Source organism: Rhineura floridana, chromosome 9, assembly GCF_030035675.1.
Source record: "Rhineura floridana isolate rRhiFlo1 chromosome 9, rRhiFlo1.hap2, whole genome shotgun sequence".
Taxonomy (NCBI): domain Eukaryota; kingdom Metazoa; phylum Chordata; class Lepidosauria; order Squamata; family Rhineuridae; genus Rhineura; species Rhineura floridana.
Window position 1 is genome coordinate 13,343,587 of NC_084488.1, and position 144,179 is coordinate 13,487,765.

Below are 144,179 nucleotides of genomic sequence, written 5' to 3' on the forward strand. Positions count from 1 at the left end.
CGATTCTAATGTCTGCTCAGAAGTAAGCCCTGCTGAATTCAAGAGGGCTTCCTCCCAGGTAAATGTAGTTAAAATTGCAGTGTAAGAGTGGAATGTGGAGCTTGGAAGTAAGATGGCTGGTTTTCTTAGGCTGCAATCAAATAATGTCTGCTCAGAAGTAAGCTCCATTGGGTTCAATGGGACTTATTCCCAGGTAGGTTCATTGGATTGTAGCCTTACTTACATAATAATTATTGCCTCCCCACTCCCTCATTCCCTTTGCCCCACTGATCTGATAGTGGCTCCATGTGTGCACATCTGTGCGCATTCATTAAGACCCTCCCTCGCCTTTTACAGGCAAGCTTCCATTGTTCAGGTCTGTACTGGGGCTTTTGTGTATGAATTCCTTCTCTTTCCCCCTCACCTTCCCACCACCCCAGTTGTTGCTGGGAATCTCCTATTAATGTTTTCATTTCTATCCTTTTTTTCTATAAGGAACTCAAAGATGGTTCTTCCCCTCCCCATTTTATCCCCTCAACACGCCTGAGACATAGGTTAGATTGAGAGACAGTTACTGGCCCAAGGTAACCAAGCAAACTTCATGGCTGAGCAGGGATTTGAAACCAGGTCTGGCAGGAGGTCCTAGTCATCATATGTCTCCTTGACTTGGAAACTTGTACATTTATAATGCCTGCTGGTAAAATGGCATGTTCAGAGACTAATAGTTTATCCCTAGAAAGGCCCCTTTTTCAGTCCTTCATATAAAGTGCCATATTAGTAGTAGTAATAGCGATGACTCTCCACCAGTGCTGTGTGTTTATTCTGCACAAGTCATCAAAGGTGATTCCTCTTATTAGACATTTTCTGTGAGGGTTTCTGATGGACTGAGGTACGCTGGAGTATCTGCATTGATATGGGTCTATAGTATCTGAATGTTTCTCTGCATGTAAGCCCTATGGTGTGGAAGTATCCTTTAGTGTCATTTTTGTACACTGTACACACTTCTTAACGTACAGATGAATTGTAGCTGAATTATTGTGAATGACTTCTTTTTTTTGAGAAATGAAATTTTAACTTTTAAAAAATAGTATTTGGTTAAAAGGGAAGCCTTTCATCTACTGTTCTTTCCTCAGCTTGCCCCGGTGCTCTGTTATAACAGTGCCATGTGGCAATAAGGGGTTCTAAGATTAATTTTAGAATGCCTCCTACTATCCCAGCACAGTTGAGTAAGCTGTGAGTTCAGGGCAGAGCTTGGAAGTAACTCGTTACAAATAACAAGTTACTTGTAGTTTATTACTTTTTTGAGTAATGAGTGAGTAATTTCATTACATTTTGCTGGTAATAGAATTAGTAACTTTTTTTCATTACTTTTGAGCTTACCAGCAGAGAGAGACGCAGCCAAAAGCCACGGCTTCAGGGTGAGCGAGGGGAAGGCAGAAGTTGCAGCAGCAAGCAGCCAGGGTCCTAAAGAGCTGCTGCTTTCAGTTCTTCCTAACAAGTAGGATGCATCTTTGTCTTGTGAGGGAGATATTCCCTGGAAGCTCTTTTGTGCAAATCCTCCTCCCCATGGCAAATAGAAAGAGTTTCAAACAGGCACTTGTCCAGGCACTTGTTAAAAATGATTGTATAGCTGACTTACAGTACAATATCTATAAGTCTACTCAGAAGTAGAAGTGTGTTCTATGAGATGCCATCCATGCCGATCAGCTTATATGATGCTGGAGACAGAGGGACCCTGCTCCCAAAAAAGTTAGTGGTCTAGGACTCCCTGAGCCCCTGGATAACTACACCCCTGCTGCCAGGACAAATCAGGAAGGGGGAGGGTGGCCTCTACAAGATGCCAGTACTTCCCACCTGGCCTATAGTTTCTGCTGGGCACAGGGCACTCATAAGGTCATCTGTGCAGAACTAAAATAATGAAGAATAAGTAGAGAAAAATATGTAATTTGGGGTGACCACTCCAAAATCTGCTGTGGGCCATGAAACATCATTCACCTGAGCAAAGGGGGGAGTGTCTTCAACGAGATGCCACTGCATCCTGCCTGGAATGGATTTTCTTGTGGACACACGAAATGGATATGTGCATCTATGCACAACAAGCAATGTAAAAGGTATATAAGGAACTATGGGTTCCCACCCCAAAACATGCTTTGGGCATTACAAGTCATACATCCATGCATGCAGGAGAGGATTCCCACCCAGTTCAGAGCTTCTTTTGTATGTATGGTACAGACAAGGGCCTATATGTATTAGAAAAATAGCGAATATGTAGAGGGAAAAAAATAAGAAACTGGAGTGCCCATCCTAAAAGATGACTTAGGGCACCACATATCCATGCATCTGGGAGAGTGTGTTCTATGAGATGCCATCCATGCATACTTTACAGTGTCATCTATGAAATTACATCTTCTTCAAGAAATCATTGTTGACCCTGCCACAAGTGCTCTGTCACCAACATCAATGGCTTTTAAAAATAATAACTGAGCTATAACAAAGTAAGTAACAGGGAAGACCAGTACAAATTTTTTTAAAATCCACATAAATCATAAGCACTGGCCGTAAGCACTGGCATAGCATAGAGGACACGCTAGCATTTTCTGGAGCGTCTGATTTGTGTTGCCCAGAGAAAATTTTGTGGTGAACACCCCTGGATATTTATTCTTTGCTTTGCTTTGCTTTTTGTCTCTTTGGTTGTGCATAGAGGCCCTTATACATGCCCTGAATCCAACAGAAACTTTGGGTCAGGTGGGAAGCATTGGCATCTTGTAGAAGATATCTTCCCCTTTCCTTGGGTGTATGATTTGTCCTGGGCCAGAGTAGAATGTGGGGTGGGCACCTTCAGTTTCTTTTTCCCCCCTGCATCTTTTTGTCCATTTTGGTTGTGCATAGATGCCCTTAACCCTGCCCTGCACCCAGCAAAAGTTGTGGGCCAGGCGTGACATACTGGCATCTCATAGAGGACACCCTCCTCTTTCCTGTGGTGTATGATTTGCCCCGGCCCAGAGCGGATTTTGGGGTGGGCACCCTCAGTTACTTATTCTTTATGATTTTATGATGTCATTATGCATTTATGATCATTTCAGAAGCCTGATAATTTTGATTGAATAAATTTGTTGTTATTCTTGTTGGGGAGAGTCCCCATATCACAGCGATATATGATATAGGGTACCCCAACATATATTGTGGGGTTCAGAGACATGTTAACTTTCCTATGGAGTTGCTGTAGCTGTGAACTTTTCTTTTTTTTAGTGTTTTTAACTTTCAAGCAAATAAGGAACTGGGAACTAGGAACCAACTTCAGCATCATGACAACATAACCAATTATCAGGGATGATGGAAATTTTAGTCCTACAACATCTGGAGGGCACCACGTTGGCTATCCCTGATCATACAAGAACATAAGAAGGACCTGCTGGATCCAACCAGTGGCCCATCTAGCCTAGCATCCTGTTCTCACAGTGGCCAGTCAGATGCCCTAAAGGGAAACCCACAAGCAGGACCTGAGTGCACGAGCAGCACTCTCCTCACTTATATTCCCAGCAACTGATATTCAGAAGCATCCTGTCTCTGACAGTGGAAGTAGAACATAGCCATCATTGCTAGATGCCGCTGATAGCTTTATCCTCCAGGAATCTGTCTAATCCTCTTTTAAAGCCATCCAAGTTGGTGCCCATCACTGCTTCTTGTGGTAGTAAATTCCATAGTTTCATTACATGCTGGGCAAGACCACGTTTAATTGCAGGAGAAGAGATAACGTTTATGCTGGTGGATTACTTTTGATATGTGCATTTTCTGTTCACCTGCGTTATGTCTCTTAAGGTCTGCTTCTGACAGTTCAATTGTGCATACATGTCTTCCCAAATGAGTTCAATGGTAATTTCCTGGTAAGTATGTACAAGATTAAGTTACCTCTAACTTATACTGTCGACAAAAAAAAAATTACAAAGGCAACTAGTAAAGTACTAGCGTTTGCATTTTTCTTTGATGATGGGGATTGCCATATTGATCAAAATGTGTTTTAGTTGTAAGTGTTTAGTGCTGCATTGTTTTTTGCAGCACAACACAGGCATGCTTTCAAGCGCAGCATTAGAACGCCTGTTCAGTACTGGCGGCAACCTAATGACTGTAAAAAGACATTCCCTGTCTGACGTGCTCTTTGAGCATCCTGTTCTTTTGAGACATAACAGAAATGTATTGTACAAGCAGCATTTCAAGTGTAAAATTTGATTTCAAGTGAATTATATGTGTGTTGGAGTATCATCATTGCTGGGGGTGGGGTGGGGGGATGTGAAGTTCTGTTATGCCATTCTGTTAATCTTACAGATAAAAAAAAAATTCTACTACCCTCTGTGTGTGTGTTCTTATTTTTAGTGCTGTTTTAGGCTAGTTAGATGTGCAGCAGCCAAGGCCAGCACCTTGTAGGCATTTTTTTTAAGTAACTAAAATGCAATTGCAGTGATTACTTTTAAATAAAATTAAAGTAATCAGTTACTTTCAGAGCAATTGTAATTGTAACGGTAATTACTACTTTTTTGGGCCATGTAACTGTAATTTATTACTTTTTAAAAATAATCTTCCAAGCTCTGGTGCAGGGAAAGGGCCATTGCAGCATCTGCCTTGCATGCAGAAGGTCCCTCAGGTTTAGTCCCCAATGACATCTCCAGGTAGGAGAGATGCCACCAGGGACTGAATCTGAGAGACCTTCTGGGAGACACTCCCACCTAAAGCTCTGGAGAGCTGCTGCCAATCAGTATAGACAGTACTGGGCTCAGTGGACCAATGATCTTACTCAGTTTAAGGCAGCTTCCTATGTGAGTAGAAAATCCTGGTGGAGAATTGGAAAGTGTATTTGAAGTGCTTTTCCAAAGATCTTTGCAAATAACGGGAAAGGATGGATTCAACCCCCTACACACACTTCTTTTGTCTGTGAAAATATTAAAGTAGAGAAGCCAACAGAAACAGTGAAAAATTAGAATATTTTTCAGTACATTTTGTGTAAGATCCCAGGCTCTGATACTATTCTTATAATCGGCCTATCATTAACATGGTAAACCAGAATAAATTCCTAGGAGCTGAGGCCTACAAAATAGGTAAATTTACCCCAACAAATTAAAATAAATCAAAATCCTGTATTTTTATTTTACTAGGGGAGGTTGCAATATTACCGAAGATTTGTTTTCTTTGAAAGGGGTGGGGGCTACAAGGGAGGAGGAATGTGAACTGAGGAGTGAAGGGAAGAGACAAAGGCCCACTGATACCCTGTGCCCAAGGACTTCCAGAAATCTAAAGCCAGCACTGGTCATAACTGCTACTCCTTCTTCCCTGTCATGAATCGTGTGACATACTTTTTTTTTTTTACCCATGGTCTTGAACTCCTTAGCCTGGCAACCCCAAAATCCCTCCAAAAGTCAAAATAGGGAGAGTGAGGGTGGGTAAATATGGTGGTGCTGCTGAAAAATTACTGTCCTGCATTGAATTCTCCTCCCCCACCCAGTAATATATAGTAAAACTTGTTTATTCATGGCAGGATATATATATATATTACTGCGAGTGCCCAAACATTAGGTTAAATTCTGGAAGTAACTTTGGAAACTATTCCACCCCTTTTTGGCATAGCTCCAAGAAAAAGAGCACATACTGATATGACTTTTTAGCACTGTGACCAACATATTTCTCCAAGCAAATGCAGCCAAAACCACTTGCCAAAACCAATATTGACCAAACCCGTCATCCAATCAACAAACACCATTATTTATCAGATAGGATTTTTCTTGGTTGAAGTTCAAAGCAAAGTTCCAAGGATTTTCAAAACTATAATAATGAGAAGGTTTAGCTTTCCAGAAAAATTATGCCTTGCTTTTAGATGCAATGAGTACACTAGGTCATTGCAAGTAAACATCCAGATAACCTTTTCAGTTCTATACATTCATCCAAATTTATAGCAGTCTTGAAATTCTATGGGTCTGAATTAAGGCCCTGTGGTGAAGCAAAGAGAAATAGCCTTGAAACCCGCCTGTTTCCACACATACTGTTTACATTGCTTTTCACATTTCCTGCATCTGTAATTTGAAGTAGGAATGAGGGAGAAAATCAGTTTGATTCTTGTGCTTCCCGAAATCATAAATGAACCAACACTATGCTTTGAAATCCATACTTCTCTGACTTTTGCAAAGCAGTTCTCCAACCAAAATATATGTAGTAAGTGTGTTTAAAACTGCATACATTAGTAAAAATAACGTACAAAATGTATTGTGTTAGGAAGAATGTCTTGCAAAAATGTATATTTTACACAAAACTGCATATGAAAATATGTATATTAGAAGAAACATTAAAATGTTGACCCAATTTTGTGAGGATTTTTTTAAAAAAATGCAAACTGACGAGGAAATGTGAACTGAATTTAAGATTAGAAAAAATGAGAAACTGAGAGAAAAAAAAATTGACAGCTTTCTCCATCCCTAAATGGAAAGTAATCCTTTCACTGGCCACAGCGTTCAGTTGATTTTTCAAAGATTTTCTTCATGATAAATTAGGAGTGCATTGCTCCCCACACATTTGATAGCTGAGCAGTTCTCTCTGAATGAAAATTAGAGGTGCATGACGCTCATACACACAAAGTTTTAACTTTCAAATGTGAAAGAATTATATGACTTTGAAGTAGGTCACCGCCTCTTTTTCTGTGCAAGTCTCTGTTCTGAGCATGTCTCCTGACTGGAAGGCAACAGGCTCACTGCACTGACTCACGCAGTGATGCCACAGGCATCCTCTGGAAGCAGGTAATTCCGCATAATCCAATTATTCTGTGACATTCAGTGCATAACTACAGCAGAACTGCCCATCCCCAGTGGATAATTGGAAAGAGACAAAGCAGCAACAGATGCAGGGATGCAATGGACATATCCTGTAATGTTACTGAATTATGGTTACTGAATTACCTGTAATGTATAAGTGGCACTTGCAACAAAATGTTGCAGTATGGATTGTTCAGGGTTCTAGCCAGCCAGACATCCCCTTTTCTAAAATACACCATTCCATTCCTCCATCCCAGGCATTTGTAGGGGAAAATTGGTAGTTCAATCTTCTCCGCATCACATTTACATTTCAAGTAACCTCTGTGTTTGCCTTGTATGTTTAATTCTATCTTTTTTAAACATGAAGGCCTCTTGACTTTCTTTCCTTTTGCTTGCTGTTTCAGCTGCCCAAAGGACTGAGTTAATGGGTGGTATATAAATGTAATAATAAAAAAAGTCCAAACACTAACCCCCTCTGGGGCGTACCTGACAAATTTCTACATTGTCTGTAGTCTCCTTGTATAACTAGCTTATAAGGTTCAGATTCCTTTTCTGTATTGGACACTGTATGAACATGTACATGTGGATGCATATGTGTAGTGCAATGCATCTGAAAATGGTGGTGCATCTGAAAATGGAAATGGACTGCCTTCAAGTCGATCCCGACTTATGACGACCCTGTGAATAGGGCTTTCATGGTAAGCAGTATTCAGCGGGGGTTTACCATTGCCTTCCTCTGAGGCTGAGAGACAGTGACTAGACCGGGGTCACCCAGTGAGCTTCATGGCTGTGTGGGGATTTGAACCCTGGTCTCCCAGGTCTTAGTCCAACACCTTAACCACTATGTCACACAGGCTGAAGTGGTTTCCTATCTACATCGCATAGCGCCAAACTGCACACGATGTTAGCAGCTGTGGACGGATGGTGGTAATTACACTCAGGACTATGGAGGGTGGAAAGAAGTTTAACCCTTCCTCACTATCATGGTCTCAACAAATAACCTGTCCCCCTGACACTGCTATTTGCTTTGGAACGGTGTTCTAGAAAATAAGCGTTGATTACCTCCTTGAGAAGGACATCTAAGGTGTCAATATCTTCAGCATATCATAAGCAACATTATATAAGCATGCAGTTCAATACATGCAGCGCAAGTGTGCAGTGTGGCCCAAGCTTCTGCTAGCTGAGGCCCAGGGTTTAGTGTAAGCTTTTTTTTCCACAAGCAGCCAGCACACTGCTCATCCCTGAACTAGTAAAGTAATTAGTCCCATAATATACTATTAATATAAGATTATGAAGATTTGAAAGGGACTAGTAGTTAGCTTCATTTTCTATTTCTTTTTATCTTCTCTCATTTATTATTATTATTATTATTATTATTATATCCTGCCCTTCCTCCCAGTAGGAGCCCAGTTTTACAAACTGCCTAGCTTCTTATTAAATCCTATACACAACCTGCACAAAACCTTGTTTGACACTGCACAATTTTGTTGACACTGCACAAAATGCACATAATGTGTCTAGAATAAACCCTGTTTATTCAACAGGCCCAATTATTTTTCTGCTACCTGGAGACATACTTAATTCTTACAAGTGATTTTTTTTTACTTTTACTGTATAAGAGTGAGAGACACCTGACCTCAGGGATGTCTACCACCTGTCTCGCTGCATGGCATAATGCACTGGTCTCGGTGTGCCTAGTTCTGAGTGAAAGGACACGGTCCCAGAGCAATGAATTGCATCACTAGAGGTTTTCTTCTCATGGGTGGGACCTCTGGCTCAGAAAATTGTTTCAGTTATTTATTTATTTTCTCATGGCATAGTAGCATTTCTTTTGTGGCACCCTGATGTGCTCCAGTACATAGTTTGGGAATTACTGATCTAACCCAGTACTGTCTATTGTGACTAGCAGTGGCTCTCCAAAGTCTCAGGCAGAGGATCTTTCCCAGCCCCTCTTTCTGCAGTCTTTTTAATGAGAGATACTAGGGGATGAACTTGGGGTCTTCAGCTGGTGTTCTACCACTGAGCTATAGCCTCTCTCTGACTATCAGTATTTCTCCTTTGGGAAACTCCTTCAAAATATGCTCAGTACCCATCTGTTGCTGATATATTAATTTCTGTTCCCTGCAGACATCTTTCTCAGAACTAGCTGAAGATGACATGGAAACTAACAAACTTAGTCCCCATTCTTGCCCAAGATGAATTTTGTTTAACTATTGCAGATGACATTTAAACAATATGTGCTGCTGACATTTGGCTGATTTTTCCTCTCTGCTCAGACATTCTTGGCAAAAATATTACTTTTGTGCTTGTTCTTGCATTCTTCAATTCCCAAACATTCTAGGCAAAATTCTTTTCCGGTAAATCAATCTAATGGTTGCTGGCTTTAATTTTCTCTTTCCTTATTTATTTTTTAGATGTGTCAGCATTCATGGCACAATATAACTCTTCAAAGTTCGTTTTTTGTCAAACCCCTATGGACCAGTGCAAAGATGTAATTTCAATTCATGGTTGTAATCTTATTAGTAATTTCTCTCTCTTTTATATGAAACACATGCCCACTGCAGACGGCATTGGAATGCCTTCTAGGATGTATGCTCTCTTTCTGTGGGCTAGGACTCTAGGGTCTAGTTATCTCCATGTGCAAACTGAATGAGACGCAGCATCTGTGCATCAGGAGGATCAGCAGTGATGGACAATGGGTTGGATCTAGACTAAGTGAGTTGCACTTTGTATTCATGGAAGTCACTGGGATACTCCAGGCTGGAAGTTGCCAAGCTTGGGTAGGATATCATTCTCTGGGAACAGCCATAGGTGAGAAATCTGGTAAAAAGTACTTTTGGTCATGGGCTGTACTTATGAAGCCAGAGGAAAGCTGGGTTCTGCAACACTGATAAACTACCTTCAGCATCATTCCGAAATTATCCCTCAGGAGGAGTATGACCCCATCTTGAACAAGGGAACTGAAAAGTGCAAATTCTCCTAGCAAACTCAGTGACAAATATATAGGACTTTTATTATGCAATTAAAAACAACACCAGCTTACTGGAAATTGTAACTGGCTCCTGGTATTACAAAAGGCTATCAGCTTTCTTCTTCAAACTGTGCGATAACAATATATATAAAATTATCAGTATATATTTCAGAAACTCTGTCATTTTTCCTTTTTCTCTTTTTAATTTTTTTCTGATCTAAGCTATCAGAAAAAAACTTGTATTATGTGATAAAGAATATTTCTGAAAATGAATCCTCCTGGTTTTCCTGTGCAGTTAGGAAACAGCTTTATATAGCTGCAATAACAGCATATGGAAGTGACGGTGGTGACTACATGCCTGTTGTACAACCCTTAGAAAACACTTTCAAATCCATCTATACAGTATATGCAATAGCCCATGGTAACAGCAGGAGCCTTTCCAAAGATTCAGGCCTGGTTGGAGAGCATCAGATTTGCACCATACTTTTCATAGAAGAGTGTTGAGATTGCTGTTATGGGTTGTTTTGTTTATGTTGCGCTGTTCCCACATATCCTCTCCCCCGCCTGCCCCAAAATCAGGAATAACTAAACTCAAACCTGGAAGTATGCCATTTCTGGAGCTGAGTAGATATGGCCACATCTTTAAGGGAGCATGCCGTAGCACTAGAACTGTGATCCTTCTATTTCAGAATCCTTATATTATATATCTGTTTCATGATTAGATGGAATTCCCTGTTCCTGTATTGGTGGGAAGAACATTCCATGGTGAGTGACTGCTCAGGGCCAGTTCTTAGCTTACTTTTCCTACTTGGGTACACATCCCTAACCTATCTTGGTTGGCCCAAGTTTCCTGTCCTCACACTACTATCCCATGAGCAAAGTTGCTGTTGTGTTTTTAAAATGCAGCTTTCACTCTGCTGTTTAAAGTGGAATCCTGACTATAAAAGCCATAGCATTGCCTCGTCACCACCACTTTTTCAAAAAGGGATTATTCTGCCTTCAGCCCAGTAGTATATACATTTATTCAGTGTCAGTGATTTATTATGACTTTTTCATTACTTATAATAATAGCAATAAATAATAATAGAATCTGAGAACGAGAATTTTCAGGTAGAAATTCTTTAGTAGTGTCTATGGTTTCTGGTATAAAGATTCAATTCACTGCCTTATTTTCCACAGCAGGGAAAAATAAGTTTTGCTGTTTTCAGTTCAGTTTTTGTTATGTTTTTTAGACTGACTCATATTCTCCAGCCTTTTACCCTTATAGAAGACAACAAAGAAATTATATAATGGTTCAGTTTTGGTCTCACTATGCCTATATTTTTAGTTACCCTGCATAAATTATGTTATAATGGAAGGCAAGTTTGCCTTTGAGAATCGGGTGGGTGGCGTGAGACTGACCACTATTCAGATGGAACTAAGCTCCATCTAGTCACACTCTGTGAAGGAATTAAGACTTTGCTGAAATGGACAGTTTGTATATTATATGGCGCATATCTTTCCTGTCTCTTGCATATATTTCTTGTTTGTTCATTTGGGGGTTGTAGGGTTACCTTGCTCAAATGATCTGGTTTAGCTGCTTAAATAATCTGCCTTGGGGCTCAAACAAGTAGGCAGCAAAACTCCATTGCGTACTTGAAAGATGGCAAGCCTCTTGTGTGAGGGCAGGAAAATTAAAAGACTCTACTACTTCCTGCTGTCTGAAACTTGGGCTCCAATACTTTCTGCTGGCTGAATTATGCTGGGCTGAGCCTGCGATTCACAGGGGGCAGGTAAACAGAGATGACATGGCCAGTCTGGAATTGGGTTGTTCAAAAGTGGAACTCAGCATGGTAAGAAGGAAAAAGAAAGGGCTGCAACTGTAGAGAAGATTCACTAATAGGCAAAAAAAACCCTTGAGGTTTAAGAACTTACCTATAGCCAACATATATTTCTATCAAACTTTAAAAAGCAGGGAAATTGGGCAGCTATTGTGAATGCACCAGGAGAGCAGGAGACCTGACCTCTCTAAGATATTGCACTGCCCTACAAATTTGTCAAAATGCAAACACAATTTGGGTTGGTTTTTCACAGTCCAATCCACTTGCTGTGTAGCTTAGAATAATTTGGTAACATGTGAAACTGACCATGGGGGGATGTGGGGGAGGAGGAGAGCAGGTTTGATCATTTACAAGCTTATTGAGTTCAGTGGGATTTACTCCAATGCAATCATGCTTAGGATAAGTGAAACTGACCATGAGGGAAGGAGAAGGAGGAGGAGGGAGGGATGGGAGGAGGAAGGGACAGGAGGGGAAGGAGAGATGGAAAGGAGAGGAGAGGGGGGGAGGGGGAGAGGAAAGCCAGGTCTGATCATTTGCATGCTTATTGAGTTCAATGGAATTTACTCCTATGCAATCATGCTTTTTAGATAGTTAAAACTGACCATGGGGAAGGAGGAGGAAGGGGGGGCTGGAGTGGGCAGGGGAGGAGGAAGAAGGAAGAGGGGGGAAGAGGAAGGGAGGGAAAGGGGAAGGAGCGGGGAGAGGAGAGAGGGGGAGGGGAAAGGCTGGTCTAATCATTTGCATGCTTATTGAGTTCAGTGGGAATTACTCCCCTGCAATTATGCTTAGAATAGGTCCAACTGACCATGGAGGAAGGGAAGGAGGGGGAAGGGGATTGGAATGGGATGGGGATGGGGAGGGAAGGAGCAGAAGGAAGGGGATAGGGGGAGGAGGAGGGAAGGACAGGTTTGATCATTTGCATGCTTTTTTAGTTCAGTGGGATTTATTCCCATGCAATCATGCTTAGGAAAGGTGAAACTGACCTGGGGGAGAGGTGGGGAGGGGAGAGGAAGGGGAGGAGATTGAATGGGCAGGCACTGAGCAGAGGGAAAGCCCCTTTCCTTTCCAAAAGAAAACACTGTGAACAGTATCATTCTTTTTTGGGGTTTCCCCCACCTTTTTATTCTACAGTAGTCTCCCACCCAAATTTAAACCAGAGCTGTCCCTGGCCACATCCACACCAGACCTTTATTTCACTTTAGACATTCATGGCTTCCCCCAAAGAATCCTGGGAAGTGTAGTTTGTGAAGGGTGCTAGGAGAGACCCTATTCCTCTCACAGAGCTACAATCCCCAGAAGAGGAGCTGACTGTTCAACCACTCTGGCCACTGGAGCTCTGAATAGGAGTTTCCTAACAACTCTCAGCACCCTTCACAAACTATACTTCCCAGTATTCTTTGGGGGAAGCCATGACTGTCTAAAGTGAAATAAAGGTCTGGTGTGGATGTGGCCCCCTGATTAGCCAAGCCAAACAGTTGTGAATCCGGCTTTAGAACACTGATGGTTCTTACTTAGCATGCCTGACACTATAATAGACTTCAATGTTAAAATTCTTAAATTAATTAAAAATGTCGCTGATTCATAGGGTCTCCATAAGTCGTAATCGACTTGAAGGCACATAACAACAACAACAAACTGCAGAAGATGAAGGTCATAGTATGGGGCAAGATCAGTAATAGGATTACAGGCACTCTGTGAACACGGCTGAATTTTAATAAATTTCAACAAATTAGGAGACCACTGATAGAAAAAAATCCACTGAGCTCTCGATTCTTCCTGACTGTTTTATGTATCGCCATGAAAACTTAGAGGGTTGTTAAGCAAGTGTTTCTGAGTTCAGGAGTATAAGTTTTGTAAGGTTTTGTTTTGAAATGAGCTTATGGGAAGCAGCAGAATGGCATGGGGGTATTTTCAATTTAACATTGCAGAATGTGAAAAATCCATGCTGGCTATAGTATGCAGCCACTCTCGTGGCTATATAACTCTGCAGGGTATGCAGTTAGATCCAGGAATAGGGAATTGTGTTTGTTTGTCTTTTTGCTCCAAGGGAAATATACTAGTTTTCTGCAACTTTTGCATTGCACATCTTTCTTTTAAACTATGTATTTTTCTGTTCTAAGTAAATTTTAGATCTTCTCTTATAAACCTGGTATGGTCTCTCCTTGTGTTAACAACCCCAAATCTAGAAGCCACAAAACTGTGATATCTTGAGAGTCTTCAGAGAGACACAAGGAAGGTTGTTGTTGTTATAATAATAATAATAATAATAATAATAATAATAATAATAAATTTAATTTCTTTGTCACCTATCTGGCCAATGGCCACTCTAGGCGACTTACAAAATCGTTAAGATACAATTGATAAAATACAGTGATACAATATAAAAACAATACATCTGCAACAACAATATTAAAACTGGGCAGGAGGATACAGTTATAACAATTAACCCTCCCTGGATACCCCGAAGGCCTGTTGAAAGAGCCAGGTCTTTAAGGCTTTCCGAAATACATTTAGGAATGAGGCGTGCCGGAGATCTTGTGGGAGGGAGTTCCAAAGAGTGGGGGCCGCCACTGAGAATGCCCTCTCTCTTGTACCCGCCAATCTGGCTGTTTTTGTTGGCGGGATTGAGAGAAGGCCCTGTGCGGCCGATCTTGTCGGGCGGCATAATTGGTGGCGTTGAAGGCGCTCCGTGAGATAAACTGGGCCGAAACCGTGTAGGGATTTAAAGGTCAATACCAACACCTTGAATTAGGCTCGGAAAACAACTGGAAGCCGGTGTAGATCGAACAACACTGGTGTGATATGATCTCGGCAGCGACTATTAGTAAGTAGTCGAGCCGCCGCATTTTGTATAAGTTGTAATTTCTGGACCGTTTTCAAGGGTAACCCCACGTAGAGCGCATTACAGTAGTCCAAACGAGAGGTGACCAGGGCATGTACCACTAGTGGGAGCTGATGAACAGGAAGGTAGGGTTTCAGCCTTCGTATGAGGTGTAGTTGGTACCAGGCTGCCTGGCTCACTGCTGAAATCTGAGCCTCCATGGACAGCCTGGAATCAAGCACAACCCCAAGGCTGCGGACCTGGTCCTTTAGGGGTAGACTCACCCCATTGAACTTCAGGTCAATATCACCCAACCTTCTCTTGTCCCCCACAAGTAGTACATCGGTCTTATCAGGGTTCAACTTCAGCTTGTTCCTTCCCATCCATCCACTCACGGATTCCAGGCACTTGGACAAGGTCTCCACAGCCAACTCTGGTGAAGATTTAAACAAGAGATAGAGCTGAGTGTCATCCGGATATTGGTGACACTGCAGCCCAAATCTCCTAATGATTGTCCCTAGCGGCTTCATATAAATATTAAATAGCATGGGAGAGAGGATAGAACCCTGTGGCACACCACAATTGATAGGCCAAGGGTCTGAAACCTCCTCCCCCAATGCTACCTGTTGGTACCTATCGGAGAGAAAGGAACGGAACCACCGTAATACAGTGCCTCCAATTCCCAATCCCTCCAGGCGATGTAAAAGGATACTGTGGTCGACAGTATCAAAAGCCGCTGAGAGATCAAGGAGGACAAGAAAGGTGAATTCTCCCCTATCTAATGCCCTCCTCATATCATCTACCAGAGCGACCAAGGCTGTTTCAGTTCCGTGACCAGTCCTGAAACCCGATTGGTATGGATCCAAGTAATCCATTTCATCCAAGTGTGTTGTCAACTGGTTGGCCACCACTCGCTCAATGACCTTGCCCAAGAATGGTAGGTTCTAAATTGGGTGAAAGTTATTAAAAACTTGGAGATCCAAGGAGGGCTTCTTTAAGATGGGCTTTACAATTGCCTCCTTGAAAGCTAATGGCATCACACCCTCTTGCAAGGATGCGTTAACCACCGCTGTAATCCCCAGGCCCAGTTTCTCTCTGCAGCTCACAAGGAGCCACGATGGGCAAGGGTCAGTTAGGCAAGTGGTAGGCTTCACAGTCGAAAGCACCTTGTCCACATCCTCAGAAGGGAGAAGCCGAAACCGATCCCAACTTACCGGCATGCAACTGGCCAACTCTGGTTCACTTACTGTATCCACGGCGCATGGGATCGAGCTCCGTGTTCGATTTTATCGGCGAAGTGCTTTGCCAATATGTCACAAGAGGCCTTTGACTGTTCCAAGGGTTCCTGAGCAACTGGACTGACCAGGCTTCGGACCACCTGGAACAGCCTCCTGGGACAGCACTCCGCAGACGCAATAGAGGCAGCAAAGAAAGCCTTCTTTCCTGCCTTTATTGCCACTTGGTAGGCAGCTACTGCTGCTCTAACCTGTGTCCGGACATCTTCGGAGCGGGATTTCCGCCACCGACGTTCTAGTCGTCTCACCTCCTGTCTCAGAGTACGCAACCGTGGTGTATACCACGGTGCTAACTGAGTTCTATTCAGGGGGAGAGGACATTTCCGAGCCACCCAGTCTAATGCCCTGGTGATCTCATCATTCCACTCCTTCACTAGGGTTTCGACCGGGCGACCTTCATCAGGTTCCAATTCCCCTAGCGCAGTTAGGAATCCACCCGGATCCATCAGGCGCCGACCATTCTAATGGGTCCGTCACCCCTGCGGAGGGGGCGCGGCATTGAGAAGTCCATGTTCACCAGGTAGTGGTCTGACCATGACACAGGAGTGGAATAAGCCACTCCCAACTTCAGAGCACTTCTCTCCTCTCCCAGGACAAATACTAGGTCGAGAGCATGACCGGCTACATGGGTGGGCCCAGTATTACTTAGGTACAGTTCCCAGGAAGCCATGGTTTCCAGGAAATCCCAAGGGGCTCCTATGAGAGCGGCCTCGGCATGTACGTTAAAGTCACCCAGCACTAACAGCTCTGGGGACAATGCCCGTACAGCCGAGACCACCTCCAGCACCTCAGCCAGGGAATCTGCCGTGCAGCGGAGTGGGCGGTACACCAGCAAGATCCCTAAACTGCCCTTCGGGCCCAACCTCCAGTACATACAATCAACAGATTGAGTCCTATGGAGGGGATGTCTGGCAAAAACCAAGGACTCTCGATAGATGACTGCCACACCCCCTCCCCGCCTTCCCACCCTCGGCTGCTGTGCATAACGGAAACCTGGTGGACACATGGCCTCAAAAATGGGAGCAGGGGCTTCGTCCAGCCAAGTCTCCGTAATACATGCCAGGTCTGCGCGCCCATCCAAGATCATATCATGGATGAGCGAGGTTTTCTGAGCCACGGACCTGGCATTACATAACAGCAGTCGAAGGTCGGTAGGAACCTTGCGTCCCCCAATTTTCGTCTGGTTCTGAGCAGACCCGGAACATGGGATGGATATAATGCATCTGTCCCGTGTTCCCCTATTCCGGCGTGGTCTGCTAGCAGCACCCTTCCAGCGCCTGCCGCCCAAACTTCCTATAACTTGGCCCCCCACCTCCCTCTCCGGCTTGCACATGCCTCTATCCCTAACTGCTTATCAACAGGCCACCCACCCTAATAAAATTAGTCCGGAGACCCGCCTCCGTACCCTATAGCAGCAGTATTTACTAATTTAAATTAAATTAATTAAACCAATTAATTAATTAATTAAACTAATTAAATTACATTAAATTAAATCAATTAACTAAATCAATACAATTCAATCCAATTCACATTCATACACATTCACACATTCATACAGCTATAGATTAGGGTATGCCCCTCTGAAGCATTCAATGTTTGCTACAGTTAGTCTTATGATCAGAACATGTCCTTGCCCCTACTAACCTTCTTTGTAAATCTGAAGCTTAAGTACTGTGACTCATGAGATCTGGAGGCTGCATAGGTGATTCCATACTTAGAGGTTGTTGGAAGTGGGGCAAGAGCAACTCCTGTTTGGGTTCTTTTGTTTGTATTCTAGAAGGAAGTTAGAGTTTGGGTCCTCCAGCTGGCTAGGCTTGCTTACCTTTACCCAGGGCTGGTTCTAAAGGGCGGGCAGGTGGGGTACTGGCCCGAGGACCCTTGGAGCTACAGAGGGCCCTCCACTCTCCTTCTGTGATCAGTGGAAGCATCCGCGGACCGCCATCCCCCCGCTATCCCCCCGCTTTACCTACCTTTCCGTTGTTTTTTGTGGCGCACAGATTTGCCATCAATTAAGATGGCGGCCGAGGCTTCAGCCCCTTAGGGAAACCTTGGCCGCCATCTTGATTGATGGCAAACCTGCGTGCACCGCAAAAAACAACAGAAAGGTAGGTGAAGCGTGGGGATAGCGGGGGGATGGCAGGCGGCATGGAAGCTCCTGTCTTGCGGTCCGCGGATGCTTAAGTTCCGCAGATCGCGGAGGGGGAGTGGAGGGGCCCAGGGCAGGCTGGTACCCAAGGGCCCTGGCATGCCTGGGGCCGGCTCTGCCTTCACCTATGCTCTTCTCTACCCAACTTCCTTCCATTGTAAACTGATATGCTCAGGGAAGCTGATCTGCCCCTCCTTCCTTTGTCATCTTCTTCGACTGACTGGAGAGAGAGGAGACATCTCTGTCTTTGTTCTCTCTGCTGAACCACGAGGGCAATTCCCAAGTTTGGGCAGTGCATTTCCAACTTCAGAATTAGGTATGCCTTACCTTTCTACTAGTTACTCTGAGTTACTCTGTATATGCATAACCGAAGTGAAAGTGGGTTTTTAAAATCTTTGTAAAGATAAGATGTCAACTAAAGGAAGTTGACAAGAGAAAGTTTCCCATCCCCCCTCTCCACCTGCAGTCACCTATACTTCTAAGAAGCCTTTCTGAAGGGTATGGGGCCCTGCTGAGCAATGTGGGATGGTGTGAGAGGGCTGCTGCATTGCCCAAAGTGAGGTGGAGATTGCCCAACTTGAAGCAATTATCCACTCCCCCTGAACCCTATTCCAGATTGTTCAGGATCTTCCAACGTTTTGGAGAAGCTATTCAGAAGGTGCAGGTATCTACAAGGGAGGGGAAATTTTCATGTCATTAACTTTTTCTTTGGACATATTTCTTCTGCATTCGACCCATCCAGAACATCCATAGCTCATTATGAACAGAGAGGTTTGAGGTGATATCAAAGTACTCATAGATTTTTACCCTCTGTATGGAAATTAAGGAATTACAGCAGGGCCCCGCTTATATGGTGGGTTAGGGACCAGGCCCCTGCCGTAAAGCGGAAATCGCCATAAAGCGGAACCCATTGACTATAATGGGTCACATCGCACGAAAATGATGCGAAAATGCCGCAAAATTGCAAAATTGGCTTTAAAATGGGGAATTTCCCCTCATTGAAAGCCGCCGCATCAGCAGAACGCCGGAAAACGGAACGCCGTAAAGCGGGGCCCTACTGTACACAGTTCCCTTTGAACTGGAAAAAAATCCTTGCAGATGGACTCTCTCTGGGAAGCGGTAATTGGATAAAGGGCCTTTCACCTCTAGGTCACTGATCTAAATATGGCGGGAATGAATAGTAACTAAAAGTCATTACCATCTTGTATCTGTTCACTAGCCTATGAGGTATGAGTCATTGTTCTCTCAGACTCCTTTCCAGCGGCCAGGTGGCCATGACAGAGAAATCATTACAGTTCAACATTAATATAATTTATACAGTTCACAGGAGCCTCAGCAGAACAACAAATGAACTTAAAAACTGGGCAGATGCTTTTTATCAAGCTGATACATACTTTGGTAGATACAAGCAAACACAGTATCATGTGCATGATAATTACAAGGATCCAAGAGAATTTAAGCACCAGTGTATACAGAACACAGTACGGTAGGGCCCCGCTTATACTGCAGGTTAGGGACCAGACCCCCTCTGTAAAGCAAAAATCCCCGAAAAGTGGAACATCAATCAGCTGAAGTGCGGGGAGCTCGCCCCCCAACAGCTGATCGACGGTCCACTTTTCTCCGCCACCTCCCTCGCTCGTCCCCCCTTGCCCGCTCGCCCTCCCCCTGCCTGTTTGCTCAAGTGCTTGATTGCCCTCCACCACCTCCCTCGCTTGTCCCCCCTGCCCACTCACCCTCCCCCCTGCCTGTTCGCTCGCTCGCCGCCTCCCTCGCTTGCCCTCCCCCCCACTCACTCACCCTCCCACCAGCCCCCCACTCACTTGCCCTCCCACCCCACCCCCACTTGCTCACTCGCTCACTCGGTAAACACAGATTGCTTACCTTGGCTGCAGCGCTTCTATCTTTTCTGGGTCTTCTGGCACGGCGCTGAGGAGTGCGTTGGAACTGATGCAGGTGTTATTCCTGCTCACGCAAAGGTGATCAGCCTCTGGGCAGAGAAGTGCTTGGCATAGTCTGCCCTTTCATCCTTTAGGGTGTTGAGATTGGGCCGTTAACACAATGGTAAGAAAGTCAGAAAAATGGGCAGCACAGGCAGGAGAGAGATGGCGAGACTGATGATACCACACATAAACAGGTGATTTCTAAGGGTCAGAACCAGAGCTTGGAAAAGTTACTTTTTTGAACTACAACTCCCATCAGCCCAATCCAATGGCCATGCTGGCTGGGGCTGATGGGAGTTGTAGTTCAAAAAAGTAACTTTTCCAAGCTCTGGTCAGAACTGGCTGGGAGGAGCAGCAGTTCCTCCTTCAGTCTGCCTTAAGCCCAAGTGCAAAGTTCTCCCAGAACAATTACTGAAAGGCTGGGTAAAAAGAAGCACTTCCTACATCCTTTAGGGCTGTGAGGCCGACTGGCTCTCTGTTGCTTGGCAAGCCTTTGCTGTTGCCCCTGGGGCTGGCACATTTTTCATTGTCTGAGTCCAAGTCATCCAGTTCTCCATCATCTTATTGGATTTGATGGTGGAGACTTGGATGAAGCTCTTGCTGTTGATGTTGACATTGAAGTTGAAGGTTGTTCAAGGCTAGTTGTAGTTGTTGAGGTCGAAGGTTGCGATGGTACTTTTTTAAGTAGGAAAGCAATGAACTTTGCCTGATGAACTCCTGTCTCCTTTCCCTTAGAATTTCTTTATAGCTTGCAATATCGTTTAGAAGGCCTGCATTCACTTTAGAACTTCTTTCGAAATTTGGATCAATCCTCTCAAAAGCTGCCATCCCCATTTCTATACAGTTGATAGCTTCTTCCAATTCCTTGGTTGTCATTTCTCTAGGCACAGCAGGACTATTATCAGGATGGGACTCCTCTTCGAGAAACAGCCTTCTTTGCTCTTCAATCAGAAGAAGTTCTTAATCTGTTAGGGTCTCGTCATGAGAGATAAGCAATTATGCCACATCCTCAGGCTCGACTTCCAATTCTAATTCCCTTGCCATTTCCAAAACGTTTGTAGTGACTTCCTCCACTGGATTCTCAAAGCTTTCACAATCATCCACTAGCGTGGGAATTAGCTTCTTCCAAACACCTTTCAATGTTGTTTCTTTAACTTCCTGCCATGCATTTCTAATAGTTTTTATACCACCCAAAATCGTGAAGCCTTTCCAAAGTGCTTTTAATTTATTTTCACTTTGCCCAGGTAGTACTGTATTGCTGTCTAAGGCATTTATAGCCTTAGCAAAAGATATTCTTAGGTAATAGGGTTTAAATGCTGCAATTACACCTTGGTCCATAGGCTGCAGCAATGAAGTTGTATTTGCAGGTAGAAAAATAACATTTATCTCCTCGTACATATCTCCTAGAGCTCTAGGATGGCCAGGGGCATTGTCTGTAAGAAGTAAAATCTTAAAAGGAATTTTCTTTTCTTTGCAGTAAGCCTCAACTGTAGGCTTAAAATAGTTCGCGAACCAATTTGAGAAAAGACTGACAGTCATCCAAGCTTTTGAATTAGATTTATAATAAACAGGGAGGCTAGCTTTTGCATAGTTCTTTAGGGCCCTAGGATTTTCAGAGTGATAAATCATCATAGGTTTTACCTTGCAATCACCAGCTGCGTTAGCCCTTAACAAGAGAGTTAGTCTGTCTTTTGCAGCTTTGAAGCCAGGCATTGACTTCTCCTCTTTAGCAATAAAAGTCCTAGACGGCATCTTCTTCCAATACAGCCCAGTTTCATCCACGTTGAAAATCTGCTTCTTAGTATATCCACCATCTTCGATGATCTTTGCAAGTTCATGTGGATAACTTTCTGCAGCTTCTGCATCAGCACTAGCTGCTTCACCCTGCACTTAGATATTGTGGAGATGGCTTCTTTCCTTAAACCTGTTAAACCAGCCTCTGCTAGCTTCGAATTTATCCTCAGCAGCTTCCTCGCCTCTCTCAGCCTTCATAGCATTGAAGAGACTTAGGGCCTTGCCCTGGATGATGGCTCGGCTTAAAGGCACGTTGTGACTGGTTTGATCTTCAATCCACACCACTAAAAGTTTTTCCATGTCAGCAGTAAGGCTATCACGTTTTCTTATAACTGTAGTGTGTTCACTGGTGTGGCACTTTTAATTTCTTTCAACACTTTCTTCTTAGTGTTCACAACTGTGGTAATTGTTTGGCGAGCCAAACCTAGCTGACAACCTATCTCAGCCATAGACATGCCTTGTTCACTTAGTTTAATCATTTAAACTTGGCAGCTAAAGTAAGAGGCTTACGACTCCTTTTTTTTATCACTAGTACTACACTGAGATGCAATTGTAATTAACACAAAAATATTACTGTACAGTACTTTATATATTTTATACAGTACAGTACTGTATACAGTATATTTTTATATTTTTACTGTATACAGTACAGTATATATTATATACTGTATATTGCAGTATATATATACAGTATATTATATATATATTATATATCATATACAGTATTATTGTATATAATATATAATATAATATATATTATTATATTGATATATTATAAATAAATTATAAGTATTATAAATTATTATATTTTATATATATTTATATACAGTGTACAGTATAATATAATATAATACAGTACAGTACTGTAATCTTAACCTTTGAACGTTTGGAAAATTGCCAGAACACAGTGAGACGCTGAATGCACAAATGCTGAATCAGACTGCACTGACAATACAGTACACTGTAAAATGGCGCCCGATGCTCTTCTCGGACTCAGAGCTTGGAAACGTTCCTTGTTTCAACTACAACTCCCATCAGCCCAACTGTAGGAGGAACGTCTCCAAGCTCTGACGACATGCTCAGGGTGTCGGGCGCCATCAAGTGTGTCATACCGCAAAATCGGAAAATCGCCACAAAAACGGAACAAGCGCCGCACATATGGGAATTCAAAACTGCCGCATTAACGAAGCGCCGAGAAGCGAAGCGCTGTAAAGTGGGGCCCTACTGTAGGGCCTCATAAAACAACACCCATTAGAATATATGCAGTTTAAAGTGTGTTTGTCAGCAATATCTTCATATACTGATATTCTGCAGACTGGAGGTACTGTTGAATTGCCTGCCAACTGGGATCAAACCTGGGTGCCCACCGAACCAGCCTTTCTTTCTTTCTTTCTTTCTTTCTTTCTTTCTTTCTTTCTTTCTTTCTTTCTTTCTTTCTTTCTTTCTTTCTTTCTTTCTTTCTTTCTTTCTTTCTTTCTTTCTTTCTTTCTTTGCAGAGCTGGCCCAATATCATTAAACAGAGGCCCCATCTGCACTATACATTTAAAGTAATATCATACCACTTTAAACAGTAATGGCTTCCCCCCAAGAATCCTGGGAACTGTAGTTTTGTAAGAGCGCTGAGTGTTGTTAGGAGATCCTTATTACCTTCACAGAGCTACAATTTCAGAGTTCCTTTGGAAGAGGAATTGACTGTTAAACCAGTCTAGGAACTGTAGCTCTGTGAGGGGAAAAGGGGTCTCCTAACAACTCTCAGCACCTTTAACAAACTACAGTTCCCAGGATTCTTTGGGGGAAGCCAAAAGTGGTATAATGCGGATAGGTCCAGTGTGAGGCAACTGCCTCAGGCAGCAAATGCTTGGGGGGCAAGGAGCAGCTGCAAGGTACTGGAGGACAGAGCTATGTATGTCATATAGCCTGCAGCCTTCAGTGCAATAGAGGATGCTGTCCCTACCAGTGATAAAATAATCTCTACTGCCAGTCCAATCAGCTTGTGTATATGGCATAGGAGTGGGGAGGCACTGCCTTGGCCTCAAGCAGTAAAATGTCTTAGGTCAGTCATGCATTCTCCAAAATGAATGCAAAACGTTCTAGCAGATTCTTGGCCCTTATAAAATAACCAGAGAACTCTAGTATGGCAAAGAGTCTGTGACCCCTCACCCCTCCGAGCTGTAGCAGAGCCTCAGATCATATGAAGTAGTTTCTAGCAAAGCATGATGGTGTATCCCAGAGCAGTCAACTATGCCACCTCACATGGCCAAAGGCCACCAGCATGGCTAAGCCTGGTGAAAATACCAATTCCTAGCCATGCCCAGAGGCCTTTGGGCATTTGTGTAAGTTTCAGCATAGACTGTGGAAGCAGACTGGACTAAGGGCAACTCTCAGTCTGAATTAACTTAATTTGCCAAAATATGTGTATAAAGGGAGCGGGGAGGCACTGCAGCAGTCAGGGCTGTGAAGGTACCCTAAACCAGTACAAAACAGGTAGGCATTGGGGCAGGGGATATTGGGCCCTTAAACCCCACTTTTCCTTGGGAAATGTTCAACTGTTGACATTTGGTACCAGGACTGGTGCCAGAGGGCAGCCAGGTTAGACCCTGGTCAAGGGACTCTCCTTAGGATGGGAGGGTGGCACTCCCATTCCATGATCTGCAGCACTGCAGTGGGAGCTCAAGGGGTTGATGCCCCCACTGCCATCTTGGTTGATGGCAGGCACACACGCTACGCGTATATGTCATTCATACGACACAAGAGATAGATGGGGTGTGCTTGCACTGCAGTGGGAGCTCAAGGGGTTGATGCCCCCACTGCCATCTTGGTTGATGGCAGGCACACACGCTACGCGTATATGTCATTCACATGACACAAGAGATAGATGGGGTGTGCTTGTGGGCTTATTACCCCGGCGCCACCTGTAGGGGGGTTGTTGAGCTATGGTGCCGCAGGCATGGGGCAGGCTGGTGCCCAAGGGCCCAGTCATGCTTGGCGCTTGGCTCTGTTTGGTACAGCAGCATTATGACTACGAGTAGATGGAGATATTAGTAATCACACAGAGACTGAGGTTGTCATTAGGATGCTGAAAAGCAACACATTTAAAACTTCATAATATATATTATTATTATTTATTAAATTTATATTCCCTCCTTCCTCCCAATAGGCTTGCCATGGCCACAAACAAAAGCATTAAAAACACTCTAAAACATCACAAAAACAAACTTTAAAATATATTAAAACAAAACATTTTTTAAAAAAAGCTTTAAAAACCATATTAAAAAGCAGTTCCAGCACAGATGCAGACTGGGATAAGGTCTCTACTTAAAAGGCTTGTTGAAAGAGGAAGGTCTTCAGTAGGCCTTGAAAATATAACAGAGATGGTGCCAGTCAGGGCCGGCTCCAGGAATGTGGGGGCCCTTGGGCATTAGCCTGCCCCGGGCCCCTCTGCTTCCCTTCTGCGATCCTGCGGATTGGAAGACAAGCTTCTGAACCGCCCGCCATCCCCAGCGCTTCACCTACTTTTCTCTGCTGTTCACGCAGGGTTGCCATCAATAAAGATGAAACAGATTATTAGAGCCATTACATTCAAAAAGCGTTTGACAAGGTACCTCACCAAAGACTTCTGAGGAAGCTTAGCAGTCATGGAATAAGAGGAGAGGTCATCTTGTGGATAAGGAATTGGTTAAGAAGCAGAAAGCAGAGAGTAGGAATAAACGGACAGCTCTCCCAATGGAGGGCTGTAGAAAGTGGAGTCCCTCAGGGATCGGTATTGGGACCTGTACTTTTCAACTTGTTCATTAATGACCTAGAATTAGGAGTGAGCAGTGAAGTGGCCAAGTTTGCTGATGACACTAAATTGTTCAGGGTTGTTAAAACAAAAAGGGATTGCGAAGAGCTCCAAAAAGACCTCTCCAAACTGAGTGAATGGGTGGAAAAATGGCAAATGCAATTCAGTATAAACAAGTGTAAAATTATGCATATTAGAGCAAAAAATCTGAATTTCACATATACGCTCATGGGGTCTGAACTGGCGGTGACCGACCAGGAGAGAGACCTTGGGGTTGTAGTGGACAGCACGATGAAAATGTCGACCCAGTGTGCGGCAGCTGTGAAAAAGGCAAATTCCATGCTAGCAATAATTAGGAAAGGTATTGAAAATAAAACAGCCAATATCATAATGCCGTTGTATAAATCTATGGTGCGGCTGCATTTGGAATACTGTGTACAGTTCTGGTCGCCTCATCTCAAAAAGGATATTATAGAGTTGGGAAAGGTTCAGAAGAGGGCAAACAGAATGATCAAGGGGATGGAGCGACTCCCTTACAAGGAAAGGTTGCAGCATTTGGGGCTTTTTAGTTTAGAGAAAAGGCGGGTCAGAGGAGACATGATAGAAGTGTATAAAATTATGCATGGCATTGAGAAACTGGATAGAGAAAAGTTTTTCTCCCTCTCTCATAATACTAGAACTCGTGGACATTCAAAGAAGCTGAATGTTGGAAGATTCAGGACAGACAAAAGGAAGTACTTCTTTACTCAGCGCATAGTTAAACTATGGAATTTGCTCCCACAAGATGCAGTAATGACCACCAGCTTGGATGGCTTTAAAAGAAGATTAGACAAATTCATGGAGGACTGGGCTATCAATGGCTACTAGCCATGATGGCTGTTCTCTGCCACCCTAGTCAGAGGCAGTATGCTTCTGAAAACCAGTTGCTGGAAGCCTCAGGAGGGTTCTTGCACTCGGTTCCTGCTTGCAGGCTTCCCCCAGGCACCTGGTTGGCCACTGTGAGAACAGGATGCTGGACTAGATGGGCCACTGGCCTGATCCAGCAGGCTCTTCTTATGTTCTTATGTGCTTATATAAATTCTAATCAGGCTTTGGGACTAAAATTGCCAGTCTTCTTCCTGGTGGATGATCTGCATGGGGAGATAGCCAAGAGAGTGCAACCCTGTTCATTCTTCTGGACATCTCAGCAGCTTCTGATGCCATACATCATGGTGTCCTCCTGCTCTCATGGTCAGAGGTAGTATATTTCTGAATGCCAGTTCCTGGAAGTCACAGGAGGGGGAGAGTGCTCTTGCACTCAGGTCTTGTTTATGGGCTTCCCTTAGGAATCTGGTTGGCCACTGTGAATACAAGGTGCTGGACTAGATGGGCCATTGTCCTGATGTAGCAGGCTCTTCTTATGTTGTTATGAGTTGCCTGGCCAGTATGGGACTGGGAGGGCCAGTTTTATGGTAGTTCTAAGACTTCCTGGAAGGGTGTTCCCAAAACAAACCTATTCTACCCTTTGGACTTTGACTTACAGGTTACCACAGGGATCCATCTTGTCTCCCATGCTTTTCAACAGATTCATGAAACCATTGGGTGAGGTCATCCTGAAACATGGATTATAGTGCCACCAGTATTTTAATGACACACAGCTCTACCTCTGGTTCCCATAATCTGATTGTATGTGTGCTGTTTTTGTTTAGTGTTTATTTTAGTGTGCATTTCATTAGAACCCTCAGCAGTTGATTGTGATGATTTTTTTTTCAGAGAAATTGCTCACATCTACTCTAACTTTGAAAGCACTGTTGTTTCAAAATCATCCTCCTCTCATCAGATGTCATTGGATCAGTTAGGATGCAATAGTGATGCTGCTTGGCACGTTTTGCTGCTTCACCAAAGAGCACTGTTCATCACTGTGCTTACCTGCTTATAACTAAAGAGATACCTGTACCACAAAAATGCTATAAGTTTCCAGGAGAAGCGCTATCTATGTGATCCCCATTTTATAGCTAACGACAACTCTCCCTTCTCTGTCCCCACCTTATTGCTTTGCTCCTCTCTCCATCCTATTAGATTCTGAAATGAACAAGCCACAATTGCCTCCCCTACCTCAAGCACATCTTTTGCGATGCATATTCACTTGGGGTTATGTTTCCTTTGTTCAAAATGGGATGGCATTGTGCTGCTACTGTCTTGGGAGCAGGTTTGCTGTATTGTTCTTGCAAATATGTACTGCTGGGTGCAGCTCAGCGGAAGGCATTGAGTTTGTGCCTGACGAATGCTGACCTGGACACTGCTCAGACCCCCAGCAGATGGTGGTACAGGGTCTCCACTGATCTGGAACTAATAGCCTGTGCTGTTTCTTTTTTTGTTTCTGAAAGACAGCCAGGCTGTTCGTTTCCCTCCTTTCTGTGGCAACAGCTGCATACATGGTACAAGTTGGCAAAATGCTAACTGTCACCTTAAGGGTGCCTTTGTTGTCATTAATAAGAACTTCTGAGCGGTGAAAATCTCATCTTAACAAATTTGATGTGGATGCTGCACAAATCTTTCTACGGGGGGGGGAGGGGAATCACCTCCCAACTTGGGTACAAATTGAAGAATGATAAAAGAAGTAAGAAATGAAAACCACACACATTCCCCTTTCCTGTATAATATTTCTTCACAGCCTTAGAAGACCACAAGAAACCGTTTCAGCGTAAGTCTTGGGAAACTTAACTGAAAAGCATGGAGCACTAAATCCATTGTTGTCCTGACAATAAACTGAAGGACTTTCTTAGGGTTGCCATATTGCCCGGATAGCCGGGTTTTACCCAGATTCTATGCATGCCACCCGGCGCCCGGCTAGCCCCTTACGTGGCCCGGATTCTCAGCTTTAATTTAAATAAAAAATTAAGTTTCTAGGTGGTCCGGTTCTCGAGATATACATAAAAACGTCAGCCACCCTCCTCGACTGTTAAATCTTTCTTTAAACAATACTGTACTATAGCACTTTGTAGCTTTAACCCCGCCCGTTCAGCATTGCAGCCAATCAGGGATTGTGTTTCAGTTTCATTGACCTCAGGCAGTGTCTAGAAAACAAAATGGTGGTTTCACCCACCCACCCCCGTTTATCTGAAAATCTCATAAATTGGGTAAGTATATACATTTCAGTTTTTTTTCCTCTTGTGTGCAGGAGTCAGAGCTTGGGCAGTGTTTTGAAAACCTTCCCAATACTTGCTTTTTGTAAAAGCAATGCTAATCCCATATGCCCAAAGTAAATCCCATTTAATTCAACAGGATTTACTTTGAGTAGACATGGTTATGAATGTGCTGAAAATCAATGGGACTTTGGAGTGAATGTAAAAAAGAATTATGTTTGTGTTCAAACTCTTTCTGTCTCCAGTCCAATTTTAAAGCAAGTAGGGAGGGCTTACTTAGGTACTACAGTTTTTATTCTGTAGGAAATTTTTAAAACTAATACTGATTTTTCTGCAATGACCAACTGGTTTGACAATAAACTATTATATGGGCTGTATGTATTTATACATCTGCTGTGTGTGCGTGTGCGTGTATGGAGTGTTTCCAACAACCCTGTGAGGTGGAGTTGGAAACCAATGCAGCTCACAACAAGAAATAAAGCCATTTAAAATCCAATGACCATAAAACAAGTATAAACAGTTGCAAAACAGCATAAAGTGGCATGATTCAGAATTTTGGGTTGTGTGAATGAAGTTGCTTATCACTTGAGGTTGCAGTTTTGTCCCTGTTTGAGTAAGCCCCACTGAATACGCTGGGATTTGCTTCTGAATAAATAAACCTAGGATTGCACTATAAATATCTTTACAGTTTGTGTAAATAATAAATATATTTGATAGTCATGCTTTTATATAAATATTTCTTCATTTATCCTATTTTTGGTTTTTGGTTAGGAATCCTGATTGGTTGTGAGATGCTTAGTTTTTTGCCTTACTCATAAGAATCTTGTTGTGGTTGGTATGGTATTACATTTAGGAAGTGTTACTGCCTTCTGTGTTTTTTTTTCCTATTTGCATTTCACTTATCTTTAACACTAGGTTACAGCCATAGAAGCAACAGCAGCATATGCAAGATAATTAACTCCCATTAGTGATAAGAACAAGAATTTATAATTATTATTTCAATTAAAACAAGAGGCTTATCAATACTTTGAAGAGGACCAGATATTTATTTTCTTTCTGAACCCAGGACTGGGTCTTTCATGATGCCCGGTGTGTGTGGGGGAGCAGGAGAGTAGTCGATAAAACAGACATCCTGGCATTGGTAATCTAATTAGCAAGGTATGTGTGGGGTTGTTGCACACTTCCAGGCCCAGTTTCATTTTGAGTATGGAGGTGGAACCTGTGTAGATGTGGTTGAGAAATTTTGAGTTAAGCAAAGCTCTGCTTTTATAAAACCTAAGAAACATACAGATACTTTGAATGTCTGAGTGCCTGCACCAGTGGAATACTGGAGAAACTTGTAAAACTTGCTGCAACAGTATTTAGAACCGAGCATGTGGTGTGAAAGACTCCTTTTCCTAACATTTTGGCTTGTTTTTCTCCACCCACCACATCTCTGAAATATATTGTATATGTTATGGTTAACCGTGCTGCTGCCCTGACTTACTTTATGTTTGTTGCTATTTTATGTTTTTATTATGTTTTTATATTGATTGTGTATTTTTATTGTTTTTATTATATTTGTAAGCTGTGCTGAGCTCTGTTTTTAACAGCAAAAGGGCAGGATATAAATTCTCTTAATCAATCAATCAATACTCCATAGTGTTGGAAACGAGAGTCTAGGCATTTAAGGCTGAAAATGTTGCTTTAAAAAAAAAGATTTCTCACATCTTTCCCCAGTTTTTGGTGGTAATTCCTAGGCACAAAAACAAAACAACTGGACAATCCAAACATTAATATGCAAATAATATGCAAATAATTTGCATAATATGCAAATTAACCTGCCCGGATTTGTGGAACTGGAATATGGCAACCCTAGACTTTCTTGACAAGCAGTACATATCTCACTTCATTAGTTAATCCTCAGTAGGCTTCTTCTAACCAGTAATGTGGGCAGCATCACATGTTATCTACTCTCTCTGTCCTAGGCCTTGGGCTTAGCCTTGCATCAGCCTTCCATAGCATGCTGATTAGGATCCTCCTAGTGCCATGTATGTTGTCCTAGCTGCCTGATGAGCACTATGTTGGATGATTGAAATTATCTCCCTCCCTTTCTTTAGGTATTCACCTCGGTCCTGCTGCTCTCTCTGGCCAATGACTCCTCTGTAGGTTTGGATCTTGGGAAAATAAGCTTCCTGGGATGGAGACCTGCCTTTTTTGTATATATGTCTGAAAAGGGAGCCTTAGTCATGATCTTATCCCAGCTTCTCCATGTCATGTGATTCGACAGTGATAGGGAACCTCTAGCCCATGGGCCAAATTAGGCCTGCCAGGCCTCCCCATTTGGCCAGTGAGGCCACTTTACTTGTGTGTCACACAGACACACAATCTCGTAGGATAAGAAGCAGAGTCAGAGGTCAGCATTGTCAGCCATCAGCTGAGGCCCATGCCTCAATAAGAGCCTCACTGCTGATCACCACAGTCTCCTGGACCTGTTGTCCCTCCTCCTTGCCATTGCCATCCATTTACCTTCTCTATTCCTGTGGAGTACATGAGCAAACACGGGATAGAAGAGACAACACAGCCTGCTCATTTTCTTGCCTTTCTCTCTGAGTGGTGGTGGGAATTGAGGTGAGAGGGAAAGGAAGAGAAAGTAGATTATTGCAATGAGGATGAGGGCCCACTGAGGGAGTATTGCATATGGACCCCCTCAAAATCTGGAGCTAGCACCAAGACACTTATGTAAGATTGTACTTTCCAGGTAATTGCTTGATATGATCTCTTCAGTGAGCAGTGTGGGATCTAGTTTTCTATGGTATGGCCCCAAACCACTGAGGAGTGACTATCACAACCATTTGGGTGAGGCCAGTTATGCAGGCCTTTCCTACCTGATCATCACTCTGCTCTATGGAGAACAAGGGCTAGATGCCCAGCAGTGTGGGAACATATCGCAGGGAAGTCACTTCCATACCTGAGTGCGTGTTTGGGAGAGAGCAAAGGTGCCTTCCTTTACCAGCACCTGCATTTGCATCTGTGTTCAACATACTTGTCTGCCTATTCCTTTTTTTTTTCAGGCTCACAAACTACAATAATACCATCGAGCAATATATGTATATTTTCCAGAAGACGTATTTCCTTAGCTAGGCATCATATCTACCCTCTAAATTGTCTTCATGTGGATTAAGAATGAAGAAGTTTTTATTTCCCCTTCATTTTTTGTTTGTTTGTTCTGTTCCTCAGTGTAAATAGCGATCAGGCCGGGGAGGTAGCAACTGTGATCATGCATATTGTAAGAAGCAGGGTACCACCTTCTGAAAAAGAGCAGATCATACTGGAATCCAATCCTGACTCCACTAACTTTGATCCATTGTTAGAAGCCTCCGAGTGTTCCTTATCACATGTTACACTAACACATGTGTAAAACAAATGTGACCACGGAGGTGTGATATTTTAAGATCTTTTAGCCAGAATCATTGCACGTCATGGGGGAGATTGATTGTATCTTTGTTACCTTAATTACTTGTGGGAATAAGAAGGTTCCTTTGGTCTCAAAGAGCAAAAAAAAAGAAAAAAAATTATTCACAGAGCCAAAATGTTGTTTGAACGTAAAATGGCTTTGGGGCTTGATTCTCCAAATGCAACATTTACACGAGACTAAAATTGTGCACAGGCTATCTAAACCCAGATTGCCTGGACTGAAAGCTGACACTTGACTTGTTTCTAATGACAGAGACAGATGGAGGAAGAGAGCTTGACTGTTGCCATTATAAGGAGCAGAGAGTGGTGCTAGAGAACTGGGGGGCTGAAATGGCGGCCTAGACACACCTGGCAAATGCTCAAATGCAAATGATACAGGTTTGGGTCAGACAAGGGCTGAAGGATAGTGGGATTTAGAAAATGGAGAAGCCAAGAGAGAAACAGAAAGTATGAAAACACCAAGGAAGGAAAGGAGCGAGTGACCTGAGTTGCACCAAGACCTCACATTTGTATGCCATATTTCTTGAAGCAGCTGAGCTCAAGTATTTTGGATATATACCACAATCTATCTCTCAATATGTACAGGCTGCGCTGACCAGTGTTTCATCCAGTATTTCACCAACACTAATATCCTGGTGGAAAATAAGGACATTTTTGTGGTTCAAAAGTAGATTTGTTTCCTTAAGGGAGAACACGGGCTAGTATTCCTTCAAGCTTCCTAACTAACCTGAAAAACAAACAGACAAGGAAAGGAGGCAAGAGAACAGGGTAAGAAGTTAATGGGAGGTGGGGTAATGGAGGAAAGCTAGCTAGTGCTGGAGCAACTTGTCTTGCATCATCACATGGCAGTCCAAGCAAAGTGAATTCCTGGAATTGAACCAGCTTGGAGCAATCTTAAGAGAGGACAGAGATCTGTTGGTCTGAAATGGAGGCCTAAACATATCCGGAGAATGTTCAAATGCAAGTGGTACAGGTTTGCGCAGTCGAGTGAGATTTAGGAAATGGAGAAAACAGAGCAAAAAGACTGAACATTGTGATCTCTTAGGTGCAAACAACAAAGGACTTCTCTTCCTGAGAGGTGGGGTTAGTTGAGACTAAATGACAAATTACATTGAGGTTAAGGATAGGAGAGGGACAGGGTACTTCCAAGACAAAAGGTGAAGTGCTAGCGGTACAATATTCCAAGTTTCCCGATGCAATCTTGATTGGGCAATCTTAGGAGGCAATGGTGAAGGTCATTAGCCAGTGTCCCAAGTCCATACCATATCTGGACTTGAGTGACAGAGGTGACCCAAGTGCAGAATGGAGGTAGAGGAACTTAACCTTAAGACATGCAAACAATTCGTGATTAGTTTCTAGAAAGATAGCAGTCTGTTGAAGCAGAAACAACCAAGATTCTTGTATAGCATCTTGAAAATGGAAATGGACTGCCTTCAAGTCGATTCCGACTTATGGTGACCCTATGAATAGGGTTTTCATGGTAAGCAGTATTCAGAGGGGGTTTGCCATTGCCTCCCTCTGAGGCTGAGAGGCAGTGACTGGCCCAAGGTCACAAAGTGAGCTTCATGGCTGTGGGGGGACTTGAACCCTGGTATCCAAGGTCGTAGTCCAACACTAACCACTACACCACACTGGCATCTTAAAGAGTTCAAAATGTGCCACCCTGGGCTCCTGCTGGGAGGAAGGGCGGGATATAAATCAAATAATAAATAAATAAAATGTATTATGGCATAGGCTTTTACAGACTATAGTCCACTTCATTAGGTGCACAAGTGTTATAAGCTACAGGCATGCATAGTTTGTGTGTAACAGTGAGGTCAGAGGGAAATGAAATGCAAAAAGTACAGAAAGTAATACTGTTGTTGACTACAGTTTTGTGAATTATATCACTCTTCACTGACTGGACTTCCTTTTCCTTTGACCTCTGTTTACGATTCCTGCCTACTACAGACCATATATACCTATATCTCTGTAACTCAGGATAGCACTTAAGTCATCTGATGAACTGGTCTGTAGTCCACAAAAATGTCTGCCCTAATAAAATGGTTTGTGTCATCAGACTCTTTGTTCTAATTATCATTAACAGTAGGGCAGTGCAAATTGGAAGGAGGATTTTGTTCTCGCCAGGTCTAGTGAATGACCCAAAAGAAGCATGTGCTTGTGTTAACAGTTGTCAGATCGATCAGGTGGACAGTTAGGTATTGGCATACATCCAAAGTTCTTGCTCCTGCCAATCCAATTGAAGGTGTTTGTTGTTAATAAGGGCAGCCAGCCTATACCAAAGATAGCTTTCTTTGCCATGCTTACGAAGAGTTCATGGCCATTCCATAGCCATCTGTTGAGCAAAATTAAAGGAGGCAAGGAGTTTCAGCGCATGCATAGAATGCTAAGTAAACTGAGTACCTTGGTAAAACAACTAAGTTAGCAGCTTGAACCCCTAGGGCAGGTGAGGGGAAACTTTGGCCCTCCAGATGTTGCTGAACTACAACTCTCATAATCCCTGGTCATTGGCCATGCTTGCTAGGGTTGATGAGAATTGAAGTCCAGCAACATCTGGAGGGCCAAAGGTTCCCCACCCTCACCCTAGGGGAATTCAGGTTTCAGCTTTCTAAAACACAGGGCTAATGCTATGTAAATAGGACTTATTCATAATCAAATTTGTTTTCAGGAAACCATTTTTTAATTGTTGCTTTGTGTTTCTTTTAATTGTAAACCAGGGTTTATTTGTATGAAATATTTCCCATTCTATGGAACCAACCACTACTGAAGCACACCTCTTCAAAGTCCCAGCAGCTATGGGCCATGGCATTTACAACACAAGGAGTTCCAGAGCTGTTAGGTGCTACTTGAGTGTAGAAAGTAAATGGCATGAAGACTAGTCTTTTATAATTTGCCAACCAGCTTTCTCTACTCTTGCATCTGAAGATCACTACCTGTACCCCTCCTAATCGATAGGAAAGAACCCACCTCTTCCATAAATCCTTTGACTTAATCCCATATAGTCCTCAGAAGTAAGCCTTACTGAGTTCAGTGGGACTGACTTTCAAGTAAGTCTGTTAAGAATTGCAGGCTTAGTTTTCTTCCTCAACTAAAATGAAGCCTTAAATACATGTAAATGAATTTGCTTGCATTCATCCTTTCTTCTCATTTCTTATTCTGTTTTTTGCCCTGTCAAAATGTAGACTAAAAATTCCTTATGGCAAGGACCTACCTTTTTGCCTACATTACCCCTAAAGTGCCTTGTATGCTGACGGTGCTATAAAAACAATGATAAAATAAATGAAAAAGAATGAGAAAACAGAATTGTATCTGAACTAATTTCAGTCTTCAGTTTCAAAAATATGCATTTTAAGAAAATAGGCTACTAGAAGCAATAAGGAACGGCAGAAAATATGCATGCAACAGCAACTAGATTGAGAGCACAGCTATACCACAGAATTAAAGTGTTTTAATAGTCATTCCCAAAGGAAATTGTAGCTCTCTGGAAACTGTAATTTTCTAAGAGATTTTTTCAGTACCTTAATCAAACTCCAATTCTCAGGATCCTTAGAATGAAGTCATGACAATTAAAAGTAGCATCAAATCCAATATAAATGTGCAGCATAGATATGCCCCCAACTGAATAAAGATATGCTATTTTTGTAGGACTATAATATGTTATAATAATTAATAATAATAGATTCCATAATTTAATAAAGTGCATAATTTGACATGTTAAAAACCAGACTACTGTGAATTCCAGATTCTTTCTAGACAGATGCTCTCTCGGTGTGTGCATGTGTGCAAAATGAATACATAGGAGCTAGAGGCTGCAGAAAAGAACATTTGAATGGCAACATCATTAGCAGCAGCAAAGGCCAGGGGCGTCACTACCGAGGTGCGGAGGGTGCGGACTGCACCCGGGTGACACCCTGAGGGGGGTGACACCCAGAGCTACCCCGCCCCGTGCCGTTGGCTGGCAAAGGAGCCGAGAAGCGCTCTGGGTCGGGGCAGCCAACTCCTCCTTGGAGATGGGTGGGCGAGACCAACAGCAGGCGCCCGCTCGCTGGCGGTGAAGCCGGGACGGGCCTTCCACCACCAGCCTGGAGTGCATGGTGAGTGGGTGCGTGTGCACGTGCACACACACAAGGCCAGCCACCCCCGTCCATGCACCTGGGAGGGCGCGCGCCGGAGGTCCGCACCTCCCCGCACTCCCGCTAGTGACGCCGCTGGCAAAGGCTAAATCATTGTTGTAAATGGGTGCTCAGAGCATGCCAGATTTGACAACAGGAAAATTTATTTCACACCATAATGATGTGCTCCAGGTTTGTAGCATCAGCGGTTCTGTTACAGAGTCTAGACCAGGGGTTCCCAAACTGTGGTCCATGGACCACCAGAGGCCCACAAGCTTCATTAAGGTGCACCATGACGTCACATCCATATTTATTTTTAATTGTATTTTATTGCTTCTTTTAGTTCTTCTATTGTATTTTATTGTATTACAATTTTAATTGTATGAAATGCAAATTTTAGTACTATAAAAATACACTTTAAGAAATAAAAGCAGTAAGAATACAATTAAAAATCATACTGGATCTAGCACAGCGCATTACAATTGCTACAAATGCCACAATGGGGGGAATGGATTTTACATGCCCTAATGATCGCTAAGAGACTTATACTTTGAGCTTGGAAGGATAAATACCCACCAACTTCTATGTGATGGTTTGATGACTTAAACACCATTGCCACATTTGAACATACTTTCTACAAACACCAACTTCATTTAGACTTGTATCATTTGGATGGCCTATATTGATCTATATATGTAAACTAAAATGGATGTATGGATGTTTAAATGTTCTGCTAATGTGAGCTGACAGGGTTTTTTCTTTTCACATTCTTTCCCTCCCTCCTTTTCTTTTTTCCTTAATGAAACTTCAGTTAAAAATCCGTTTAAGAATACAGCAAAAGAGGTGCAAGAGGGGATTTAATGCAGAAACTTTGTAAAATTGCTGCAAAAGAATTGGATTGCCTTCTGGCAGCAATTCAAGATGAATGGCAGTACTCAGTGTAAGGGCAGCTACATCTACCCCCCCTTCGCTGTTACCTTTAAATGCACAGGTCCCCTATTTACCCTTTCAGGATCCTTGGCAGGACGCAGTCTTGAAGCAGCCCCTAACCCAGGGGATGGGGGACCAGCTAAAAGACCCAAAATGGAATTTAGTTTTGAACCCCTCTAAGCTGGTTATTGAGAACTTTCCCAAACCCAGCGGATTTTTATCCCAAGACGACCGCGTTCAACATCTCCTTGGAATCCTGGTGGGTACTTCTTCAATCCGCCTTCTGGCAACTGATATCCAACAGGTGGAGTACCTGTTCTATAACGGCATAAAGGCACGTGCCGTTGTTCTGTTTTCCCCCCGGTCTGTGACAAATTCCGTCTTCTCCAACAAGGGCGACCTGGCTAAAGTTGGCATAAGCATCTCAAGACTCTTCAATTCAAGATGAATGGCAGTACTCTCAGGAGTTCAGCTGCTTCATACAGGAGAGGGAGCATGCCAACTATTTTTGTGTGCACTGAATCAGGAAATAAAAATTCTGGCGTACCTGGCAGAGAATTCACCCAACTTGGGATGAACATTCCTTGCCAAGCAGCATGAGCACACTACCTTGGCACCTATTTATGACACACACCCGAAGCATTTCCTATGACACAGGCTGGTGAAGAGACCACAGCACATTTAAACCCCCAGTCAAGCAACACATGTGCACAGCATGGCTTGAAGCTCAAGAAGAGGCCACTGGCATACACAGCTAGTGAAAGACATCACAACAGCAGCACACCTTCACTAACCTTGATGCACCTTAAGGGGAATCTCAGGGTTCCAAACACCTTCAACTTTCATTGAGAAACCTTCTTAGTTCAAATGGGAAGCATACTCTACCCTTACAATCTAGAGCAGCCTTTCCCAGCCTCTGGGTCCCCAGATGTTGTTGGACTACAATTTCTATGAGCCCAAGCCAGCACGACCAATAGTCAGGAATGATGGGAATTGTAGTCCAGCAACATCTAGACTCAAAGGTTGGGAAAGGCTGATCTAGAGCATCACGACGCAGTCACTTTGCTGAAGGGAACAGGTTTGGGTCTGGTCAGTGCTTTGATGAGGAACCCTGTGTATATTGCATCTTGAATTCCATGAGGGAAGAATGTATTAAAACAAGTAACAGCACAATCCTATACATGTCTACTAAAAAGTAAGAGGTTCGGTGGGCCTTACTTTCAAGTAAGTCGGTATTTAAGATTGCAGCCTAATTTTTAGAATGTGTAAGAATAAAAATTCCCCACTTGCAGAGGAGCCCAACCCATGTGTTTGCATAAAGCACTGTTTTGTTTCTAAACCTGCTTAGAAAGCAGCGTGTCCAAAGCAGGAAATCATGTAGCGCAGTCTCCTCTGAGGGCAAGTAGTTTGGCTGTATGCCTGCTCTGAGTGACTGAACAACGCATTCATGCCCAGTATAGAGAAATGGCAGAATTAGTACCCCTTTCACCTGTTGAGGCTGATTCAAAGAGGCAAGAGCAATGAATTATGCTGGGATACAGCAGGAAGTTTTTTTTAGTGGATAGGGGACTTGAGCTCACAGGAGCTTTGTTTCTTGTACCCCACAATTTGAGAATCACTTCAAGGGCAAATGCTTTTTGGACTAACAAGAAAACATTCAAATGAGAAATTGCAGTGCAAGCTCTCTCTGGTCTGTTTGCCTCTAATACTCCTAGGATCTCATCCAGAAATGGTCAATGAACTGAAAATAAAATATCGTAATGCCATTATATAAATCTATGGTGCAGCTGCATTTGGAATATTGCATACAGTTCTGGTCGCCTTATCGCAGAAAGGATATTGTAGAGTTGGAAAAGGTTTAGAAAAGGGTGACCAAAATGATCAAGGGGATGGAGCGACTCCCTTATGAGCAACGGTTGCAGCATTTGGGGCTTTTTAGTTTAGAGAAAAGATGCTATCAATGGATACTAGCCACAATGGCTATACTCTGCCTCCATAGGCAGAGGCAGTATGCTTCCAAATACCAGTTGCTGGAAACTGCAGGAGGGGAGAGTGCACTTTGCACTCTGGTTCTGCTTGTGGGTTTCCCATGGGCAACTGGTTTGCCACTGTGCGAACAAGATGCTGGACTAGATAGGCCATTGGCCTGATCCAGCAGGCTATTTGTGTGTTCTTAAATACAATAAAACAATGTTCAAAATAGTGAATTAGATCCAGACTAAACAAGTTAATAATGTTTCATCTGGATCTGATTGATTTTGATGGGCCAAAAATTGGAGTAATTTAGTCTGGATCCAATTCAGTAGTTTAGGATTCACAGTATTTACAGATTCTTAAAATTTGGCATACTTAGGCCTGTGATCATGATAATAAAAAATAATAAAAATGACGTTCCCTGACAATAACAAAGCTTCGGGTGGGGGGGGGTTTCTGCAAGATATCATTTGATTGTGAGTACCGAACATGTAGCAAGAACACACCTTAGGCCTCCTAGACTGACACCAAACACTGGACAGCAGGGGCTATGTGAGCAACATGCAAGCAGTATTCAAGGAGCAGGGCTAGGCAAGATGTTCTTACTACCCCTTCATCATGTGTTCTGTAATCTCAGATACCGAATGCCTGAATAGGGCTTAATGCCATGGAGCATACTTAATTTCCATGGGAATAAATCATACTTTCAATGAATGGGATTTACCATCAAGCACAGGATTGAGCTAGCAAAGTGCTTATGGGTCTTTTCCACTCTTTGTATGACTGAATGTTCTTCATGATAAAAAGCAGCAAATTTCCCCAGACGGATACCCACAGCAATGGTTTTGTGGCACTTTAATTGTGGCCATATGCAGCACCCTACATGAAACCTCTTTTAACCTACAAATAGGCCCTCGCGTTACTTGTATTTACTACATGCATGATCAAGCCAAATTTAAGTCTATCTAACGAATGCAGTTGTTCTCTAAGGTGCTCTGAAGTAAATTCCACCGAGTTTAAATGGAGCCTGCTTTCTAGTAACTATGTTTAGGATTGCAGCCAAAGTCCTATTGATTCTATTCTTTCATTGCAATGAATAGGACTTGCTTAGAAGTGCTTACCTTTTTACTACAATGTGCTCGGTATTAATCGCGTCTTCACCAGAGATCCGTGATGTGCAACATATGTAAGCTAGAAATAAAATCAAACCACTTAATCTAAACTCCTAAAAATGCAGTAGAGTACAATGAACAGAAGAAAAAATCCAAAATGCACATTAATAGATATATTACACACACACACAATTTTTTTTGTTTATTTTAAGGAATTATTTTAAACATCCCCATGATCATTTTTGTTACTTTTTTCTTTCCTAATATACCCCGCGTTTCTTCTTCCACTCCCGTAATTTGGCATCTACTCCTCCCTTATCTCAAATGGTCTCCTTCACAACTCTCTGTGAATGGTTTTTTTCGAGTCACTCCCACGCCGACATCTCCGCGTAAGTCGGACAGGCAGAAAGGGACTCCTGCTCCTCAATCCCATTACCACTCTCTCGCGATGTCAATTTTTTGCTTCCCTCGTTTAACTCGAGATATCGCGAGTCTTTGAGCTTAGTTCCCACGCCTGTTGTGTCTGAGTCTTGAGACGGCGAGAGAGCGCTGGCGTGTGTACGCGAGCGAGTAGGCGGGGTACAGCGTGTCTTGTTCCTTACTCTCTAGCCACGCCCATTTTGCTCGAGTGTGGTGACAAGCGGTTACCCTTGCGCGTGCGCATTGTTGGTTCGAGGGGGAGCGGTTGGGGCGCGCGCGTGTGGTAGATACATTGGCTCCTTCTCGCGAGAGTAGGAGTTTTGGCGAGAGTTTGAGGAAGATGGCGCCTGTTGTGACAGGGTAAGTGCGGGGGGGTTCGCGACATAGTTCTTTCGGGGTTGCTTTCTGTCGCTCTTAACCCGTCTGTCTGGCTCTCTTCTCACCGCTGCTGTTTCTCAGCTCCGGATTTGGATGAGAATTTCTTTCTTCTTCGGCCCGTTAGCGCTCCTTCGCTTGGGGTACGGGTACGGGGAGAGGCCGCGTCGCCAGGTCATTGAGGGTTGTTAGATTCGGTGGCTGGGTTGGTGGTGGGAGAGTCTCAGCTTAAAGCCTGCGTTCCATTGAAGATTGCCATTGAGAGGGTCGTTATTGTGCGAGGTGCTTGACGTACTGAGGTTAATATAGCTGAATAAAGTGGAGGGTAGCTTTCCTAGCAATCTATGAAGGAAAGAACACATGAGACTGCCTGATCCTGTGTCAGGCCCCTTGTTTATCTAGTCCAGCAGTGCCCTACAAAAAACCCACTGTGGAATACACGTCATGATGTTCCTTTCCTTGCTTCAGGGATAAGAGGAACTTGGCAAATCTGTGTATTCTTACTGTTTTTTGGCTGAGTGCTTATTACTTTTCCTATTTTCCTAAGAAAAAGGGGTTGAAAGAAAACACAACAAAGAATTGAAGTGAAATATCTGACACTTTCATGATGTACATGTTGATGGTTATAATGAGGCATGGTCCCTTTCAAATGAGAGCTGTCATTTTAGCCCCATGTTCTACATGGTTAAACTGGCCACTCAGCATTGCCTTACATAACTAATTTTCCCAGCTGTCTTGCAGTAGCTGAGGTGTTTCTTGAAATTGGTTGGATCAAAAGCGTGTACTTGTATGTTTTGACTTTGTTGTGTGCTTCAATGGGAGTGGCCTTCTCCCTGAGTCATGCTTTGGGGCATAGTAACATATTGAACATGTTCCAGTTTTCCTTGAAGGGGCCTTCTTATGTCTCAGCAGTTAATGATTTCTTCTTTGTCTTGCTTCATGATGCCCTCTAATCTTCATTGAAGGCTATTGCTGCAAATTCCAGTTGCGCTTGGTTTAAGTTTTGGGTCATCTTCTGGCAACAAAACTGTTTGATTGGGGTATGGGGTAGGAGGTGTAATTTAAACATCTTCAAGGTAGGTGTCATTTAAATTAAATAATTTTGTTGAAAGTAAACTCTTGTTAGTGAATGAGTAGCAACTTGTCATAGAGGTCTATGATACTCAGATGCTACAGAAACAATTTCCTTGTAACTGCCTTGCTTGCAGTCTTACACTCTAGCTTGGGAAATGGAGGTATGCCTCCTTTATTAATTATGGAATTTACTTCTACAAAGTCTCTTTGGGATTAGTGTGCTGATCGCTCGGCTGAAACAGTCAGCTAGGTGTTGGCTCTATTGCGCTAAAGTAACACAATATGCTTACAATATAAAATAATATGTTGCTCCTCCCTTCCCCAAAGAAAGCAGAATTTGTTTCTTATGAGTTCCAAATTCCCCAAGGTTTTAAAAGTGGCAAGATAAAATAGGCTTTGAAATATTTGATTCAGTTGTTCTGTTGTCTGTATATTCACTTTATTCTGATAACATGTTCACCATGTGTCTTTTTTGCTGTTGAATATAAATTGCTGCTAGCATTCTCAACTAAAAAGCAGTTTCTTATAGTTTTAGATTTTAGTTACAAAATGATCTTGTATGAGTGAAGGCAAGATAAATGTGTGCTTCAGGATTCAGTTTTCTGTTGAAGTAATTCTGTAAGTATTTTGTCACGCATTAATTTGGGTAATAAAATCACTCAATCCATTTCTGACACAAAGTTTACATCAGAAATCTTGTGGATTCTGTTAACTTAGTTGTTTGAGCTTAGTACATTGAGAAGAGTGCATTAAGGAGGAGTTATGATTTTGTAGAACTTTGCTAATTGAAAGCTACTATTTTGGGCAAACAACATGTAATTCCCCCCTCATCCTTGCTTTCAGGATATGGGTCTCTTCTGCCTGGATCTCAGTTGCTGCTTTTATCACTGTAAAAATACATTAAATATTGTTGGGCATTTTATCGTACATAATATTTAAAAATATGTAACATTTTAATTGCACAGATGTTATGCTGAGACCCTTAGCGATTTTTAGGTGTCATTTTCTCAAGTAGAAATCTTGCATATTTGGAAATAAATAGGTTTGATAGAAGGGTTTGAAAGTAACTTTGAAGCCTAAGGAGAAATTCTGGCTAATGGAAAATAATACATGTTTTTATATGGCATATGGACACTTAGAGAGAGGATGAACACTAGCAGGAACAACAGGAAAAATTCATTGCCAATATATGACAAGCAGGATACAGTCAAGTGAAAGGATTAAAATGGGGTGATGTCACATTTTTCTGTTCAGTGTTTGTGTGAATACTGTAGCCCGTGTAAACTTGTGGGAACCATGGAGAAGATCCTATACGGGTTACAGAGGGAAGAGAGAGATTTGAAGGGCCTACAAAACTGCTTTACAATGTGAGGTAAAGTAGCTCAAAATGTTCCTAGGGCAATTGCCCAACTTGACCCTCTAAATAAAGTAAGGGGTATGCAGACGGTAGATCAAATCTACTGGTAGATCTCTAGCTGTTTTTCAGTCAGCCAGGAAGGGTTTTGTACTCTCAGTTGTTTAACGGTACCAATAAAAATGAGTTTCTTCACCTAAATTAAGACTACTAGAAAAGTAACCATAAGTGTATTTTTGTGTGGAAGGATTATAAGCTTAGTTCTGTTTTGATACTGAAAACAAATTGTTAGGCTTTGGATGTGCTCAGAGGCACCCTGTTCTTGAATTTTAACTATATGTCTTTTTCACATAGTTCTTGTGAGCAGATCTTAGGGTGCTAGTACAAAACAAAGTAGATTCAACAAGCCTGAAGTTTAACCACCCTGCTATAAAGTATTTTAAGACATTTGAACATGCTTTACAATTTTCATGGGCTCACACAACCTGTAATTATTTCACATGAACTCTGTAGTTTCTCAATTCTGAAGAGTCCAGATAGTTGGTGAATAGCGTATTTGAAGATATCTTTTCCAGGTGACCCACCAGTCGTGGAGTAGCAAAGAAATAACTTCCCCAGTTGAAGGGGCCTTGGAGGCAAAGAAACAAAATGACACTGCCAGAATAACTTCTGTTTGTCAGTATCTGTCCTTGTGCAGGTTGACTACCTTCCCTGCATAAAAGTGCATCATGTGGAGATACATGGGGTGAAAGGGTGACAGCGCACAGAGATGAAGGATACTGGATTCTGTCAATTGTGCTTGGAGTGTAACTCCAAAAAAAGCAACCAGACAGATTTCTACATCACCCAAGTGAGAGAGGTTTTGATACTGATAAGCTTGTGAGAAACTGTTTAAAATAAAAAGTCATGGCTGCAGACTAGTGAACTGTTCCATGTAAAATGTAAAATTGCCACACCCATCAGAATACTAAACTAGTTGGGTTTTTTAAAAAGTCTTGACCTAGTATATTATTTTGAAAAAGGACTTTGTTCTTACTTGCTTAAGTAATTTATAGACTGCTTGATATTAAAAAAAACCTCTAGGCCAAAAGGTTTATTCAGTTTTAGTTTATGGCATATTGGAGAAGTATAGTTCAATTCCTGATTTACCTGCATTCATGCATGTAATACAGGCATGAGAAACCTGCAGCCCTTCAGATTTTGCTATATTCCAGTTCTCATCAGCTAGCCAGCATGGCCAGTGGACATGGAAGCTGTATTCCAGCAATGTCTGGAAGTTCCTCATGTGTGATGTAATACTTAGGGTTGCAGCTTCACAGTTGTATCCGAAGTGTTTGTGATATGGTGTGCCAACAGTTCTGTCAATGCAATATTGCTAACTTAATGTTATTTGATATTAAAGTGATTAACTAGTGTTGGAGAAGGCATATATATGGATTTTTAGGAACAAGGAGCTAGTTGGTTAATATTTTTCATGTGTTACACTAGTAACTGGGAAGTTTCATTCTAGTTTTTATCCAGTTTCCATAACACAGTGTAGAAAAATACTAATGTCAAATAAGTTGTAAGTTATTGATTTGTTATATATATATCTGGCCCATTTCTTCAAGAAAGAACAACCCCATGAACTATGTTAGGCTTGCCCAGGGCTGCCCATATCTATTTGGCTGAGTGGAGATTTGATCCTGGATTTCCCATATCCACACAAACAAATTGCGTCCCGCTATATCTGTATTAAATATGTTTACAAACTCAAAACCATAAATTATTGGCAGAAAATAAGTAGTTCAAAATCTGCTCTGAGTTTAAATAAAAAACAAATTACAGAAAATCAATATATAGTCTTGAAAGAAGGCTCCTGGTTCTTAACGTTTTTAGCAGCAATCACAAAACATAATAGTCTGGCAAAGTGGCTAGAGTGTCAGGTGTGGATGTGCTACAAATGACTTATACTGGTATGTGTGGGCAAGTCAGTGGGCTTGTAATTTTGTGGGGTTATTCGCAAGACTTAACATATCAAGACCACAATGATTTGTGCCCAGCATATCTAAGAAATGCCCTCTTTCCTCATGTTCTGTCTCACACTCCAAGATTGATCAAGAACATTTTCCTAACTGAATCACTTCTGTGCCATGGAACGAGGGTGTGTATGGAGAATTTAATTGCTTGCCTCATAACTAGGAATCTCCCCTTCCTAGAAACCTATTGGAGCCTAAGCTGAGGATTTTTCAGAAGGTTTAATTTGTTTTGATTAGTTTTGGTATTTGATGGCTGAAAATAAGTAGTACAGAGGTTATTTGCATGCATTTTCTTTCTGTTAGAAAGCCCAATTACAAATTTGAGTTACTGATTAAGTTATGGTAACCCACTGAGATTTGTGGTGGGTCACACTGAAAAATTTGAATGAACAAATAAGCATCTCTGTCCTTATGTGGGGGAATGGTTAGGAAATTGGCTCAAATACAGTACTTGGGATCTCATTGTTTTAGGACTGTACAGGTATAAGATATACTCCTGAATACAATAATAAAAATGAAATGAATGAAATAAGACAATATTCCTAAGAGTGAAGGATTAGATATGGGTCCAAAGTATAAACTTACTACCAAGCAGACTTTTCTGTCTTCAGATAATTTTTAATGTTGAAAAATGTTATCATGTTCTGCATTTGGAACAAAACAATGTGAACAAAAGATTTTTCACGATATCCTTTGAAATATTGGCCTTAGATCTTCTTGTCAGTAGCATAAGCCAGTAGCCCTTGTTTCTCCAGTTATTTTGGTATTAGGGGCTCCGCCCCATGGGTTACCAGTGCTCCTTTGCCCCCCACAGGTCTCCAGTGCTCCCTCCCCCCACGGACCAACCTCCTTCGCTCAGTCTCACCCACCCAACGAGGGCCAGGCCCAGCCAGCACAGCCACCTCCGCTCCTCTTGCTTGTTTGCTTGCCCACCGCCTCCATCTCACATGCCTCACCTGCTGCTGCTGCTGCCACCAGGCACCTCGTGCACCTCACCCACTGCCACCACTGGGCACCCCACCTGCCCCGCTGCAGCCACTGGGTACCTCAGGTGCTGCCATTGGGCGCCTTGGAAGCCACCACCATCAGGCACCTACCTCCCACTGCCAGGCGCCTCATGCTGCTGCCGTTTTCGCTGCACCACCTGGCCTTGCAGTTCCACGCTACTCTTGAATGCTTTTGCACAGATATGCACCTGCACACAAGCATTCACAGATAGCATGACACTAAGACAAATATAATATAATAAGATAGGCCTCCCTCCCCATTTCCCATTAAACAGTACAGAATAGGCAGGAATTATCAAAAAGGAGGATAGGGTTATGGTGTGGCTTCAGTTAAAAGAACTATGGACTATTGTCAGATGAGTAAGCTTTAGTTTCCACTGATGCTCAGTAACCGTTATATGCATCTTGTAGGTATCATGGTATTCTTTTCATAACTTCTTTATAAACTAATTTTACTGAACCCTGTAAAGGCTCGGAAGCATTATTATTTTGAGGAAAGTTAGTTCCTGAGGGAAGAAAGGACAGAACAGTCTGATAGATAACCTGATTGAAGAGTGGAGTATGGAAAGAGCAGGCAGGATGATATATTTATGCCTTGCTTTAGCTTCTGCGAAGCAAGGGAATAGAAGTTGGAAGAAAGTTTTTGAACCTGAGTGGTATTTTGTGTGTGTTGTACATCACCTGGGGCACTTTAAAATAATTACGTTTATGAATTGCCATTCTAACATCACCTTGCCTAATCTGCTACTTCTAGGTTTTGCTGTCATTGATGGTGTACACTGGCAGGTACTGTCACTACAAAGCTATTTTTTCTTGTTATTTAGAATGGAAAAACTGCTAATCTTATTTGATGACTAGAGACAAAGTTTTGCAGGCTGCTAGGAAAAGCATCACAGCTTTTGACTTAAATAGCTTCTTGAACATTCAAAGCAGGTTGCAATGCGCATAAAACCAGCAAGAAACCTATTCTCTCTCAGATTTTGCTGTTTAAAATTTATACTAAAAACTTTGCAGTATCTATTTGCAATGACTGTGAAAAAATCATCAAAATATAGCACTTGCTGAAGATGCTTGGCTTTGGCGATTACCAAGGAGTAGAGATTCCATAGCCTTGTGGATGTTATAGTCAGTGCTCTCTTGTAATAGTGATTACTCTGAGGCACTGGGCCAAGAAGTCTGCTTATAAATATGCAGCGCACAAGCTGTTTAAAGCTTTAAATTGTGCCTGTTCCATGTCTTTGAAGAAGTGTGTTAGCTGACTGGGATCCTGAAAAATTATAAACAATAGTATTACTTTAATTTATAGAAGTTGAAGTATAAGCTTAATGATCATTCCTAAAATGTAAGAGCTAGGAAACCTTAAGACTTGGGTCATGGTAGGGTATAACCACAACCCAAGCTTTAGATTTCCTTTAACTATATTCAACTCTGGTTTGCTGACTACAATACTTTTTTTTAATACAAGCTGTAGAAACTTGGGGGGTTCCTGCCTTGTTTTGAGGTTCAGCTTTTCCTATTTATAAATTTCATGCTTTCTTTAGTGTGTGAAGAAGCTATGCATTTAAGAAAATAAGGAGCCCCTTTTTGCTGAATTAGACCAATGGTTAATTTAGTTCCTTTTTGTTAAACTAGACTTTTGGATGGTTTCCTATGTAATTATCTGGGATATTATATAGGAGTTTTTCAAATTACAGGAGTTAATTCACACAGTTCTCTTTTACCTGTTGTGTCCATGTAGGAAACATACCATGTGCAAAATATTCAGGTGATTTCTTAAGTACACATGCTGGGAATTGAACCAGATGACTGCCAAGTTCTACTGTACTATTGACCTACACTTCATGTAGGAGAACTAACTTTGCATTGAAGTGTGGAAACTGAAAACATTCAGTTCTTCGATGGTTTTCAGTAGGGGTATTAGTCTCAGTATTACTGAGTACTGTTACTCGGTATTATTAAAACAAAAATTCTCTTGTTTTCAAATATAAAATGTATATAGTATGTCAAATATCTTGTCTATGACATTCTCTTTTTAGTCTAATATATATCTAATGTCATTCTGAAAGCACTAGGAAAATATTTTAAATTATTTCTGTATGGGAACTTGAATGAGTTATATTGGCTTAGGTTAAAATAATTTTCTGTAGTTGAAGCCATCTCTCTTTCATAAAGAGTTTTCTTTTGCTTGTATTCTTCCTTTGGTGTCCAAGCTCCCTCATCTGGCAACACACTGCACTTTTCTTGGCTTTCTTCTTGTGTCAATGGTTAGCAGCAGATTCCTTTCTAAAGCATTGTGTCCTTGCAAGGAATTTGCACATTGACTGCAGAATAACCCATTCCTTGTAGGTTTTAAGTACTTTGAATAGCTTAGTGAAGCTTTGGATTTAGATCTAAAGAAGGGTGCTGCCAGGATGGCTTAGCAGTCTGGCAATGTGAAATGACCTGCTATGGTACTGGGGAGGCCAAATGTAGGAAGGCAGGAATTAGTGTCTATCTGGTCCAGAACTTATTTTTCCAAGTATTGGCCCCATAAGGAGGCAAATTCACTTCAGGCAGCAAACTTTCTTAAGCCAGCACTGGGCTGCTGGCTCTTTGTTTTTAGGCAGAAATCCCCTTCCTGTCTGCGTTGACATTAAGCCCTCATTCAGACAGAGAGGCATGTGCTATCCTGTTTCAGCTGTTCTGAGAGCCTGAATGTTGCTGTGTAATTCCTAGGGAAAACCAATTAGGTAGAAGGCAATTGTTGCCTGCCAGGGTGGGTACAGCAGCAAGGAGTAGGAGGCAGGTAATTAACAGCTGGTTGGACTGGTGTGCTGCAGGACCTAAGATAGCAGGCAAAGACGGTAGTTTTGGGTTGAGCAAAAGTGCTACCCCAGTTCTCTGCTCCATAAGTAAATGGGGGAGGATTTCAGCTATTGCAGGTCATTTTTTCCCTTAAACTTAGAAAAGCCTAGCTACTACGGGTTGCTGCAAGTGGTAGCTAGTGGAGTTCTTCTCAACAGCTGGCAGGTGGTGTCTCTCAGTTTCCCCCCCAGAATGCCCTGGATGCTGCTGTTTTCCCCCTCCAAAATTTACTAGAATGATACATTTGAGGAAGGAGCGGGGGAAGGAGCTACAGAGAAGAGCTCTGATACTGCCATTATTTCACAGAATATTTTGAATGAAGTGGAGATTATTATTCATGGCATGTCATTATTGGTTCATTTAGTGCTGAAATCTGTTACCTATAGCAAGAGTTGAATAGAACTGTGAGATATTGTCATATTTAAACATTTCTAGCATTTAAAAATATCCAGTTGGACAGTGTGGATTAGAGATTCATAAAATTATATCCAAAAGTTATTATTGGATATACTGGTGTGCTTGTACAAGTACTACCTCTTGTTCAGGCCATTCTAATTATTATGCTGACATGTTTATTCACTTTGTTTTTGTTATGAGTATGGGTGGATTGTTTCATTAACTCATGTCCTCCTTTGTCTTTGTGAAAAAAATGTAATGACTTCTGTTTGGAGCAGTCTGTGCTGTCTGCCTTGGGCTGAATTGTAATGTGAATTAGTTGGCTAAGCCTTTGGAATTCACTGGAATTCCTGCTGTCTAACAAAAAAAAAATTAAGGTTGCCATTGGAAGGGTTCACTGTTAAAACCAAGAGGAAGCTTGGAATCACTTGGAATTGCTTTAAATAGAGGAAGGGAAGGGCAGTGACAGCCACACACCCTCTAAAATGGTGCTGAACAAAGACTGTCACCTTGCTCTGCCCATTTATTCAACCATATTTGTTGTTCTACAGTGCTTCTTATTTTTATATGTAATTTTGTCCTGCCTTTTATAATGCTGGTATGTTAATTGTATGATGCTGTATTAACAATGTCTGCTTTCTTCTGTTAGCAGGCACATATACAAATAACTCACTCTCACTTCACCACAGGTGGGTGAATGGGTGGACGAAACTGAGAGCACTAGTCTCTTGAAAGTGCGTCATTGCACTACTGAAGTACACGGGTGTTCTGGTCAAATGAAAGGGAGGCCTTCCTCCTCTTGCATCTGCATAGGTGACCAATGTTCAAATGCAGCGACATCTTGCCTTTCCAATTCACCTTGCCACTTCTGATTCTAGAATAGATGTGCAGTGGGATTTATATATTTTTATTTATTTACTACAATAATATACTGCTTTTCCTTCAAAGAGCTCAAGCTGTAGCATACATGGATTTACCTACTGTTATTTTATCCTCACAACAACCCTATGAAGTAGATTGGCTGTGAGAGAGTGACTGGCCCAATGTTTCATGGCTAAGTGGAGATTTTGGATTTCCCTGGTTCTAAAACCTGGATGTAGCACTGTGTGGTATATTTAGGATTGAATTCCTTATTCATCTCCTAGATTTTGCTGCTATTTTACCAAGATATGGATGGCTGAGCTGGATGGGATTAATCTTTCTCAGCTGTGGTCTTCCGAGTACTTGGCTGAGAAATGGGGAGAACTGGTTGCTGCCCTCTGTATGAATTCTGCCTCTCCAGGCTTTCTGCTTGTGTGAATGCCAGTTTTGAGTGTTTCTTTGTATCTTGTGCTGGACACCCAGGGAACTATACGGAACCTATTGAAATACCAACCATACCACAGCTCATCAGTTGTCTTAACCGAGCGGAGAGTTGAAATCTCAAATTTAGTGTTGAGGACTGCCAGGAAGATTTCCCTGGGGACCCCATTGTCCATATTGAGGATATCTTGTCTGGGATGGCTGAGAATTTAATGGCTGCCATGAGAATTGTGGGGTTGTCCCAACATGTCATCGACCCAACAAATCTTGGACAATAATGTGGTGGTCTGAAAGTAGGGGTTTTTGCATTTGTTGCTGGACCACTTCCTGTTGAGATTTAGACTACTACCTATTCCTTTCATAATTGGAGGAACCTATTAGAAAGAGTCCATTAGCCTCTGGGATAGACCAGAAGAATTCCTGCAGGCTCTGGGAAATTCTTCAACTGCTCAGGCTGGTACTTGAATCAAAGTCCTGGTTTTTCTCTGGAATTCAAAGGGAAGACTTGGGCAGTTGACATAATTGCTCTTAAGTGCCCTTTCATGCTGAGCAGAGCCAGTGCAGTTCCATAGTATACACCTGAATTAAGGGCAGTGAAGCAGGTTGAGAGACAGCTAGAATGCAGATGGAGAAAACCTTGAATGAGTTGAGTCAATCAGAAATAAGAGCACATTATCAAGCCTATTGTGTGTCATGATGTAGGCAAAAAAGAAGTTATTGTCCACTGCTATTGTATCTTCACTTTCATCCACTGAAGTGCTTCCAAGTGGTTTGGAGCCTTTTGCAATCTGGTCATTAGAAAATGAGGAGGAATGCTTGGAGGCACCCCACATGTTTGCTAGTCACTTTGAGGACAAAATTACATTCATCACAATCTGGATACCAAGATTATTCCAGATCAACCAGTTGGGGTATCCAGGCCACCAAGGTCAGTTTTATTGGATGACTTTCAGTTTTTAAGGCATGTTAATTTGAATTAGGTGATTGACCAAGTCCAGCCAACCACTTGTATGTTTGTCCCTTTCACCTGTAGCAGGGAGGGAGTGTCTGGCTGGTTCCAGGAAGGGATAAGTGGATCCTTGAGACCTGAGGTAGTCCCAGCAGCCTTAAAGCAGAGAGGAACCTTTTACAGCCTGAGAGCTGCTTTCCTTTGTGGGAAACCTTCTGGGGGCTGCTTGCCAGATATCCTTTTCAATCAGGTTTTAAACCTGGTTTTGGCACAGAAACTGCCTAGTTCCCCCCATGGGGTAACTTCTGCTGGGAGAGAAAGGCAGGGGGAATGAGGCCCTGTTCATTTCCCTTGATCTCTCAGTAGCATTTAATGCTATCAACCATGGTATCTTTCTGAATAGTCGGTATAAGTTGTGGGTACTGCTTTTCCGTGATTCTGCTCATAACTGGATTGTCAATTGCAGAGAGTGGGGCTGGGAGATATTTGCTTAAGTTGTTGGCAGTTATGCTTTAAGGTCGCATGTGGTTCCGTGTTATTCTCCATGCTTTTTAACATGAAACTGCTGAGTAAGGTCATCTGGAGAGCTGGAGTAGGGTTTATTGATATGTGAACAACACCCAACTCCTTTTCATATTCATCAGATTGAGGTGGGATTCCTGAATTTGTACCTGGATGTAGTATAATGGACTAGATGAGGGTCAATAAATTCAGGGTGAGTCCAGCAGGTGGAGGCACCATTAGTGGGTGATTGGATTGCCTAGGTTAATGATGTTCAACTTGTTCTGTAGGGGTTTGTACTTTCCCAAAGGTTCATAATTTTCATCTGCTCATTGATCTGTCTCTGTCACAAGAGACAGGTACAAGTGACCTCTGGTGTGGATCAATTTCTATTGGCTTATAATCAATTTCTGGACCCAATTCAAAATGCTGTGTTTGACATATAAGGACTTACATGGCTTGGGGCCAGGGTCCTTGTAGAATCACCTCGCCACCCACATGTAATCTACCAGGACCTTGACATCTCTGCAGAGACCACCTTTAGAACTTTTTATTATAGGATATAAATGCTGTAAAATAGAGTGTAAGTTGTTCCCTAGTGATTAACAAAAATTGTACTAAATTGAAAAATACAGTGGAGACTCTAGATACAATATCTGCCTTTTAAATGATGAGTTGAGTAGAGCTAAATAAGCTTAATTAAATTTGAGATGGAAAATACAAAAACGATTATTTCTGAGATTTTTTGGGGGGTGAACTTGGGTACTTGGACAAAGGGGTGAGTTCATTGGTTTATCAGCAGGTGTGGTAAAATTCACTGTCAGGAGGGGCAGTACCTGTGGTAGTGGTTTCCCTGTTCTTTCTCTTTTATTTAGTTTTGCCAGTGTCACAAGCAGTAGCAATGGCAACCACAAGCTCTCCTCTCTGTGATTTGCTGACCATTTTCTTACACCCACACCTCCATGCACACACCCCAAAATTATTTGGGCAGAATATTGTTCTGTGGTATTGTGGCCAAAAATGGTGGCTGTCGCAGAATGAGGCTGTGTCCAGGTTATTTGGGAGGAAAGAAAGCAGGGTTGAATTGGTTCAAATCAAATTGATTTAAATCATGATTTTAAAATGCTTCTCTGAAGGACTCAATTTTATTTATTTAAATCACAGTTTAAATCACTAGTGAGGCAGATTCTATTTAATCATTTTTAGTAGAAGTACATTATTGTTTAATATAGCCTTAATACATAGTAGGTTTCATTGGAAGGTAGGTGCATGCTAAGCAATTCTGAATTGTTTTCAGATTAATTTTCATCAAAATTGGGATAATAATTTGGTCATTTTAGTACTGAAGCAGAACGAACATGTGAAGTCATTCAGGATATGAACCAGCTCCAGCTGTTCAGTTAATCATGATATTTTTGTCATGATGTCCTAGAATCACCACCACCAAACAGGTTTTTCTTCTTCAACAAAAACAACCTTAACAAAACATCAACATGGATTTTTGAATGGTTAACTGTCAGTTTTTAGATAAATGCAGAGTTCTTTAAAAAGTAACATTTAGGCAATTTCAACTAAATCAACATGAGATACTTAAAATATTTGGTGGTACAGTTACCTCAGTCGTCTTCTTCACCTTTGTCTTCCTTGTTCATTGTATGGAAAAGTAATACAAGCATTCCTGCCTTTTCAGTTCCCTACTTATTTCTCAGTTTAGAATGAATTAGTCCAAAGGAAGAAAACATTCTCTGTATACTTGCTGAAGAGGCTACTACTGTTAGAGCTGGGTCACCACTTCAGTGGTCTCCTCCTTGTTCATACTTACTCCATCTCCCCAAATCCTCTATTCATTGACCTTTTCTATCTTTGCATTTAAAGAGAGGCAAGGCCTTGAGAGAGTGCCTGCATTTCATGCACACCACTTGCAGAATAGGACTGATCAGGTTATCTGCCTACTCCATAAACCACTGTTAATGTATTCATAGAATATAACTAGAAGTCGTATAATTAGTATTCATGATGTTATTTTTTTTACTAATTGTTTTAAGAAAATTTTGAAATCTGATTTAAATTTTAAAAATCCAATTTAAATCAAAAACTCAACCCTGAAAGGAAGTGGTGATTGAGATACTGGGAGCAAGGCTAGATTCTTTTTGCTACCTCTGCCAGTGGCAAAATAATGTAAGCAACAAAGCCACTGCAGCTCCTAAACATAAGAAACGCCCCCCTTGATGGCAATGAATTTGCTGTATACTTCCTGAAAATTGGAGGAATGCCCCTCGATTCACCACCACTGAATGGGACTGCAAAATTTGGGGGTCATTTGGGCTTAGACATATTTTGCATATTCCTAAAGCCTCAAGAGATGCACCTTTTTAAGATAGGGAATGGCATATAAGAGTTTTTGATTTTGAATTGTAAGTTATCACTTCTTAAGACAAAAAGGCGCAGTAGTTGTAAAACTTTTTACAGTAGTTGTAAAACTTTCTGTTTTATGAGAATCCTTTTCCATGTTGGCATGCTCGCTGCAAAATCTTCTTAAGTTTTGTAGAAGATCCTAGGAGCATGCCCAATTCCTGTGGAGGACACTTTGCACCTCGCCACAACCCACTGTGAACTGTTTGGCAAATTGCTAAATACCAAGCAGAAGAAAAAATGACTTTTCTAAAGGAAGAGCGTATACCTTTGAATAAGTGGCATTGAAAGTAATTGGACTATGGCAGGATGCTTAAAAGCACCCCATCATAAAGTAAGGTGAAAAACTATAGACCCTAACATTGTGTTGATGTTCTAGACTAAAGCAGCAGTCATTTACGTAAATGGAGCCTTGGACTTTTCACCTTGTTTGTAGTAAGAGAAACGTTTGCTGGGGCATGGCGGTTGTTGTCCTTTTGTCTTTACATAGCGCTATGATGTGACATTTTGCCTGTCCATGAACTTCTACTGAAATGACTGAGGTGACATGGTCATAAAAGGTTAGTACAGTTTAATGGTATTGGGTCCAATGATAAACATGGGCATGTAGCCTCAAAACAAACTTTTTTTTAAAAAGTCTGAAAGCTTTTCTCTCTGTCAGTTTGGGTAGCATTTTATTAAGATTACACAACAGTGAACTCTTCATTTTCACTTGAAACCACAGAGAAAATATGAAAGGACATCTTTACAAGTAATTCTAAAAAAATACATTTTCAAATAAAGGCTTTACCATTGAACATTGTTAATATGAGAGAGAAAGCAAGAGAGCATTTTTCAAATATGTTCTATGGTTGTTTGATTTTGTCATGGAAAACAAAATAAAAGGAGGGGAAATTAACATAAGAAGAGCCTGCTGGATCAGCAATGGCCAGTCTAGACCAGCATCCTGTTCTCACAGTTGCCCATGGGAAGCCTGCAAGCAGGAGGCGAGTGCCAGAAGCGCTCTTCCCTCCTGCAGTTTTCAGCAGCTAGTATTTGGAACCATATTGCCTCTGACTATAGACGCAGAGCATAGCCATCATGGCTAGTAGCCACTGATAGCCTTAACCTCCATTAATATCTAATCCTCTTTTAAAGCCATCCAAGTTGGTGTCCATCACTGCCTATTGTGGGATATTAAAATACAAGAATTAATTTTAAGTATCAGTTGACTAGAAAATTAGTTGAACACAATATTATTTTATTAGTATGCATCTCCACCATTTTCCCAAGGAGTTTAAGTAGCACACAGTAAGTTCACAATCCCCTTTCCCATGTTATCCTTCATCATAGATTTAAAAAGTGACCGACTCAAGGCCACCAAGGAGTTTTATGGCTGAGCAGATTTGAACCCCGATCTTCCTAGTCAATGTTAAACACTATTATGCCATGGTGGTCACACACTGAAGAGTCGTTTTATAATAAAGTCAGCTGTATTGGAGCTCTGAAAACATGGGTTCAGCTTGGATAAAGATTTCTGAAAGACTTCGTTTATTTTGTTTCTAATCTTCATGTATTGTTCTGCCTTTCTATTTAAGATTTGTTTCTTTTTAAAAAAATATTTGAAACTGTTTCTAGAAATTAATTTCAGTTTAGTTGAATTGTATTAGTCATTTCCAAAGGTTTTCCGAAGAGTTAGTGTAGAACTTATTTTACCATTCAGAGAATCCTTCTCTTAAGCCTACATCTTGGAGACTGTATAAAGCAGCCCCACTTCTATCAGATTCCTTTTTTTTTTTTCAATAATTTTTATTCAGATTTTCATAAAACATACAAGACAAAATCATAAAACATTCAAAGACAAAAAACAAAATCAAAAATAGTTAAACAAAAAGAAAAAAAAGAAAAAAAAAAACAAAAATAAAAAATAAAGAGTAAAATATTGACTTCCCATTTGTCAAAGATCAAATCAGTTATAAGTCTATAATATATAACAATCCTGTCTCTTAAGTCATATTATAAAATCACTTTCCTCCAGTAGTTATCTTACTTAATCATCAAATCTCATAAACATTACTTTATTCTTTCCACAAAAAGTCAAAGAGAGGTTTCAATTCTTTAAGAAATATATCTATCAATTTTTTTTTCCAGATAAGCATATCGATTAATCCATCTCATTACTAATTATGATAATCTTATTGTCATAACCATAGTCAAAATAAACATTTCAATTAATCCATCACATCAGAATCTGTTAGGTTCAATAATTTCAGTAGCCATTGTTCTATTATCTCTATTAGTTCCATTTTCCATCTTCCATCTTCAGTAGTCTTGTTAAGTCCAGTAATTTCAATATCCAATCTTCCATTATCAGTATTCCATAATAATCTTGCTGTCAAAGCCATAGTCATATAGTAAGAGTCTGATGGGAATTACCTCTATCCCAAATATTTTCTTGCCATCCATTCTGAATAGGTTGCTGAAATACTGCTGTAAAATCATATCTCTGTTCTTTTTTTCAAAATGCACTGGGTCATCTCTTAAAAGTTTTTCCATTGTCACATGGCTGCAGTTAATTCCATAGATTTTCTCTATATTGGGCTCCATCACATCATTCCAGTCCAGAAGATTATCCATGCCATTGATAACTTTATCTCTAGAATCTTCATTCATTTCTTCAGAGATAACATTGAGTTCCAAACAATAGATTTTATTTCTAAAGTCCATAGACTCCAAATCTTGTTCCTGTTCCACGTTGGTTCCAATCTCCGGGATCTCCTCTCTCACAGGGACCCCTATTCCAGTCTCCAGGGTCTCCTCTCTCACAGGAACCCCTGTTCCAATCTCCGGGGTCTCCTCTCTCACAGGGACCCCTTCCAGGGTCACCTCTCTCACAGGGACCCTTATATCTTTAATCTCCTGCTTCATTTTACTCAATTCAATTTTCGTTATCTCAATCTCATCCATTATTTTCTGAAACATAGTTATTTCCAGATTTTCAGCCACTTTCTTAATTGCCATTTTAAAAGAAAAATATAGGAAAACCACTTCTTATTTCAGCAACAATTGGGTTAATACTCCAAACTTGGTGACATCACAGTATAAACAGTGCAGACAGCCTTATCTCTCCAATAGTTAAGTAAACAAAATGCAGTTCCCAGGATCGAAACAATTAATGGCAATCGTCAAGAAACAGATTCGTCAAAATAAAATAGACCAAAAAGAGAGTAGTCTCAAAACAGTATAATATTTTTCAAAATAAAAATCTGGAATAGAAATCCCTCTTCTGTGTATATCTTTAGAATGCAAATCCAGGACAGCTTTTTGCAACAAAAACAGAGATAAGCTATTAATTAATGCGTAGCAGAGAGAAGTTATGGCTCCCCAGTGAGATGTCAAAAACTGATCAATCTGGCAAATCTCTTTTAAACAGCAACAATTTAAGTCAAGTAAAAGAAAAATATAGAAAGAAGGGTGCTTGCCTGTTAGTGCGTTCTCTCTTAGAAGATAAGATGAACGTTCGCTTTAACAGATAGAGCTTGCTGTTGAAAATCCGTCCCACCTTCGTCGGCTGGACCTCGTCCCATAAATTAATGAGATCTGGTCGTCCCAACAAAAATAGGCTTTGAGGTTAATCTCTTCGTTTCTCCCTACCCGGGAGAAGTTTAATCAGTCAAAAAAAAAAGAAAAAACTGACTGATATATCTGAATAAGCTTCTTTTGAGGCAGGAGCCCGTCTCAAAAGCAGGCACAGGCTAAGTCACCCTTCCCGGAAGTCCACTTCTATCAGATTCCAAGTGCCTGATATTATCAAAGTCTGGGTATCTTTATCAGGCAACTTGTACACTACTTTTATCTTAGGCGTTCATGTTTGATCCACAAAGCTGAACAAAACCCTCTAGTATGGCAGCTCAACAGCTATTTAATAAATATCCTGTTTTGCAGTTTTCTGGGACTGCAATAGCAAAGGTGGAAGGCCAGGTTAGGTTGTGGGTTTGTTCAGTTGTTCAGGTCTGATTCATGTGGATAAAATGTGAAATATATGTATGGCTGGGATATGAAACTTCCCACCCATATGATATGAGAGGACAATGAAAGGGGACAACGGATATTGGAATGCCTCAAACTGGGAAAGATGATTGTTCTCACTACCTCTTTTCCGTCTTGAAGCTGGACAGGGGAGCACAAATGTCCCTGCAGTCGCCCTGTGCATCAGAGGACTGCAGGAACAGTCGGCTGGAACATTTATGGGATGTTAGTCTGCTGCTGGAACTGCTCTGCCATAATTCTAATTACAGTGCCTTCCAAAAGTAATCAGACCCCTGACCAGTGTTCTCATCTTACTGAATTACAAATGGTAATTTCATTCTGTATATTCAAAATCAATATTCAAGACTCAAAATCAAGACTCAAAATCAATTATTGTAAGGTGACATTGGTTTTATGTTGGGAAATGTTTGTAAGAAACTTAAAAAACTGAAACATGTTGCTTGCATAAGTATTCAACCCCCACACATTAATATTTTGTAGAACCACCTTTCACTGCAATAACAGCTTTAAGTGTTTTGGGGTAGGTATGTCGGAGGGATTTGGGCCCATTCTTGGCAGATTCTCTCCAGGTCTTTTAGGTTGGTTGGATGTCCCTTGTGGACCGCAATTTTCAAAGAGTGCCACAGATTCTCAGTGGGATTGAGATGAGGACTTTGACTGGGCCACTGTTGGACATTCACCTTTTTGTTCTTGAGCCACTCCAACGTTGCTTTCGCCTTGTGCTTGGGATCATTGTCCTGCTGAATTTCCTCCCAAGCTTCAGTTTTTTAGTGGGCTGAAGCAAGTTCTCTTGCAGTATTTCCCTGTACTTTGCTCCATCTATTTTTCCTTTGATTTTAACAAGATGCCCCGTCCCTGCTGATGAGAAGCATCCCCACAGTATGACTGAGGCATGGGCAGTGTTAGATTTGCGCCACACATAGCGCTTTCAGTTTTGCCCAAAAGCTCTATCTTGGTCTCATCTGACCACAACCCCTTTTTCCCACATCACAGCTGGGGCACTCTCAATACTTTCTCCAGATGTGCTTTCAGATGGCACTTCTTGAGTAATAGCTTCTTTCTTGCCACCCATACAGTGTTATGCAGAGCTGTTGATATGTTTGACTGGTGCAGCATTACTCCACTCCCAGCCACTGAACTCTGTAGCTCCTTCAGAGATTTGTTGGCCTCTCTGTGGCTTCTCTTACAAGTCTCCTTCTTGTTCAAGCACTGAGTTTTGAGGGATGGCCTTTTCTTGGCAGTGTCTGAGTGGTGTGATGCAGCTTCTACTTCCTGATTATTGATCCAGCTGTGCTCACTGGGATATCCAAACACTTGGATATTGGTTTGTATCCTTTTCCTAATCTTTGCATTTGCATTACGTACATTATTTCTCACTTCTGTACAATGCTCTTTGGTCTTCATTTTCCTTCAGATCGACAGTCTGACCAATGATCCTTCAACAGTGGGGTTTTTATCCTGACAATGTGACAGCAACTTTAATGGTTCACAGGTGGAGGCCAATGGTATGGTAACTGTGTCCTTGATAGGGCAATTTGTTTCATCTGTGTACACTGGTAGTTTCCACAGCACAGGGGTTGAATACTTATGCATGCAACATGTTTCAGTTTTTTATGTTTCTTACAAACATTTCCTGACCTAAAATCAGTGTCACTTTACAATAATTGATTTTGAGTTTCAGTGTTTCAAAGTAAAATATACAGAACAAAGTTACAATGTACCATTTATAATTCAATAATATGAGAGCATTGGGCAGGGGTCTGAATACTTTTGCAAGGCACTGTCAATTCACCTGCTCTTACTTAGTTGGGATTGTTTTAATTATTTTAAATTGTGTTAAATGATGTTGTAACCTGTCATAGGATCAATTGATGCAGGGTGGATTTAAAATGTCCTAAATAAATAGAATTTCTGAAATTAAGATAAGTTGATCAGATCATTTGGAAAGTGGTAGTCTTGTTGCTTTAGTCAGTAATTGTTCCTCAACTGTAGGGTACAAATCGCCTGATAAAGATACCCAGACTCTGATAACATCAGACACTTGGAATGTGATAAAAGTGAGGCTGCCTTACACAGCCTCCTGGAAGTAGGCTTTAAACAATGTGGTAAATACTATCCAGCTTGTGTTTGCTGACCCACTGTATGTCAAACATGATGTTGCTTGTGAACATGTCTTTTGTCATGCCCTGGGCTCTTACAGGGAGGAAAGGCAGGATATAAATTTAATTAATGATGATAATAATAATTTGTATGTATATGCAAATATCTATACTACATTACATGTGATGCTCTACACATAAGCGTTTGCGTGAACCCAAGAATCATTCCCTTACCACACTTCATGTAGACTGTACACGAAATAAATATGGAAATAAGCATAAACTTCAGAAGCTTGTGTGAACTGGCCTTAAGTTACCATTTAAATGTGGTTGTGTGAAGTAGGCCTGTGTATTTTGTCAGTACCCTTTTTGAAGTGACTTAAGGTGGAATATACAGTTAGCATCAAATAATAAATTTCTGGTGTCGTTTTTATTCTAAGAGACTTTCCAATGCAATCTTTGATTTTGCTATCCACTATTTTGGAGCTTTCTGTTCAAGCGGTATAATTTCCTGGTATTGGCTTCCTAATGCCCAAAAAACAAAGGCACTGGTGTCTATCTAAATGCAAAATCCAACTCTTCATTCACTTGCTTTTCATAATTTTTCTTATTCATAAAAAATCAGATCTTTTTCAGTTCAATCAATTCAATGTCAATTGTGGGAAGATAACCATGAGTCATAAAGGTATGGACTCTGCTGCAATAGCTCTAGCCATAATACTTTACTTAACTTCAGAAGCTTTGAAAAGTGAGTTTTAAGATGATTCATCATAGGCTGTTCCAGAATTGTAACATTATCAACTTTCAGGTTGCTAAGCTGCACAGCATTCAGGTTTTGCCAAGTTTTAAGGTATAATGTAAATTTTCCTGGTCATTTGGTAAGAGCAACGCCACATCTTTTGGGAGAATTCTCATTCAGGTTTTTTCCTTGTAGCATCACAGAGGAACCCACCCTATTTCTATGGTCCTGCTAAGACCGAATTTTCAAATGGCTGTTTATTGTACATAATGGAAACTCCACTTCCCATTGCTGCCTACTCCTTATATTGTGCCTCTTCTCTTCCCTTCCATGAAGTTGTATTGGTTCAGCTGAGAAATGGGATGGAGTCCATGCTCCATTATCTGCTGAATGAAGATCTGCCATTATGCTTGTCCTGCAGGGTTCCTCTCATTGTTAAACATGTGTTGCTTGATTTGCTTATGTTTTCAGTGCTCACCAAACTGTTCACAGACTCAACAATCTGATCTGCAATGTATATACCTAGCTGTATTTCTTGTCAGAGATGCCAGAGATTTTTTGCTTATGTATACGGTAGTATTCCAGACTATTAAATGCCTGCTTATCATGTTACTTGTGCAGAATAATAATTGCCCCCAAATGACTAGGTAGGGAAACTTTTGTGAACTGGGAAAGGGTTTTTAAGACCATCTGTTTGCAACAGTGACTAAGTGAGCTAGCCAAAATATTTGGACTGATTTACAAGGCTATTGATTTGTGTTTAAGTAACATTAGATAATGCTACTTGTGTCACAAAGATGGGTTTATTAGGTAAAGCTGGAGTGCTAATTCTATGAAAATATTGTTAAGGTTTCCTCAGTCCCTGTTGATCTTTTGTTCTTTGTGCATTTCTTCCATCTTCCTATCTATTAGAAGTCAGCAAAGTTACCCAGCAGTTGCAACAAAAGAGTCTGTTAAAACCACTGGTAAAGGCAAGAGAGAAAGTTAAAGGTTTATTTACTTTTTGCGTACAAAACCATCTCTGAGTGGGAGCTCAGGGTGGCAGATCCTTACACATGGACGGGGAACAAAGAGGAGAGGGGTCTGAGAAGGAGGAAGAGAGGCACAAAACAACAACACATAAGTTTCAAGAGTTAGTGAGAAGAATGCAATGATTACTTTTTCTGTTTCTTACCCTCTACTGGTTCAGTTAACTTACTACAAGTGTTGTAGTCTCTCATTCCAATACCCCTTCTCAACCATGCTTGGTCAAGTCCACAAGGTTCCTCTTCTCTTGCAGTCTGGTCTCTGGGAAGTGGCAGTGAGAATGTCTGCGATCACATAGTTCACTGAGCAATACTGTATCTCAATAAGTCCTTTCTCCTGCATATCTCTCAGTATGTGGTGTTTCACATCAATGTACTTGGTACGTGTGCTGATTTTCTCAGTTTGAGAGATCTTTATGTGACTTTGGTTGTCTTCCAGGATCTGCATTGGCTTTGGTTCATCTGTTCCAAAATGCTTTGGTAACTTAGATACTGAAGGTACATTTTTGTTCTTGGCATGCAGATATGTAGTCCCTGTTAGATATCTGGCTACTCTCTTCACAGCACTCTAGTCTCTCTTTGTTACTGAACTGGTGCTTCTACACAGTATTCCTACTGCTGTGGGTAGGTCTGGTCTGGTTCTGGTGGTCAAGTACAGCAACTTTCCTATAGTAGTCCTGTACTGATAATTCTGTGGAAGGGGTTCACTGCCTTCTTTCCCCTTTCAAGTAGTTTGTGCCCATGGGTGTTGTCATTGGATGGGGTTCTGTAAGCCCTAGGTATTAAGAGTCTCATGAGTCTTTTGTTTTTGGTTGAGGAGATAGCTCCCATCTTCCTCTCTTTCTGTCTGGATCACAAGATAGTGGGCGACTTCTCCCGGTCTCTTGATTTGAGTGTTCAATTTCTTCACAATCAGTCTTGTTTTCACCTGCCAAGAGTAGGTAATTGACATAAATTACTAGGTAAGTTTATTTTCCATTTTTGTATTGTTTGTAGAGACTGGGATTAAGCTTGCTTTGCTTGAAACCTTCTCTGATAAATAACTGGTTCAGCCTTTCATTCCATGCTCTTGCAGCTTGCTTTAGACCATACAGGCTTTTCTGAAGTTTGCATACAAGTTTCTTGTCTCCTGATTCTTTAAATCCAGGAGGCTGTTCCACATAGATCTCCTCAAATTCCTCATGTAGGAAAGCAGTCTTTATATTAGATGTTCAACATGTATTTTGTGTGATGCTGTAATACTTCAGAATGTTCTTATTGTGATGTGTTTTACTACAGGAGCAAATGTGCCATTGTAACCCTCTCTGACTCTGTGAGAAGCCTTTTGCAGGTAGCCTTGCTTTGCATCTCCCCTTCTGCATCTGGTTTGGCTTTGAAGACCCATTTGCATCCTATAGGCTTCTTGCCTGCTGGCAGTTTTATGAGTACAAATTTGGTTCTGGTGTGGCGTGTCTTTCTTGTGCAGCCTTTTTCCATTCACTTGCTTCTGTGGCAGGCATTCTGTCAGTCTTCCCATGCGGAGGGCTCATGTATTATTGCCAGTCTTGTGAAGTAGGACAGTCGTATGGGTGGGACACCTTTGTTGAGTTGGGATGAGCATCTGGGTTCTTGCTCAGGATGTCTGGGTTCTTGAGCCCTGTCTGCTGGCATAGCAACCTCTGGCTCTGTACTGCTCTCTGCTTGCTGTGCATGCCCTTCTGCCCAGTTACAGCGTTCTAGCTGTACATCTCTCACCTTTGTTTTCACTGTATTCTTAATGATTTTTACTGCATAGTTTTTTTATTTGTTGTAAACCTCTTTGGTGTTCTTTAAAAATGAAATAATGGTAACTGATTTTTTTAAAAAAAAATAGCAGTATACAAATATATTTTTAGTTAAAATAAATAAATCTCTGTCTGCTGGTTGGTAGGTGAGTTCTGCCTCTTATATTGGGCGCTCAGCAACAGCTTGGCTTGTGCTGTTTCTCTCACTTTCATCAAAGTAAATGCTGCTGCTCACTATTTCCGTTTAGTTGGGTTCAGTATTCTATAGCCTTTGCTCTTTAGTTCATAGCTGACCATTATGCCTTCTTCAGCTCTGTCATCTAGTTTGTGTTTCGTCTCCTTTGGTATGTGGGTGTAGGCCTTGGAACCAAACACTCATACTCAGCTTTTTCACGTGCCACAGTTCAAAAGGAGTCCTGCCTGTTGCCTTGCTTGGCGCTCTGTTCTACAGGTATATGGTTGTGATCACAGCTTCTCTCCAATATTTGTTAGGAAGATTGGAGTCCAGCAACAAACATCTCACCATCTGTATCAGGCTTCTATTCTTTCTCTCAACAGTACCATTCTGTTCAGGTCTATATGGTATTGCATGTCTGTCTGCTATGCCCTGCTCTCTTAGGTATGCCTGGGTGTGGTACAACATGAACTCACCCTAGTTGTCTGTCTGGAGGCCTCAGGTTTCCTGCTGAAGTTGTTGCTTATGGTTACTTCAGCAGCCGCAGGGTCTGGTTCTTCTTGAGCAAGTAGGTGATGCAGTACTTGGAAAAACAATGTACAAAGATTAAAATGTAAATATTGCCAGTCTTAGTTGGTGTCTGGATTGATCCACACAAATCAGAGTGTACTAGTTCTAATGGTCTTTTGGTGTGCCTTTCCCTTTTCTTTGGAATGGAAGCCCTTGCACCTTTCCCCTTTCTTTAGCTTGCACATTTGTGTATGCTGCTGTTGCACACCTTTATTGCCATGTTTCTGAAAGTAGCCACTATCTCACAGCCTAACTTACCTCACTTTCTAATTCTGAGGATAAAACTGGAAGGGAGGAGCTGGGAAGAGCAACCACGTGTGCCTTCTTGAGCTTCTTGGAGAGAAGGGAGGGTATCATTGCAGTACCTTCCTCCCTTTCCAGATTAGGTATGGCATTTGTATCGTGATGACTGAGGCACTGGTGCCATAAAGCAAGACAAAGTTTGCTTGCACAACATCTTCTCATGTTTGCTTGTTCTTGTATGCATTCTAGTTCAAACACTCCATTTTTCTCAGAAGGTCTGGCATAGACTTACCCATATGCCTTTCTTGTACATAGTCCATCCCTGAAGTGCCCATCAAAACCTTTATTATTTAGTTTTGAGACAATAGGTTCATTTCCATCCAGTTGTGGGATATGCAGCACATTTTTTACACGAACTGCATGATCCTCAAATATTAGTTTGCCTTGTCCACATCCTTTTACTTCGACAAAGGATCCATCAGCTATGAACACTTGCCCACTTTTGTGTTGATTTTTTTAAAAAAAACTTTCATTGCAACTCGTGTGAGGAAGCACTTGAGTCTATGACCCATATGTTCTTACCATGGTTATTCTGTATTATTGCAAAGTCTCTTATGTTTCCTAGGGGATTCTCTGGGTTTATTGTGGTTTTTAAAATCATTTCCTCTCTGTGTTTCTGGTTTGGGCTGGTTAGGCTGCCTTTTCAAAGGGGTGGCGTTTCTGCATTTCCATCTGAAATGTCTTCTCTTTCCACAATGGAAACATTCAGCTTGGACTTTCCGTTCTGATTGGTCGTATACAAATCCCTGAGTCCGCCTTTCTGATTGGCCGCACACAAATTTCCTATCTTTGTCCATCCTGTGAAGGGTAATTTGATCCAGTAGCTTGCTTTTCTCTGTACAAGCACTGTTCTGCTTCCTGTCTGAAATATGCAACTACCTAGGCAAATTCTGGATTCCTTTGTGAATTAATTCCAGATATATTCATCTGGTAGGGAGCCTAATGGAATTGCAATTTTATGCTGGTTATTTAGAACGCTTCCAATTTCAGAAACTTTTAAAATCAGATCTAGTAATGCAAACATACGTTGGATAATGGAATGGACCAAGGAATTTCAGAAGAAAATCAACCTGTGCTTTATAGATTATAGCAAAGCCTTTGACTGTGTAGATCATGAAAAACTATGGAACGCTTTAAAAGAAATCTGATCAGCATCTGATTGTCTTGATGCGCAACCTATAGTCTGGACAAGAGGCTACTGTAAGCACAGAATATGGAGAAACCAATTGGTTCCCAATCGGAAAGGGTGTATTTTATCACCCTACTTGTTTAATCTATATGCAGAACATATCATACAGAAAGCGGGATTGGACCAAGATGAAGGAGGTGTGAAAATTGGAGGGAGAAATATCAGTAATTGTGCAGACAATACTATACAACTAGCAGAAACCAGTAATGATTTGAAATGAATGCTGTTGAAAGTTAAAGAGGAAAGCACAAAAGCAGGACTACAGCTGAACATCAGGAAGATTAAAGTAACCACAACAGAAAATTTGTATAACTTTAAAGTTGACAACGAGGACATTGAACTTGTCAAGGATTATCAATACCTTGACACAGCCATTAACCAAAATGGAGACAATAGTCAAGAAATCGGAACCAGTGGAGCTCTTCAGAATTGTTTGGGGGCTATTACACGCTGGTCCCAAGGACAAGGTAGAACCATCTGAGGCCCGCTGTAATAAATTTGCTAGGCACGTCTAGGATAAAATCTTTAGCATCCGCCAGGACTTAGACTCCAGTGTTATAGCAGGTGAATCAAGCGAGGTATCCAGAGCACAGCCTTGTCCCGATTTCTTGGATGAGTTTCAGTTGGTACAGCCTGAGGACATTGACAAGGTGCTTGGAGAGGTTCGTGCAACCACTTCTGTGCTGGATCCTTGCCCTTCCTGGTTAATAAAAGCTAGCAGGGATGGAAGAGCCGGCTGGGCCAGGGAAGTGATTAATGCCTCTCTGCGAGAGGGGGTGGTCCCTGGCTGGAGGCGGTAGTGGGACCACTCCTGAAGAGCCTCTCCCTGGAGCCAGAACATCTAAATCACTATAGGCCGGTAGCAAATGTTCCATTCCTGGGCAAGGTCCTTGAACGAGTGGTGGCAGGTCAGCTCCAGACACTCTTGGATGAGACTGATTATCTGGATCCATTTCAGTTGGGTTTCAGGCCTGGTTTTGGCACGGAAACAGCCTTGGTCACCCTGTATGATGACCTCTGTCGGGAGAGAGACAGGGGGAGTGTGACTCTGATTCTCCTTGATCTCTCAGCAGCGTTTGATACCATCGACCATGGTATCCTTCTGGGAAGACTGGCTGAGTTGGGAGTGGGAGGGATTGCATGGTGGTGGTTCCGCTCCTACTTGGCGGGTCACCTCCAGAAGATGGTGCTTAGGGAACATTGCTCGGCACCCTGGACTCTCCAGTATGGGGTTCCACAGGGGTCAGTTCTGTCCCCCATGCTGTTCAACATCTGCATGAAAACCGTTGGGTGCGGTCATCCGGAGCTTTGGAGTGTGTTGCCATCAGTATGCTGATGACACAGCTCTATTTCTCCTTTTCATCTTCTTCAGGTGAGGCTGTCAATGTGCTGAATCAGTGCCTGGCTGCGACAAGGGACTGGATGAGGGCTAATAAACTGAGGCTCAATCCAGACAAGCCTGAGATGCTGTTAGTGGGTGGTTCTTCTGACCGGATGGTGGATGTCCAACCTGTCCTGGATGGGGTTGCACTCCCCCTGAAGGAGCAGGTTCGTAGCTTGGGGGTTCTCCTAGAACCATCTCTGTCACCTAAGGCTCAGGTAGCCTCGGGGGCACAGAGTGCCTTCTACCAACTTTGGTTGGTGGCTCATCTGTGCCCCTATCTGGACAGGGATAACCTGGCTTCAGTTGTCCATGCTCTGGTAACCTCCAAGTTAGATTACTGCAATGTACTCTACGTGGGGTGCCTTTGAAGACGTTTTGGAAGCTGCAGCTTGCGCAAAATGCAGCTGCCAGATTGGTAACAGGGCCCAGATGGTTCGAACACATAAAACCGATTCTGGCCCGCTTGCATTGGCTGCCTGTCTGTTTCTCAGCTCGATTCAACATGCTGGTTTTAACCCATAAAGCCTTACACGGCTTAGGATCACAATACCTGATGGAACATCTCTCCCGACGTGAACCCACCTGTACACTATGCTCAACATCTAAGGCCCTCCTCCGGGTGCCTCCTCTGAGGGAAGCTGGGAGTCTGGCAACAAGGGAGAGGGCCTTCTCAGTGGTGGCCCCCAAATTATGGAATGATTTCCCTGATGAGGTGCGCCTGGCACCAACACTGTTATCTTTTCAGCACCAGGTCAAGACTATTCTCTTCTCCCCGGCATTTTAGCATGTGTTTTTAAATTGTTTTTAATTGTTTTTAAATTTTGTTTTTAAATTGTTTTTTGTGATTTAAAATTGGTATATTTGTGTTTATTGTTTTAATTGCTGTAAACCGCCCAGAGAGCTTGGGCTATGGGGCGGTATATAAATATAATAAATAAATAAGAAGGCTGGGACTGGGGAGAGCAGCTATGAGAGAACTAGAAAAGGTGATAGAATCATAGAATAGTAGAGTTGGAAGGGGCCTATAAGGCCATCAAGTCCAACCCCCTGCACAATGCAGGAATCCAAATCGAAGCATACCTGACAGGTGGCTGTCCAGCTGCCTCTTGAATGTCTCCAGTGTCGGAGAGGCCACTACCTCTCTAGGTAATGGTTCCATTGTCGTATGGCTCTAACAGGAAGTTTTTCCTGATGTCCAGTCGAAATCTGGCTTCCTGCAACTTGAGCCCATTATTCCATGTCCTGCACTCTGGAACGATCGAGAAGAGATCCCGGCCCTCCGCTGTGTGACAACCTTTCATGTACTTGAAGAGTGCTATCATATCTCCCCTCAGTCTTCTTTTCTCCAGGCTAAACATACCCAGTTCTTTCAGTCTCTTCTCATAGGACTTTGTTTCCAGTCCCCTGATCATCCTTGTTGCCCTCCTCTGAACCTGTTCCAGTTTGTCTGCATCCTTCTTGAAGTGTGGAGACCAGAACTGGATGCAGTGTTCAAGATGAGGCCTAACCAGTGCTGAATAGAGAGGAACTAATACTTCACGCGATTTAGAAACTATACTTCTGTTAATGCAGCCTTTTTTGTAGCCACATCGCACTGTTGGCTCGTATTCAACTTGTAATCAACAACCAGGGCTGTGGAGTTGGTACGTCAAACCTTTGACTCCGACTCCTCTATTTTTCTACTGTCCAACTCCGACTCCAGCTCCTCTATTTTTCTACTGTCCGACTCCTACTCTGACTCCTACATAAATGGCAAATGTATATTGATTTAAATTAAAATATTAATTTTATTTTGAAGCTGGAGTCGGTACATTTCTACCAACTCCAACTCCACCCAAAATTGCTTCCGACTCCACAACTGCGACTCTGACTCCACAGCCCTGTCAACAACAATTCCAAGATCCTTCTCACATGTCGTATTACTGAGCCAAGTATCCCCCATCTTATAACTGTGCATTTGTTTTCTTTTTCCTAAGTGTAGAACTTTGCATTTATCCCTGTTGAATTTCATTCTGTTGTTTTCAGTCCAATGCTCCAGCCTATCAAGGTCCCTTTGAATGTTGTTTCTGTCTTCCATGGTATTAGCTGTGCCTCCCAATGTTGTACCATCTGCAAATTTGATAAGTATGGTCTGTATCTCCTCATCCAAGTCATTAATAAAAATGTTGACGAGTACTGGGCCCAGGACTGAGCCCTGTGGTACCCCACTCGTTACTTCCACCCAGTTTGAGAAGGAACCATTGATAAGCACTCTTTTGAGTATGATTCTGGAGCCAACTGTGGATCTACCTGATAGTTGTTCCATGCAGCCCACATTTAACTAGCTTGCTAATCAGAATATCATGGGGTACTTTGCCAAAAGCTTTGCTGAACTCGAGATATATTATGTCCACAGCATTCCCACAGTTTACAAGGGAGGTTACCTGATCAAAAAATGAGATAAGATTAGTTTGGCAGGATTTGTTCTTCATAAATCCATGTTGGCTCCTAGTAATCACTGCATTGTTTTCAAGGTGGTTACAGACTGACTGCTTTATAATCTGCTCCAGATTTTTTCCAGGGATTGATGTTAGGCTGACTGGTCTGTAGTTCCCCAGTTCCTCCTTTTTGCCCTTTTTGAAGATAGGCAGGCCCTCCCTTAGCATGTACGGGGCCCGGGGCAAAAGCATAGTTGCCCCCCCACACACATTCTTTCTCTATATATCTGTATCGTTTCCTCCGGGCAGCGGCGGAGGCTTATTTCGGCTGCTAGGAGCTTGCGGCGGAGGCTCCCTTTTTTGCAGCCTTCGTTGGTGGCGGTGGCAGCTTTGTATTTTTTGGCTGCGGCTCCCTTTTTTGCAGCCTTTGTAGACTTGCTCAGCTTTTCTTGCTGCGAGGTTTTCTCCTTCCCGGCTCGCTATTGCGGTCATCAGGAGACCGCCCTGCACCTCTTCCTCACGGCTCGTTTCTATGCTCCCCTCAGCTCACTACTGCGGCTGTGAGGAGGACGCGGCGGCTGCTTTTATATGCAGATCACCAAGCGCTGTGCGGGGCCCCCCCAAAGTGCGGGGCCCGTCCTGGTGCCTAGGGGCGGCTCTGAAGATAGGGACAACATTAGCTCTCCTGCAGTCATCCAGCACTTCACCCATCCTCCATGATTTCGCAAAGTTTATTGACAGCGGTTCCAAGAGTACTTCAACCAGTTCCGTCAATACTCTAGGATGCAGTTTATCGGGCCCTGCTGATCTGAACTCGTTCAAAGTGATTAGGTATTCCTTGACTGTTTGTCTATCAATCTGAAGCTCCAATCCTGCCCCTTCTACTTCATGTTTCCCAGTAGGGTCATAGACCCTTTTTTGGGAGAAGACTGAGCCAAAGTAGGAATTGAGCACTTCTGCCTTCTTTGTCATCTGTTATCATTTTGCCATCCTCATTGAGTAGCTGTGCTACCATTTCTTTTCTCTGTCTTTTACTTTGGACGCACCTGAAGAAAGCTTTTTTGTTGCTTTTAGCATCCCTTGCTAACCTTCCTGACACCATCCCTGCAATTCCGCGATACCTGCCTGTACTCTTCCTTTGTGGCCTGGCCTTTTTTCCACTTCCTGTATGTGTCCTTTTTGTTTTCAGGTCATCTCTAAGCTTTTTGTGAAGCCACATGGGTTTCTTCTTCTAGTGTTTCCCCCCTTTTTTCCTTGTTGGAATTACTTGCCATTTCAGAATTTCCTGTTTTAGAAACTCCCACCCATCTTGGACTCCGTTTCTCATTAGGGTCATTTGTCATGGAACCGTACTTACAATTGTTCTGAGTTTATTAAAATCAGCTTTCCTGAAGTCCAGGGTGTGCATATGGCTACTCTCATGCACTATATCAGAGTCACTTAAACAATGAATTAAAAGGGTCTTAGCTCTCCTCTTGTTCTTGGGTTCCCATCCAGCCACGTCTGTGGTGCTTCTCTTGTTGTTTTACAACTTCCAGCAATCCTTCCAGGTCCAAAACAACTTCAAGTTATTAATAGCCATGTGTGAAAATTATCTGGCTCTTATTTTGACACCAGGTTGTGTATGTTAATGCCACCTGCTTGTGAAGCCATAAGAATAACAACAACAGAAAACTTTCTGCATCTTTTAAAGTTGTCGTTTGCTGTATGGGCCCATAACCTGTTGAAAGTCAGCAAGGGATACAGCAGTTCTAACAAAATAGTTGACCTCTGGTAAAGGTGAGAGAGAAAGTTAAAGGTTTATTTACTTCTAGCGTATAAAGCCATCTCTGAGTGGGAGCTCAGGATGGAACAAAAGACAAAGAGGAGGAAGAAAGGTACGAAAACCCCCGAACAAACAAGTTAGAAGAGAGTCAGTGAGAGGAACACAAGGATTGCTTTTTCCGTGTCTCATCCCTCACTGGTTCAGGTAACTAACTACAAGTGTTGTCTCCCATTCCAACACTATCTGCATACTTTTCTCTGAGTGATTCTAAGGGCTGATTCAAATGTTCAGTCCCTTGCATTACTACAGTTTCAAATTGCATGGGATATAAGTGTGCATCTCACATGTCACAATCATGGTGTATGTCAGAATGTGACAGGACAGAAGGAAACTCTTTTTCTTATATGCAAAGAATGCTTAGGATTGGGCTGTTGGTCGCATGACTATCTATTTGACCATAGCCGTGTATTATAAAATATTTTGTATAATCAAGAACTTCCTTGTATAGTAGTGTAAGAAACGTGGTTTTCCTTAAGGGAAAAACCCCCTATGAGACCCAAAAATGGTCTCCTGTGGAAGACCCACAACAGAGACAAGTGTGAATCAATTTTAAAAGCTTTTATTTCGTACTTGCAAGGACGGGTGTCCTACCAGAAGGCAGACACACCCAACATGACATTGATACAGACTTTTATCCCCTAGCCCGACGCTATGATTCCCTCCCCTGCCTCCTGATTGGCCAGAGGCAGGGTTTACAATCTTATCCGAAGAACGCCTTAATGAAGTCCCATCCCTATTTAGATTTCTTATTACTTAATTCTATATTGCCCCATACCAATATTTATTATGTAAATATTAATTAAGCAGAATATCTTTAAAACACTCCCATTACGTCAAGCAAAATAACATTTCCCTATAATTCTGTCAAGCGAAAATCCCCATTTTATTATTAAAACCGACTTTGACCGCAAACAGTTTTCATCTGTCTGTGTTCCAGATGGCCATCTTATCTTCTTCTATCTTTATGGGTGAAAAACCCCCTTCTACCTAGCAACGTCTTGCCTAAGGTCATCTATGAAACAGTCATTTAAAACAATCTATTATTTAACTACTCCTCTCTACATCAAGCAAAGAAATAAAACCTCCTCTAAATTAGCCAAGCATGAATCCTTCATCTGTTTTAAAATTAAGTTTGTCTACAAAGCAAACAAAGCAGCTACAGCCTCATAGCTTGTGGTTAATGATATCCTGTTCAAAGAAAAAGTCCCTTTTCTTTTACTTGCCTCAGCTTCAGCCTCTATAGAATATCTATTGCAACCTATCAATTGAGTAATTATTTATTTTGAACAATAAAATCACACATTTTATTTATCCTTAACATATCCTGAAAAAGCAACACATTATATGCATTTCTCTCAATCCCTCCTCTTTTTATTTTATAATTTTTCTGTTGTCTTTTTCATTAAGTTCTCATGCTTCTGTTGAATTCTTCTAACATGGTCTCACATCGAGCTTCCTGGGATTGAGAATCTCCTTCTGGTTCTGCTAAAAGTAACACATTTTCATTATAAAGAGAAGGTTCTAAAGGCATCTGTTTGGTTACAGCCGTCTCTATTATTCTCTGTGCTAACTAACCCTCGTATACATGGTATGATGCAACATCCTACAACAATCAATACCCCTGCTACTATTATCAATGAGGTAAATATATAAAATCCATCCCTTCCATTTTCCAAACTTGGACTCCAACTACCCAGTAAGTTGGTCATCTATACCTGATTGAGTCTATATAAATACCTTCATCAATTGAGGAATCTATTGCCTCTCTTTTATTTCTTCTACTAAACATTTTAGTTTGTTCAAATGCCAGGGTAAATGGTTTTTTTTCCAATTGTGCTATAGCACATGTCCCTTTCCAGTTTTCAGGAAGGATAGCTGTAATGTTCCACCTCCACAATACCACAATAAGTCTGCCCTTGTTACCTGAGGGTGAGAAGAACTACTCAACCCATCTCCTGTACAACCATCCAAAGTTCCCACCTCTTGAGTGAGTCCTAGAAATTCTGGACTGGTGGTGTCCTTAGTCTCTAGGTTTTAAGGCTGGGAACTGGTGGGAAAGCTCTTGACAGGGTCTCATTGTTCCAGGCATTCTTATGCTGGTACAGAGTCAACAGGCAACTTATTTTAGTGGTACTGTCTGGTCCTTCTATAGAGGAGGGAGCTTATTTGTGCTATTAGCCTGCCTGTTGCACAAACATAGCAGTCTGAATATATATTTTACCCATCCTACCCAGGCATTTTATTTCTCCATATCCTGTCTCTATTTTGAATATAAGTATACGGGATAGGACTGTCCAAACTACTCTGGGTCCGGACCTTCTGACTGGCATTATTGGCCGTCTGCCGCTTTCTTACTATTCTCATGAATTTTATATTTTAACATATATTTCCTGTTCCTGATTAAACAATATAACACTTATTCCTATTGCTATTCCTATTCAACTTGCTCATCCTGAACTTCTATGACTTTTACCCTATGGAGGTCAATCTGTGGTGGACTGAATGACTTTTCTTGGGCATTTTTGGCTCTTTTTCTGATGGGAGTGTTATTATCTGAAAACAACATTTCGAATGTTATTTTCTCCCAGGTAACACAACTCCCATCCTAACTTTCACATTGCTCAGACTAATCCATCTCTTCATCTCTGGTAATCTCTTCACAAAACCAGAAATATAAGAAAATGTTCAACAGACAAAGTATTATTATTATTACAACTCCAATCCAAACAATTCCTGTACAAATTACTTCAGGGATCATTATACATTTAACCCCTACCTGGGGTATTCTGTTAGGTGTTGTTTCATTCTCGAGGGGTGTTTGTACTAGAACCCTTGGTCTTAAGTGTTCAGGTTTCTTGTATACAAATATTATTGGTTGAGACCCCCCCCACTCCCTTACAGGCAGAAATTTGGTTTCTATTATAACAGGTAACCTTCTTCTCATTTGTCATTCAACCTCATTCCTTAAAGGAGGTCCTAATCCAAGTTCCCTTTCATTCCCACCCTGAACTCCAAGTATCTAATTCTGGAATTAATAAAGTCTCAAATCTCTCCTTATCTGTCCTGTTTTGATCCTCTAACTCAATCCTGTAGGAGTTTTTCCAAAGAAGTAGTCGTGATGTCTGTCCAAGAATGTCTTTGTGTCTTATCAACAGCAGACTCCAACGACGGGGTTTTGGGCCAAAGGCCCTCCACTCTCTTTTCCTTAGGGAGGATATAAAAGAAAATAATGCCAGTATCTAATTTTTCAATAACTGATTCTTGGTCTCAAAGGTTAGTGCTTTTGCCATACCCCTAAATATAGTAGTCCATAATCTCCAACTCATATATACAGTAACAGTTACAAAATGTATAATAGCCATAATATATGAACATGCAAAAGGAGGGTCAGACTGTAATGAGTCCTGAAACCCTGGGCCATGAAGTGAATGTCCACCATCCTTGTCATGACCCAAAACAAAACTAACATAAAAAAATACAAATAATTTTAATACCATGATCATTTCTGATATTATCCTAAAGTACCCCTTTAACTATAAAAGAGTAATCTAAGTACTCCATTTTACCTTATTTCTTAGTAAAGCAAAAGAGAGAATTTCCCTAGAGTGAAATTCTCACATAAATAACCAGACACTGTTTTGCCATGAAATTTACCTGTACCCCCTTTTCCTGGCAAAACAATATGAGCATAATAATCCATTGAATGGGTAACATCAGTCTAGGTCCTCTGGTCCAGGCAGTTGGCCACCTGCCACATCCATCGGCCCAGACACAATGATTTTCCCCCTACAAAGGACTACACTATTTAACACTTATTATCAAACTTAAAACCCATACTGATTTTATGATTATATTGCCCCTTATCTTATCACAATTGTCACAAACAGGCACTTCCTCCTGTTCTATTAATAGGAATCTGTCTGTGTTAGCACAGAAACAGTTCCTTTGTGGGCAGTTTTCAAAAAGGTTGGACTTTTCAGCCTGTGTTGGAACAATTTATCAAACTACTAGTTTACAAAAAGCAAAAAGTCTGTTTCAATTGTTTTAGATTCTTTTTCCCAAGTTGAATGTCAGGCTGTAGCAAAGATAACGCACACTTGTGAACTTTCCCCTGAGCGATCTGTTCAGCTGGGAAAGTCCCTGCCACTCACTTGAGAGAGACAGACTGAAATGAAGTAATCTCTTCAACTGGATGTTATCCCAAAAGCCCGTTCAGATCTGGACTTTTCAGATGACCGTTGGACTGGATTTTAAGGAAACTGGCACAGCTGAAAGTCCACTTCAGTTCAAAGAAAAAGTCCCTTTTCTTTTACTTGCCTCTGCTTCAGCCTCTATAGAATATCTATTGCAACCTATCAATTGAGTAATTATTTATTTTGAACAATAAAATCACACATTTTATTATCCTTAACATATCCTGAAAAAGCAACACATTATATGCATTTCTCTCAGTAGCTACCTTTTTTATTCCATCATGGGATCATATGATAGCAACAGCAGAAGTAAGGCTTCCTTTCTTCCTAGAATTGTAAGATTCAGTGTTTGGGTTTAATCAGTGCTTCTAACTTGCCAAAAAACCCAACCAGGGTGGTGTAGTGGTTAGCTTATTGGACTAGGACTGGAAAGGCCCATGTTTAAATCGCCATTCAGCCATGAAACCCACTGTATGACCTTGGACCAGTTGTTATCTCACAGCCTAACTTGCCTCACTTTCCAGTTCTGAGAATAAAATTGGAAGGGAGGGGCTGGCAAGAGCAACTATGTATGCCTTGAGCTCCGTGGAGGGAAGGGAGGGTATCTGTACAATAATAAATAAATAAAAACAGGAACGGGATCTGTGACTAGAGATGGTGGGAGAAGATGGACGGCTGAGTAGGGTGGGGAATCACATGAATAGGGGCAAGCAGGTGTTTGTTTCTCTGGATTCAGAGGGAAGTCTCATGAACAATAGTTTGCACTTGAGTAAAACACCAACTCAGTTGTGGAAATGTTTAGTCCTCCAGATGTTGCTGAACTACAATTCCCATTAGCTCCAGGAAGCATGGACAACAGCCAGGGATAATGGGAGTTGTAGTTCATAAACATGTAGAGGTTCCCTCCACCTGCCTGAAGTCATGGGGGAAGGGGGGAGGAAATTATGGCAAATAAAGAAGGGGAGGGCAAAGAGTAGGGAGCTGTATGGTACACTTTGGTCAGGAGATAATTAAGAGCTAAAGAAAAGAAGGAACTGTGTGACAGTAGTCCTCTTGGTACTAACTAAGGGAGCCCAAACGTTGTTTAACCCATGTTCTTACAAAGATTCAAACATGCATGCATCCTTCATTTGGAAGCAAGTATCTGCTTGCCCTGAAATTCTGTCTAGAAACCCGGTTCTGCTACTTACGCTCCCAGGTAAACCATGTATATGCAGTCTCCTGTTCACCACATATTCTAACTGTAGGCAACTCTGAATAGGGATGGCTGTCTTAGGAGGAAAGAAGCAAAGATGTACAAGCAGTCAGCTTAGTGATATATTTTTTGCTGTTGTCTCACTTTCATTCTGTGTCTTAAATGTGTGTTTGTCCTGTGTGTTTGAATCACTGACTTTGATTTATATGACTTTTGTATGTTATGCTTGTGTTGTGTATATTTTGTTAGACTGTTATTCTAGAAGAGCAGGATGTAAACAATAAAATATTTAAGGTCACAAATATCCAGGAATTGGGTCACTAGAAGTCATTGCCCCTATGCTCCTTCCAACTTGGTTCAGGACCATTCCCCAACCCACCAAAGAGGCTTTTCAGGGGGTTGCAGAAGGGAGGTGGGGACAGGAAAGTTTCCTGCAGTGAACGTCCTTAAGACTGCAAACCTATACACTCTTCCCAAGGAAGTCTCATTCTACTGTGTGCGCATAATAATGCATCTCCATAAATAATTTTTGGAGGTGTTTGGAGGTTTTGTGATATTTAATTACATAGGAACCCTAGGAGATTAGTAACAGGTCAACTGGTAGGATATATTTGATATAAAGATATCTGAATTGCTATTTAATTTTCTCAGTGATAAACTGATGAATTTCTTGATTCAGTAAATGTGAGGAAATGGATGAATTCCTTGATTATGAAAATGTAAGGGAACAGGAGTCAGCAAATTGCAAATTAACAAAATTTCTGTTTTTAATTTATATAATTGATCAGAATTGCATTATTTAGATTGTCAAAATAACTGAATTATGAACTGATTCATTATAATTATTGACTATATCGATATGAAGAAGCACAGAGAACAATAGTTAGGTGATTTAAGTGTGACCTAAAAGGTGGGAAACCAGAATCTAAGAGGATAATCAAGGTAATAATCTCAGTGAAATATATAAAAGATGTATTGATTAGTAAATTAAAAGTTTCCAAGATCAGAGCTTCAAAGAGGACTGTTGAAAAAGAAAATGTTTGGAACAATGACTGTGCGAGAGAGAGGGGGGCAACAGGAGGTAAAACTGAAAGAGAGGGTATTAGAACATAAAATGTGTCATTTGAGCAAATATTAGGACTAGGAAATAAACTATTTGAAGGATCTTCAACTTCAGAGATAAATTGCTGGGTGTGGGGGCAGAAAGCTGATTGAAAAATGAAAACTACACTACTATAGAAGTATGAATGGAGGGAATTGAAAATACTTTGTGATAGAATATATTATAATTTAGAGGAATCCCAGAAGAATTTGGGAATAATATTTTCAGGTCTTTTAGGTCTTTTACTTAAAACTTGGATCAGGCTGTAGTTGTCGGATGTGCTTAATATTTATATGTTAGATTGCAGCTTAAGCAAAAAAGCCACAAGATATTGAAGGCTTCTTAAGTGTGAAGCTTTTAATAGTAAGAGATCAAAAAGGTGGTGTATATACAGACCTACGCCAAAACTCACTCTGAAAATTCTCTCTGAAAATTTCAATAATTTAATATGAGATTATGTTAGATGTGTTGTCTTCCTTAAGAAAAGCTTGTAAACAGAAAGAATGGATTATAGTTTACTGCACAGAGGAATTACAAACCAGGAAACCATGGTTAATAGTTACCAAACAAGCCAGGGCCTCCATGTCTTTGCTGGTTTGGCAGTCATTAACCCCAATTTCCTGGATTGGACATAATGGGAAGCTATTGGTAACTGTGGCTTCCTGGTTTATTTGCCTGCTGATGTGAAGGAAGAAACAAAGTGTCAATTCTGCATATCGCATTGGCCTTGAGAACAGAATGCTTCCTTACTGAGTAAAACAAATTGTCCCCTTTTTATCTCAACTTTGATTTTTCTGATTTGGTTTTGTTAATGCGAACACATTTCTGTTTATTGTGTATTTGTTCTATGTATTTTAAATAGATTTTATTATATTGAAGATAAATTTTGGTGGGTTTTATGCTATAACGTAGTAATTGTCATAATTTCATTTCCATTTATATCAGTTGCAGTTGTTTTGTGAATTGCTGACTGATGTTAACATGCCAAGCATAGTGATTTTTTTATTCATATAGAAATAATTTTTGGAAATATTTTAATAGCAATGTGAATTTTCATAATTTGCCTGGTTTGCTTTTTATTCTGCATAACACAAGAATGCTGGGGTGTATATTTTTATTGAAAAAATATATGTGTTCCTGTTATACACTTTGGAGAGTTCCAGTAAAGGGTAGATAAGAATTGCATACTTTCAATACTTTTCAGCAGGATTGTGCTGCTCTGTTAGACTTGCCGAAAGAGTGTAACAGTTCATCTACTCTGTTAGTGGCACAAATTTAAACTGCAATCCTGTGCACACGGGCCTTGGAGAAAGTCTTAATGAATGTAATGGGACGTACTTCTGAGTAAGAATTGTTGCAAATGACTGTTTTGTTTCTTGCTTACAGGAAATTTGGTGAGCGACCTCAACCCAAACGGCTCACCAGGTAAGACTTGACTGTTGCATTGTTAACTAGAGCCTAGTTTATGCAAATAGCAGATGAGACTGAAAAACTCTTCTTGGACAGTACCATTTCGGACTATGAGCAGATTATTCCATGGTTGAATGCTAATTCATTTTTTTTAAAAACTCCACTTGAAAAACTAGACATCTTGGAGAAGAGTTGTAGCTTATCCTCCCTGATATGCTAATTTTGTATGTTTAGGTATATTCCCTCCAAGGGAAAATTACATTTGACCATGTAATAATTTCATCCTCACCTGCAGTTTGAAGTGATATAGTTATCACTTCGTCTGTTGTTAGGTTGAACTGGACTAAATGTATCGGGCATTCCTTTTTGTAATCCCACCTTCAGAATAATAAAGTTTGACAACTAAGAATTTTATGACACTACTATAAAAAAAGGAGTTAAGTCAAGATAATTAAACAATGGAATAAGTCAATGTGATGTTCCTATATATTAGTGTATATATGGTAAGTGCTGGTTGTTTAGAGTATACATTGTAAGTAGTGAAAGAGGAGGGGGAGTGAATGGGCAATAGAATGCTTGATGATTGGCTGAATGTTTAAAATGGCTGACAGTATAAATGAAAGGATGACAGGTAAATCTGGGGGAATGTGAGGTGGTGAATTGTGGAATCTGGGGGGGAGAAGAGAAAGAGTGGATTGCTTGGTGGGGTTTAGAGAGTTGTTTACCAGGAGGGAGGTGGAGTTCGGATTAGTATTGAGTAAAACCATATGCTTATGTGCCTTAAGAAGAAATCTTGTTAATCTTGTTAGCTTTGTTATCTTTAATAAATACTTAATTTGGTTTACCAAAGGCCTGATCCTTGGCTGGAGTTTCACAGACCAGAAGGGAGGGTAAGGTAATGACCAAGGCTGAAGGGGAACTGTAACAAATGGTGGCAGCGGTGAAGAGAATAACAATACCAGTATTCAGAGTCTCTGGGAATACTAGTATTAGGACGTGACTGGTGGTTGCCTAGCTGGGGGATCTGTTGAGATCTGTGCTAGAGCGGATAGGTAAACCATAAGAGAGTGCGGTCCGGACTGGTGGAGTCCCTGGTGGTGCCTAGAGACAGGCAGTAACCACGAGCAGGTAGGAACCTGACAGGGAGAGCCAGGGAAGGACGCATCACAGTCTTCTGAATCCTTTATTGGGTCTGTTTTCAACCTAAAAGTACCACATTTATTGATTGAAAATATTTATAGGCTTTTTTCCCAACCTTCATGATATTAAACAACACAATTAGATGCAGTCATAAAAAAGCCCATAAACTACTAAAATTATGAAATATTTGCAAAAATGAAATGGTTGTAACTGCATGAAAATACCAGGAGATTGACCCCTTCTCTTGTCTAAAAGCAGGTTGTTACCAATGCGGTAAAAGCCCTGCTTCTCTCTTGTGAAAGTTCTAACTGATTGCAGCCAGGGCATGTGAAGTCAGCCTTGATCACCCAACTACGACTAGTGTGCAGGGTTGCATGCATGTACACACACCGTGGGTGGCCTTTTCTACCTTTTAAATAACTGAAATTCTAATCATACAACAATCTATGGATTTAACTTATGCTTAGACTAGCCACTCACTGATGAAGGGATCAAGAGCTTGAAACACATGAGAATTTCTCATTGCTAGACAATAAATACTCTTTTCTAGCTGCTTTTTGCGGTTGTTCAATTCCTCAGCTTCCCTGTTTTTTAGTTGTGTTTATGTGTTAAAACTATGATAAACATCTGATTACAAATTCATGTTGAGACACGTTGAGAATTTCACTAGTAAATTTTGTGTCAGGTCTTTCCAGCATTAAATACCATGTTTCTTGGCAATAACTTGATTCTGAATCCCTTTTTCTGTTGCTTTAGCTTGACTCCTTATATTCTCAGAACAGTTCTCCTGTGGCAATTGTTCTGTCTATATGTTACATTCCTTGCAATAGCGTTTCACTTCTAGTAGCCAGTTAGTTACCAAGTTAGTTAAAGCAAACAGTTTGTGACAGTCAGGTGGTATTCAGTGTTGTCACTCTGTGAATGGAAACAGACTTTTGTCTGTTAAGCTCTTTCCGTTCATGGAGCACCAATGTTGGATGCTGCTCATAGTTTTCAGAAGGACTGTAGAATATGCACATTATTCCTTCTTCCTCTCTCTGGATAGGCTACTAGAGAAGCCATTAAAGAGCAATCATTCCCCCAACCTTTGCCATATGATATCTTAAGTATTTGAAATGAAATGGGGAAAGTACTGGTAATCTTAAGAGGGCAAGTCCTGTAACTATAGGCAAATGTCAACTTCCTAACCATTGCCTTTGCCTTTACAGTTCTGTACCTGAACACTTGTTTGGGGGCATAATACACAATGGCCTAGCTGCTTTTGGGTATGTGTGCAGTGCCTTTACAAAAATCTCTAGCAAATACGGAATTAGGGATACATCCAGGAATGTTTTTCGGAAGGAGTTGCCACTTGCTTTGTAATTAGGCCTTACAAAAACATATAATTCTAACCAGAGCATACTTTGAGACAGAACCATTTACAGTTAAACATATTTCTGTATTTTTTACTCTTGAAAGAGTGTGCATATCCTTTTTGAGCAGAGCTACTGGATACTACATAAAACACAAAGATTTTTTAGATAGGCTAAATTGTGCAGGCTTCTGTGTGTGAAGACTAAACAAATGAAAGTGCCTCTACTGAGTTAGACCATTGATCCATGTTTTTTAGTATTTTTCACTTCAAATAGTCAATGCCAAGCAGAGGTCTTTTTCAGCTCTGCTGGAATGTAAGGGACAACTGTTCTTTATGTAAATATATTTCCACTAATTATGACCCTTCCCTTAAGATGGTGGACTACGTAGACCACAAAATATGTACACATATTACCAAACACTAATCACATTCAGCAGATATAATCTGTTGCAATATGAAAAGGCTAGTAAAAATTAATCTGTGTTGTAAAAAGTTGTTGGCCAGTTATATATCAATTTATCTGCCTCAGTTTTGTTCTTATTGATGGGATTGCTTTATTCTACCAAAGATACTCAGTTCTTCTGTAGAATGTCTCCTATCAATACACATTTTGTATAGATACCCAGAAGAAGGAAGCAATGTCAAACAGGAGTGTCAGGGTCTCAGGGGGTCTTAGACCCCTTACATTTTTGGGAGCGGGGTCCCAGTCGGATCCCTATGTCTCCAGCATCCTACAGGCCAATCAGCATGAAAGGCGAGTGTGTTAGCCACTAAGAAGAGTCTTCTAACATGTTTGCTTGTCCTTTCCTGCCGATTGGAGCCCATCAGGGTGAAAGGAGGTGAGTCGCTCACTGAGAAGACTCTTTTCAGTAGCTAACACTCTCCCCTTCCATGCTGATTGGTTCCTAGGGACGTCTGTTGTTGTGGGAGAAGGCATTAACAAGGATTTCATTCTCAACCAAGCAGCAAAAAAGGGTGTGTGGCTGTGACTATCATGAAGGGACTCTGCACTTATGAATTTGCCACTATATGTAGTACTGATGTCAAATTACATAACAGTGTACTTTAATCAGCATAACATCATAAGATCTTTCTTTAGGAGTGTTGCAGAGCCAGGTTTTTTGTTCTGATTTATCCAAGAATCTGGTCATGGCCTATAATTGAGTTATTGTGGCATTTCCGTTTCTTGCCCAGAACCTCTGGTGCACATGGACAGCTAGGCCAGGGGATGTTGCAGCCAGAGTGCCTCTTCTAATGGATGCCCTGGAGTCACTCTGATTTTTGTTGTCAGGGAAGAAGGGAAATGCTGAAACCTTTGCCTCATTGCTACACTATGAAGAAGGGGACTGGCTTTGCCTGTCACTTATATCACTAAAAGTGGTGGCTTGGTCTTGGTTGGGAGGGATAGGAATGGAGATATGATGGAGATCTTCTGGACCTTCACATCACTGCTATTGCCTGGGGACAGGAAGCTACTTTCTGCAGGAGAAGGAGGGAATTAGAAACTAAGCAAAGCCGCTTCCACCCCGTTTGGCAACTCTGTCAAACCCTAGAAGGTCAGCATTAACATTCAGTAAGCCCCTTGAGTCAACCCCTTGAGATTAGAAAGGTCTGTCTTTGGAAATATCTTGTACTCCACGTACTTGGGCCGCTTTTTGTACCAGACTATTTTTAAATATTGAAATATAGACTCTGGCTATTAAGATATGTGAAAACTAGGTTTTTGTCTGCTTACACAGGGATAGCCAATATGGTGCCCTCCATATGTTGTTGGACTCCAACTCCCATCAGTTCTAGCTAGCATGGCCAATGGTCAGGGACAATAAGAGCTGTAGTCTAGCAACATCTGGAGGGTACCACATTGGCTCCCCAGGCCTTGCAGCCTCCAGTGTGTTTTTTAAAAAAGGTATGAAGAGTATTTCTATTAACTTCATTGTGCTTTTTGAATTCTTAGGGAAGCTATGAGGAACTATTTAAAGGAGCGTGGTGATCAAACAGTCCTAATCCTTCATGCAAAAGTTGCACAGAAATCTTATGGAAATGAAAAGAGGTAAGAAATATTTTAGGTATTGTGAAAGGAACTGTTGTGCTATTTTGAAATTGTAGGGAAAAGATAGTGCATAACAACAGTCCTCTGCTGCTCTAGAAGAACTTTAGGCAACTCACTTTCCTCATTTTCTCCAGATTTCTGAAGTGTCATTTGAAAAGCTGCATTAAATCTGTGAAATTACTTCTTCTGGATCCTTGTACTTATACAGCGTAAGCTTGGGTTGAGGTGCCTTTTTGAAAAAGTCTTGATTTAAAAGGAAGTTTGCATCTAACCTGTCAATAAAACTACTCTAGTGCTTTGTGTGGAGCTCCACCTAGTGTGCATTTAAAGGCTTGGTTAGTGTTTTGAGGTTCTTCATCTGACCAACCACAAATGCTATTGAAACCTTTATAGTTTTTAACAAATATGTCTTATTATTATTTTTATTTTTTTAATTAATTTGTATACTGCTTCATACTTTAAAAGAAGCCTCTGAGCAGTTTACACGAAAAAAATCAAACAAAATTACACATTTAAAACAACTTTAAACATTTAAAATAAACCATCTTAAACACTTACATCTTAACATTAACAGTAAACATCATAAAAACCAAATTATACACTGAAGACAATACAAAACATTTTTTAAAAATCTTAAACATTAATGTAACATAAAAAAACTAAAATAATAAATTATAATCACTACTAACAGATTAAAACAGATAGCAGCATCACTCCCACTTCTGCTGCTACCACCCAGACTTCACGCTATCACCAAAGTTGGGGCAACACCACACATTCCCCACCCCTGGAGCTCCCTTCTCTCACCAGGGAGCACACACAATGATTCCACCCCCACACAACACCCATAACAACGGGGCAACACTATCATCCTGAGGATAATGCACAAAGTGATCTGCAGCAGCACAAGTTGAATGTCCTTGGACAGGGATATGAAGATGTATTGTGTTGAAACCATCCAGCGACTATACTTTTCTTTCCCACCAGTAAGCTGGCACACTCCATTAATGCCTTACAGGCCAGAATCTTGTGCTCAGGCTGCTTGCCCACGGGTGAGAACTGCAGGACGAGAGTCCTTTCGCTCTCATCCTTTGGCTCGCGCCAAGGGCTTGTGCCCTTGCCAGGCTGAGTTTAAATAGGCACCCGGAGAGAGGGGAAAAACAGCCTTTAGTCAGGGTCCCAGCTGCACTTCCTGTCATTAACACACATGCTACCAGCCCCTTTTCAATCCAGTCTAGTATGTCCCAGTGAAAAACTGGAGTGGAGATGATTCTGCAGGCAACTGTTGTATCAGTTGTGATATTTTAGATAGAATGTTATCTCCCAGTTAAATCCTCCTTCCTGAAATAATTCCAATTTCCCCCTTGCTCCTGTAGCTTAAAGATCTCTAAATGTTGTAGGCTAAATTGTTATGTTAATAATAATAATAATAATAATACAACTTTTCATAAAGAAATATGAATGCTTAGGGAAAGATATATCTTGAGTATGGTTAGAAAATTGGCCTTAGCTTTATGTCTGAGCAATGTGATGAGCATCTTCTAAGCTGTGGAGGTGGTGGTGGGACATCTGACCAGTGAGCTGGGTGTCAGGACCAGTGACCTCCCTGACCAACAACCTTCCCTTCTTGGCCTCACTCCTTGCACAGCAATTGGATGTTTACAGCTTCCATTGTTGCCAATGGAAGTTGTTTCTAAGCCTAATTGCTATGGAGGGGTGAAGATAATTTCCAGGGAAGGGCACAGCTAGGGAGAGTAGGGCCAACTTCTCTTTGCACACTTCAGTGCACCCCTCAAATATTCCCCCCCCCCAGCAATTCAGCTCAAAAACAGCTTGCATCGTGCCAACAAACCAAAAGCTGTGAAGGTGTTTTTAAAAGCATAGGGAGGCAAAGGAGAGGGACAGTTACAGAGAGAGAGAATGGGAAAAAATTAAAGGGGGGAAGAGAGAGAATGGAATGAAATGCGTGAATCATAAGAACTGGGAAGGATGTTTCCTGCCAGTGCAGGAAAAGTACTGCTATAGCATGCTGATGGGTGGTCATCCATACTCTTCTTAATAACCTCCAGTGAAGGAGAGTCTGAAGTAATGTGGTTGGGTATGTGGGAGAGAGAATGGAAGGAGTGATTATTGTGCCCCATCCCCTTTTGACACTGGCCCTGTCCACTATTGGCCTGTGGCCCTGACAGCTTTCCCCCTAGGGAATGGGTTCTTAGGGATGGGGAAGGCTCTCCACTCCTGTCTTAAGTCCATCTGTCCTCTGTGGGAAAGTTAAGTACATACTTGATTTCTCTGATGCAATTCAGCTGGGCTTAGAATTGCTTATCTTCAGCTAGTAATATGTAGCAGTGCAGATAACTTGGTTGATTGATTTTGATTTTTAGTTGATTGCTACCCAAGGGTCTCCAAGTGACTGACAACATAATTAACACCAAAATAATATACCATACATAAAACAAAAATAAAACAAAAAATAACCACCCCCACACAGCCACAGAAAGCTTCAGCAGCACGCTAATCCTGGCTGCCAAAGCAAAATAGAAATTCCTCACCTACCCTCCAGCAGATACAAAATAAAAATAAAACACAAAAATAAATATAAATGCACACCCAGCCCAAGGTCAGGTGTGTTACTCTGGGGATTTTTAACCCCTCTGCATCCAGGCAGGAGTCTTGGCCTCAAAGCCAGCTGCTGTAACCAGTGAGGGAGTCAGGGCTGACTCTTGTCCCCTTTCAGAGAGGGCACTGGCAAAATGCAGAGCCGCAGCTGGGGGCAAAAAGTTTGCTCTGCTGGTGTTCCAGCTACTGCAGCTCTCCTGTTGCTGCTGGGGGTCGAAGACTCAGCCTGGAAAGTTATCCTTCCCCGCTCAGGAGTCTTGGCCTCGAAGGCAGCTGCTGCAACTCAGTGGGGGAGTGGGTCTTCCTCCGGGGTGGGCTGATGGCTCTCCACTCCTAACAGGGAGGACAACAGCAAATGCAGAGCAGTTGTCGATGGCAAGAAAGTTTGCCTGCTCTGCAGATGTTCTGGCTGTTGCACCTCTCCTGTTGCTGCTTTTACATTGATATGAAGCCAAGGCTGCATATATTCTTTAATTTCACAGGCACACCATGTTGATTTTGAAGATGGAGTTAAGTATCCAAGGAATTTAAGATTTCACTTTTAAAACGATGTATTTCTTCTCCTTAAAGCTGTAGCGATAGCTCTTCAAAAATGTGAGAAATGCCTGGTGAATCCTTGTGGATGGGGGTTCAGTGTCTTCATAGTTGCTTTCTTATGACTAAGCATGAGCAAAACAAACTATACAAAGTTAGTAAATATCTGCAAAGTCCTTTACTTCATATAATTTATACAGGTCACAGAATCTAATTTTTCTTGGTGCAGATTCCGTTTAAAATTATACTTGTATTGTATAGAATGCACACAACCTAATACTCAACTTTAACAAAAAGCATTAAACTGTAACCTAACATTCTGGTCTGTCCTCAGGTTTTTCTGCCCCCCTCCTTGTGTCTATCTTATGGGTAGTGGGTGGAAGAAAAAAAAAGAACAGATGGAACGGGATGGCTGCTCTGAACAAGAGTCTCAACCATGCGCCTTTATTGGGATAGGAAATAGTGACCAAGAAATGCAGCAGTTAAATCTGGAAGGAAAGGTAGGATGAGTACAAATGTATATCTTATAGGCGAGTTCACAGATACACTGAAGACCTTCTGAGTCGTTTTTCAATATGCATTATATGACAATAAACCAGGTCAAGAAGATAAAAGCATTGAATATGGATCTCCTCTTTAAAGAGTAAGCCATTGAATGGCTCACTCTTTTCCTTCTCAGTAAAATGGATAGATACTGAGGCTGTACAAAAAATGATGGGTGGCTATGAGAATTTAATAATATATGTAAACTTGTTGAAAGCATTGCCTAGGGACCCCCATGCATGCCTCTTGCATGTTTTGTTTATGAGCCTGATTTTTCTAAAATGAGAATTCCAAAAATAGATACTTCTAAGACCATTCCAGGTGCTATTAGTGCAAACAAAAATGCAGTCAAACATGATGTACTTCAGCCCATACAAATTCTCTGAATTCAACAGCCATACCTTTGAGAAGCTTGTTAAAAAATAATAGAGTTCCCTGAAGTGTTTGAAAAGCTCAGTACATGTTTTAAAGCAATATGGAGAGACCTCATGAAAATAGTTTGTAATATTGTTGATAGATTTGCAGCAACTTGGAATTGCTTTCTAATTTCATCACCATCTCTAGATGTCATGGAGGATTAATTGTAGTATCATAGAGTTAGCTTTTCTCAATGGAGGAGCATTTCACTACCTAACCAAAAAATATGAAAAAGTAGAACAGAATGGTGCCTAGAGGTAGTTGCCTCTTTCTTAGGACAGTGGTTCTCAAACATTTTCCTTCCACAGACTATTTGAAAACTGTTGCGTATCTTGGTGGACCATTTAATGATTTTTCAGCCTGTTATCACAATTTGAATCCGTTGTGGTAGATGCGGTATGATTTTTAATTGTATTTTTGCAGACACACTGCGGAACATCTGAATAAAACTCCTGGATGACTGGTGGTCTGTGGACCACAGTTTAGGAACCCCTGTCTTAGGGCTTGTTAATTCATTACATTGTAGGGAGATCTCTCAGTCCAGTGTGAGTCTCATCCACCCTTTCTACATACTGGTCTCCCTGACTACATTGTCAAAACCTTGCTATCTTCTTAAAAACAGAGTGATCAGGGAGATACATACACCAGCCAAGTTCACTCACTACTTTTCTCTTCATGGTGAAGGGGAAGGGCACGTGTACTCCCAGAACACATACCACATTGACAATTCCTCCTAGAATATAATGATTTGAAGCTGTAATTGGTCATTTTCATCTCTCCCCCTCCAACATGACTCTTGAGAACGTCTTACGAATTGGTTCCTATTCTTATCCACAGAACTATTGCACAGCTAAAACCTTGTACATATCTGACTCTGACAAGCGAAAGCACTTCATGTTATCAGTAAAAATGTTTTACGGCAACAGCGATGATATTGGCGTGTTCCTCAGTAAACGAATCAAAGTAATCTCCAAACCTTCTAAAAAGAAACAGTCGCTGAAAAATGCAGATTGTAAGTATTGACTTTGTAAACTCCTTTGTACAGTACAATGGCACCTTCATTTGTATGTAACAATTTTAGCAAGAAAAATGCCTCTAATCTTATAGAGGGGGAGATGTGTAGCAAGAGCAATGCTAACATATGATAGCTTGGCCTAGAAATTAACAAGGACATAAACTACTATAACAAATACATCAATGATGCCTTTTAATTTTTGACAAGGTATTTAACTTTAGCTGCCACCACAACATTCTGGAACACTTACAGAACATTGGTTGCTGGGCTGAACACAATTCAGACTATGGGGAAGATGAAATGAGTGAATGTTATGCCACTTAAATACTCCATTGTATACAAAATTACATAGACAAGGTTCTAGGTTAGCTTTGGGTTTGGGGGTTGTTGTTGTTTTTGCTAAAACACTCCAAGTAGTTTTCTGTTGTAAAACAGTGGCTTGTAAATTAAGAGATCTGATAACAGAAGGAAGATTTTTTAAAAACAAATTCAAGGTCTCAAACTTTCATAGGGTGACTTCCAGTGCTATGTGAGTGAATGTCTGTTTGTATGACAGGACTTCTTCCTCTCCTCCCACCCTGGTAGCCTCTCACACCCCCATCTTTTGAGCAGTTCACCTTGCCCTCAAGCAGATTGGCAGGGTGTGGTGGGGGGTCTGCAGATGGGAGGGGGAATCTGTTCCACCACTGGTGTCCATTCTGCTGGCGGGCACTTGGATTTCACCAGCAGTGTTACATAACTAATCACTAGGTGAAATGGTCACTGCAGGAGACCTTCCTGAGAGGTGTGAGAGCCAAAAGGCAGTTGGTTCCAGCCAAGCACATGAACAGGGCCTTGCTGTCTCACAATGAACCATACTGGTGCTTTTCCTGCTTCTCCTATAAAATGCAAACGTGGAGCTTGTAACGTGCATATGGTCAGATCCATAACCCTGCTTCATAATTTGCACCCAAAGAGGGAACTGCAGGAGTGGGTTTTAGTCTTGTATCTGAAGTATTTAAAATAGGTTTGGAATAAATATGTAGCTATAAGTTAATAGAGTTGCTACCTGGAATTCATATTACACCCATGAGTATTTAATGCAGATCTCTCCAGCATACAGTCTAGTCTAAAGGCTAGCACATTTCAGTCTCTTGTTTGTTTGTTTGTTTGTTTGCAGTATGCATTGCATCAGGGACAAAAGTGGCACTATTTAACAGACTTCGGTCACAAACAGTTAGCACGAGATACTTGCACGTAGAGGGAGGAAATTTCCATGCCAGCTCGCAACAGTGGGGAGCATTTTACATTCATCTCTGTAAGTAAAGCTTACAAAATTGGATATAGTAATAATGTGATTGCTTTTGGAATTTATTAATCTTCTTGCATACTAAAACCCCTTTATTTTCTGTGCAGTGGATGATGATGAATCAGAAGGTGAAGAATTCACAGTTCGAGATGGCTACATTCATTATGGCCAGACTGTCAAACTTGTTTGTTCAGTTACTGGCATGGCACTCCCAAGACTGGTAAATTTAATTTATTCAGTGAAACAATTATTCAGTTTTATTTTATTTTATTCATTTATTATATTTATATCCCACCTTTTCCCCAAGGAGCTCAAGGAGAAGTACATCTCTGTGAGATAGGTTAGGCTGAGAGTCTGACTGGCCTCAGGTTGAGTGGGGATTTAACACTGGTCTCCCAGATCCATGTCTAACACTCAAACCTCTATACCACAGTGAATTTCTACTCCTTCAGTTGCTATTTTTTAAAGATACTTCTCTTATTAAAGAATAGAGAACTTGCTATACAGGCTTCAATCCATCTTCAAAAACTACCAGACTGCCTATGCATGTTACTGCTGTGGAATGGTGTGATTTTATTCTATGCTTTCATCTACAGTTAGTTCTGCATAAGGTATACCAGTGTAGAACAGTATAAGACACAGTTTAAAAGTCTAAATCCATATTTTAGGTTCCCTACAGAACCTTTAGTGCTTAGATTAAAATGTTTCCTGTAGTTGGCTAAGGTGTAAGTACAATAGCTTCATTTAAACACAGACAGTGTATCTAGAGTTAGTGTATCTAGATATACAGTGCCTTACAAAAGTACTCACACCCCACACCAATGCTCTCATATTACTGAATTACAAATGGTACATTGTAATTTCATTCTGTATATTTTATTTTGAAACACTGAAACTCAAAATCAATTATTGTAAGGTGACTTTGGTTTTATGTTGGGAAATGTTTGTAAGAAACATAAAAAACTGAAACATGTTGGTTGCATAAGTATTCAACCTGCACACATTAATAGAGCCACCTTTTGCTGCAGTAACAGATGTAAGTGTTTTGGGGTAGGTATGTCGGAAGGATTTTGGCCTTTTCTTCTTGGCAGATTCTCTCCAGGTCTTTCAGGTTGCTTGGACGTCCCTTGTGGACCGCAATTTTCAAAGAGTGCCACAGATTCTCAGTGGGATTGAGATGAGGACTTTGACTGGGCCACTGTAGGACATTCACCTTTTTGTTCTTGACCACTCCAAATTTTGTTTGACCTTGTGCTTGGTATCACTGTCCTGGTGAAAACTGAATTTTCTCCCAAGCTTCAGTTTTTTAGTGGACTGAAGCAAGTTCTCTTGCAGTATTTCCCTGTATTTTGCTCTATCCATTCTTCCTTCGATTTTAACAAGGTGCCTAGTCCCTGCGGATGAGAAGCATCCCCAAAGCATGATGCTGCCACCACCATACTTCACTGTAGGGATGGTGTGCCTTGAGGCATGGGCAGTGTTAGGCTTGTGCCACACATAGCGCTTTCAGTTTTTACCAAAAAGCTCTGTCTTGGTCTCCTCTGACTGCAAAACCTTTTCCCACATCACAGCTGGGGCACTCATGCTTTCTGACAAACTCCAGATATGCTTTCACAGAGTACTTTTTGAGTAACGGCTTCTTTCATGCCACCCTCCCATACAGACCAGTGTTATGCAGAGCTCTTGATATGGTTGACTGGTGCACCATTACTCCACTCCCAGCCACTGAACTCTGTAGCTCCTTCAAAGTGATTGTTGGCCTCTCTGTGGCTTCTCTTGCAAGTCTCCTTGTTCAAGCACTGAGTTTTGAGGGATGGCCTTTTCTTGGCAGTGCCTGGGTGGTATGATGCAGCTTCCACTTCCTGATTATTGATCCAGCTGTGCTCACTGGGATACCAACACTTGGATATTAGTTTGTACCTTTTCCCTAATCTATGCATTTGTATTACATTATCTCTCACTTCTGTAGAATGCTCTTTGGTCTTCCTTTTCCTTCAGATCCACAGCTGTCCCAAGTGGGGTTTTTATCCTGACAATGTGACAGCAACTTTAATGGTTCACAGGTGGAGGCCAGTGGTAAGGTAATTGTGTCCTCGATAGGGCAATTTCTTTCATTTGTGTAAAGTGGGAGCTTCCACAGCACAGGGGTTGAAAACTTATGCAAACAGTACGTTTCCATTTTTTATGTTTCTTACAAATATTTCCCAGCATAAAACCAATGTCACCTTACAATAATTGATTTTGAGTTTCAGTGTTTCAAAATAAAATATCATACAGAACAAAATTACAGTGTACCATTTGTAATTCAGTAACATGAGAGTATTGGTCAGGGTCTTGAGTACTTTTGCAAGGCACGGTATCTAATGAATCCCTCAGACACTTTTTTGATACCAAATATATTCACGTACAAATTCACCACTGGCCGTTTTCAGTGTATTTCAGTACAAAAAAATGACATGCATTTGGATTCTCAGTGTGTTTTCTGTGCACTTTATCTACAGATCATTCGGAAAGTAGACAAACAGACAGCATTACTAGATGCAGATGATCCAGTGTCACAACTCCATAAGTGTGCATTCTACCTTAAGGATACTGAACGAATGTACTTGTGCCTTTCCCAAGAGCGAATTATCCAGTTTCAAGTGAGTTATTTGACAAAGCATAATACTGCACACCAAACTAATCTTGCTGCAGCAGTGCCCAACCAGGGAATAGAGTACAGGAGGTTTCGTTTTCTGAATTACAGCTGTTGAAAGAAGCATGGTGACAGGGCTGAACAATTCTTAGGTCTTGGATCAGGTTTGCACCTGCTAAGGGTGCTGGGAAAGGGTATGTGTTTACACAGGGCCATGGAGTAGCAGTCTTCAGGGCTATGCAGGTGGGTCTGCATTGTTCTCCTGGCTTCCCAACACCACGCACCACTGCCACTTACTGGGAGGGGGAGGGCCAAGGCAGCTCAACATAGTGTGGGTGTGGCATCAGAAGTGTCTGATTGGCTCCATCACTGTGCCAGACTCCTCACTGCCTTGCCCCTTCCTCTCTCAGTAACTGTCAGCGACACATGGTAGCACTACACGGTGACCCGACTGGCCACTGCTGTGCCTTGTACAATTGCACACATTTCTTGCAGATTGGATCTTTGGTTTGGGTTTGTTTGGAGGTTTGTCTCCTCTTGTGAAATGTTTTAGAAGTCGCTGTAAAGATGCAGATTCGTGCACAATATAGCAGACTTCAGGAGCTTGGAGCTGTCAGGGTGATGCAGCGCTGCCTTGAAACAGAAACTCATGTTGCTAGCTGTTAGGAATTGGGGAATGAGACAGAGGGCTAAGGGAAGCTTGTCAGAAGGAAGCAGGGACTGAAGAGAAGATGTTAACCAGTGGGGGAGTCATGGTGGCCCTCCAGGTGTTGCTGAACTACAACTGTCATCATTCTTGACTATTGGCCATATGACTAGAACAAATGGGAGTTGGCGTCCAACATCTGGAGGACCACAGGCCCCCCACCCCCAATATCTGCATATTGGGCCTAATAGTATAACACTGTAGCATTGCATTATACTGAGCTTTGCCTTCAGTACAATGCAGTGCTAAGCAGTCTAATTTTAGTGATTGTGAAAGACAGCTGAGGGAGTAAACCCAAGTATATCTCTGAGGGCCTAGCTTGCTAACCCTGCAGGTGAAGCCAAGTGGTGTTTATAAGGAGTGAGTGATGCGTGCAAGGGGGGAGGAGCCCCTTTCCCCAAGCCAAGGCTTCTTGATGTTTTTCAGTCAATGCATTCCCCAGATTAAAACAAGGTGGTGTGCTTTTTGGACATGAAGTATTCTTAGCAACCTAATTTTTTTTCTTTTTTTAAAAGGCCACTCCATGTCCAAAAGAACCAAATAAAGAGATGATTAATGATGGAGCTTCATGGACAATCATTAGCACAGATAAAGCAGAGTACACATTTTATGAGGGAATGGGACCTGTCCACGCTCCAGTAACACCTGTGCCTGTAGTAGAAAGTCTTCAGGTGAGTTGATGTTTTTTCTTGGAATTTATTTTTATAAGGTGAGATACAATATAACCTTGGCACATGAAGTGTGAGTGTTGACCTTGTGCAAGCAGTAGAACAAGAGGTAGCACACAAAGTTAACTGTCACCAAGTAGATTAATAGCAGTTGTGCAAGAGGTTCTGCAGTGTCTGTTGCAAGTGCAAGACACCCCTTGGATTTGGCTGTTGTGCTATGCTAAATATGGGTCTCCCGGAGTTGTACGATGCATACAATAGGAACATGGAATGTGAGAAGCATGAACCAGAGAAAGTTAGAAATTGTCAAGCAAGAAATGGAACGCATCAACATTACAATACTTGGTGTGAGCGAACTAAAATGTACAGGAATGGGACATTTTCAATCAGGCAACTACAAAATATTGTATGCAGGAAATGAGAAATCAAGAAGAAATGGGGTTGCTTTAATAGTGAGAAGTGATGTAGCAAGAGCGATTAGGAACTACAACGCAAGGTCTGAGCGAGTTATATCAATGAGATTAAATGGGAAACCTATCAACATAACCATCATCCAAGTCTGTGTTCCGACGGCAAATGCAGAAGAAGAGGAATTGGAGAGATTTTATGCAGAAGTACAGGAAGAAATTGATCACACACCAAAACAAGATGTGCTGATAATCATGAGGGATTGGAATGCAAAAGTAGGGAACAGAGAAGAATTAGGAATTGTGGGGAAATGGGGTCTAAGAGACAGAAATGAAGCAGGAGAAAGACTTACTGAATTCTGTGAAGCCAATAATATGTTTCCTGCGAGCACATTTTTTGAGCAACCGACGACTGTACATGTGGACATCACCAAATGGTCAATATAGGAATCAAATTGATTGGTAGCAGAAGATGGAGAAGTTCCATACTTTCTGTGAAAACAAGACCAGGAGCAGACTGCGGTACAGATCATGAACTGGTCGTATCGAAAATAAGAGTAAAGCTAAAGAAGACCAACAAAGCGATCATAATGCCAAAATACAATTTAAATAACATCCCAGAAGAATATAGAGATCAAATAAGGAACAGGTTTGAGGCTTTAAACTTAGTTGACAGAGAACCAGAAGAACTATGGAATGAAGTCAGAGATGTTATCAGGAAAGAATGCAAAAAGACAATACTTCTAGTTAAAAAGAGAGAAAGACCAATGGATGACTGAATAAACTCTTAAAATGGTTAAAGAAAGAAGGAAAGCAAAAGCAAAAGGAGATAGCAACACAGTCAGAACCCTAAATGCAACAATACAGTGACTAATACAGTCTTTCCCAACTAGTGGGCCACCAGATGTTGTTGGACCACAACTCCCATCAGCCTCAGCCAGCATTGCCAATGGTCAGGAAAGATGGGAATTGTGGTCCAACAACATCTGGTGGCCCACTAGTTGGGAAAGGCTGGACTAGTACGTATAGACAAAGAACTATTACAGTAGTTACTGTATAGAAATAGAAGAGGACAACAAAAAGGGTAGAACAAGAGCCCTGTTCCAAAAGATTAGAGAAATGAAAGGGAAATTTAAACCAAGAGTAGGGATGTTGAATAGTCAACAGGGGAACACACTGACGGACCGAGATGAAATAAAAGGAAGATGGAAGCAATACACTGAAGAACTCTACAAAAGAGATGCAATGATGACAGATTCATTCACAGAGGAACCATATGATGAAGAACCAGAAATTTTAGAATGTGAGGTGAAAGCTGCTCTTAAAGTACTCGGAAGAAACAAATCACTAGGAACAGATGGCATACCAATAGAGTTACTACAAGCTACTGAGACTGAATCTGTCCAAATTTTGGCAAAAATTTGTCAAGAAATATGGAAAACTAAACAATGACCCACAGACTGGAAGCGTTCCATATATATCCCAATTTCAAAGAAAGGGGATCCCAGGGAATGCAGTAATTATTGAACTATTGCCTTAATATCCCATGCAAGTAAAGTAATGCCCAAGATTCTACAACAAAGGCTCTTACCATATATGGAACGAGAAACGCCAGACATCCAAGCTGGATTTAGAAAGGGAAGAGGCACCAGAGATCATATCGCAAACATACGTTGGATAATGGAACGGAGCAAGGAATTTCAGAAGAAAATCACCCTGTGCTTTATAGATTACAGCAAAGTCTTTGACTGTGTAATCATGAAAAACTATGGAATGCTTTAAAAGCAATGGGGGTGCCACAGCATCTGATTGTCCTCATGTGCAACCTATACTCTGCGCAAGAGACTACTGTAAGGACAGAATATGGAGAAACCAATTGGTTCCCCATCGGAAAGGGTGTGAGACAGGGATGTATTTTATCACCCTATTTATTTAATCTATACGCAGAACATATTATATGGAAAGCAGGATTGGACCAAGATGAAGGAGGTGTGAAAATTGTAGGGAGAAATATCAATAATTTAAGATATGCAGACGATACCATACTACTAGCAGAAACCAGTAATGATTTAAAACGAATGCTGATGAAAGTTAGAGGAAAGCTCAAAAGCAGGACTATAGCTGAATGTCAAGAAGACTAAAGTAATGACAACAGAAGATTTATGTAACTTTACAGTTGACAATGAGGACATTGAACTTGTCAAGGATTATCAATACCTCGGCACAGATTGAGGTAGATTAATTCTGCGTTATATGAACTGAAGGATGGCTTTTAGTTTATATTTGATTGTTGTTGATATATATACACACTGTTTTAATTGTTGTACGTTGCCTAGAGTGTCCCTAACCCAGACAGATAGGCGACTGAAAAATAAAATTTATTATTATTTATTATTATTAACCAAAATGGAGACAATAGTCAAGAAATCTGAAGAAGGCTAGGACTGGGGAGGGCAGCTATGAGAGAACTAGAAAAGGTCCTCAAATGTAAAGATGTATCACTGAACACTAAAGTCAGGATCATTCAGACCATGGTATTCCCGATCTCTATGTATGGATGTGAAAGTTGGACAGTGAAAAAAGTGGATAAGAGAAAAATCAACTCATTTGAAATGTGGTGTTGGAGGAAAGCTTTGCGGATACCATGGACTGCGAAAAAGACAAATAATTGGGTGTTAGAACTAATTAAACTTGGGGCTACAAAACATGCAGAGACGGAATGAAATCTTACGAAACAGATGCTTGAAAAGTTGACCAATGTTTGATGCAATGTGGTCTTTGTGGTGCTGCACCATAAAATTCTTTCTTTATGTCCTATATACTGGTTTACATCATTTGTCCTAACTGTTCCCAAAGAGTCTCTCGATTATGTCACATAGAGCCCTATCTTGCCAAGAAGTACAAAGCTAGAATGAGAATGAATGTGGATTAGCAACTACTTTGGACTGAGAACCACTTATAACCTGGGTCCTCAAAACAAATTTATGGCTGAAAAATAGTCTGAATATTGTTGTTCAAATGCAATATTCAGCATGGATTAAGGAAAACAACCCAGGTTTCAGTTTTGTGTAAGATCTGTACGTAGTTGTTTGAGAATGGGCTGTCCTCACATTGTATATGTGGTGAGTTACACAAACAGTATGGGAGCTCAGCAAAGATAGGCATGAATCAATTACTGGCTTTTCTCCCTTTCATGTATTTTCCCATATGCACCCGTGGAATCTGGAGATGTTCAAATAAAAAAAGGCTGTTTAAAATATGGCTACTTCTGAGATTTGAGTCATACATTATGTATTTGATGTTTCAACAGGGAGCTGCAGCCAGTTTTAGGTTCAAGAGGCTTCTCTAGATCCAAGCAATTAATTCTCCTTTTTATCATCTCAACCACCTTGTGAAGGCTGTTTTGCATGACTGGTCCAAGTTGCCCAGTAACGCTTCATAGCTGAGCCTGGATTTCCTAGGACTAAGTAGCACTCTGTCCACTACACACTGTCTCCTTGAATTTACTTTATGTTGTACTAGCAGCCTCATGTATAGCATTGCTACAAATTCTAAGAAATCAAAAAAGCACTGCAGTTTTGAAATCAATTGTTAAACTCAGTGCTGTTTTGAAAGGTTCAGTCGACCATATTGATTTAAAATGGCATCTAATTGTATCCAAATATAAACAAAAACCTGCTTCTTGATCTCAGGGATTTTCATGCAAAAATCAGTTATGATACTTTAAGAGGTGTCCAAGCATATTGTGAACAAACAACTTTCCAAAATATCTAGTAGATGTGTAAATTTTAGTTACATTCACAATATAAATTTTAGGCATATAATTAAGATGACTTGGATGTACACCTAAAAAACAAATGTGTGAAGTGGCTGTTATATTTGCTAAGAATTAGGATTATAAAATTTTGTGCTCTAGTGTGCTTCGCAGGGTACGTATTTAGATGTTAATGTACAGTTGTTTTACCACAGCTGTCGGCAGGAAAGAGTAACACACCCCAACAGTTGTCCTTTGAAAAGGTTTCCTGAAGGTTTGTGAAGGGAGCTGAAGCCCTGTACTTAAACATGCAAGGATGAAAGTCTTAACTAGTACTTCAACCAGCTTCCTCAATAGATGTGAAGTAGTTGGCCGTTTTGTTGTATTGTATGTAGCTACGTTTTTGAGTATTTTTCAAGTAATGAAGCACTCATGAGCTTCTGTTAATTTTTACATCTCTTTTGTTTCTTCACTAGTTGAATGGTGGTGGAGATGTAGCAATGCTGGAACTTACTGGGCAGAACTTCACTCCAAATTTACGTGTCTGGTTCGGGGATGTGGAAGCTGAAACGATGTACAGGTGCAGTATCATACTTGCAATATGCCTTTTTATATACCACATGCAGAACTAGTTGTCTTTGTGGACTCTAAAGATAAGTTGGGAACCAGTGTGGCATAGTGGTTAGAGTGTTGGACTATGACCTGGGAGACCAGGGTTTGAATCCCCACACAACCATGAAGCTCACTGGGTGACCTTGGGCCAGTCACTGCCTCTCAGCCTCAGAGGAAGGCAATGGTAACCCCCTCTGAATACCGCTTACCATGAAAACCCTATTCATAGGATCGCCATGAGTTGGGATGAACTTGAAGGCAGTCCATTTCCATTTTTTCCAAAGATAAGTTTGTTGGGTATTTACATAAATTTGGGAGTTAATTCATCACGTGACCTTGAAGACTACATCACTTTTAAATTAACTTGCCAATTACCAAAACCTCCATATAGGTACCTTTTTTTTAGATAAATAACAATTTAGAAGGCCATCTTTACAATTTCTTTTTCATTCCGTATTATAGTAACAAACAAGAACCAAAATAATCTTTTTTAAAAAGTGCCTTATCTTTTACCCTGCTGGTTAAAATTGGCCCTAAGCCGTTATTTAGCTGTTTGAAGTTCTTTTATACCACCTTTCAGTACAAAGTCCATGGCAGCTTATGAAAGATAATTTAGCTTCATATACATAGCAAGAATATTGTTCTTCCCAACGACTTACAGTACAGTCCACTTCTGCAGTGCTTGCAGTCCATGTCCCCAATGTTCTTCCTTTCACCTATGTACATATAATGCATATTGCCCTGTCAATCCACCAAAGTTTTTCCAGCTCTTAAACCTTCCCACACCCAGGATCTGACCTGCCATCTTGTGCCTCATTCTGAGAAACTTCTGTTGTAATGATGGAAAGGTTTTGGAAATTGAACAACACTTCTTTTCAGGCATGGAAGCGACTCTCCTAACTTTCTGTTCTCCAGTGCTCTTTACTTCTACATGAGCGGCAGATCATGGAGCTGGATCTAAGCAGAGTGGAGGGCTTCATGCTCTCAGCAATCACAGTTGGTAGTTAAAAGGAGGAAGGCTCTCACCTCAGTTAGTATCCAGGCACGATGGAGGGGTGTCTGAGTGCTGTTTGCTCTACTTCTGGTGACGTCTGCAGATGATTAAACTTCGGGGAAGGGTTGTTGCTCAGTAGCAGAGCATTTGTGTTGCATGCAGAAAGTTTATTCTCCAGTGGACACCAGGACACCCCCAAGTGGGTGTTGTCTTCCTCTCCTGTTGCTTGAGGCAGGAAAGAGTTAACACTCCAAGGGACTCTCACCTTAGCCCCTCCCACGGAGTGACAGTTCGTTTTCCTGCCTGGCTTGAGCAGTTCACCTTGCTCTTCAGTCTGGCTGGCTAATATCCTTTCTTAGAATCTCAAATCTTTCTCGCATTGGCAGGTAGAGCTAGGAGAGACCCCTGGCAGAATTCATAGACAGCCATTGCCAGTCAGAAGAGACCAGGGGTGGGGAACTGGATCCAGCTGGCAGGCCAGATCCAGAACTCCCACACCAACCACTTTAACAGAGAGGTGGCCTCGCCCGCCTATCAGTCACCTGATGTCACTATGACATCAGGTGATCTAACTAAGGGAAAGAATCAGGATTGCATCTTCTTTGCAGACAAGCTATTTCAAGCTGCGCCTACAATAGAACAATCTTCCTTTGTATTTCCAGCTTAGATTCAAGCCAGAGTACAACGGAAGAATTGGGAGCACACTTTGATTTTGCTCCCAATTTTTCTTCCTTTATCTACAGCTTGAAATTTCAAACCATTGGCTGCACAACTTTTTTGCGCCTGGCATCATATATGATAACAGGTTCAGGAAAGTTGAGCATGGTTAGCCCAGAATGACATGGCAGAGTAACTTCTGAAGCTTGGTTGGCTTAATTAGGCCAAAGGTTCCCCTCTACTGGTGTAGAGAATACTGAGCTGGATGGCCAGTGATCTGACTCAGTATAAGGCAGCTTCTTACATTTAGCTTAAGTTATTGTGTGCATGGTTGCCTGGGACATGAATGCTGTGGAATCTAATTCTGAGTAAACTGCACAGAATTGTACTATAAACTGCTTAATTTCAGATCTGTGATTCTTTGCCACCCAGGTCTTACTGATGTATTTGATGTTTTTTATTACTTCCATTGTCGCACTGTGTTTTTAGTCTATATACTGCCTTGTGATATTTTACATGAAAGTGCAGTTTATAAATATTTAAATTAATTAAATAAATAAATCTCAGCTTCCTAAATTCCCAGATATCACTACTGGATGGCTTTCTGTGCTCATAGGGCCTTGTTAGTGGTGGATCCCCATATCTGGAATGACTTCTTGGAGGTATATCCGGCAACAGTGTGGGAAACACCTTTCGTTCCTCGCTAATGTTTTGGGGGAAGGGGTATTTGACTACAGTGCCTCCCCTCTGCGATACTAGCAAAGCCAGAACAACAACAACAAAATCTTTTTCTGCAATTTCTCCTAGAGAGACTGTAAAAATAAAGAACCACTATGCAAATCTGTTCACTATGTATAACTTGTGCTGATTGCAGAATCCAATTTTTCCTGGTGCAGAATTTGAGTTGCCTGGGTCCAGAATTTTTAATACTTCATATGAATCATCCACAGCTTGCATAATTCTTTCTTGAAAATAAAAGTGTTTGTCAGCTAATGCTTTCTGTTGCCTCTTCCCCAGATGTGCAGAGAGCATGCTGTGCGTTGTTCCTGATATTTCTGCATTCCGGGAAGGCTGGAGGTGGGTCCGTCAGCCAGTCCAGGTTCCGGTCACGTTGGTCCGCAATGATGGCATAATCTACTCTACCAGCCTTACATTTACCTACACACCAGAACCAGGACCCCGACCCCACTGTAGTGCTGCTGGAGCAATCCTCAGAGCCAACTCAAGTCTCCTGGCATCCAGCGAAACAAACACAAACAACGAAGGAAGTTACACAAATGTCAGCACAAACCCAACCAATGTCACATCATCAGCGGCAGCAGTAGTTTCCTAACCACTGCTCTTTATGTGGGACTTGTAAAGACTAAGTGCTTCAAACAGTGAAACTGGACAACTTTTGTGGTTCCATGGGAAAAACACCTTTTCACTACTCTTTGAACTTCTATCACCTACAAGTGCTGATCTCCATAGAAGCCACAATTTAAAATTTTGGGGAGGAAAGACCCCTTTATTTTTTTTCAAAATCTATTTTTAGTTGTCTTTAAAAATGGGCACGAAACTAAAAAATAAATAAAAGTGGCTGGGATACAAATTGAACTAAAAAACATGGACATAACATAGTTTTTATGGACCAAGGAATGCTTTAGTATAAAAGGTACATTTTCACCATACCTTTTTGTATCACAACATATAGTAAGCTTTTGTTACCAAATAGTTTATATATTATTTTTTTTCCTCTGAGCATTTGCTCTGAAGTATATTCAGGTTCCAAGCCTGACCATGCTTGTATAATCTAATTACCATACTCTTCCAGTTTTTAAAAAAATATATATATTTTTGGTCTGTGGCTGGAACTGTTGCATTTTTTTAAACTGAAGTCTTGTGACTTTTTATGAACTGAATTTTTTGTTTTTATTTTCAGCGACTAGAACCTTGTAAAGGCCAGCATATTTTTTTTTAAGATTATATGAAGTTTGTGCAAAAGCTTTAAAAATGCCTCTGCCTTGCCTGCAATACATGCAATGTATGTTAACTTTAGAGTTCCTCTTTCCATCATTGTGGACAGCTCTTTCTATGTGTTCCTTTTTATGTATTTATAGTGTTGAGTCATGAGGTTTTTAACATTACAAATGTGGCCTCGTGCAGTTATCCTAACTGCTCACGCTACTGGCATATGTTGGCGTTATAAAGGGTCTTTCCCTTCTTTTCACAGTCAATACATGCATCAGAAAATATTTTCAGGATTTCTTCAGGTTGGCTTTTTTATTTTTGCTAATCTTGTACATAATTTGCTATTAAGTATAAGTTAAATATGTGTGTGATTTTTTTTAAGTGAACTGTTCCCAATAACTTCATTTGGCAGCATGTTTTCTGTCTCGTTGGCATATGACAACATTTTTCTTGACGCATCGGCCACAAACAGGATTGATAGGTGCATCTCGTCATGAATTGGGAGCCATCACAAACTACCACGGCTATCCTCAGACATTAGGCCAACCTAATGAACTAGTTTTTTGTATGATATTTTTCTTTGAGTGTGAAGTAATTGTACAGTTAAATGATAGTACTTAGAAATGGCTAATTGCAAAAGCACTGATTTGGACTACTCTTCACCCTCTCCTTCTTCATTGCCAATCATCTAGTGCAATGCTCATATCTTTCCCTGATTGCATGTTAATTGAGGGCCAATTTACACTACTGCTTTCATCTTTCCAAAGTACTTTTTCAAACCTCCTTGTGGAAAGCTCCATAGGGGCATTTGTGAATGGGTCCAGTACACACTGGCCAGGATCCTAAATGCCTGTGAATACACAAAATCAACAGTTCTATGGTGCCACAGAATTCCTTGGTTTTGCTGCAACAGGCTGACGTGGCTACCATGATGGAAAGTGTGCTTGCACAGTATTTCAGTACCCTCATGGGGGAGGCAACTGATACCCTTCCAGCCTACATAATCTGTCACATCAGATGCCACTGTGGAGCATGTCCTGACCTCCAGGGGCAACTTTTCTGGGGACCCAAGTTCTAGGAAAGAGGGCATGAAAAGCCCCAGGCCATATGTGGCTTTTTGGATCTTGGCCATTGGGTTCCCCTGCCATTATGTGCCTGGGAATCCTAGTGATTGAGGTTTATTGGGTGATCAGGTGGTGCAGAAGCCCAACACATGCTGGACCTAGTCACAAAACTGCCTGTCCGTTGGTTGATATCCAAGCCCCTGCTAATGGAAGAGCAAAAGTGCTTAATTTGGGCCTTGAATTGCACTAGATGGATATTAGTGGTACTTTTATTCGGAGCTCACTCTAATCTCCCTCCCCCCTTTTGACAGCTGATTTGAAACTATAGGTCTCTGATTTGTTGCACCCATAGAAGTACATGCAGGATATACATGCAGTCCTCCTCCCTCTTATCTAATAGAGATATATTGCATTCTGTGTGAATTTTCATTCTTCCATAAACAAAAGGCATAGCATAGTGGCTAATATGAACCCACAGCTTCTTGCAGGGAAGCTTTTGATTACACAATTAAGCAACATTAATGGCTTCAACCTAGTCTGCAGGTTTAATTATCAGCACTATTACTGGAGTAGACTTTTTTCTATATGAAGACTTGCATAATTAGACTGCAGATACCAAACAATTCAGTTAAATCAGAGACACTGTCTTGAAATGTGCTTTTATTCCACCATGGCCTTCCTGTGTATTGTCTTTTCATAACTTTTCCCCATCATCATTGTTGCATGGCGCTGGTTCTTAATACAAGCCAATTACTGCCTCTCCTCATCTCTTTTTTAGTGACCAAGGGCGGATTCATTGTGGCCTTATCTTGGTTGTTTACTGGCATTTATCTGCAAGCCTGGGTACTTTTCTGTTTTTAATTTTCTCCCTATGGTAATGTGGTGGAAATTGCCTCACAGTGTATGTTAAAGATGTATTGAATACTACACAGTACTGTCCAACTCATGGGGCCTTTCACTGAATACCTTTGGGATCAAAAATTGATAATATTCTGGGTTTTCAGTAACATAAAAACTAAACATCATATACACAATTATAAACCATTACAAGCTTACCGACTTTAACAAAATATTGTTGCAAACTTTTCAGACCCCTCAGATGTATTTCAGTATCCCATGTTGTCATTTTTTGCATATAGCTGCATCTGAGCCTCCTTAGCCTCTTTGCCATATGTTGCCCAAATGACATAGATTCCTTAAGAGATATAAATATTGAACATAACAGATAACATTGGTGTCTACTTTTTGCCTTTCTCTATGCTGCAGTATAGTGACAGAATGTTGGGAGAGGGGAGATTTCAGCAATATCTTGTAACCTTAGAATGCTTGGCTTTTGTATCCTTTTTCTGGACCTAGTGGTTCTATAACCTTCAGGGGGGAAATTGGCAACTTGAAAATAGTTTTCCAGACTAAATTAGAAATAGTTTTCATTGCTCTTTTGGAATTGTGTTCTGAATCTCTTTACCTGATAGATGGATGAAACCTTTTTTATTTTCATTAATGGATTTGGCTGTTCAGCTTCTATAACAGAAGCCCAAATAATCTAAATTTGCCTGCTAATACAGCAGCCCCAGTTATTTTGTGAAGTACTTCTGGAAAAAAAATGAAGCTGTGGTCCACAAATTGCTTGCTTCTGGAATATACAGTAGGGCCCGGTTACCGGCGCTTCGCTTCCCAGCATTCCGCTAATGCAGCGGCCTTCATTCCCCATTTAAAGCTGCTTTTGCCGCTTTTGTGGCATTTTTGCGCGATGCGCCCCATTATACTCAATGGGGTTCCACTTTATGGCAATTTCCGCTTTACGGCGGGGGTCCAGAACGGAACCTGCCATATAAGCGGGGCCCGCCTGTACTTACTGGCCTAAATGGGGCTACCTCAGAATAACCAGTCAGAATTACAGCATAACTTCCCTCATAATTATAGCCAGAAGATATCGTAAGAGTGTTCTGTCACAACCCTTGAACCTTGTTTAGGGCCACGTTACTCAATAAAGAGAATAAAGTTTTTCCTAGACCATACTATTACAGTTTGAAGGGACCATTTGACTTTTAAACACCTTTAGGTTCATGAAACATTTGCATGTCTAGGCAAAGAGTTCATTCTAGCCTCCTCCTCCTGATCATGCTAGAGCTCTACATGCAAGGAGTTTTTCCTCCTTTCAGCAGCACTAATGCATTCAATGCCTCCCTCGTGTAGTGGTCACATTCTAGGAACAACTTTTACTAGTTGATTTTGTAACTTATCCTTGCATCATTGGGGAGGATAGATCAAACTTTGAGTTGGTACAGACCACTTTTTAATTGCTTTCCTAATAATATGAGAGAGCAAATAGTATGTTCTGTTGTGTTTAGAAACGGTGGTTCAAAGCTGAGTACTATTACATTTTAGGTCATTGTTAAATTTTGCACTTCATATTTTCTACAGGTCAGAGTCTCATGGAATTATACAAGTTGTCTGGAAATATCACAATAAGTCTCTTAAGTAGATGTGTTTAATGCACCTCTGACACTAGTGCGACCCGTTTCAGACCAAATGGCTTCATAGTGGCTTCCATTCTGAAACAACATGCTTACTTCAGTTATTAATCATGCCATTTATTTTTCTTTCAGAAGCTGTTATATGAGTATAGAATGTCTGTACTTTCCTGTGCCAGATGTTTTAATTTGTTTTCAAACACTGTAAATGTGGGATTGAGTGGCAGCTTTGTGTTAGAAACAAAATTAGGGTTTCTGTCTAACCATTTTGGGACTGAAGTATTTTTCTCTTGGTTGAAACTGCAATACTGAGTAGCTATTCCAGCATTGTGAATGTGTATTTTTTCTATGTTCAGTTGTTTTGGGGGGCTTTATATTATATTCACCTTGTATTGTTTTGTGCTTCTGGAGGTGAAGCCTCACCACAACCAGCACATGCAGCAGCCTGGAAAGAGTGTGATTTGGTTACTGCTCAGTCCTACGCATGTTTATTTGGAAGTCATTCTCATTGAATTCAATGGAGTTTACTCTCACTGTGCATAGAATTGTGACATTTGGCCTCCTTGTGTACCCCTCCTCGGTCAAAACCACTCAGGCAATGCAGGGGTGTGTGGGTGCAGGCTAGCTCAACTTCCTACTGAAACAGATAGCCGCCCCACACGCTCCATGTACAAAATCCCTTCATCCATTGGCTGAATGCATAGATTCATGCATTACTGGTGGGAAATGGAATTAGCCTATGTAGCCCCACAACACCCCTCATGGTCTTTCTCATATTCTTTCAACGTGTGTGTGATGTCTGAACTTCTCTGGTCCTTGGTTGTGGCTAGATTTGCTAAGAAGCCATTTGTTCTGGCAGCAATCTCTTAAAGCTGGCTGCTGTCAGAATAAATAACAAACAGCTTTTTTGCTTTGTTTGCATGGCTTATGGCCAGTTGGATCAATACTGGAGAAGAGCATAGTGGAAGCTTCTCTTCCCCCCCCCTCGTGGTGAGGAGTTGGGCAACCAGGGTGCAGCAGCAGCAGCAGTCTTAAAAGTAAAACAATTTGAGCTGCACATATATATGGTAGTAAGCCCCATGAAATTACTTCTGAGTAAACGTGCCTATGATTGGGCTAATTGGGGGAGGGATGAATTTACCAGACAAAACGTTGGCTGCCAACCTCTAGTGATTATGTGTATCTTGGATCTGTATATATCTACATGCTTATTCAAAAGAGTTTTATTTTACAAACTGTGCACCTGTAAAGTTTCTTAGCAATAAGATAGAAGACTCAGCAAGTCTTTGTTACACTTTTGTAGGAAAATCAATCTGCTCAGTTTTATAATTCATCAAAAAACAAACATTAAAGCCTGCAATATGAGCAGTTTCCAGGAATAAATAAAAGTGAAATGTAAGCCACATTAAGTGTGTTCCATGTACAGTGTGTAATTAGTGCATTCAATATTTGATTTAAAAACTTCACTGAACTTTGTCAAGATTAAATTAAATGTTCTGTTACTCTTCATGTGACTAATTTGTCAAAAAATGTATGACACTGAGATGATCACAGACTTTTTAGACTTTTGGTGTACTTCTGCATAAAACGAGTCAGTTGACAGTGAAGTCATCTGTGCAACTAGAAGACCAGAACAAACCCATGCAAGAAATCAACAGTAATAGTGAGAAGCTGCACTCTGGACTCCACTGAAACTGGATATGGAATCTTTTTAATACAGCTTGTAAAAATTGCAGAAGTTAGACAAGACTGTTTTTTATTCCAATACTGTAAATATGAACTAGTTCACTTTTTGATATTATTTATTAAATAAGGAAAAATGAACTGTTTAATTTCATTTAAATTAGAAGCCAGCTGAGTCAGCTTTAGATAGGTGAAATATAGAAAACTTGGGTTTAATTCTGGTTTGAATTCATCAGGTTTCTAACAGATTTAGATGCTAACTCTAAATAATATGTTGAGAACTCTGGCTCAGATATATTTCACAAAGGCAATGTAATCAGCTTTTATTTTGGGCATATAATTCATTGAATGCAGCTCGAAGAAACTATTTTTTTTCTAAACACATGGCTGGGATTCAAACAGCCGTGTCTGTGCATGCACTGGAACCTTTTAGAGCCTCCAAAACTTGTTCCCAAAAGATTGGATATGGGGTGTGTGTGTGTCCATATTTGTAACTTATGCAACATGACATTTTACAATTGGAAGAGGGAATCATGGAAGCTCCGGTGTTTATATAGAATTATTTGGGCATATATACAAAAATATCTGGATGCTGACCTTTTTGATGAATTAATGCTGCATTCTACACAACTCTTATCAGTCAGACTTGATTGCTTTGAGATGGAATGAATTCCACCCACACATTTTTTTTTTATACGTACTTGCACAACAGGAGTAGATACACACTTTTATCTCATTGACATAGTTTAGGAATTTTTACAGTAATAAATACTTAAATGTATTAAAACAATCACAGGGGGGAAATCCAGGAATAGACCTATGTATTTGTTAGCCTTTGTGATCAACTCTTGTGTTGAACTACACAGACATTTCTGATTTTTCAAAATAGGGCATATTTGGTCCATCAGTTAGAAGTCAACAAGAGAAATCCAAATTTAGTCCAGGTTTTCAGGGCCGGCGCCAAAGATCGGTCAGGTTCGGCCGTGCGTGGCAGGCCTTGCAACCCTGAAGGGCTCCTTAGGGTGTGGGGGTTGTGCTCCCCTTTTGCAATTCTCAGCAGGGTTGACTCTGACTCTGCTGCAGAACGCAGAGATGGAGCTCCCAGTCCCCCTACAGGCCATGTGGGCCCGCGCTGTGCGCCTGCTCCACTTATCTCCCATCCCATTCTGTGCATGCCCTGCGTGCTATGCGCACAGCTGCCATCAACCAAGATGGCAGCAGAGGTTTCTCTAAGGAGCTGATGCCCCTACTGCTATCCTGAGTGATGGCAGGCATGCTTGCCATTAACAAAGAGGGTGGCAGGGGTATCAGCCCCTTAGAGAAACCTCTGCTGCCATCTTGGTTGATGACGGTGACTTGTGTGCCTAGCACACAGGGCATTAACAGAAAGAGAAGAGGTAGGTGGAGTGGTCCTGCATGGTCTGTAGGGGGGCTGGGAGCAAGGAGCCTGGGGAAGGCTGGCACCCAAGGGCCCAGTCATGTCTGGCGTTGGCCCTGCAGGTTTTAGTTGGCTTTACCTTCCTCAGAAGTAATTTGTACTAGAGCTTAGATAAAAGGCCTGTCTAGGGATGGAGTCACCAAATGGTCAATAATAGGAATCAATTTGATTGTATAATTGGTAGCAGAAGATGGAGAAGTTCCATACTTTCTGCAAAAACACCACCAGGAGCAGACTGTAGTACAGATCATGAACTGGTCATATCGAAAATCAGAGTAAAGCTAATAAAGAAAACCAACAAAGCAATCATAATGCCAAAATACAATGTAAATACCATCCCAGAAGAATACAAAGTTCAAATAAGGAACAGATTTGAGGCTTTCAACTTAGTTGACCGAGAACTAGAACTTAGTTGACTGAGAACCAGAAGAACTATGGAGTGAAGTCAGAGGCATTATTAGGAAAGAATGCAAAAAGACAATACCTCTAGTTAAAAAGAGAGAAAGACCTCAATGGATGACTGAATAAACTCTTTAAATGGTTAAAGAAAGAAGGAAAGCAAAAGCAAAAGAAGATAGAAACAGTCAGAACCCTAAATGCAACAATACTAGTATGTAGGGACAAAGAGAACTATTATGATACTGTATAGAAATAGAAGAGGACAACAAAAAGGGTAGAACAAGAGCCCTGTTCAAAAAGATTAGAGAAATGAAAGGGAAATTTAAACCAAGGGTAGGGATGCTGAATAATCAACAGGGGAACACACTGACTGACCAAGATGAAATAAACGGAAGATGGAAGCAATACACTGAAGAACTCTATAAAAGAGATGCCAGGATGACATTCATTCACGGAGGAACTGTATGATGAAGAACCAGAAATTTTAGAATGCGAGGTGAAAGCTGCTCTTAAAATACTTGGAAGAAACAAATCACCAGGAATAGATGGCATACCAATAGAGTTGCTACAAGCTACTGAGACTGAATCTGTCCACATTTTGACAAACATTTGTCATGAAATATGGAAAACTAAACAATGCCCCACAGACTGGAAGTGTTCAATGTATATCCCAATTCCACAGAAAGGGGATCCCAGGGAATGCAATAATTATCAAACTATTGCCTTAATATCCCATGCAAGTAAAGTAATGCTCAATATTCTACAGCAAAGGCTCTTACCATATATGGAACAAGAAATGCCAGATGTCCATAAGAACATAAGAACATAAGAAGAGCCTGCTGGATCAGGCCAGTGGCCCATCTAGTCCAGCACCCTGTTCTCACAGTGGCCAACCAGGTGCCTGGGGGAAGCCCGCAAGCAGGACCCGAGTGCAAGAACACTCTCCCCTCCTGAGGCTTCCGGCAACTGGTTTTCAGAAGCATGCTGCCTCTGACTAGGGTGGCAGAGCACAGCCATCATGGCTAGTAGCCATTGATAGCCCTGTCCTCCATGAATTTGTCTAATCTTCTTTTAAAGCCATTCTAAATCCAAGCTGGATTTAGAAAGCGAAGAGGCACAAGAGATCATATCGCAGACATACATTGGATAATGGAACGGACCAAAGAATTTCAGAAGGAAATCACCCTGTGCTTGATAGATTACAGCAAAGCCTTTGATTGTGTAGATCATGAAAAACTGGGATATTTTAAAAGAAATGGGGGTGCCACAGCATCTGATCGTCCTTGTCCTATACTCAGGACAAGAGGCTACTGTAAGGACAGAATATGGAGAAACTGATTGGTTCCCAATTGGAAAGGGTGTTAGACGGGTGTATTTTATCACCCTATTTATTTAATCTATATGCAGAACATATCATACGGAAAGCGGAATTGGACCAAGATGAAGGAGGTGTGAAAATTGTAGGGAGAAATATCAATTAAGATATGTAGATGATACCATACTCTTAGCAGAAACCAGTAATGATTTGAAACTAATGCTGATGAAAGTTAGAGGAAAGCACAAAAGCAGGACTACAGCTGAATGTCAAGAAGACTAAAGTAATGACAACAGAAGATTTATGTAACTTTACAGTTGACAATGAGGACATTGAACTTGTCAAGGATTATCAATACCTTGGCACAGTCATTAACCCAAATGGAGACAACAGTCAAGAAATTAGAAGAAGGCTAGGACTGGGGAGGGCAGCTGTGAGAGAACTCAGAAAAGGCCCTCAAATGCAAAGATGTATCTGAACACTAAAGTCAGGATTATTCAGACCATGGTATTTCTGATCTCTATGTATGGATGTGAAAGTTGGACAGTGAAAAAAGTGGATAAGAGAAAAAACTCATTTGAAATGTGGTGTTGGAGGAGAGCTTTGCGCATACTATGTACAGCGAAAAAGACAAATAATTGGGTGTTAGAACAAATTAAACTAGAACTATAGCTAGAAGCTAAAATGATGAAACTGAGGTAATCATACTTTGGACACATCATTAGAAGAGATGATTCACTGGAAAAGACAATAATGCTGGGGGAAACAAGGGAGTAGAAAAAGAGGAAGGCCAAACAAGAGATGGATTGATTCCATAAAGGAAGCCACAGACCTGAACTTACAAGATCTAACAGGGTGGTTCATGACAGATGCTCTTGGAGGTCACTGATTCATAGGGTTGCACATAACAACAACAGGGATGGAGTTGAGAAACAAGCCATTCTATGCCACTTTTTAAAAGGGCCATACAAAAGTCTGATTATTTAGCCACTTCCTTTGTCATGGTTAGTGGTCTACTTATGTGTTCAGTTCTAGTCCCGGGAGTGGTGGTGGAGGTAGGATGTTCCTTCTGGTTTTGGGTTGACTTCTTCATTAACTTCGTTTATTCTTGCTTCAAATCCTTGTTCTTGTTGGTTCCTGTCTTCCAGAAAGTCCTGTAGTTTTAGCCTCCCAATATTCCTTTTGTGTGAAGAGGAATAGGCATTAATGTCTTAGAATATGTTGAATAAATAAGATTTGTAAGATTATACTATACTGAGTCTGTGGCTGGAGCAAACTTTGGTGGAATACTTAGCCCGAAACTCTCACTCTACTATATTAGCTCTAGTATGGGAAGCAATTTTCATGTTGTAAAATAACACAATTGATATTTATATAGAACATGGGGGGGAGGAGACTTCTTTCTCCAGTTCTGGTGGATGAATTATTTGGCTTGACCACTTTAAAATCCTGTAAAGTGTAACTTTTTCTATTAAAATATGTGATATGCTATTTTCCCATTTTGGTTAGCAAAAGTGGAGGTTTCCGGCAAAATGCATGATGTACTGCTTTTATTTTCATTTCATAATTCATTCCCTGCTACACTGGAGGAACTCAGTTTTTGGTTGTGAATTGCAGAGTGATACAAAATAACAGGCTTCCTTTATTGATAATGAATAAAATGTGGATAATGAGGTTATTGAGAGGTAACCATACATAGTACTGGCTTTATTAGTTGAGAAGAGCTAGATGATGACAAGGAATGCAGCCTCCTCTTGGAAGCAATGACTTTATGGTTGCTTTTAACACTTCCTCTTGGGGGGCTGGGGAAGAGAGAATGTGACCTGATATGTGGCCAAATAAAAAACAAGCCTAAGTATTATTACACTTCCTTATTATTATTCCTTCCTTACCATCCAGGAGACCAAGGCTGCGTACATACATGGTTCTCCCTCCTTATTTTATACTCACAACACTGTGAGGTAGGTTAGGCTGAGAGATAGTGGCTTGCCCATGTAGTCTGTGGAATGCATGGACTTGACCATGTCTGTCTAAAAAAGTGAACAAGAAAATAGCTAACAGAGAACACATACTAAGGCACAGAGCTCTGGCGTGCTCATGGTGGAGCATCTAATTTCTCAAGGCATATGAAGGGACCTTATCCTGAGTCTAGTTTAGTATTGCCTCCTCTGGCTGTAGCAGATCTCCCAGATTTCTAGTACTGGTTTTCCTTGCTACTTGAAATCCTTTTCAACTGGAGGATTTAGTTTGGGATTTTTTTTGCCAGTTATAGATGTGCTCTACAACTGAGCTATGTCGTCTTCCTCACCCCTTAGTCTGCATAGTCTTTATCTTGGTTTTGGAGGTGGAAGTGTATGACCTCCCTAGACATACTTCCTCTATCCTCTCTCTTCACAGTTGCAACTTCTACTTTGTTTCTTAAAAGTGGCTGTTTCCATGCAAGATGTTTGTTCTGGAATTGCTACTCTTAGGCTGCAATCCAATGCACACTTTCCTGGGAGTAAGTCCCACTGAACTCAATGGAGCTTACTTCTGAGTTGACATGTATTGCATTGCAGCCTTAGTCAGCAAATCATTGTTCTCCTGTCTCTTCACTATGCTCCTTTTCTTTTGAGAATTCACCAGATCTGATTGCATTTTCTTCCAAAAACAAGCTTCTATAGGTATGCATCACTTTAGCGCTACTCTTGTGTCTTAGAGAGATGTGGATTTGATGTGCAGTGATCTTATAGGTGGTTGAGTCCTATCAACACACCTCTTCACAGCACACCATTTACTATGAACTTTCTGGTCAACACCATTTGAGCAGCATGTTTTTTAAATCTATTTTTCTATTTTAAAATCTATTTAAAATCTGTTAAAATATTTTTTTCCAATTTGTGTTTAACATGCTTTTTCACCATTAATATATGACCATCAGACATTACTTCACACAAGCTTGTTCTGGATCCCTTTTGGGATTTGATTAATCTCTAACATAGTATATATATTACTATGATTAACACCACAGAGAAAAAGCTTTTGTGCAAATTAAAAAGTTGATAAGCTCACTACTAAAAGCAATACTGTTTAGGTACTTGTTGCTCCCTTCTTCACAAATATGTTACACACATCAGTATGAAAGAAAGGCTATCCACACAAATGACCGCACGCTAGGGGTGTGTGTGGGGGGGAATGCAATTTGGTTTGCATTTAAGGCTGAATTTATAAAATTTGAACACTCCAGAACAATCTGAGAAGCAAAATACGACCATCCTTCAAAATCCACATTTACCCGAATGTTGTGATGCAGTTCTCCAACCAATGTTTACAGAAATGAATATAATAGGGAAAGTGTGCATAAAAATAAATATATTAGTGAAAATATAGTACAAAAATGCATTATGACACTTTGCTTGTGTTAGGAGCAATTTGCACTAAAATGCTGAAGAATTTTCATGAGGATTTTTAAAATAAAAATTTGCAAATTGCTGTAGAAATGTGGAGAACCAAATTTCAGATGTGTGCATCAAACCAAGTGCAATCCAACACACACACACACACTCAGCCAGCAAGCATCATTTTTCTCACTCACCCCCCTGGGGTGCAAAAATAATTAAAATACTGCAAATGCAGCAAATTAGCCAGGGAGGATGACGGAAGCCATTTCCTGCTCAAACTGTGCCAAGTGCAAACAGTATTACACACACATTGTCGTCTCTCATCTCCATAGTTCTCCATAGTTCTGCTGCCTCCTTCTTCACCCACATCCTTGCCCTCGTGCCCCTTTCTCCCTCCACTCCATTCTTCACCACCACAGTCCATTTTTTCAACAGTTTTTTCTTTCTGCTCCACCCCGTCTTGCTCTCCACCTCCTCCCTCGTCACCTCCTTTAACACCCACAGAGCATGAGGGAAGAGCGATGCCGCACAGAAACCCAATTTGAGGCACATGATTTTCATCCACAAATCAGAGAAGACGACGTCCCCTGCTGCCTTCCCAGTGATGCCCAAAATAATGCTGGAAACATTACAATTACACCTCAAAAGTAATAAAACTGCTCCTTATTCTATTATAATCAAAATGTAAATAAATTATCCACTCATTCCTCAAAAAAGTAATAAATTACGAGTAATTCGTTTTTGCTAGTGAATTACTTCCAAGCTCTGGTGAAGGGTGCAGAAAGTTATCAGGAGACCCCATTCCCCTCACAGAATTACAATTCCCAGAGTTCTCTGGGAAGAGGGGCTGCCTGTTAAAACTGTTAAACTGTTAAAACTGTTAAACTGTTAAAACTAGAATTCTAGTTCTGTGCGGAGAATAAAAGTCTCTTCACTAGTCTTGGCACCCTTCACACAGTGCCCTTTGCAGCCATGACTAAAGTGGGATAAAAGTATGGTGAGAATATCTCCTGTTGGGGAACCAATACTGGGCCCATTAGAAGCCCTGTCCCCATCCAAACATGAGCCACATTGGATGAGGCTTCTTCGTGAGAATTGCACTGCATCCCCTCATCCAAAGGCTTGCAGAGTGTGGTAAGAAAATTTTAAATGTTCAATATCAATATGAAATTGAAATAAAACCCATGCCCTACCTGCTTTAAAGCAAAATGAGATAGGAAAATCAGCAATGGCACCAAGTATTCAGCAGCTTTGTTGGATGACCAAGATGAACTCGGTGTGTGATAGTTCCAGAGTTTGGTTTCTTCACTTATGAAAGATAGGCCTGTGATCAGTTCTGTGAGAGACCTTGCTTTCATTCGTAATGAACCTATAATTGGGTTGCTTCACTTGAGACAGTAGATGGAACTTAACATTCCTACAGACAAAATAAATCCTTGCATATACCATACTAGTATGGAAGTTAGAACATTAGACTAGGAGCCTTCTCCTGACATTTTTTTTTTATGTGCAATCATTTTTAAAAATGGAGCAACATTCAGATAGGCAAAGGATCCAATGAAGTGGTATATCCCAATTATCTCCTCAGTGAGAGCTAGGCCAGTGCTGACAGAGGACTTAAAATCATCATTCACAACTCTGCATGTGGGAAGGTGCTATTTTTTTGTCCCCTTATCATTTCCATTTCACACCAGCATAGGGGGAGTTGTTCTACTTGTCCAGCTCCAGTGGGCAAGTACAAGTGGACATTTTGTCATGTGGTAATGAGGGGTGGGGAAAAAAAGAAATGGTTTGTTTGTTTATTGCCTTGACCTTTAGGTAAGCTGGTTGGTCATCTGTAATGATGGTTACAGTTGTTGCCTTGAGACTCTAGCATGAGTTCCCCAAGGACATCTGTCAATTCATCTTCTTTTGAGTTTCTGGAACAGACTGCTTTTGTTGTGCGAACTTAAAAGTGTCTGTTTAGCTATCCAAATAAGGCACCATGTAGGGCCTACCATTTTACATACAGAAGTTGGTGAAATTAATTTGAAATATTAATCATATATATAAAAATTATGGCATTCTTTCAAATACAGCTTCTATATTCTTTCAAATATAACCAAAATAGGAAATACCATTTCTTCTTTGAAATTGGTACCAGACAAATGTTCAAAGGTATGAAATTCACTTAAGTTCACCCAAGAACCAAGAGGCTGAAGATGATAATTAGTAGAAAGAATAAAGTGTATAACTTTGAGGCTGTAATGGGACTGAACCAGGGGAAAATGTGGATGAGCCTGGAACCTGGATGAGCTGCTTGTGACATGGGGTGATAATGAGAAAAAAGTGCAAGTGGGTTTTGCCATGTTGCAGGTGTTTTGACTTAGAATGTGAAGAAATGCATAATTTCTTGACTCAACAAACCTGATACCTCCTTCAAAGCACTGGTTAGCCGCTATCAGAGATAAAAAGTGCACACAGGTGGGGAGAATCTCACAGCTAATGAGGAGGCTTTGAAAGAGAACTGAGGCACAAATGTTCTCTTGTGCCAAATGCCAAGGCCAACCAAAAGCAAACAGGAGGCATTCTTGGCCCGGAATCAGAGGATGGAATCAAACTGATAGAAGCCTTTAGCAAAAGGGGGAAATGGAAACAAAGCTTTTTATCCATGATGTGCATTAATATTTAGTTTTTCCTTTTTGGCAAGAATTTAGACAAAACATGTAAAAATGTTGAGTTACTGAGAGTAGTATATGGTTAATCCCAATGCAGCACAAAGCAGAGTTAATTTGCGACTTACTCTTAGGCTAAAACTCTCTTTATTAATAGAAATATAGAGATTACCATGTAGCCGAAGCAGCCACACACATATGAAATAATTATCTGTAGTGTCTGAAGACAGTTCAGTCCAGGTGAAAGGAATTCTGTGACAGAAGCTATTTTGTTCACTCACTGGTAGGATGGAGGGGTGTTGGACATCAATTAAACTGCTGTACACATTGGTCAATTATCCTGTTGCAATTACAGGATATATCAGTGTTATAAATGCTTTACTTATATATCACTTTAGGTATTGCACCTTTCCCCAAAGTATCCTGGAAATGGTAGTTCTGTGAGCCTGCTGAGGGTTCTTTTAGAACCCTCGCTGTCCTCATAGCACTGGCGACAGGATGTCCTTGAAGAAACTGAGGACACAACTTGAAGGACACAATCCATCACACAGTTAAGGATCTGTTTATTTCAGGCAAACCTTTATTTCAGTTTTGGGCAAACTGTAGGGTAGATACACCTACAATGCTGAACCAGTGTAAAAATGTTGACACTTTTTTCTATGTTGTTTTAGTATGGATGCAGCAGCCACGTTTTACTATTTAAATATTTCTAGACCATACTTTCATAAAAACATAGTGAGACAGTGCACAACATAAAAATACATAGTTTTTACAATAAGATCAATAACCTGGTTGGTTAAAAAAAAGTTTCAAAGCTCTGTCTGAATGATACAGTTTTCAAAAGACGTCTAAAAGAAAGGCAGGGATGATTCCTGCTGGACTTCTACTTACAAGGAGCTCCACAGGGCAGGGCCTGCCTCACTAATGGAATGGAATCAGCTTGGCAGGGGTAGCTCTGGCAGAAAGTCAAGTACTCAAGAGAGGGACATGTCTCCGTCCTCCGGTTAGGGCTGCAAGCTTCCCCAAAGCCCACAAGCTGAGGAAGAAGTGGATGTTGGCTGTGAATTGCATTGAACCAGGATCCAGGAAGCTGTGGATCCCAGGCTCAGGCGCCTGCCTCTACTGAGAGCACTTCAGCCAGGATGAATTTGAGATGGACATCCTCCCCGCAGCCTGGGCAGGTGGACCAGTTCACCAACAACAAGGGCTGAGTGGAGGTGGAGAGGGACAACTTGTCCAACGACATTATGCACCTCCGAGAAAAGGAGGAATGCCCCTCCTAAGACCACATCTGCTGTGGCAATTGTGTACATCATTTGAAAACATTGCTTTTGTTGCAAATTTCCCCCCTTTGCTTTTGTTGCATTGTATTTGCATTGTTTTTGTTGCATTGTCTTTTTACTGTATATTTTTACTGGTTATTATGTAATCTTTTTTTTGAAATACGTTTTATAATATTTTGTTCACCACTTTGGGGGCCTTTTGGCCAAAATGTGGTATATAAATAAACTGTACTACTGCTAAAGGCTTGGTCCCTGGGAAAGGCCAACAGAACCTCAGGGATGTAGGGGAGCATCAGAAAGGCTCAGGAAGTGAAACGTAAGGAATCAGGTGATCCAAGTGGTTTTTAAGGCTTCATGAATTAACCCAAGAAGCTTGAACCTGACCCAACAGCAAATTGTCAACCAGTGCTGCTCTCTCAGCAAAGGAGTAAAATGTTGCCACTCCTGTGAGCCCTCTTGACTGCTGCATTCTGTACTCATTGCAACTTCCGGGCCAGACACAAGGGGAGCCTACAAAGCATGTTATAATAAAAATAATGATGGTTATATCCAGGCACCCGTCCAGGGCTTGCATAGATACTCGGGTGTAATGGAGAAATAGAGAGGGCTTCCAGTCTGTCACTATTTTCAGGTGGGATTCAATCACATCACAGCAAATTCAGGCTGTACAATTAAAGCTGATTTGGAGGTCTTGCAAAACACATCTGCTTCCCCAAAGATCAAATGTTTTGCAAAAAGGACAGTGATGGGAAAATGCACTGGAAAATATGAGATAACGCTTGATTATTGGGTAGAGAGCAGAGTTGCCATATTACCCAGTTAGCTACGTTTTACCCAGATTCTAGCCATGCTACCCAGTGACCACTTAGCCCATTAGGTGGCCCGAATTCCCAGCTTTCATTAAAAAAGCAAGTCCCTAGCCCTTGTGTATCCAGATATAAATGGCAAAATGTGCAGTTTTCTGACAATTTTGTGAGAAATCAGCCTATTCCCGCCTTCCACTGTTCTTAGCCAATGAGGGATTCTGCAGATATCTTGGGAAAATCAAGAGTTTTAGTTTGCCTGTCTGCTGCATGTGCAGAATCCAGGCAGTTTAGAAAACTGCACATGCTCACTTGATCACGTGCAGCTCCACCCCTGAGCCATAGACTTTCTGGTTGAGTCAGCAAGGGGAAGCAGCCTTCATCTTAACTGCCTCTGTGTTTCAGGATATGTGTCTTAAGTGGTGAATGCAATGGGAGGGTCTGCCTGCCATCATGGAGGATGGAATTGAGGGGTTTGAATGCACCAAACGCTCCCTCCCCTGAACAAATGCTAGATGTAAAAGCAAACCTCTCTGTAGAAAAGGCTGCGGTATTAGCCTTTGCATTCTTTAGCCTTGCCACCACCCTGTTAAATCATGTTTACTCCCATGTAAAGTTGCCTGCCAGAGTCTCTGCTTAGCAATTCAGAAAAGGCTAAAAAGTATTTTTGATGCATATCTTTCTTCAGAATTAAGATCACCCTGCTTCATTTCCTCCCCAAAGTTGGAGGTATGTGTGTACTCTCTCTCTCTCTCTCTCTCTCTCTCTCTCTCTCTCTCTCTCCCTCTCTCTCCCCGTTAATCACCTAAGAATATATGCACGTAATTGTGATTAACGAAACAGAGGTTTTTATTGTTCTACCAAAACGTTTCGGCTTCCACCTTCATCAGCTGCCAACATACAAATGCTGTTACCAAGGTGGCAGTTATAAAGCTTTGAGGATGGAATGCTCAGAGGGGCTTCATTTGGGGAAGCTAAGTGATGCTGGTACTGTCCTCCAGGTTAAGGCCATGTGGTGCCAATGTGTCCAGAGAGTATATCCAAAAGTTCTCCCTCTCAGTCAGTGCTGCTGAATCTGTTGGCATCTTTATAGCTGTTATAGAAAAGTCCAACAGACTGTGGCCCTCAGTCTTTTTTTAATCAAGATTGCTGATTTGTGGTTCCTGAAGCGTGTGCGTAGGTCAGTTGTGGTTTTTCCTATGTATTGGATATGACATCCTGGTCTTTTGCATTAAGTGACATAAATTATGTTGCAGAACCTGCAGGTGATGTTCTGTTTGATGTAATATGTCCTGCCTGTCTTAGTGCTTGTAAACAGCGTTTGGAGTGACAAGGATGAGACCCAGGATTGCCGATAGGTGGCTTAAGCACAGCTCTCACTAACAGTCTGAGCAAATTAGGAGGTTGGCGAAATGCTACAACAGGAGGCTTGTTGATGGCTGTAGCAAGATGTTTAGAGTTTGCTAGCAATGGGTAGCTCTCCCTGATTGCTCGGTGATAGTTAGGAGTTGCTGGATGGAAATCTACCACAAAAGGAATCCGTTGCTCTCTGCTCTTTGACACCTCAGTATGATGGAGGAGGTTTTCTCTGGACAGAATGGAGGCTCGGTGGATGTTGCAATCGATAATATGTGGAGAATATCCTCTCAGAAGAAGGTGTTCTTTAAGTTCACTGATCCTTCTCTGGTATTTATCCTTATTGTTGCAAATAAGTTGGATTCTCAGAGCTAAGCTATACCTATATATAAGATAGACTATATGTGTATGTATATATGTATTCATATACAGTAGGGCCCCGCTTTACAGCACTTCGCTAATACAGCGGTCTCAGTTAGATGCAATTAGACTAAAGCCCCACTCATACGGCGCTTGCTCTGCTTTTACAGCAGTTTTCGGGCATCACACGCCATTCTATTCAATGAGTTCCGCTTTACAGAGGTTTTCACTTTACAGCAGGGGTCCGGAACGTAACCGCCATATGAGTGGGGCCCTACTGTATATATTCAATGAAGTAGAGGGGTTGTAACCTTTCCCCCTCTTAAGACCAAAAGGAATGGCTTTTCTCCTCTTAAGATCAGTAGGAATGGAACAGCTGCCTGGTTTAATGGTAACACAGCTTGTCAGGTCTCTAGAATTCACTGCATTTTTTAAAGAAGTGCCAGCGCTCAAGTCTCCATCAAGTTCCAGTTTTTATCACCAAAGGCTGCGGTTCCCCTCTCCCTGATCTGCTATGTGAGAATTAGTGTACTAAAGACACTTCTCACAAACTCAGACACTACTGTCTTTGGATAAGATGACAACTGAATTGATAATATTGAAATCTTTATTTCTATCTGTGTTACAAGTTGTACTAGTGTGTTCATTTCACATTTCCTAATTGTTGGTATAGACAACCTCTCATTCACAATATTGCTTTTAATTGGTGCTTTGCTGGCTTTTTGTTTTATATTAGATTTTTATATTGCTGCATTGACCTGTTATGTTTGTTTCTATTTTGTGTTTTATTATGTTTTTATATTTATTGTGTTTTTTATTGTTTTCATTATGTTTGTAAGCTGCCCTGAGCTCTGTTTTTAACCTTGGAAGAGCAGGATATAAATCCTCTTAATAAATAAATATTCCACAGTATTGGAAACTAGAGCCTAGGCATTTAAGGCTGAAAATGTAAGTTTTTTAAAAAAAATCCTCACACTCTCCCCCAGTTTTGGGTGGTAATTACCAGGCATTAAAACAAAACAACTGGACAATGCAACTATTAATATGCTTAATTTGCATAATTAGAAAATAGTTTGCATAATATGCAAATTGGACTGCCCAGATTTGTGGTACTGGAATATGGCAACCCTAGTAGAGATACACTTAGTGCTATGCCACTTCCTGTGCATCTCCATCTCTCTTTTCTGAAAACGGCAGCACATGACATTTGTCAAACATTGCCCTTTTTTTACTGTAAAACTTGGTGGAATCAGCTTGAGTGCATTTTTTTAAAATTCGCTTCAAAGAGGTTTCGCAAGTGATTAGCAGATCAACCAGTTCGTTCTCCAGATGCAGCCAATGAAAAAGCAAGCTGTAGTCAACTAATTTGTTCACAAACAGATCAGGCTGAATACTTGTTAAACAGGTCATCAGGAAGCGACCAGAGTTGGGTATCATCAGTGTATTGATGACTCTTTGCTCCAAAACTCATAATGACTGCACTCAATAGCGTCATATAGATGTTGAATAGCATTGGGGACAGAACACCAGAGGGCTGAAGAGTACTGTCCCAGTGCTACTCTCTGGACATGACCTTACAGATAGGAGCGGAGCCATTGGAACACAGTGCCACCGATACCAATCCTACAGAGCTGGTCCAAAAGCAGAGCTTGGAAAAGTTATTTTTTGAACTACAGCTCCCATCAGCCCCAGCCAGCATGGCCACTGGATTGGGCTGATGGGAGTTGTCGTTCAAAAAAGTAACTTTTCCAAGCTCTGTGAAGGATACCACTGTCAAAGGCTGCTGAGAGATTGAGTAAAGGAGCAGGGCTGCACTTCCCCTGTCTTCTCTATAAAGGTAATCCATTGGAGTGATTAAGTCTGGTTTGGTCCTGAATCCAGACTGGAATGGATCCAGATAATCTGTCACATCCAGGAATGTCTGCAGATGTTCTGCTACACCACCTGTTGTGAGGTTGTCTAGTCTATCTATCAACCAGACACATCGTTCATGGTACAAGGCAGGGATGGCAATTATGGCCCGCAGGCTGGATTGTCCCCAAGGCATTTTAAAAAATCTGGCACTGGTGGCTCCACTAAATTTGAGCTGTATAGTAAAATGCTTTGTCCATGGGAGCATGCCAAGTCAGACCATTTGTTTATCTAATTCAACACTGTCAACACTGACTGGCAGCGGCTCTGCCGGGTTTCTGACAGGAGTCCCAGCCCTACCTGGAGAGGCCAGTGATAGAAGCTGGGACTTCCTGATTGGAAAGATGAGCAGTGCGGCCCTTCCTATGATGCTGTCCTGGGCTCTTTCTAGGAGGAAGGGTGGGATATAAAATAAATAAATAAAATGCTGATCCTTGTCCAGGCTATTACATTCTGTACTTTAAGACCCAAAACAAAAACTAATATATGGAGTAAGAGTATGGCATTTCAAAAGGTGATGGGTGCAAGTAACAAGTGACAACTTGCAAATGCTGCAGTTAGAAGGATTGCTCACCATGGGGAGCTTATTTTCAGAGTCATCCCCATGGCAACCAGAATTTGTGGTCCAGCAATAACACCCTAGGGGGTTGCTGCCTGCACATCTCAGAGGGTAGCCACCTTGCAGGCCTTTCTTCACCAGAACGTTGCTTAAACTTCCCTCCAAGTGTCCCCACTGCAATGCTACAGAGACTCTGTGATATTGTAAAAGCATTTGGAGCATCTTCTTATTTTAAGCAAGATGTCTCTTGGGTCAGAAATAGTGCCTCACACTGCACAAGAAGCCTCTCTCATATAGATGGGGAGGATTCAGTTTGCTGGACTGAAGCAGTTGACCATGTGTCTGGGTGTAGGAGATGGAGAGGGAAATACGAATATTAAGCTGTAGGGTTGCCAAGTCAGAAGCATCCCAAACCCTGAGATTTCAGGGGTGGGCTCTAGTGATGATATGGGAACAGGCCCTAGTGATATAATTAAGCATGATACATTAAGCATCAACCACAGTTGCTTGGAATATACCATTCAAACAAAAACAATTCTCGATTAGAAATAAAGATAGAAAGCTTAGGCAAAAGAGGGTGGTCCCAGGTCCAGCTTAAGTGATGGGATCATTTCTTCTCACCTACTTATGGAGCCTGGATAGAGAACATTTAATCTAGCCTACTTGCTTCTGGCAAGAAGGGTTTAAGGCCTTCAGATGGGAGCACTCAGGAGTAAGGATGGATGCCCTTGAAGGCTGCAGTTCTAAATACACTTACTAAGGGACTAAGCCCCATAGAACTCAATAGGATTTATTTCTAAGTAGTTATGGTTGGGATTGTACTGTTGGTAAGGCTTGACTAGGGATCCTCTGCAAAGATATCTATATCAAAGTAGGGTTGGCAACTCCCTGCCTGGGATGTCCTATCCCTGCCTTTTAGTATGGCTGCTCCAAACTACTTTACAGACTTGGTCCTTCACTGCAGAGAGAGTGGTTTGAAAAATGAGTAAGAAGATTCTGTACCTTTTTCTGCCTACTGTGTGAGCTGCTATAAACTGATATCCAACCCAATTCCAGTGAGTAATAACTGACAGAGATAAAACACACATGGTTTGGTCTATCTTCACAGGCAGTAGCTTGGGAATAACAGCAATTGCAGCCACACTTCCCAGTATGCATTTTCTTTTACCAGTACTGGGCAAGAAACAAACCGTCATGCAACCAACAAGGTGCATTATCAGTGGGTTTAAGGGGGTTCAGCTGAGAGGATGGAACTACTGTTGTTGCTTTTACGGATGTAAGGGAATGAGGTTAAAGATAAATGAAATGCAAACAGAAAAGAAAAACAAAAGACAGTGATAATTTCCTAAATGCAATACCATACCAACCACAACAAGACTCCTATGAATATGGCAGAAAACTCACACAACCAGTCAGGGTTCCTAACTAAAAACCAAAACTAAAAGAATCCTAGCAGCCAGTCAGCTAAGGTCATAGAAATGCCCATGCAGCAAAATCTGACCCAGGGCTGTAGTTAATGCAGAATGCTGTGGCATGATTGTGACATGAGTGAGACCCTGTCAGCACATAATACCTCGGTTCTGAAATCTGCACTCGTTGCCGATTTGCTACCTGGCCAAGTTCAAGTTGTGCTTTCCATGTTACAGGTTGAACATAGTACTTGTTCTGCTTTTGTAAGCAATTGATCCTTTAGTGTGGCACCACCTACACCTTGGAACTCCCTGCCTGTTGACATCAGGCAGGCACCTTCATTGTACTCTTTTTGCCATCTGCTAAAAACATTTTTGTTTAGGCAAACCTATCCAGGCATGTAGAAGCTATTATGTTTTTATCTGTGTTTAATTCATTGTTGGTTTTATTATTTTGAATGTTTTAAAATACTTGTCTTTAACTGTTTTTCCAATCATTTTTTGTTTTAATTCTGTTTGTAAACTGCTTTGAGATATTTTTACAATAAAGTGGTATATAAATGTTGTAATTAAAATACATGGGGTTGGATTCATATTCAGTGTGGGGCATTGGTAAAGATTTTTTATTGCTTTGACAGAGCCAAGGAAATATAGCTCCACAGCTCCTGAGGAAGGAAAGTACTTCCAAAATACGTAGAGCATTTCATTAAATCCACACTCTGCACCAGAGCTTGTCTCTCTTCTTTTTGATCTTTGTTTGATACTTTCCCCCTTTTTGTTTCTGCCTTCTTTAACTGTTTTTGCCAACAGTTTTATTGTTCTGAATTCCTTCTGTAATCTGCTTTGAGTTTTTTTTTACAATAAAGCAGTATATAAATTCACTAAGAGGCAAAAAACCTTGCGGTTTAAGGACATACCTATAGCCCACAGCTATTCTATCAAATAGCAGGGAAATTGGGCAGCTATAGTGAATGCACCAGGGGAGCAGGAGACCTGAACTCCTCTCTGAGATATTGGACTGCCCTACAAATTGGTCAAAATGCAAACACCATTTGGGTTGGTCTTTCACAGTCCAATCCACTTCCTGTGTAGCTTGGAAGAATTTGGTAACGTGCCTCTGAGCATATGGCAAGTGGTGGCAACACTTGCCATCTCCAAAGATAGAGAATTATATTTTTGTATGTTTCTTGGTATTCTTCTTACGTTGCTTCTTTCCTGTGTTATTAATGTTTCTACAGAGAATCTACACTAGAAAATTTTGTTTCCCTCATTATTCATCCCAGAAATCTGTGTCAAATTTATTTTTATTAATTTCAAAACCTTTTTATTGGTCAGTGTCATATGATGGTGAAGACAGCCTTTTGTGTTTCAAATTGGAGGTTATGTTCTAGTTCTATTTTGGGTGCATTAACAGTGTAATTTGGACCTGCAGTTTGATGAAAAATCAGACTGATTCCAATATGTTGCTACTTCAGTAATGACTCTAGCTGTTGGAAAAAAGAGGATGCATATTTTCAGCCTGCTATGTTTAAACCACTTCATTTAAGGCAAGGTGGGCACAGTCAATTAAAAACATAAAGCACACCTAGCATTTTGCTAGAATATATTTCATCTCCCACTGTTTTATCTTGTGCAAATTGAGACACTCCTGAGGTCCACTGGAAACTATTCTGCAGAAGTCAGTGCCATTATTCCACAATTATGTTTGGAGTTTTTTTTAGTATAAATTTTGCAAAGAGTTGCTGTAGTTCACATATTCACAGAAATAGAAACAAAAGAAAATGATTTCCTATAGGAAACGTCACTAAAATTGCAAAGGAAATCAGACATATTCAAAGTGACCATCTGAACTATATCAACTGTCTTAATAATGTTGCTTCCTCCCTGCTAAAACAAGATGAGCACAGCACATGTCTTCTTTCTATTATTTGGGCTGATTGCAGGTGTTGCCACCACTCACCATATGCTCAGAGGCACATGTTACCAAATTCTTCCAAGCTACACAGGAAGTGGATTGGACTGTGAAGACCAACCCAAATTTGTAGGGCAGTACAATATCTCAGAGAGGAGGTCAGGTCTCCTGCTCTCCTGGTGCATTCACTATAGCTGCCCAATTTCCCTGCTATTTGATAGAATAGCTGTGGGCTATAGGTATGTTCTTAAACCGCAAGGTTTTTTGCCTCTTAGTGAATTTCCCTGCTTTTTAATCCGGGAGGTAAGAAATGGGATCCTGTCCAAATTTGCTGAGAATAGATGGATCATTTGCATGCTTATTGAGTTCAGTGGGATTTACTCCCCTGCAATCATGCTTAGGATAGGTGAAACTGACCACAGAGGATGGGGAGGGGGGGAGGAGGAGGGAGGGGAGGAAATGCAGAGGGGAGGACTGGGAGGGGAGGAGGCAGGATGGAGAGGGGAGGAGAAGGACAGGTTTGATCATTTGCATGTTTATTAAATTCAGTGCAATTTACTCCCGTGCAATCATGCTTAGGATAGGTAAAACTGACCGGGGGAGGGAGGGAGGGAGGGCTGGAGTGGGCAGGGGAGGAGGAAGGGAGAGGAGAGGAGAGGGGAAAAGCAGGTCTGATCATTTGCATGCTTATTTTCAATGGGATTTACTCCTATGCAATCTTGGTTAGGATAGGAAACACTGACCATGGGGGAGGAGGAGGGGGAGTGGGAAGGAGCGTATTGGAGGGGGGCAAAGGAAGGTGGAGGGGAGAGCAGGTTTGATCATTTGCATGCTTATAGAGTTCAATGGTATTTACTTCCGTGCAATCATGTTTAAGATAGGTAAAACTGACCATGGGGAGGAGGAAGGGGAGGAGGGAGGAGGGGGAAGGGGAAGGGAAAAGAGGGGATTGGAAGGGGATGGGGAGTGAGGGGCAAAGGAAGGGGGAGGGAAGGGGCAAGAGGAGGGGATAGGAAGAAAGAGAAGGGAGGGTGGGTTTGATCATTTGCATATTTTTTTAGTTCAGTGGGATTTATTTCTATGCAATCATGTTTGAAAATGAAAATGGACTGCCTTCAAGTCAATCCCCACCTATTGCGACCCTTTGAATAGGGTTTTCATGGTAAACGGTATTCAAAGATGATTTCATCATTGCCTTCCTCTGAGGCTACGAGGCAGTGACTGGCCCAAGGTCACCCAGTCAGCTTCATGGCTGTGTGGGGATTCGAACCGTGCACTCCCAGGTCGTAGTCCAACATTCACCCAGGAAAGGGGCAGGGAGTGGGAGGGGAGGAGATTGGGTGGGTGGGCACTGGGCAGAAGGGAAGCCCCTTTCCTTTCCAAAAGGAAAACACTGTAAACAGAATCATTCTTTTTCAGGCTTTCCCCCACCTTTTTATTCTACAGCAGACACATGTAGCCTCCCACCCAAATTTAAACCAAAGCTTTCCCTGGCCACATCCACACCAGGCCTTTATTTCACTTTGGACAGTCATGGCTTCTCTCAAAGAATCCTGGGAAGTGTAGTTAGTGAAGGGTGCTGAGAGTTGCTAGGAGATGCCCTGTTCCCCTCACAGACCTTCAATCAGAGTGGCTGACTGTTAAACTATTCTCTCAGGGGAATAGGAGTCTCTTAGCACCCTTCACAAACTACACTTCCCAGGATTCTTTGGGGGAAGCCATGACTGTCTCACATGAAATCAAAGTCTGCTGTGGGTGTGGCCCCCTGATTAGCCAAGCCCAGCAGCTGTGAGGCTTTTAGAACTCTGACAGTTGGTTCTTACTGAGCATGCTCCGCGCTATCATTGGGTCCCAGCCAAAATTTATTAAATTAATTAAAATTCAGCCAGGCATTTTTTAAACCTTTAAACTGCAGCAGATGAAGGTCAGAGTATGGGGCAACGTCAGTATTAGGATTACAGGTACTCTGTGAACATGGCTGATTTTTAATGAATTTCAACAGATTATGAGAACAGAGAAAAAACTCGTGGCTGTATAATGTTGTAAATAAAATACATAAATAAATGTTGGTGTCATTGTGGCTCTTGGGTCTCTTTCCTCTTTTAGGAACAAAGGAATCTGCCTTATACAGACTCAGGGCATTTGGTATTATCTAGCTCAGTATTGATGACATGAACTAGCATTGGCTGTCTAGGATTCCAGGCAACAATCTTTTACAGAGATTTGTTTTTGGACCTTTGCATGGAAAACATGTGCCCTACCACTGAGCTACAGCCCTTCCCCTGTTTAAAAAAGTATCTTTTAAAATTGTTCTTATTTTAAGATGGCTGCCTAACAAGTCGTTCCTGCGGAGCTTCCTGCTTGACTGTAAGATAAAGTCTACTTTTAAACTTGTTACCTCTCCTCCAGTGAGTTATACCCCCGGATTCTTCGAGACTATTTTCTTATCTGTCTGGCGGTGTGCCTGCGAGTTTAAAGAGTTTCTATTTAACCTTCAGCACCTCAGAGTTGTAACTCAGTCAACAAACAAGCCTGTTAAAGCAGTGGAACACTTAAATTGCTTCGTTCAATTCCTCGTCAACTTTTATTGCTCCCTTGTCTGGTCACTGGCTTTACTTCAAACTATTTTCTAGTGGACAGGAGAGCTTTCCCGCCCCCCATTTTAATTGTTGTATAACTGTATAATGACAAGGACTGAGAGAAGCAGAATGAATCTTGCCACTGTGGAACAGCAGGTTTAAACCAGTAGCCTCGAATTTTATCAAATTAACTCAGTGCTGCAAATAATTTTCCAGGAATCCTTTTATCCCAAGCGTTATGGTCCTTACCAGGGAGGGTTACAGACAACTTGGACTAGCCCCTTTGGTGGAGGACACTCCAACAAGTAGCAAAGGATGTAATCAACGGAAGATTACAGACTTTTATGGTCCAAACTTGAATGAATGGTCTCCTAAGAATCCCTTGGAGTTGAGAGAGCCTGAGGAAAAGGGAGTTTGCTTAGACTGGTCCTTGGGTCCGCATTGCCTAATGAAATCATTACCAGGGGATACCATGAGGGCAGATGAATGTTCCCTGGCAGTAGAACTGGAGCAAGCCAGTCCTACAATTTCAAACTCTGGACTGATCTATAATCCTACCCAGTTACAATTATGTGGTAATCATGTGAATACTGCCATGCTTTCACACGATGAGGACGCAAAGGCTGACCATACGGACAATTGCCCCCCTCTGCATCCTCCCCTGTACTTCAACATTTTCTCTCTCCACCTTGTCAGCCTCCAAAGAACGCAGGGGCGTGCTGCGAAGTCTCCGAGCAGGACACGTTGGTCAAACTACTTAATTCCCAGCTCGAATTAACTAAGAACCTTTTTATAAACTGGACAGAAGACCTGTTGCTAATTAAGAATTGCTTAGCCGAGTGTATGGGGCTTTTGACTCTGCTGACGACATTAGCTCTGCCTAGTTAAAGGGGGTCTTCTCAGTCTCCTGCTATTTCTAAGATAAACTCTGATTCAATGCCAAAGTCTTGGGCTGCCAGGGATTCTAATTCCTTGCAAGAGATTAACCCTTTAACTGAAGTGCCTACACATGAAACACAACGGCGTCTCCCAAGTTCTTCTTCTTCATCAACCTCGAATTATATCTCTAAGAAGCGTGATAATCCCTCTGGAGCCCTTCCCAAAAGGGGTCAAAACAAGGGCACCAAACAGAAGAATTCTAAATATTTGACAACTTTAAAAAAGAAAACGAAAAATATTAAAAACATCCCCACTTCTAGAAAGGGCGCCAAAATGAATTTTAACAAACTTTTCAAGGTACTAGACCCAGAGGAGAAAGGCCATGCAGCTCCTGCTAGGCGAATAATTAAAAATAACAACACAGTCAAAACCAATATGATGGAAAGAAAACAGTTCTCTGAGCAAAGCCCAGTAGCCTTGCGCCCAGATGATATTGCATCAACCCTTGTGGAGCACCAGACAAACTCAAAACTGCTGACTAAGGAAGCAATCTCTTTAAGTGATTCTGAGGAACGTGAATGTCGAGAGTGCTTTTGGCTAACACCTCTGGGAAAAAAGAAATGGCGTCTCTTGTTGGAGGACAGGGCCTTGGTTTTTACCAACTATCCCAAACCATTTGGCAGGCTGTCGCAGTGGGACCGAAAAATCCATCTACTGAAGCTTTTACCAGTGGCTATCAAGACTTCTCTGGAGCTTGGCTCAATCAAGAAGATTGAATACCTCTTTTATAATACAACAACGGCCAGAGCCCTTGTATTTTTCGCTTCAGCCTCATTTACGGACTTGGTTTACTCTCATAAGGAGGGGTTTCAAAATAAAGGCATTGGGGTTAAAAGGTACTTCAGAGTTTATTCGCCTCCCTTGCCGTTGATTTCTTGCAGGAAGGAGACCCGCTTTGCTCCCCCAGTCTTGGAAAAGGAGGAATTTCAAATGGGAGCACCTGCTAATTGCCTTAACCCTACTCTGACTATAACAACTGAAAACCCTGACTCGCCTATTCCAGATGTATTAAACCCAATGGACAAGTTGGAGCAGGTAAATCTCTCCCAGAATGTTATGACCTCGACCATTGGGAACTACTGCCCAGAAGAAGTTTTACACATCAACAGTTTTGGGGTGTTACCTGAAAAGGAACAGCGTGAGATTTTGAACTGTTTGTCATCTTTGAAAGATACCCTCACGAACTTGTCCAATTTTAATAATAAATTCAAGCAGAATGACCCCAGCAGAGCAATGCCCGATACCACGGCTATTTTAAATCCTTTTTCATCTGAGAACTATATTGAGACTGTTCATTCCACTCCTACCCTGTCTAGTGTTTGTTCTCATAGGGTATCTTTGAACACCAGTTTCGACTCATCTTGGTCTGAGAATACAGAACAGTGTCATCAGCTAGTTGTCGAAGACCGGTTCCGTTAACTTTGCTAGCTCCTCTGAAGTGTTCTCTGTGATGATCCTGTATTAGTGTAAATAGGGTAAGTGCTGTTTGTTTAGAAGATACATGGTAAGTGGAGTGAAAGAGGAGGGGGAGTGAATGGGCAGTAGAATGCTGGATGATTGGCTGAATGTTTAAAATGGCTGACAGTATAAAAGGAAGAATGTCAGGTAAATCTGGGTGGATGTGAGGTGGATGTGGTGTGGACGTGTGTGGACGTTGGTGGACTTGAGAGGGTTGTTTTGGTGGGTTTTGAGAGGAGAGGGTGGAGTTCAGATTAATACTAAGACCAGTACCTCAGGAATAGATGTAACCATATGCTTAAGTGCCTTTTAAAGAAATCTTGTTATCTCTGTTATATAATAAAATACTTACTTGGTTTACCAAAGGTCTGATCCTTGGCTGGGGTTTCACAGACCAGAAGGGAGGGTGAGGTAAATACCAAGGCTGAAGAGTGACAAATGGTGGCAGCGGGGAAGGGAAGAATAACACCACAAGTATTCAGAGCAAACCAGAATTATAAGCAGTCTGAGTAAATCAAAGGGATTGGGACAGCTTTAGCACTCAGTCACAGAGGTAACCAGATAGAGAGACTCAGGCAGAGTCTCTGGGACTACTGGTTATAGGACGTGACTGGTGGTGCTGCCTAGCAGGGGGATCTGTTGAGATCTGTGCTAGAGCGGGGAGAGAAACCATAAGAAAGGACAGTCCGGACTGGTGGAGTCCCTGGTGGTGCCTAGAGACAGTCAGTAACCACGAGCAGGTAGGAACCTGACAGGGAGAGCCAGGGAAGGACGTCACATGTGGTGGCAGTAGCGGTGGGATACGAACACAGGAGAATACGTCACAGGTGTTGGCTGTAGCAGTGAGATACGAATACTAGAGAATCCCTACCAGTGGTGTGGCAAACAGAAATAACAAAACAAGATTTCTTGTGAGAGTGACTGGCAAAGAGTGTGTGGCAAAGAGTGAGTGAACTCAAACACCATGGCTGAATATATAAAAATGAAAAGAGAGGAGCTAGTGGAGAAGTGCATAACATTCAATTTACCTCACGAGGGTAAAGGGGTAGATGAATTGAGGGTAGCACTTATAGGATTTGCAACTGCCCAGCAAAAACAACCTGTCAGGGAAGAGACCCCAGATGGATATTTAAGCAATCCCGCTTATATAGAGTACTTGAGAGAGAAGTTAAGATGGGAGGCTGAGGAAAAAGACAAGCAGAGGGAGTTGGAAGCTGAGAGATTGAGGATGGAAGCTGATGGGAAAGATAAACAGCGAGAGTTGGAAGCTGAGAGATTGAGGATGGAAGGTGCAGAGAAGGAAAAACAGAGGGAGTTGGAATTTGAGAGAATGAGAGTGGATGCGGAATTACAGGCAGAAAAGTTAAAATTTGAAAGAGAGAAGTTTCATTCTGAGGAGACAAGGAAAGACAGAGATGGAGCAAAAATAAAAATTACTCCAAAGGACTTTGCTGTCTATGAGCCTGGTCAAGATCCTCAAATTTATCTCACAACCTTTGAAAAGGCAGCTCAGTTGTGGGGGCTACCTGAAGATAGATACATGCAGTATTTATCAAACCTGATCAAAGGGGAATTGGCAGAGGTATACCAATATTTCCCCTCAGACAAGCCCGTCACCTATGCTGAGTTTAAAGAGGCAGTCTACAAAAGATTCAGACTGGGGCCTGATTATTTTAGAAAGCTTTTCAGAAACTGCCAGATACAGACAGGGAGGTCTTTCGTGGAGCTAGGGGCAAAACTGATGGACATATTTGGGAAATGGCTGACAAGTGCAAAAGCTCAATCTGTGGAGGAGGTGAAAAACCTCATGATACTGGATCAATTATACCATCAGTTACCACCAGAAATAAGGCTCCTTGTCAAGGACCGTTCCCCTACATCTGTGCAGGAGGCCGCAGAGATGGCGGATCACTTCACCTCCAATAGAACTGGCTGGGTGGGGAAAACATCAAGAGAGTTTAAACCCAGACCATATAGTGCTGGCAGAAGGGATGTGGTACCACAGCGAGTGAGTCCTCCATTAAAATCTGAAGGGCACAGGACACCCCAGAGTGGATCTGTGTACCCTAAAAGTGAGGAGAAATTATGCTACAAATGTGGTAGACCGGGGCACCTACGTTTTCAATGTGAGGTTGCCAACCCCATTAGTAATCCTGCTCAGACAAGGGCAGTGAAAACAGAGCCCAAGGCTTTAGAAACAGCGAAAAAGGTTCAGTTTTGCCAGATAAACTGGACAAAAGTAACAGACCTTGATTCAAGTCTCAGAGAGGAAGTGAGTGTACAAGGGGCAAATTATTGGGCATTGCTTGACACTGGTGCCACTCAGACGTTACTGAGGCCAGATTTAATAAAATCTGAAGAAATATTACCTCAGGAAACGGTGAATATCCAAGGAGTGAGGGGTCAACCAGAAAGCTTGCCTGTGGCCCTAGTGAAAATGGCGTGGAGAGGCCGAGAGGGCAGATATAAAGTAGGCATTAATGCCCAGCAACAAGAACCAGTAATACTGGGAAGAGATGTTATGGGAGCCCAAGGGAAAATATATGTGGTGACCAGACAGCAACTTGGCAGAGAAAAAGAAGCCATGTTAAGGGGGGTTGAAGGAAACAGGGTGGAATCTGTTTCCGAGCCTCAGGTCCCCATAGCAACCCTTGGTAGGCCTGCTGAAGGAGACAAACTGTATCAACTGGTCTCTGGGGAAGAGACAGAGCATTTCAGAGAAGAACTGAATAAGGATACCAGTTTGAATCAAATAAAGGAGCAAGCCCTGACCCAACAGATTCCTTTCACTGACAAACTGAGGAATCAAGTTGTGTGTGAGAATGGGATTTTATATAGACTGTGGATGCCTGCTGAGAGAAAGGATGAATGTGAACCAGTGAAGCAATTGATAGTACCTAGCAAATACAGAACCAGATTGCTAGAGGTAGCCCACGATGTCCCATGTGCAGGACATCTGGGAATAAAAAAGACCAAGAGGAGATTGGCTGCACACTATTATTGGTCAAACATCTCCAAAGATGTAAAACAACATTGTCTATCTTGTGGTATATGCCAAAAGGTGGGAAAAAGTGGAGTAAAGACTAAGGCACCCTTAAAGCCCCTTCCTATAATTGGACAACCCTTTTATAGAGTGGGAATAGATTTGGTGGGCCCTTTTTCCAAACCCACAAGGCATGGCAAGAAATATCTAGTGGTGGTGGTGGATTTTGCCACCAGGTACCCAGACGCAGAAGCATTAAGATCTGTAGAAGCCCCTGTAGTGGCAGAGGCTTTATTAAAAATCTTTATGAGGCTGGGTTTCCCTCATGAAGTGCTGACGGATCAAGGCAGTGTATTCATGGGAGAAGTGATGCAATGTATGTGGAAATGTTGTGGTCTAAAACATCTAAAGACCACTACTTACCATCCCGCCACTAATGGGTTAACTGAGAGATTCCATGGAGTTTTGAAGGGCATGATAAGAAGCTATGTTCAAGATCACCCACAAGACTGGGATGAACGTTTGGGATGCTTCTTATTTGCATACAGAGAAGTCCCTCAAGAGTCAACAGGCTTCTCACCCTATGAACTCATGTTCACTAGAAAAGTGAGGGGACCTTTGGAACTATTAAAAAATTCATGGGAAGGAACCCTGGGAGAGTACAAAACATCTGTAGTAGATTTTGTATTGGAATTCCGCAATAAATTAACATCAGTGATGGAGGTGGTGAAAAAGAATTTGAGTCAAGCACAGCAGAAGCAAAGTTACTGGTATGACAGAACAGCCAGGGAACGTGTGTATGATGTGGGAGATATGGTTATGGCGTTCATACCCAGGAAACATGACAAATTATAGGCTAACTGGGAAGGACCATATACCATCAGAGAAAGGCTTGACACAGTGACGTATGTAATCACCACAGACCAATTAAACAAAAGCAAAGTGGTTCATGTAAATATGTTGAAGCCTTACCATACCAGGGATGCAAAGGTGTTGCAAGTTACCTTATTCCCTGAGGGAAGTGGGCCTGAACTTCCAGATTCGGTAAAGGAAAGCAAAGACAAAGGAGGGGTAGATCAAGTGGAATGGTCAGAAGAGATTCTGAGAGTTTTGAAAAACTATGGGAATCTCTTTAGCAATAAACCTGGCCGAACCAGTATAGCCAGACATTCCATTGATACTGGAGAGCATGCCCCAGTCAGATCTGTACTGTGCTGTGTGAATGGGAAAGTTGTGAGTGAAGTAATCTGTGTAGGACATGGGGTGGGGAGTGGGAAAGTCACCCCCTTATGGAGCAAGGTAGAGGCAGTGCAATTGTGGCCTATCGCCTTGCATGAATTGACCAAGAAGAAGTGTTCTGAGCGTGTGGTATGGACGGATGAATGTCAGAAGGCTTTTGATCTGCTGAAGCAAGCCTTGTGCCAAGGACCCATATTAATAGCACCAGACTATGAGCAACCATTCATCGTGGCTACAGATACGTCAGACCTCGCGCTGGGAGTCGTCTTGCTGGAGGAGAGAGAAGGCACCAGACATCCAGTGGCGTATCTGAGTCGCAAGCTGACACCGAGGGAGAAAAACTATTCGTCGGTCCAAAAGGAGTGCCTAGCGGTCATGTGGGGAGTGAACAAGTTGTGCCCATACGTGTGGGGACGAAGATTCATGGTAACAACGGATCATCGGGCCTTGTTATGGTTGCAGACTATGAAAAACCATAACACTATGCTGCAGAGGTGGTCCTGGGCCGTACAGGACTATCAAGTGGACTTCCAGTTCATAAAAGGCAAGGACAATGTACTGGCCGATGGACTTTCCAGGCAAGTGGCTGGGACTGCAGTGACGTGACCAGACGGAGGAACAAAGAAAGACATTTTCCCCATAGAGACTTGTTATATTGTTAACGCGACGTATAAATCCTGGAACAGGAATAATACTCTGCCGTTGTTTTAAGGGGGGGGGAAATGTGATGATCCTGTATTAGTGTAAATAGGGTAAGTGCTATTTGTTTAGAAGATACATGGTAAGTGGAGTGAAAGAGGAGGGGGAGTGAATGGGCAGTAGAATGCTGGATGATTGGCTGAATGTTTAAAATGGCTGACAGTATAAAAGGAAGAATGTCAGGTATATCTGGGTGGATGTGGTGTGGACGTGTGTGGACGTTGGTGGACTTGAGAGGGTTGTTTTGGTGGGTTTTGAGAGGAGAGGGTGGAGTTCAGATTAATACTAAGACCAGTACCTCAGGAATAGATGTAACCATATGCTTAAGTGCCTTTTAAAGAAATCTTGTTATCTCTGTTATATAATAAAATACTTACTTGGTTTACCAAAGGCCTGATCCTTGGCTGGGGTTTCACAGACCAGAAGGGAGGGTGAGGTAAATACCAAGGCTGAAGAGTGACAAATGGTGGCAGCGGGGAAGGGAAGAATAACACCACAAGTATTCAGAGCAAACCAGAATTATAAGCAGTCTGAGTAAATCAAAGGGATTGGGACAGCTTTAGCACTCAGTCACAGAGGTAACCAGATAGAGAGACTCAGACAGAGTCTCTGGGACTACTGGTTATAGGACGTGACTGGTGGTGCTGCCTAGCAGGGGGATCTGTTGAGATCTGTGCTAGAGCGGGGAGAGAAACCATAAGAAAGGACAGTCCAGACTGGTGGAGTCCCTGGTGGTGCCTAGAGACAGGCAGTAACCACGAGCAGGTAGGAACCTGACAGGGAGAGCCAGGGAAGGGCGTCACATTCTCCCTCTAATGTTTGTAGGCTGACACATACCTTTCCTTCTCCCTGACTGCCTCTGCCCAACTCCCCTAGTGTAAGATGGCCATTTAAGTTTGTGGATAAGTGGGCAAAGGAGGGGATCCATGGGGTGAAGGAGGGAATCCAAGGGGCTGCCATTAATGTTGTTGAAGGCAGAGGGAGATACGAAGTAGGGAGACAGCCATACTATCAAGGGAGGGTAGAGTGTAACCGATTGTTGATAACCCCCAAGCTGTCCTCCCGCTCAAACAACCTGGATGGCCTCGGTGACAGTGCCCCTGGGTTAAAACTGCTGCTGGTGAATGCCAGGTCGGTGAACGGAAAATCGATGCTCATTCAGGATTTGGTCCTCGATGAGCATGCTGACCTGGCCTGTATTACAGAAACCTGGTTGGATGAAGCTGGGGAGGTTAATCTCTCCCAGCTTTGTCCACCTGGTTCTTCAGTACAGCAGCAGCCGAGACCTGGGGGACAGGGAGGTGGGGTTGCAGTGGTCTATCGAGACACTATCCCCCTGACCAGGTGCCCTCTCCCACAGTTCTCAGGGTTCGAGTGTGTGTACTTGAAGTTAGGTGGCCAAGACGGAATAGGGATTCTGTTGGTGTACCGCCCACCCTGCTGCTCCACAGTCTCCCTACCTGAGCTAGCCGGGGTAGTCTCGGGGTTGGTGTTGGAGTCCCCTCGGCTTGTGGTACTGGGTGAGTTCAACATCCACACTGAGACTGCTCTGTTGGGAGTGGCTCAGGACTTCATGGCCTCCATGACAACCATGGGTCTGTCCCAAGTAGTATCTGGCCCCACTCATGTTGCTGGTCACACCCTCGACCTTATTTTCTGTGTTGGTCGGGATGACGGTGATCTTGGTGTGGAAGAACTTGCGGTGGTTCCGTTGTCATGGACAGATCACTACCTGGTCGGGTTTAGACTCACTGGGACGCAGAACCTCTGCAGGGGTGGGATTAGAATGGTTCGTCCCAGGAGGCTGATGGATCCGGATGGTTTCCTGATGGCCCTTAGAGATTTTCCTGTCACCTTGGCAGGCGATCCTGTCGAAGCCCTGGTTGACCTCTGGAATAGAGAAATGGCCAGGGCGGTGGACACGATCGCTCCCGAGCATCCCCTCTTTCGGAGTGGAGCCAAACAGGCCCCATGGTTTTCCAAGGAGCTGGTGGTGATGAAACGTGCCAAATGGGGACTAGAGCGATGTTGGCGGAAGATTCGGAGCGAAGCTGATCAATCTCGGCCTAGAGCCTATTTGAAGGCCTACTCCGAGGCAGTACGGGCTAAGAAGAAATCTTTCTTCTCGGCCTCCATTGCGTCTGCTGGGAGCCGTCCAGTGGAACTGTTTCGAGTGGTTAGGGGGCTTTTAAATTCTAGCCCCCATGAGGGTAATTCTGATCACTCAGCAGACCACTGTCAAGAATTTGCACGGCACTTTGCAGACAAAGTCACTCAGATTCGCTCTGACTTGGACGCTAAAATTGATACAGTCTCTGAGGGTGTAACTTTGGCGCCTGTTTGTCCAATTAAAATGGATTCTTTTCAACTTGTTCTGCCCGAGGATGTGGACAAGATCCTTGGAGCGGCACGTGCCCCCACTTGTGTACTGGACCCTTGCCCTTCCTGGCTCATTAGAAGTACCAGAGGAGTACTGGTCGATTGGGTCAGGGGAGTAGTTAATGCCTCTCTACAACATGGCAGAATTCCATCATGCTTAAAGGAGGCAGTTATAAGACCACTGCTGAAAAAGCCCTCCCTGGATCCCTGTTTACTAGGTAACCACCGGCCAGTCTCCAATATTCCATTTTTAAGCAAGATAATAGAGCGTGTGGTGGTCGCCCAACTCCAGAGATTCCTGGATGATACGGATTATCTGGATCCATTTCAATCTGGTTTCAGGCCTGGCTATGGGACAGAGACAGCTTTGGTCACCTTGGTGGATGACCTATGCAGAGAACTGGACAGGGGGAGTGTGTCTCTGTTGGTTCTACTGGACCTCTCAGCGGCTTTCGATACCATCGATCATGGTAACCTTCTGGGCCGCCTAGCCGAGATGGGACTTGGGGGCACTGTGTTACAGTGGCTCCAGTCCTTCCTGGAGGACCGAACCCAGAAAGTGGTACTGGGGGACTCCTGCTTGACCCCCTGGCCATTGACCTATGGGGTCCCTCAGGGTTCAGTTTTGTCCCCCATGTTATTTAACATCTACATGAAACCGCTGGGAGAGGTTGTCCGGGGTTTTGGGGTTCGGTGCCATCAGTATGCCGATGACACTCAACTCTATTTCTCTTTTCCACCTGAAGCCGAGGAAGCCATACAGGTCCTAAACTGGTGTCTGGCATCAGTGATGGACTGGATGAGGGCAAACAAGTTGAGATTAAATCCTGATAAAACAGAGGTACTCCTGGTCAGTCGGAGGGCAGATCAGGGAATAGGGATTCAACCGGTGCTGGATGGGGTCGCACTTCCCCTGAAGTCTCAGGTTCGCAGTTTGGGTGTACTCCTGGACTCAGCTTTGAATTTGGAGGCCCAGATTACTGCTGTATCCAGGAGCGCATTTGCCCAATTAAAACTGGTGCACCAGCTGCGCCCGTTCCTGGAGCTGCCTGATCTGACTAGGGTGATGCATGCCTTGGTTACATCCCGCTTAGACTACTGTAACGCGCTCTACGTGGGGCTGCCTTTGAAGACTGTTCGGAAACTTAAATTGGTACAAAGAGCTGCAGCCAGAGTGCTAACCGGGGCTGGTTACAGGGACCATACAACTCCCCTGTTACAACAGCTCCACTGGCTGCCAATTTGTTTCCGGTCACAATTCAAAGTGCTGGTTTTGACCTACAAAGCCCTATACGGCTCAGGTCCAGGTTATTTGACAGATTGTATCTCCCTACATGAATCTGTCTGGGATTTGAGATATTCAGGTGAGGCCCTTCTTGTGCTCCCACACCTTCGCAAGTACATATGACGCGGACATGAGATAGGACCTTTTCGGTGGCCGCCCCTAGGTTATGGAATTCCCTTCTGAGTGAGGTGCGATTAGCTCCCTCCTTGCCATCCTTCCGGCGACAAGTAAAGACTGTTTTATTTCAATGGGCATTTGGGATAGAGAATGACCAGGATTAAGTGTCATAGGATTGGTGACTATATTATATGATTTTATTATTTTAAATTGTCTGCTGCTTTTAACGTATGTTTTATGGTTTTAATTTTTCTCATAGTTTAATTCTTTTTCAATTGTATATTTCTGTACGTTTTAATGGTGTTGTTTTTAGTTGTAAGCTGCTCTGACTCCTATTGGAAAAAGGGCGGGGTAGAAATAAAGTTTATTATTATTAAGTTTATTATTATATTCTTTTCAATTTACTAATGAATGCACAGCACACCAAGGGCTGATCCATACATTTGATTTTAAAGCACATTCAACACCTCTTTGAAGCACATGAATCCCACCACAGAATCATGGGAACTGTTGTTTGTTAAGGGTGGTGGGAACTATAACTGAGAGGGGGAAATTACACTTCTCAGGATTGGTTGGAGGAAGTCATGTGCTTTGAAGTTGAAGTTATGGAGTTGGATGTGCTTTGAATGCATGGTGTGGATCTGCATTACTTCATAAGCTTTGCCTGCATATAAATTATTTTAATTAATTTTTTAAGATGGAGATCAGCTACAAAGTTTACTGGGTGACCATGGGCTAGTCACCATCTCTCAGCTTAATCTTTCCCTCAGGGTGAAAACAACAGAAGAGGATGATGACCACTTCAAGGAGGAAGGGCACACTTAAAATGTAGAGGAAATAATAATGTACAACCATAATGTGAAATCAGATACTACTCATGACATAGTATGAAGAAATATTTATGTAAGCATGACTGTCAAAAATGTTTGATTTACACAGTCAATCCTATGTCTATCTACTCAGAAGTAGGTCCCAATGTATTCAATTGGGTTTACTCAAGCAGGTAAGCATGCACAGAACTGCAACCTTAAGCGATAAGGAACTTTACTCATCCAACCCAAAATTCAGAATCATATCACTTTAAGCTGTTTTGCATCTGTTTTATACTTGTTTTATTGTTATTGAATTTTAAAGGGATTCATTTCTTGTGAGCTGTTTTTGTTTTCAATCAGCAACCCTATCTCACAGGGATGTTGGAAAGACTCCATATGCACATACACTGGAGATGTAAAATACATATACCGCATATAATAGTTTATTGTCAAAACCAGTTGGTCATTGCAGAACTTTTTTTTTTAAAAAAATCAGTATTAGTTTCCTACATAATAAAAGCAATGACACCTGAGTAAGCCCTGCCTAATTGTTTTAAAATAGGATTGGAGGAGGAGAGAAAGATTTACAACACAAACACAATCCTTTGCTATGTTCACTCAAAAGTCCCATTAATTTACAGCAGAATGCTAGCCATGTCTAATCAAAAGTAAGTCCCATTGAATTCAGTGGGGTTTACTCCCAGTATGTGAGATTAGCATTGCAGTGTTAGGGTTTATCCACATGGGAGCACTACTTTGTATTAAAGATGCTGTTTTTACCTCCATTTTCTATTCGCACCGTTCACAATAAGGGCTCAATGCCAGCTGCAAACACTGTGTTTTCTATTCACACTAAGGGGAAGGATCAATCACAGTTTCCAAATGACCATGCCCTCTAATTTAACATTTCCATTCCCTCTGGTTGCTTGGCAACCAAGCATGCTGCTGTGGGTTCCTTTAAAAAAAACCTGGAAGTGCGAATATCTGTGTTTTCCCTGGTAGGATACAGCTAAATACCAGTCTTTGTTTGAGCAGTTTTATGCTTTTGCACACAGGTTACGGGGGAAAAAAAAGAAAATAAAGCACTATTTGCAGCAACATAAACATGCTAGCAGAACAGGGAAGAACAGCCAGAAGTTGTTTTTCAGCCTACAGAAAATAAAATGAAAGAAGGAAGAAGAAGGTCGTGGGTGTGGAGAGGGGAATGATTGACATACCCATCTAAAAGCATCAGAGCAAAGCGTCTGCAGTAACTAGAGATACAGAGTGAAGACTTTTTTCCTTCCCTGTTTGTATTATCAGAGGATTGGTTTAGTATGGATTTAGAGCAGGAAAACTGTGTGATAGCTTCTGTTTGCCAGTAACATCATGTGACCCATGCAAATTAAAAGGACATGTGAGTCGCACTAATTACACAGTAAACCACCATGTAGATTAGCCCTTACTCCCCGAAAAGTGAGGTTTTCAAAACAGCCTGTGAATTAGACAAATGAAATGCCGTCTTCAATTTAAACTTGTTTGACTCCTCATAATTAGAACAGCATAACATGTTCTAATGGCATTTAGTTCTCCTGCACACAAGAGAGAAAGAGACTTTTGCTGTTGCTGAAAGCTATACACTTATTCAGTTTACAAGAGTTTCAGATAAGCATGAAAAAACAACAGTTTTCTGGCCTTTCACTGGCTTCTAGGTATTGCGTGGAGGTCAACAAATCCTTTGTCAATCACAACCCTAACTTCACTTATTGGCTACAAACCTGAAAAGGTGGGGTTACAGCAGCCAGCTACAAACTCATTTAACAGAAACTGTGGGGTGCATCTGATGTTTTGGTGTATATTTCTTGAACCAGACCACCTAGAAACTTAGTTTTTTTTAAAAGGAAAGCTAAGAATCCCAGGATTGGAGTGACAGAGACCTGGAGAGGACCCCAAAAAGCTGGAGTCTCCAGGCAAAAGCCAGAGACATGGCAACCCTAATCAGTCTGCATTTACTGTGGAAGGCCTTATCCAGCTTTTGTGTCACTGGGATTTTCTGTCACTCTGTTTAGGCCCCTAACTGTGACTCTGAGCAACAAAATATGTGTACCCAAACAAAAACAGAAAAAGAAAATGTGCAAGCGTGTTGTAGAATGATGTCTTATAATGGAATGTGCTGTGTACATAGCATATAATAAGCCCCAACAGAATTTCTGAGGTCTCTTAAATAAAAAAAACGCTAGATATAGCCTT

General features: G+C 41.6%; 1 protein-coding gene and 1 pseudogene across 5 annotated transcripts; one reads left to right on the forward strand and one right to left on the reverse strand.

Moving 5' to 3' along the window:
• Window positions 1-20,081: 20,081 nt before the first annotated feature.
• Window positions 20,082-40,711, reverse strand: LOC133364325 (tigger transposable element-derived protein 1-like; annotated as a pseudogene).
• On the forward strand, window positions 28,432-108,505 carry RBPJ (recombination signal binding protein for immunoglobulin kappa J region). Of its 5 annotated transcripts, XM_061584157.1 has the most exons (12): window positions 40,720-40,827; window positions 80,094-80,132; window positions 82,466-82,522; window positions 84,566-84,661; window positions 88,149-88,314; window positions 89,612-89,786; window positions 90,949-91,086; window positions 91,185-91,297; window positions 93,579-93,719; window positions 94,934-95,089; window positions 99,724-99,827; window positions 102,528-108,505. In XM_061584157.1, the coding sequence occupies exons 1-12, from the start codon at window positions 40,808-40,810 to the stop codon at window positions 102,841-102,843; spliced, it is 1,521 nt and encodes a 506-aa protein (XP_061440141.1). In that variant the 5' UTR covers window positions 40,720-40,807; the 3' UTR covers window positions 102,844-108,505. The 5 variants fall into 5 exon arrangements, with proteins under 5 accessions (XP_061440145.1, XP_061440141.1, XP_061440143.1 ...); XM_061584161.1 differs by lacking the exons at window positions 40,720-40,827; window positions 82,466-82,522 and adding an exon at window positions 28,432-28,457; XM_061584159.1 differs by lacking the exon at window positions 82,466-82,522.
• Window positions 108,506-144,179: the final 35,674 nt, after the last annotated feature.

What these genes read in the sequence shown, in the direction of transcription:
- RBPJ (XM_061584157.1), top strand. Translation starts at nt 40,808, where the DNA reads ATGGCGCCTGTTGTGACAGG. An exon ending in CAACCCAAACGGCTCACCAG is followed by an intron (nt 80,133 to 82,465) that starts GTAAGACTTGAC and finishes TTGCCTTTACAG; the next exon opens with TTCTGTACCTGAACACTTGT. An exon ending in GAAGCTGAAACGATGTACAG is followed by an intron (nt 99,828 to 102,527) that starts GTGCAGTATCAT and finishes CCTCTTCCCCAG; the next exon opens with ATGTGCAGAGAGCATGCTGT.